The sequence below is a fragment of the Balaenoptera musculus genome, chromosome 13, assembly GCF_009873245.2.
Source record: "Balaenoptera musculus isolate JJ_BM4_2016_0621 chromosome 13, mBalMus1.pri.v3, whole genome shotgun sequence".
Lineage (NCBI taxonomy): Eukaryota > Metazoa > Chordata > Mammalia > Artiodactyla > Balaenopteridae > Balaenoptera > Balaenoptera musculus.
Window position 1 is genome coordinate 69,430,700 of NC_045797.1, and position 143,642 is coordinate 69,574,341.

Consider the following 143,642-nt stretch of genomic DNA (forward strand, 5'->3'; position numbering starts at 1 on the left):
TAATGACAAGAATTCATATGCCACTCAATGCAAAATACACTCATCCCTTCCCTCAAGACCCCCAAGTCTCATTCCATGACAGCACCAACTTGAAGTCCAGGATCTCAACATCTAACTCAGGGCCCAGCGTGGATATGGCTTTTCAGGCCCAGTTCCTTGGATATAACTCCTTGAGTACCAGTCCTCTTGATCTGAAGACCTGTGACGTAAAGAGACACATCATCTGCCTTATACGTACCCAGCATACACTAGAGGCACAGGCATAGGATAATTTCTATGGACATTATCATTTCGAAAAGGAGAAAAACAAGGCACACACAGCAGTTACTAGTTCATAGCGATTCTGAAATCCAATGGGCACACATTGCCAGTTCCTGGTTTAGGGTTCAGACACACTCCCATTTATTTATTTATATCAGTGTTGACAGGGATTTTCCCCCCAATGTGTTATAATCCTTTCTTCTTATTATTTGTTTTGATGTTCAATGTGTCACAGATTTGGCCAGTGGAAGAAACTTCAAGTTGGCTCCTGTGTCCTTTGGATTTGTCCCCATCATTCTTTGAACTTTCCATTGCTTTCTGGTAAAAGATGTTCCAGGCTCATCTTGTACTTTCCCCACCTCAACCCTGGAATTGGCCATTCACCAGGAAGTGATGAGTCCTCTTGACTTTTTGACATTCCTTTTTCCATTCTCCCTTGCTTTCTAAATCTGCCCTTAAACATCCCCGGGATTCCCATCTCATTTCCCTCTCTCCTCCCTCTATACATACTTCCTGAGTGGCCTCAGGTATTCCCATGACTTCTGAATCTGTATCTCCATCCCAATCAGCTCTTCCAACTGTCAGACCTGTATATGTAATTGCCCTCTAGATATCTCCAACCCTATGTCCCACAGGCACCTCAAACTCAATGGGCTTAAATTAAACTTATTTACCCTTCCCCCCTCACAAACCTAACTTTCCTATAATCCCTATTATTGTTAATGACTTCACTATCCAAGAAAAACTTGAGGGTGATCCTAACCCATATCTTCTCCCCAACTCCTTATACCAGAACAGTTTTCCAACACTATCAATTCCATTTTTAAATAGCTCTCAGGTCTGTTCTTCTTTATCTCCATCACCTTTACCATCTCTTGCCTGGGTTATTGCAGAGCCCCCCACCTGGTCTCTCTTCCTCTAGTCTCTCCCACTTCTGACCCATCCTCAACACCAGCTAGAAGGCTCTTTCTAGAAGATAAATCTTATCAACATAACTCCTCTGCCTAAATCCCTATGGCTGCCCTTCTCAAACTGGCTGAAACAACTTCTGGGCATGGGGGAGTCATGTAAGGAAACAGAGTGAGGAGCTATAGAATAGTTATATCTTCCTCAAGTTTCAATTTTACTTAGAGATTCAGGAAAAACATTTAAAAATATTTTTTAAAAACCCTGACATATGATGAAGTAGAATGCAAGAATCACATGATTTTAAAGACAAGGTGTTTAGAGAGTTTGAACTCAAGAAACCTCCAGGCCTGAACTCTCCACACTGCCTTTTGGGATACTTTAGTGGAACGTTTGAGAAACACTGGCTTGAAGGATAAAAGTTCAGACTCTTTCACGTGGTAGAGAAGCTCTGTTCTAATCTGGCCCCTACTCACCATTTCCACTTCACCTTCCACTCCTCTTATGCCCCCAGCCTCATTACCTCTCACCATATATGTCAGCCACAAAGAGGAAGCACTTGTGGTTGGCCAAGAAACCAGTTCTGTTTCACAGCTGAGCCACCGTTACGGGGTTCACCCTGCTTGGAGTCCCCCTTTCCCTTCATTCTGCAAACTCCCACTCATTCTCCAAGACCAGCTTTAGTGTCATCTCCTCTGTGACACTGTCAGGGACCTCCTCCAGACAGTTGACACGTTCTCTTTGGTACCAGGTACGTTCTCGTCACGGCCTCACATCGCCTTGTGTTACGATACCACGCTTATTCACATCTCTCCCCAGCCGAGGTCCTTACTCTCAGAGACCATATCTTATTTACCTTTGTACTCTTAGCACCTCACATGGGACTGAAAATAGCTAAGCAAGTTAAAAACAACTTGACCTTTTGTGCTTTGCCCAGGGTGACTGGGGAAGCCAAGTGGTTGAGGGAGTCTGAGAGAGTGGGTCAACTCTGGCTGACAGGGGGCTAGATTTTAGGTGGGCACTTGCAGGGCTGCCCTAGTTGTGAGGTGAGGGCAGGGAGGAGCTGCAGTGCTGGTCACTGTTACTGACAGTGTTCGTTATTCATTTGAAACCAGCTAAAAGTGGGACAGGACACTCAAATAGGACCGATTTCCACATATAGGAACCCTTGACGTGGTTTTAAAATTTACAAGGGACCCATGGAAACAGTATGTAATTTTGCTGAGGAATAAATTTTAATCCTAAGACTTGAAGCAGGTGACCTTATCTAGAGAGCGAACCTAACACCATCACCCCCACCCCCGCTGGAGCTGCACAAGCCTTGGGTCCAATATTTCCTCTTTTATGTGACCTTGGGCCTTGGTTTTTCTCATTTGTTGTTGTGCTGGTTAAGTGAGATAATGTATGAAAAATGACTGGCAGTGCCTGATACACAGTAAATACCCAATAAATGGTAACTATCAATAGTAACCACACTCTCATTAAGGTCAAGAGGTCACTTGATTCTCCCCCTCAGTTATACCCTGATACATTATATAGGAGCAAATATGCAAATTTAGAATTTGCAAAGGTCTTAAGACAAACCTCCTGTGAACATTAATGACCTACTGTATCCAGATTGAATAGCACCTTTAGATCAGTGGCTTAGATTGCAAGATGTTACCCTGCTTTTGGTGGAAAATGCCCACCATGATGAGCAGGTGGTTGATAAAGGCTTGGATTAACTTGGATGAGTCTGAGGTGGCCTCCAGGCCCCAGGACTTTTTTTTTTTATTGGCATATAGTTGATTTGCAATGTTGTGTTAGTTTCAGGTGTACAGTAAAGTGACTCAGTTATATGTATACGTATATCCACTCTTTTTTAGATTTTTTTCCCATATAGCCCATTACAGAGTATTGAGTAGAGCTCCCTGTGTTATACAGTCCTTATTAGTTATCTATTTTATATACAATAGTGTGTATATGTCAATCCCAATCTCCCAAATTATCCCTCCCCCCCTTACCCCCTGGTAACCATAAGTTTGTTTTCTACATCTGTAACTCTATTTCTGTTTTGTAGATAAGTCACTGGAACCCTTTTTTAGATTCCACATATAAGTGATATCCTATGATATTTCTCTTTCTCTGACTTACTTCACTCAGTATGACAATCTCTAGGTCCATCCATGTTGCTGCAAATGACATTATTTCATTCTTTTTAGTGGCTGAGTAATATTCCATTGTATATATGTAGCACATCTTCTTTATCCATTCCTCTGTTGATGGATATTTAGGCTGCTTCCACGTCCTGGCTATTGTAAATAGTGCTGCAATGAACATTGGGGTGCATGTATCTCCCAAGACTCTTCTCTTTCACCTGCCCCAGCTTTTGCATCAGCATCCACTGTTCCTGCAGCTCAGTGGACACAAATCGTGCTTCTCTTCATAGCAATCCCCACCTCAAATGTCAAGGGCCAATTCACGCGAAGGCAGCATTAAACAGAGGTTAAGGCAAGGTTTGGGAGCTATGTGGACTTGAGTTGAAATACTAAATCTATCACTCACTAACTCTACGGCAAGCTATTTAACTCAGTTTCTTCATCTGTAAAGTAGGGATAATAATAGTAAAAACCTCAGAGACTTAAGAATTAGGTGGGATCTTGTTCATCAGGTGCTTAGGACAATGCTTGGCATGCTGTGGGCATTCAATAAACAGTATCAGTTGTTATTTTTATTTAAAAACTGAAGTGTTACATTCTTTATAGAGACCTTCTCCAAGCAGGTAAAGCTCTTTGCTACCCTGGCACTTTTATTTGTCTCTCTCTCACAGTATTTCTTGTTTACAAAGGGGAAATTAGCATTTATTTAGCTGCTACTGTAGCCAGGCATGAAATACGTACCATTTCCTATAACCTCCCTGGTCACCTCCTGAGGTTGGTATCATTCCCATTTTCACAATAAACAGTAGAGGCCCAGAGAGGTTAACTAAAATCACACAGCTAGTGAACATCAGGAGCAGGGTGGGAGCCTAAAGCCAACACCAAAACCCAAACTTCCACTATCCCATGCTTCCTACGCCTTCTGTACTATAATTATTTCTCAATATGTATTTTCCCCAAACTAATCTCTAAATGCAGAAGCTGCACTTGATTCATTTTTGTAGTATCTAACACATGCTTGGCAGATATTCCATAAGCACGCATTACATGGAAGATGTAAAACTCATGAACGTAAACCTGGAGTTGCCATATGAATATAAGATGCCTAGTTAAATTTGAATTTCAGATAAACAACAAATAATTTTTCAGTATAAGTATGCCACAGACACTATTTGAGACATATCTACACTAAAAATTCTAAAAATTACTTGTTATCTGAAAGTCAGATTTAACTGAGCATCCTGTATTTTTGTTTGTTAAATCTTGCAACTTTAACTTAGAGATTGGCCTTGAAAGGGACAACTTCTCCAGGGGTTCTCCTGGTAGCAGAAGGGCTGCTATGGCCCCTCACTCACACTCAAGGTTGACCTGATCCCAAGCTGCTCTGGGTGCTGGGACTGAGGCCATGGTGACCTGGACATATTGGTCTTTCTTGGGCCTTACCAGTTCACCTAGGTTGGGTCAGCTTTGGCACCTTAAGCCAAAGAAGCAGCCACTGATAAGCTTAAAGCGCCATCTGGAGGCCTTTATGGGTAGTACTGTGGCCAGGGGCCATCTCACGGACCCAGGACTTTGGGGAGCAGAGAAAGGCTGAACAAGGCAGAGAGAGGAGAGGAGAGGAGGCCCGCCCAACAGTGGAGAGGGGCAGGGGAAGATATACCTTCCTGGCATTTTCAGTGTACAGCTGCTGCTCTGGCCCACCCCAGGAACTGAAGGCACTCACTCTCCAAAGGAGGCCATTTCTTAGGGCTTTACTTCTCCAGGGCCCTCTGCCTCTCAGGCTGTCCCTTGCAGTCTCCAGGGAGTCATTGTCTTATAAGAAGCACCAGAACCTCCATTCTGGAGGCTCGGTGCCACATTTCAGGATGAGTGGCATGAAAACAATGCCACGGACCGACAGCTGACAGAAGGGGAGCTGTTTGCTTAGAGCAGTGGTTCCCAGAGTTTGGTTCTCAGCACACCTGAACTTGTAGAAATGTTTGGCCGACAGCAGACCTACTGAGTCAGAAGCTCTTGGGGTGGGGCCCGGTGAGCTGTGTTTAAATAAGCCCTCCAGGTGATTCTGATGCAAAGCCAGAGTTTGAGAACTACTGGCTTAGAGGAAACATGAGTGGGGTGGGCAGGACGGAGCCCACAATGAAGTGCACATATGGGAAGAGCTGCTACATGAATGAGGAGGCTATTTGCTCTGTGCTCCTCCAGAGGGAACAGCTAGGGCAAACGGGCACGCGTTGCAGAGAGACAGAATTCAGTTTCAATTAGGGAAGTAATATTGAACAAACAGAGCTCTGGGGGAGTGGGATAGTATGACTGGGGAAGGCACTTCTCTGTCACTGGACTAAATGTCCTGGATCCTGGGGGCTAGACGATCTGTCAGGGATGTGGTAGAAATTTCTGCAGAGGTTAAATTAGATGTGTGTAAGGAATCCCCAAACTCAGAGAATCCATAATTCATTCTTTTTGCAAATCATCTTTTCTTCTTCTGTTCTCTTTTATCAAGAGCAGGGCAATACTTTCTGGTTGTTCTGAGAACCTCTTTCAGCTAAGTATTTATAGCACATTGTGACAAAAGAGCAAATATCGGACCAAATGGATTTTCTAGCCTCCTGGTCAGGGTTTTCTCAGGGCTGCTCCTTCCGGACCCATTGTCTCCTAGGCTGCTGCCCAGCTGCCTTCCAGGGGTTTCCCTCTACACCATTCCTGATCCTCTTACCTACGCTGAATCTCCGATTCCCTTTATCCCATGTCTTTCTATTTTTTATTGCAGTTTAATATGTTGGGGCACACCCTCAAATGGATTCCTAAGAAAGGGTACAGGAAAGGTCAAGCTTTTCAATCTTGCATGTCTAAAAATGACTTTTCACTGATACTTGGTTGACAGATTGGTTGGGAGTAGAAATCTTGGTTGGAAATTATTTTCCCTTAAAATTTAGAAAACATACTCCATGATCTTCCATCTTCTAGTATTTTTTTTTTGACAAATCAGCTTTCAGTTTCCAATTCTTTGTATGCAGCTAGTGCCTTTCTCTTGCTAGCTCTTGACGCATTATTTCCATTAATTAGAAATGTCTTGATTATGTCTGGAAACTCATATATACACAATCACTGTGCTGTACACCTGAAACTAAAAGAACATTGTAAATCAGCTATACTTCAATTAAAAAAAAAAAAGAGAGAGAGAGAGAGGATCTGAGCATATTTGGTAGTTTATGTCATACTTGTAAAAGAAATTTTGGCCTATTACAGTGAGCGCCCCAGAACTAATTTAAAATGTGTAACTTAAGACTTATGACTTTACGTTGAAAACTTACTAAATTTATGCTCAGCAGAGAAATATCTAATAAACCTCTAAGCTCACTATATTTCTAAGTTTGTCAGATTGGTAATAATTATTTAGTACTTGGGAAAGGTATTTAAAAAGGAAATAGAATTTTAAATGTAATTTAAAATGTTGTAATGTGTTTAAGTTTATAAATTGAATCAAAGTCCCCTTAAAAGCAAATGCTAAAATTTGGTAGGCTTACAACTTTTAATGGAATAATAAGGTCTATAAGCTAAACTGAAAAGCTAGGAAAGTGCCCCCAGGCCTTTACCACTCTGCTGCATCCACAGCCACTGAGACCTCACGAGGCCTCCGAGGGCTGTGCGGAGATTCAGGGCTCGCCACCAGAAACTCCAGTCCTCACCCATGAAAAAGGACCCATTTTCCTCGCCTCTCACCATGCCCTGCCCCCCATCTTTCAGTGATGGAAAAACTTTTGACGCCTGACAAGCATATTAATAAACTCATAAATATATAGGCGTACCTAAGATGCCCATAAAATTTATTGTCCAAACCAAGACACATTTGAAAGTGAAGGGGGCGCTATTAATAATTATTCTGGAGGGCAATAGACTTAAACCAGGTCTGGGCAAACCCAGACAAGATACCTCTAGGTATAAACGTGTGGTTTGTAAATATATGAGGGGAAGCAGGTGAAGAACTCAGCTGCCATCATTATAAGATGGTATCAAGTATCAACAAATGTTAGATCCTTTAATGTTTTGCTGGAAAAGTACTAAGAGCCCTCTCAAATGTGTTATCAGCAACACGGTCAAAGAGCTGTTTATTAACTTAGGACTAGAAGGTCTATGCTCCCCATGTATCGTGAGGTTTCTTCTTTATACCTTGGGTGTCATGAGGCCCATCCTCCTCCACTGCAAGAACTGCAAGGCAATTCTTAGTGTTAGGTTGTACCTGTAAATAAAAGTCAGCCTGTAATTGGAGTGAAGAAATTGAGGGTGATGGTTGCTTAGCTGTTGGCTGGTTCAGTTTCCCCAAATGCAGATTCTTACAAACGATCAAGTGTTACCTTTAAAGTCTGAGTCTGTGGTCTTTTGTTTTCCCACAACTACATATGTACAAAGGCAACCAGTGTCTTCCTGGGTATCTTATTTTTTTTTTTTTTTCTATAAACCACCTGGTACCGTGCACATGACCTGCCAAATGAGTTGCCATGCCATTTTTCATTCAAACACTTACAAAGGACTTTTGGCAGTGAATCAAATTCTGGTGTGCTCCCATGGTATGGGGAAACAGGGTAACACAGGCGCTTTGGCCCAGTATCATCCCAGGGACTTGGCATCCTTCACAAGCCCAATAATGGTATTTCCATCTGGCTCCGAAACCCCAGTAGAACTTATACACACAGCTCATTTCATTATAGTGAAGGGCTCTGTCCTAACTGCAGTGTTCTGGGTATTTCTTTTGGTCATGGGCTGCCTTATTTGCAGGAGGGTTGCTTATTTGGTGAGAGCTGGGAAGGTTCTCCGGCTGCCAACTATTTCCCCATTCTACCTAAAGTTCCCTCATTAAGGTTTTGATTTTTGGGGCTAAGAAGTACAAGTGACCCCATAGTACTGGTAGCAACAATTTCACTCACTCTTTAGTGTGAAAGTGTTTGATCAGATAACCCCCCCAACATCTGGCTGAGATCTAAGAGAAGGTAGATTAGTCTTGATGCAGATGGAAGGGTTTGAAGGCACAGTGGGCCAATCCAAAAGGTGGGGTTCCGGAGAGCCAGAGAGCAGCCTGCAGGTCCTTCAAAGACACACTGGCCTTGTACAGTCCTTTGAAATGTGATTTTGTGAGACCATGATTCCAACAGCCAAGGGTTCCAGTGTGAAGACGGGGCTATGGGTTTCCAAAATGGTAACCAAGAGAATAGGTGACAAAGGGTGGGTGGGGAAAGCCTAGTCCCACCCCCACTCCTGCCTGCCTTTTGTATCTGATGTTTTCCCCTAATTATTCCTGTATCAGATAACTCAGCCCAAAATAGTCCTGGGAAATTTGGCACCAAAAACCTTGGTTTTGTTCCCACCAGGAGAGAGGACTGACTACTAGCTGTTGGGCCACTGAGGCTCCCATCTCTTAACATTTTTAATCTCCAGTCTCTGCTCAGGCTTCCCAGTGAGCTGCCGCCTGCCACCTAACACAAGTGAGGACCCAAAGCTGACTTTTTTAGCAACTGAAGCCTCATCCCAGCCACTGTGGAAGAAGAGGTCCCCTACCAAGCTCCCTCTTCTTTGAAGAAACACAACTGAGACCAAGTGAGAAGTAGCTACAGTTTAATACAAACCTGCACCAGAACACAACGAGTCGGGCTGTTTTGTTTTTGCCTCAGTCAGGTGGCCAAAGCACAGGACCATGTGTCATCTTGGGGTTGACACAATCTTAGCACCATGACATTTACAGAGGAGTGAGGAAGTCACTTGGGTGCTGGAGGCTCCATCCCGACCCCAGGCTGTGCCTGCCACCTGGGCAGCTGGAGGGGGTTTGGGTTTCCGAGTGGTTCTGTGGTTTCTGGGTCAGTATCGGAAAAGCCCTCATCACGGCACTGGCTTGACCGAGACCTACTGCGGACTCCTAGCACTACACACACGCGCACGCACACGCACACACAGTAGCACAATTTTCTGGTAACTTAACCCCACAAACCTAGAGAGCAGCTAAGGCAAGAACAACAGTATTTATTCAGCAAGTACAAGACCAGTTTGAGAGCTGCATTCAGTGCAACCAGAGACCCTTTTCATTCCAACCAAGAGCCAGTGGGGCTGGTGATGGGGCTGGCTGGAGCTCGGCACAGGGGCAGGGAATGGGTGGCAGGGGGTGACCTTTCATTTGGTTCCTTGAACCTCCTTCTGATTTTCATCTAGAAGCTCCTGGGCAAGGGTGGGTCTATGTAAGGGTCGGGGGTGAATGAAGCGGAAGGCCTTCGATGGACCACACCAACATGTGGTCTCCCAGAGCCACGGACCACGCATCTCTCGGGCGGAGGCACTCAGAGAAGGTAAAGCTTTCCTAGCCCAAGCAGGGATGCTCTGCCCCCTGGCCACCACCACTGCTTGGCTCTTTGGCATCTGCCCAAGGCCCATGACCCAGCAAGGGCTGAAAGGGATAAAGACGATGCGCACTGTACCACGGGGTCAGTGTCACACAATTTCCTAGGCTCAGACCCCACCGACTGTCCCCATGGCCACCACCCTCCATGAGTGTCTTTGTTGCCTCTGCTTCCTGGGTTAGTGTCTCAGTCCTCTCAGCCCCTGAGTGAGGAAGAGGAGCATGAGTGGAGAAGTGAGAATGTGGGGACCGCTCAAACCACGTGGCAGGCTGCCAACGAGTAACTGGCTCCGGCTCAAACAGTGATACGCGTCAGTTTGTTTACAAGAAAAATTTATCTACCTGTGCAAAACAAAGCAGAATGCCTACTGGGAGAGTAAGTCTTTTAGTTGGTTAAACTCTCAGGTGGGATCTGCAAGAGATGTCACTCCACTCCTCCTGTCCACAGCTAGGGTACACAGCCAAGCTCTTAAGGGCAGTCCTGGACATTTCCGGAGTCAGAAGGCCTAAGCTTTCTGGGCCACAGCTGCGAAATGGGGAGAATAATACACACTTTGTTATCATGAGGAGCAATTGAGAGCTCATACATGAAAGGGCTTTGACAATGTGAAAAGCACTACAGAAATGTGCCGGGTATGACCACCGGCCCAAGAGTCCAGGAGCCGCGTGTCAGCCCGGGTGCTCAGACCAAGTGTGCAACATGATGTCACTCCCCGAGGGGGGAACAAGGCTTACCAAGGGCAGCCTCTAGTGTTTCCATGGAAACCACCTGGAGCTTTGGAGGCAGGGAGGGCCCAACTGGGAGGAGATGGAGGCCACAGACAGGTTAGGGTGAGGTGCTGACCACAGGAGACTGCAGCCCCTGAGCAGCGCTGTGGGCTACAGCCAGGTCCTGCTGGCCTGGCCTCCCACCTGGCATCTAGCCAGGCTGCTCCCCCAAGTCCCACCCCCACCTCTCTTAGCAGGCATGAGGCCTCTCGCCAATCACACGGAGGAGTGGCGGGGCCTCTGTCCAGTAGGCGGAAGCCTACAGGCGGCTGGGTGTGTGTGTGGGGTCAGTGCTGGGAGTGACCAGGGCCAGAGATGGGAAAGGCCACCCTGCTCCCTGAAGGTCTGCAGGGCCAGCATCCCGGGCACCCTCTCAGGATGCAGGAAACTAGACCAAGAGGGGAGGGGAGGGACAGGAAGACTCCAGGAAGGGAGAAAAAGGGCCCTCGAGTCCAGTACCCCCCTCTCACCCCTGTCAGCGGTGCCCTAGGCTGTCTGGTTGGTGTCGATGCAGCATCTCCTAAGGTCCACATCTATTGCTGTTTCTATGCTATGCTAGTGACACGAAGCACCGTCATTTTTCACAGGATGCACAAACAAGTCAAACCAAACCACTGCGCAAACCAAACGTGCAAAACAAAATCATATACACGCGCCTGGCACCAGCCTCATGCCCGCCCGGACAGCCCATCTGGGCCTGGGACTCCTGGGGGTTGGCAGAGAGGAAGCAGCTGGCAAAGGGCGCAGAGTGTCCCAGCCACAACCAAACAGGGGCGGGAGATGAGTGGGGAATAACGGGACGTCCTGGGCATGGCTGGGATGCCAACACCGGTCTGACTTGGGGAAAGTGACCACTGGGCCGAAGGGGATGGGGGAGGGAGTCCTTTTCTTTTAAAACACATCTGCTAAAGTGCTCTGGACAGCTGGCGGGTCAGCCAGGGGCAGGGCACTAAGGTTGGGCTTTCCCAAGGCCAGCCCAGAGGCGGGTGTGAGAGGAGGGGCGGGGCCAGGCTCTATGCATTGGGCTCTGTGCATAGCATGGGCCCCCGGGAAGCCTGCCGAGGCCAAGGCAGGAAAGGACTGCAGCAGGAGGAACACATCTCAAAGTGCCTGTTAGGGTCGGCTCGAAGCACAGTGAATCACGTGTCAGACGTGGGGAGGGCTCCCCGTGTCCCAGGGCCCCCTCAGGTGGTGCGCTGCCCAGCCCGGCCTCTCCCGCCCCCTGCAGCTGTGGCCGGAGGGCGTGTGGGCTGGTGGCAGTGGTGCATCTTCACTTGGGGGGCTGGTCAGTGCCTTTACCAAATGCCACTTGACCTGCCTCCGGGGGGAGCGAGGATCCGAGCTGAGGCTCGCTTTGGAACATGGTCATCGATCTGAGAACCTGCAAGGAAGGAAGCAGAGGGTGAGCTCCCCTGGGTAATAAAACCAGGTCCTCCGTGCTTAGGATCTAATTTAATCCTCAATCTAACTCCATCCCATTTTACAGGTGGGGAAACTGAGGCTCAGGGAAGTTAACTTGGCTAATGTCACACAGTGTATAAGTGGTAGAACCTGGACTTGAACCCAGGTCTTCCTGGCTCAGAGCCTCCAAGATTAACTGCCTTGCTACGCCACCTTCACTGCTGTCAGCCCTGGGGGTATGGTCTCTCGCCAAGCACACGGACCAGGGAGCTGCCTGTTAGCAAGTGGGCCTTTGCACATATGCCTCAGTGAGCAAGAGAGCGAGAAGGAAGGGTGCGCCACTGCTTTGGAAAATCAAAGAACAACACCCCAAAGGCCCCCACGTCTCGAAGTCCCGAGACTTAGAAAAGAAGGTCTGGGGACTTCCCTGGCAGTGCAGTGGTTAAGACTCCATGCTTCCACTGCAGGGGGTATGGGTTCGATCCCTGGTCGGGGAAATAAGATTCCCGCACGCCCTGTGGTGCAGCCAAAAATAAATAAATAAATAAATAAATTGAAAAAAAGAAAAGAAGGTCTGTGCCCCAGGGAGTGTGGTGGGACATTCTTCAGCCTGTCCCATTTAGAACAGACGAGGTTTGGGGCGGAGGGAAGGTGAGAGGCTGCCTGATGTCTGCTGAACCTGAGAGCAGTTCTGCCCAGTCTTGGCTCTGCCCGAGACTTGGGTGGGAGCAGAAGCCAGGGGCCAGAGGGGGCTCGCAGCTCTGGGGGCTTTGCTGCTTCTCCCGGGGCTGGCGGCTGCAGGAAGGGGCAGGTCCAGGCGGCCGTGGGGAGCTCCACCTCCTGGACTGGCGAGGCCGGGGCTCCCACTGACACTCCGCCCCGCAGACCCCTTTCTGACTCCCTGCACTCGGTCCCGTCGCTGGTGGGAGTAGCAGTGGTCGTCAGGCTGGGGGAGAAGTTCTCTCCGTAATGAGACTGGCTCTGAGACGATGGGGAGGGCGGTGGACAGGACCGCTCTCCACAGGTGGTCAGCTCCTCGCTCAGGAGCCACCTGAGCTGCTGCCAGCACACGGCTGGGCACAGAGGAAGCTCAGCGGGCAGCCGTGGCCCTCGGCTCCCCTCTGGTTTAGCTCTTGGCCTCTCATCTTAGGACAGTTTGTGGCTGCGTCTCACCTCCCCTAGGATCTTGCTCCTCTCACCTGCCGGCCCCAGCACGGCTCTTGCAGAGCGGAGGCTCGGTCTGCGCCAGGGCTAGTCGTGAAGGCCGTTCAGTGAGACCCGGCCCCTGCCCCTTTCAAGTAGGGGTCATGGTTTCCAGCAAAGCTGCTTGCAGGACCGAGGCATCTTACAGTCTCTGCCTGCTCTCCAGTGAGGCTCGCCGTTTATGCCGCAATGACCTCTACCTTTAACTACGGCCAAGCACCTGGGACACACGCCGTCGACGATAAAGTCTCTAAGCATAGACACACCCCATATATTCTATATTGTATTACATACAGTACAATTCCTGGCAGAAAAGAAGGTGGCAGACGAGCAAACCTGAGGCTAAGATGACGGAGGAAAGGGTATAAGGGAAATACCACGACTTTCAGTGAGGCGGGTGAGGAGCGGGGTGGGAAACGGGGGTGCAGACCCACGTAGCAGAGTTAATGCTTCTGCGCTCAGATCGTCTCTGGGGCATCCCTATGTGCAGGGCCCTCAAGATATCTCAAGGGATGAAACTATTTGAACTTAGAAACCATGGGGAAAGGCCCAAAAGGGCCATGGCCTGTTAGAGTGGCTGGTGCCCAGGGACTGGGAGAGCCCTCCTTCCCCGCCCGCCAATATTTGTGTGTCTATAACATGGGGCCCAGCAGTCATCACCGGGCAGGGGATCGGGGAGGGAGGGAGAAGATGGAGAGGAAAGCAGCATAAACCCCTCTGCCGGGGTGGGGAATCCTAGTCCCTCTGCCCTCCTCCTGCCCCCTCACTCTGGTGGAGATGCAGGTGCCAGGCCAAGTGGCCCTTGCTCTTACCAGAGAGGCTGAAGCTGGATTCATGAAGGTCCCTCATGCCTCCGTGCCGGGTAACAGGCCGGGTAGGAGTGTCTGCGAGTGGCGTTCCCATCTCTTTTTTCCCAGGATGCACAACAACAGCTACATCCCCCAGGTAGGGAGTGCGGTCCACTCCCTTCACCTTTAAGGTCTAGTGAAGGTGGAGAGCAGAAAAAGGGAAAAGGTGATGCCATCAGGGCACAGACACCATCACCACCAGGGCCTCCTTGATGGCTCATAAGACTTCGGACGCTGCCACTCTTCTTAGGACCCAAATTACTGCATGTGACGAAGCCTTCCTACATCTTGAACCCAGGGGTAGAGAATCCGCTTGTACCTCCTAAATAGTGCATATGTGTGTGAGTGTTCGCATGCATGTGCATAGAGATATCCACTGACGCCCCTTGACATTGGTGGAATGTTTTCCAAGGTAGCGGGTAGACTTCTGAGGTATTCAGCTTTAGAGAGCATCCCTCACACGGAGCAATGTCATCCCCTCACTTGCCAGGCTCTCAAGAGGCCAGGCCTTTTATTGTGATGTGACAGCTTTGTGGGAATAGAGGTTAAGTACAGCTGATTTGGAGATTAGAATCCCCCAGCAGCAATAGTAGTTAATTTTGTACTCACAAAGGCAATAGAGTTAAGAGCCTATATTCTACAACCAGACTGCCTAGGTTCCACTCCTAGCTCTGTTACTTGTAAGCTGTGCGACCTTGTGCAAGTTATGTTACCTCTCTGTGCGTGTTTTCTTATTTATAAGAATACAGAGTTGTTATGAGAGCAAATGAAATAGAACACGTAAAGCTCTGGCACATGGTGAGTGACATGTAAGTACCAGCAGCTGTTATTATTGCAGGGGTGGTTTCGGGGCTTAACCATATTACAAAGTTCTGCTGCGAGAGGAAGTGTGTTGGAGCGTGTGCATAAGGTCTGAAGGGGCAGCATAAATAATCTACACCCCAGGCACTCTTCAGGGACATAACCTCAATCTCCTTGCTGCACAATGCTTGCTGAAACCCTTGTTGAGAGAAAGAACAGATAAGGGTGATTTCTGGAAGGCTCTTCAGCTTACATATTCCTTTGTATTCTCCAACAGATCTGTAGTTGAGCTCAGTCCTCAGAATGTCAAAACTGGTCTGAAGTGTTTTAGCCTTTACCAGGCTGCACTTTGGGGTTCCAGGGGTGAAGGGTGGGAGTACAGACCTGGTGAATCCCGGTTGAGTGACCTTGGCAGGACCCGGCTCCCAGCAGCCCCTTGCTTTGGCTTTATACACTGGTCCCAACCCCAGAGCTGCTTTCTTTCCTGAGGATCCTGCTCTGTAGGGACTGCTTATTTATAATTTTGGGGAAATGAAGTTTTTTGCGTACCTGCATTCTGTTACATAAGGGCTATACCAGAGAATAGGGAATAGAATTGGCTTTTTCTTGAGGACCTTATGTTGTCATTATAATAAGTGCTTTGGATAAAGGGCCTCTGAGTTGAATTTATATCAGTCCTAGAAGCTGAGCTCTTCCACTATGTCTGGCCCTAAGAGCGGTCTGCTGTGAATTGGTATCTGTCTGACATTTTTGTGAGGTTGGTTTTCATTTATTTATTTATTTTTATTATTTTTGGCTGCGTTGGGTCTTCGTTGCTGCACGTGGGCTTTTCTAGTTGCCGCGAGCAGGGGCTACTCTTCGTTGTGGTGCGCGGGTTTCTCATTGCGGTGGCTTCTCTTGTTTCGGAGCACGGGCTTCAGTAGTTGTGGCACGCGGGCTCAGTAGTTGTGGCTCGTGGGCTCTAGAGCACAGGCTCAGTAGTTGTGGCGCACGGGCTTAGCTGTTCCGCGGCATGTGGGATCTTCCTGGACCAGGGATCGAACCCGTGTCCCCTGCATTGGCAGGTGGATTCCTAACCACTGCGCTACCAGGGAAGTCCCAGGTTGGTTTTTAGAAGGGCTTCAAACACTTTCTCTGCCCTCTTTTGATCCTATTTCCTGACTAAAACATCTCTTTTTGGGAAAGCCACAGAACTGTTTAAAGATTTTTTTTTTTCAAATGAGATATAATTCACATACCATAAAAGTCACCATTTAAAAGAGTACATTTCAGGGGTGTTTAGTGTATTTCACAAGTTTGTGCCACCAACACTGTGTAATTCCAAAATATTTTCATCACCCCCAAAAGAATCTCCATCCCCGTGAGCAGTCACTCCCATTCTCCCCTCTGGCCAGCCCTAAGCAACCACTAATCTATTTTCTGTCTATGGATTTGCTTCTTCTGAACATTTCATACGAATGGAATCATATAATATGTGGTCTTTTGTGACTGGATTCTTTCACTTAGCATGATGTTTTTAAGGGTCATGCATATTGTATGTAGCATATATTAGCACTCCATTCCCTTTTATGGCTGAATAATATTCCATTGTATGGATACACCACATTTTGTTTATTCAGTAGTTGATGGACGTTTACGTTGTTCCCACTTTTTGGCCTTTATGAATAATGCTGCTATGACATTCATGTACAAGATTTTGTGTAGACATATATTTTCATTTTTCTTGACTATGTATATACCCGAGAGTGGAATTGCTGAGTTACTTTGGCAACTCTATATCTAACATTTTGGGAAATGCCAAACTGTTTTCCAAAGTGGCTGCACCATTTTACATTCATTTGACGATGAATGAGGGTTCCAATTTCTCCATATCCTCACTGACACTTGTCATTTTCCGTTCTCTTATTTTAAATCATTGCCACCCTTGGTCAGGTAGTCTTGTGTGTGAATGTGTCGCTCTTACAGCTCTTTGTGGCACATCCCCCAGAGGTGGGGCTGAGGTCTTCTGCCATTGTCCACATCTGGGAAGCATATTGGAGATGGGACCATTCACCTACCCGAGAGATCCTGAGTTCGCTTTTGAATTGAATACTGGGATACCTAAAGTCATGCTTTTTTTTTTAGGTAATCCAAGTCTGCTCCCTGATAGAAGACCTGCATTTGGGCTGGGGCTCCCAGGCCCTTGGTCATGATATTTCTAAGAACACCCACCCTTTCTAGACAGAATCTGGAAATAGCTAGGCAGGAGCATTTTGAACCATAATAATATTGCTTTATGCCAGAGGAAGGGAAGGGGAAAACTCATGATGCTTTCACCCGTCAGTTTTGTCAGATTTTTTCTTTTCTGATGATTTGGGTTCTCCACCCAGAGGCCAGGGCTGCAGTTGGTTCCCAGCACCCGGAGTTGTCAGGAAGGACAGGACAGCTCTCAAAGATAAGGCTGGACAATCAATCCCCAAGCAACGAGGGAATAGCCAGCCTTCTTTTGGGTGAAACTCTACCCAGAGTTCAGTATCCTTGGGGATAAGGTGGAGCCCCAAGCTTCAGTGAACACCCAGGGTGTTTATGGAATCCGAGGACTGGATGAAACTCTCACGATAAGACCTCAGGCCACACCCCCATGGCCGTGAGCTAGACCTGGCTTGACCACTCCACTGGGGGGCCCAGACTCAGCAAAGCCCACCCAGCCTACTGCAGTCACAGGGCGGCTGTGGGGAGTTTGGGGAAAGAGCATCTCCAGGGCAAATATGATAACCCAGGCCAAGCCAGGAGTCCCCTGCCCCGAGGGACGACAAGAAGCCTGGATGCCAGGGATAGCTATGAGTACCTCATAGTATCCCTGGGCTCCGAGGGAGTTGGGGACCCTTCCCAATAAATTTTACTTTGTTACAGGTGCTCCTTTTCTACTATTTTGATTGTTCCCAAAGTGACTATTCAGGCAATAAGATTTGGTGGAAAGACAGAGTGAGAACATCTTTGAGATTTAAAAGTCATATAAGATGCTGCCGCCAGGGGCCTTCAACCTCTTCCCACACGTCTTTTCCGCCCCCGCCCCTCACCTTACCTTTTCTCTCTGGACCAGCTTCTTGTAGACAGTGTCTGGGAAGGACCTCAAGGGGCAGAACTTGCCGGTGCCCTCAGCGCACATGAAGACGCCATTCTCATACACGACCCGCCCCCGGCTGATGGTGACCAGTGGGACACCATGGCAGCGCATGTTCTCGTACAGGTTGAAGTCTCCTCCTTGCACCTGGGTGCTGGCTGAGATGGTCCTGGTGGGAAGGCAGTGGCGGGAGAGAACACTCTGAGAGGAGGTAAAGATGTCACAGCTCAACAGAAGGGAAGGTACTTAGCAGGAAGGGATGATGCCCAATGGGAAAAGGTGATGCTCAGTGCAAAGGGATGCTGCTCAGTGGGAAGGGAAGATGCTCAGTGGGAAGGGAAGATGCTCAGTGGGAAGGGAAGACGCTCAGTGGGGAGGGAAGACGCTCAGTGGGGAGGGAAGACGCTCAGTGGGGAGGGAAGACGCTCAGTGGGGAGGGAAGATGCTCAGTGGGGATGGAAGATGCTCAGTGGGAAGGGAAGATGCTGCTCAGTGGGAAGGGAAGATGCTCAGTGGGAAGGGAAGATGCTCAGTGGGAAGGGAAGATGCTCAGTGAGGAGGGAAGATGCTCAGTGAGGAGGGATGACCCCCAAAGGCTAGGATGGACTGTGTCCCCCCAAATTCATATGTTGAAGTCCTAGCCCCCAGTACCTCAGAATGTGACTGTATTTGGAGATAGGGCCTTTAAAGAACAAATTAAAGTGAAATGAGGTCATATAGGTGGACCCTAATCCAATCAAATGGGTGTCCTGATAAGAAGAGGAAATTGAGACACCAGAAGTGCACACACAGAGGAAGTGCCATGTGAAGACAGAGGGAGAAGATGGCCATCTACAAACCAAGGAGAGAGGCCTCAGAATGAAATCAACTCTGCTGACACCTTGATCTTGGACTTCTAGCCTCCAGAACTGTGAGAAAATAAATTTCTACTGTTTAAGCCTCCCATCTGTGGTATTTTGTTATGGCAGCCCTAGCTGACTAATACACTGGGCTACACTCTAGGGGTCTTTCTGCCAATAGCAATCACTAACAGCCACACCTGCAACAGCGGCAGGGACCAGCCCCAGGCTGGATGCAGAACCCGGCTTCTCAAGTGCCCTAATGGAGAAGCAGTGTGGGGATCCCAGCAGGGAGGTGCGTTTCTTTGCAATTCAACTTTTTATCTTCAAAATCCCAGCACATTTTTGTCTATCTTGTTCACTGCTAGCTTCTGCACCTAGAAAAGTGCTCAGCAAATGGTGGCACTTTTCTATCTGTTGAATGACTGAATGAAATTTAACATTAAAAAACAATTCCCACTACCCTGTTCAAATCTCTGAGTAAAGATGATGCCCTGGGGCTTCCCTGGTGATGCAGTGGTTGGGAATCCACCTGCCAGTGCAGGGGACACGGGTTCGAACCGCGATCCGGGAAGATCCCACATGCCGCGGAGCAGCTAAGCCCGTGCACCACAACTACTGAGCCTGCACTCTAGAGCTCGCGAGCCACAATGACTGAGCCCCCGTGCCACAACTACTGAAGCCTGTGCACCTAGAGCCCATGCTTTGCAACAAGAGAAGCCACAGCAATGAGAAGCCAGCGCACCGCAAGGAAGAGTAGCCCCCGCTCGCCGGAACTAGAGAAAGCCTCTGTGCAGCAATGAAGACCCAACGCAGCCAAAAATAAATAAATTAAATAAATAAATTAAAAAAAAAAGATGATGCTCATAACAGATGAGTTATCCTGTGGTTTGATAACTCCTGATGCACTTCATTTACCCACTCAACTTGTGTTCATTAATGCCATGGGTGTCAAGCGCTGTGTGCTCAAGGGGACCCACACCCTCAACGAGAGAAGCAGAGTGGGTGGAAGAGTCCGGAACTGAGTGTCAGGACGTCTATCTGGTTCAGCCAATTATTAGCTATGTCATGTGGGGAGTCCCTCTACTCTCTGCTCTTAGTTTCTTCAACAGTAAAATGGAAATAAGAACTTTAGGCTTAAGTGCTTCTTGGGGCTATGTGAAAAGCAAACGAGATAGTTGATGTGACCTAGCTCTGAAAAACTGTAAAGTGCTGTGCACATGGAGCTGCACTATAGCAGATCTTCAGACCTTCTTGTTCACTGTTGCATTCCTAGTGCTTGGACCATGGCAAGCCCTCAAGTATTTGTTGAATTGAACACACCTTAGGGTCATCTTGCTCTATGCTATAAGTAGTGCAAAGATGATATGCTTTTGGAGTTCTGTAATATCAGGTCCTTAAAATCCCAAGTCCCTCTAGCCCTGGAGACTAGCAGCAGGTTTTACTTTGTAGCTTCTGGGTCCCACACCACCACGTCGGCATCGGCTCCAGGGATGATGCGGCCCTTGCGGGGATACAGGTTGAGAATCTTCGCTGCATTGGAACTGGTAACAGCCACAAAACGGTTCTCATCCATCTTTCCTCCAACCTGAAACATTGCAAAAGTGTTAGGTCAACCGAGGTCCTGTGTGTGTGCCTCAAACACCGGGTCACCCTTGACCCTCGCCTGAGGGCTTTTAGTTGGTTAGAACAATGGTGTTGAGAAGGACAATGTCACGGGCATCATTTCAGATGAGCCAACCTGCTAGGCTTGGTTCCATGTTACTCCTCTCTCCTTCTTGCAGCAACGGGGGCGGGTGGGCCCTTGTTCCAAAAGGTTGCTTTCCTCGTGCAAATCTACCTCCTGTTTGTAAAACCAGGTCTACTCGGTACTCACTCTGGATAAATCAGGAGCTTCCCTGCATCCACGAAGGGACATATATTCTCTGCTGGAAAGGCATCTTATCGTCCCACCCACGAAGGCACCGTGGACTCTTTTCAAAGGGGATTCTGGAGCTGCCTCATGGGTCTTCCCTGAGCTGGTTGTTTAGGCTTGAGGATTTCAAATCTCTTTGGGCTCATACTCTATGCTGCATCTAATCTGTGATAGGTCAAGACCAAAACTACTTATTCTTCATGGGCAGAACAGGAGGTATTCAAATGAAGTCCCAGTCTCTATCTTTATTATTGGACAAAAGATATCAAGATCTTTAAAAAGGTTCGTATCCCTTGGCCCAGAAATCCGCCTCTAGGAATCTGTCCTCAGGAAATAATTAGAAATGCTGATGTACACTCATGAACAAAGAGATTCTCTGCAGCATTATTTCTAAGAGCAAAAATTTGAAACAGCTGAAAATTCCAAACATCATGGAAGGATTAATTGAAGTATGGTACTTCCTTTGGAGGGAATATTATTTAGCCATTAAAAATATGTTTTTAAAGGATTTTTACTGATATAGGAAGACAGTCAAAATACACTGTTAAATGAAAAGAAGATGAACCCAGTAATTAAAATAATGTACAGTACATGCATAGAGCTGGAAAGAAATACACCAAAATATTAATAATTTCCCAGTATGGAATTATGGGGTTTTTTCCTAATACTTTTCCATATTTTCCAAATTTTTATGCTAGGCCTTATTACCTTTCAGATCAGAAAAAAAAAAAAGACCTTTTCTGTTTTCCTTTTGAGTGAAACAGGAGCTGTGGCTGACCCAGCCCTCCTAAGGGTGAAAATTCTTCTGAGGCCCAGAGTGGGGAGGGGTCCCGGGAACATACCACTCCTCTCTCCCAGATGACGCTCATGCGGTCCTGCACACCGCTCACGCCGTGTGGGATCTTGGTGAAGTCCTCCTTGCCCATAGCTTTCTGCTTCGTGGTGAAAGGCCGGTGATCTGACGCCACAATGTTCAGAGTATCACTGGGTAGAGAGAAGGACATGACCAGTAAGGGGAGGGGAGGCCAGGGTCCCAGAGGGTGGGACAGGGACAGCGAAAAACCTTCACTTGGAAACACGGCAAAGCTGGTTTCAATCTCGGCTCTGCCACTTCATAGCTGTATGACCTCTAGCGAGTTATCTGTGAGAACCTCAGTTTACACATCTGCAGAATGAGCATATGTGCCAACTGAGGCACAGAATGCCAGTGTCACGGGAGACACTGAGAGTCTTTGGATGTTAAGAGAACTAACGGGTGGAGAAAAATTGAACTTAAGAGTTTATCTAAGGGCTTCCCTGGTGGCACAGTGGTTAAGAATCTGCCTGCCAATGCAGGGGACATGGGTTCAAGCCCTGGTCTGGGAAGATCCCACATGCTGCGGGGCAACTAAGCCCGTGCACCACAACTACTGAGCCTGTGTGCCGCAACTACTGAGCCCGTGTGCCACAACTACTGAAGCCCGCACGCCTAGAGCCCGTGCTTCACAAGAGTAGCCACCACAATGAAGCCCGCACACCGCAACGAAGAGTAGCCCCCGCTCGCCGCAACTAGAGAAAGCCCGCGCGCAACAATGAAGACCCAACGCAGCCAAAAATAAATAAATAAATAAATAAAATTTAAAAAAAGAGTTTAACTAAAGTGACAGGGTGGAGGTAGTTTTACTTCCATGGAACCATATGCCGACTCCCTCTCATCTCCCCCCTCAACCCGCGCCAGGCCCTGCTGGCAATAAGCATGTGCTTGGTAAAACACTCAAGTTCCAATGTTAAGCTTTGCTTGGATGTGAGGGCTCTCCTGGCCCAGCAGGGAAGAGCAAGGACAAGACGGAAGAGAAGTCTGCCTTGATGAACCAGCAACGACGTGCCAGTGGTTCATCGCCGCTGCCATCCGTGAACATGGTCCTCAGATGGTTGCTGAGGTTACGGTGGGTAAGGCACGGCCAGGCTCTCGAGGGGTTCCCGGGCCGCTCAGGACTCGGGGCAGAGACTTACATTGGTGACAGTGCACATGGCATGCCACTCTGTGGCATGGGCTGGTAGCTCCCTGCGCCAAAGACGCTGCTCTGGGCCCTCTCAGAGACTGCGGGAGGGGCTCTTCCACAGAGCAGAGGGTTTATTCTAGGGTATCCTGGGGATCCCCACATCCCCCAGACCTGCAGAACCCACCAGAGATAAACAGAATCTTTAGGTTTTCACTTTCTCCTCAGGGATCCTCCAGACACCCGGGTAGGGCTCAGATCAGAAGATGCCCATCAGAGTCATGGGTTGAGGGTCTGGGACCCCAGGACCCGATGCTTTAACTGACGAGTCTTACTGAGCACCCACTTTTCTAAAAAGGCCCCTACACAAGTAAGTGCTCACTAGGCAAGAGTGAATGGGGGGGCACACTCCAGAAGGGCTTTTGGGGTCCCCTGATGCTGCCCTGAATCTGGGAGGTATGACAGACCCATCCCTACTCTTTAAAGTTTAAAACACCACTCCCTTTTGTTAAGTACTTTAAAAATATATATGTTCAAATGAAAAAATTTCTGATCCCTTTGAGAAGTCAGATTTTAAATAAAGGACAAATCCTTATATCTATAGATTGTACTTATTACCCTGGTATATTCGAAGAAACCACATCCTAAAGTAGATAATTATGAAGCAGCTCATATTTTCTTATAGAAATATGATAATTGGTGTCTGGGTTTTCTATCTAGTATTTTGCATAATACCAATTATCACCAATAATGTCATAGAAGCAAAATTATAGTAATCATAAATTCCTAAAAATGTAAAAACTATGCTCCAAATTCTATAAAACTGCACGCGTTTACAATATGCACTGATTAAAAAAGGGATTCAGGGACTTCCCTGGTGGCACAGTGGTTAAGACTCTGCGCTTCCAATGCAGGGGGCCTGGGTTCGATCCCTGATCCGGGAACTAGATCCCACATGTCGCAACTAAGAGTTCGTGTGCTGTAACTAAGGAGCCAGTGAGTCGCAACTAAGGAGCCCATGAGCTGCAACAAAGGAGCCCGCCTACTGCAACTAAGACCCGATGCAACCAAATAAATAAATAATAAATAAATAAATATTAAAAAATGGGATTCAAACTATTCTCATAATAGTTCACATGAAATTATAATTCTATTTAAATGAATAGAATTTAGTTAAATAATTTAAATAAATTTGACAAAATAGGCTAGATATAAAAACTTAAATTATTCGATTAATAATACTTTTCTTGACCTGCCTATTTAAATTTGTGTGGGTTTGGGCACTGTAATTTGGGTGGGTTGGGGGTTTTACTACCTTTTTGTTCTTCCAGGAAATTTGCTTGGGGCAAGCAGAGGTATTTCAAAAGATTCTTTGACCTTGGAACTGAGCCCAAATTCTTATAGTGGGTTCTTGATACTTGTTTGTTTTTGTTGTGTTGATAATGATGAAAAGGAGGCTGGTTTTTCCCAACAACAAGCATTTTTAAAAGAAAGAGCTGATCTGGCATTTCTCCCTTTCCTCTCTCAAATTGGTTAAATTCGTCAGAGCTGCCACTGCTCAGAATCACAGCAAAACTATGGGACAGACTTTAATTACTGCCACTGTGCCACAGCATATCCTGCCCCTCCAGGGCCCACCTTCACCCCGGGACCCTACTGCCTGCACTCCAGTTGTATTTGGAAAGCCCCACACTGCTCTTTCGGTTGTTAATGTAGCAAGATGTGGAGTGGAAATTTTCCAGTTGTTAGCCAACCAGGACTGAAAACTAAGGACATGGATGAAATAAAAGCCCCATTATCTAACGACAGCCACCTCCAACTGGGGCTGGTCACTGCCCTCAACACCCCCCCACCATCACCCTAACAGAGGTGTATCACCACCCCCAGGTCTAGTAAAAGCAGAAGACAGGGAGGGCGACTGAGGTGTTGGCAGAATGGTGAGTCTTGCAGTCTCTCCCTTCTTCCTCTTTTCATGGGTTGAATGGTGCTTTCCTCTCCCCCAGCTAGTCTCCTCAAGAGGGGACATTTCAAGAGGTTCACCTGTGGAGAACAGAGGTGACAGCAGCGGGCACCTGCCTGGGTGGTGGATGGGTGGGCCTGCCTGAGCCTCTGGGTGAGGAGAGCCAGGGGTGGGGGCCAGCCTGCCCTCCCACCGTAGGGAGTGGCAAAGCTGTGTGAGCTTGCTCTGGGCCCAGATACTGTAGAAAGTGGCCAGGCTTAAGCCGCTTGGCCAGATTCTTGTTCACAGGGAATTGCTAGTTCTGGAAGCCGGGAAGGTACGGGAAGAAGAGGTCAAGCTGGACTCCATCTCCTGTGTCAGAGGATTGCGTGAGGGTGGCTCAAGAGAGCCTGTATCTGGGCACATGCCCCATACAAGGAGGGCCCCAAAGGCCAGTCACTTTCAGCCAGAGAAGCAGCAACGATTAGTGCAGGAGGACAGATCGTGCTTGGGTATGGAGTGGAATTCCCCACCCCTTTAATCCTAACCCCTACTAATTCTCTGAGCTGGGGGTGGGGAGGGGAAGAGACTGACTTTTAAACTGAACTGGACTTCAATAAACAAAAGAGAAGAAAAAGCAATGGTCTTTACCATTATCAAAATGTCACTAGAGGCAAGAAGGAATTTGAAGCAAAACGAAACAAAATCTTTCCATGTTTGTGTCCCACCAAATTCAGACTATTCATTAAAGCATTTTATTTAGACCTGGATTGAATGGGGAAAAGCAGTGTTAGAGAAAGAGGAGCTGGGGAAAGGGAGGTCTGGAGGAAGATGTTAAGGGGAAAGAGGGAGAAGGTGCAGAAGAAAACGGGGAAGAGGAAAGAAAGGAAGGAGAAACACACAGAAGGAGGGAGGTACATACAATGAGAGAAAACCACATGGGACATAATGAGAAGAGGGAGAGGTGAAGAAAAAAAAGAGATAGAAAGATGCACAAATTTTCTAGGATAAGTCAGAGACCACATCCTATAGTTCCCCAGTGGTCTCCAGTGTAAGGTATCAATGTCCTCTGAAATTCTGAATAGCCACTGTTCACAGTTTTATATATGCTCTTTACTCGTCACCTCAGACGCTCTCATCCAAATCAAGTGGTCATAGGAGCTCCATGGATGGCAATTATCTGATGGGCTTTGGAGAAGCTAACAGAAGCAACAACATCCTCTGGACACAAGGAAATCAAACTTAGGTCAGGTTTGGGGCCTCTACGATATCACCTTAAAGATCTACAAATTCCCGGAATGGCGTGCATTGTGAGATAACGCCGTGCGTGGTCCTGCTGAAACACCTTACTTGGCCAGCAGGCTCATGAGGTAGGTTGACGTGTTGGTGTCCAGTCTCAGGGGAGGCACTGTGACGTAGGCGGCTGCGTGGGACCAGTCCTGGTGGTAGTAGTGTAAGCCCGTCAGTGTGGCGTGCGCAGTGGTGGTCTCGGCCAGCACGACCTTCCCTGAAAGAAGAGGGTTCAAACCATCACCAGGAGGCCAGTGAACCTGGGAGATCACTGGTCTGAGCCTCTCATGGGGCAGGTGAAGGAGCTGAAGTCAGAAAGGAAGGGACTTGCCCGAGCTCAGCTGGGCATTTGAGAGCACAGCTGGGGTCAAGGTCAGACTGCTCCCTGGCCCAATGCTGACTCCAGGCAAGAACAGAAGGGCGAGGGCGCTGAGGCGGGGCAGCACTGATCTGTTTTCTGAGCAGGCAGCTGCTGGGAGCAGCTTCAGGAGAATACTGGGGGTGGCATCCGTAGCAGGGGATGGAGGGTAGGGAGACAGAGGTGGGAGGCTGGAACAACAGCGCAGGAGAGACAGCGAAGGGGGTTCCGCTAAAGGAGAAGCAAGAGGCAGGATTTGGAGGGCAGTGTGGTGGGAAGGCTGAAAGCCCTTGCTCCTGATTTATATCCTCAGGTTTGTGACCGTGACCTGTTTCTCCTGTTACTGGGCCCTCACTGGCACCCCGAGCCGGACTGGGAGTACAAGCACGTACAAAGCCTTCAGGGGCTGCCAGGTGCTCCGACACACAGGTGCCCTGGGGCTGGTACACTGGGTTCCTGAAAGGGACGCTGGGCCCTCACAGTGTCGTTTCTCCAGGAACTTCCCAGGCATTTCCCCCCTGAAATGTCCGTTGGAACTGGTCCAGGATTTCATGTTGGTTACCAAGGCAACCACTAGCAAAACCCAAGAGACTCAAAAAAATACCAGTTAGTGAGTTGATTGAAAACTTGGAAAATTTTACCAGACCCAGGAGAGGTGACGGACACTTCTGTAAAGCTGTTATGCAAACAAATGTGCAGAGGAAAACACTGGTGCTAATGGACTGAACCCAGGCCAGTGCAGGGTGCTTGTGAGGAACACAGCCAGAGAGAAAAGGGAAAGGCAGGCTCAGGGCCTGGCCCCAGGAGCCGGGCTGGGAAGTGCATGGAGCTGCTGGGCCCCATCACACACGGGCGCTGCTCAGCCCAGCCTACGGACTCACCTTGCATCTTAGCAGCTGCAATAACGTCACCGGCCGAGATGCTGGACACGTTGACCAGGTAGATGGGACAGTGAGTCTAAGGACGGGAAACACGGTGGGAAGGAGAGAGCATCAACCCCATAACCTAACAAGGACCAAGGTGACTGGCCCAGCCCAGTGCTGGCCCCAGCGCCGCCCCCTGCATCGCTTAGCACTCCCCTCAGGGTGGCGGTCTTCTGCTGGGAATGCAGGGCTGGTGGCTACAGGCTGGGGAACCCCACGAAACAAGGAGGGGACAGGCAGCGCCCAGCACCAGAGCCCAGCAGGGCGACATCAGGGCAAGATGTCAAGTGCTGAACCTCACATTTCCTACCAGCCAACACCAAGACTGTTTACAACTTGAAATGAGGGACTCTTAATTTCCTATTCATGAATGTGATGACCTAGAGACAGTTGTGTATTATATCCCATATCTAAAATGATGATATCTGCCATCTGAGGGCTGCTTTATCAGTAGACAGAATGTACCCTGGAGAAGAAACAATACACAAGAGGTTCAGGGCTCACAGTCTACACCAGACAGGACCGGTCTTGCAAATGGACACCTGGATTATAATACTAATTAGCTTTTCCTCTATCAAGCTGTGTGACCACGGTCCATGGCTTCACTTCTCTGGGCATGTGTTTGAACTAAGAAAATGAGGAGCTGCCCTTTTGTTATTCAGATCTTTCCTAATTCTGGGGTAAGTTTCCATCAGGAAGTAATTGATAGCATAACTATTGTTATGACAGTAAAACAATGTCCTTGTCCAGCTCCTGGACTTATAAAGGGCTAAAGGGAAACTGTTTTCCCAAATGTTATTCTAATGCCTTCTTTGCCTATCAAATTAGGAGGATAGAGAATTTAGGGGCTGGCCTGACATTTGATGTGCTTGGCACAAGTTTCCTGACTAATTCTGAGACCAACTGGACCTCCAACCTCTGTGTTCCCCTGGTGTTCCTAACACCATATCCTCTGCTTACAGCCTTCGGGGTAGCCTAGGTCTTTCTGGAGGCGAAGTTCTCAAGTGTTAGCGCCCATTAGGATCATTACCGGGCTTGTTAAAACACAGATTGCTGGGCGTCACCCCCAGTTTCTGATTCAGTGGGTCTGAACAGGCCTGAGCATTTTCATTTCTGAGCTCCTATTTCTTTTTTTTAAATAATTAATTAATTTATTTATTTATTTATTTTTGGCTGTGTTGGGTCTTCGTTTCTGTGCGAGGGCTTTCTCTAGTTGCAGAGAGCGGGGGCCACTCTTCATCGCGGTGCGCGGGCCTCTCACTATCGCGGCCTCTCTTGTTGCGGAGCACAGGCTCCAGACGCGCAGGCTCAGTAGTTGTGGCTCACGGGCCTAGCCGCTCCGCGGCATGTGGGATCTTCCCAGACCGGGCACGAACCCGTGTACCCTGCATTGGCAGGCGGATTCTTAACCACTGCGCCACCAGGGAAGCCCCTGACTTCCTATTTCTAACAAATGATGTTGATGCAGCTGGTCCAGAGACCACACTTAAAAAACTAGAGTTCAGATTATCTGAGCAAATAGAACACTTAATGATGGTTTAGGTGGAGAAGGGATCTTGGTACAGTGTTCTACTGTTTTTAAAGTGCTTTTCCTTCCACGACTCCTTTGATCCTCACAACCATCCTGCGAGGAGTGGGTGATATTATCATTCCAATTTTAGATAATAAAATAGTCTCTCGGAGTGGTTGATTGACTTGCGTGTGACTGGAGGCTTGTCTTTGGTCAAGGCCCCAAGGTGTGTGCTCATTCCCACCACCAGACTGCATCAGCGCCCCCTTACCCTGAACCATACCAAGGAAAAATCATGAATGGCCCAGAGGCAGAGGTTCGAATCATGGTTCCCTAAGCAAACGTCTCTCTGCTCCTCTACAAGGAACAGATTCCAGCTGCCATGAGGCTCTGTGGTCCCCACCTTGCCCTGCCTCTGCTGGGAGGCATTTCCATTTGAGCAATGAACCAGGTCTCAGCAAGCTCAGCAGGGCAGAACGGAGAGCCGGTGGCAGGGAGGACTCCTGCCAGGTCTGTGGGAATAGCAACGTTCATTCAGCAAACGGTGTTCATTTGCGGTCCTGTGAGTCAGGCATGGGGCTGGCACCCAGAGCAGAATGGGACTCTACTGTACTGGCTGGGTTCTGACCGCAGAGTTGAGAATGGGCTGAGGGTGAGCTGGGGTCTACTTACTCTGTTTGCAATGGTGATAACTCGGTGAGTGGCTTCTGCTTCCAGCTGTTAGAAACAGAGGACAGGAAGAAAACAAGCTTCACCATCTCCCCAAGCAAGCTTACATCTCCCTGACACCCCACCTCGTACGCAGGAAGTGCTGGAATGTCTGACTCAGAGCTGGAGTGACAAACAGCACCCACAGGGGCTGGCTCGGGGGGAAACCCTGGGCAGGGACACCAAGCTCCAACCACCTCTGCTCACACTGAGAGAACCCCGGGACTTAGGGTTCTAGGCACGTCTTTGCTGGATGCTACTCAGGGCTTAATTAAAAGACAACAAAACAAGAGCAAACGAAAACCTGCGGTCACATCTCTCCCTGGTTTCTGGTGCATTCTCTCCACAGCCATCTCAGAACTGTAGCAAAGGAGCAATACTGATTGATTTCAAGCTGGAGATTAGGCTAGATCGGGATTTCTGAACCTCGGCACTAGGGGCATCTTGGGTGAGATAACTCTCTGTGGTAGGAGCTGAATGGACATTGCAGGTTCTTTGGCAGCATTCTTCACCTCTACCTAGTAGATGCCAGTAACATCCTCCCCCCAGGTTGGGATAACCCAAAATATCTCTGGACATTGCCAAATGTCCCTGGGGAGCAAAACCTCCTTAGATGCTCCCTTCTAATCAGTAGATGATGAAGGTGGTATTCTTGCTATTACTGCCACTACAGTCAGCACCGCGCTCTTCCCCTCATAGAACTCCACAAAGTCCAGTCCTGTGTGCATCCCCCCACCCCTCTGCTCACAGGCACTCTCAGTGCCTTGTTGAAGCTGGTGTGTCTTTCTCTATCAACTCTGAGGTGCCCAAACAGGAGCTACATTCAAGGGCTCTGGCAGACAGAGACAAACCCATGGCAGGAGTAAGGTGGGACCCCCGTCCACACCAGGCTGACCCACTATAGGCTGACTTGGTTCCTGTCTGATGGCAGAACTATCACATCCTGTCTCCAGCTCCTCGTCCCTCAAGGCCTCCCCATCAGTCCCTCATGGACATCCAACCACCACTCTGCATTTAAGGCTTTGAAGAAATGGAAAATAGCTCTCCCCTCACCACTGGTAAGGCATGTCCGAACAGGGTCATAGGGCAAGAACACATTATTTATCTAATGTGATCCTCCAGAGCTGAATCCTTCAGCAAGGGGGACCTGGGGGCATTTGTGTCGACACCCTGCAAAACTGTGCAAGGATAAAACCAGAGGGCATAGGGAGAGCAGGGCTTAGTCACCATCTCAGCAATGAACAGGAAAAGGGGGAAAGAGCACAGACACGCATGTGCCTATCATTTCTGGTGGGAAGGGTCCAAAGTCTTCCACAGATGCTCAAAGGGATCTCAGCCCCAAAATGCCAATTCACTGGTTTACAGTCTGGAATTTCTTCTAACATCTAAAGGCCCTTTCAGTCTGTCTTTTCTCTCCCGATTCAATTTTGGCCAAAGCAACCCCTGGCATGTTCACATGGCCTCCCTCAGACCCTTGAAATCAGCTCCCAATGAGGTGGGTCTGTTTCCCCAAAGTTGTCTTCCCCAAGGAAGCTCAAGGCCAGGTTGGCTGTAGCATGGAGGAAGCTGTTTCCTGGGAAGCTTCCAGATGGGAATTTCACACATGAAGAAAGCAATACCATACGACTCGTATTTACTGATGACTCTTCTATCCTAAAGGTTCTGTGAATCTATAGGAAAGATGATGACAGAGAACACGGATGTCTTCCTCACCTCCTCTGGACGGCTGATCTCAATTCCTTCTGGGCCTGTGATACCCAAATCTAGCGCCTCCTTTGCACCCTGAATAAGAGCAAAAGAAAGAAAATTGAGAGAATCATAGAGATACAAAAAATACTGAACCCAAGGGACAGTAAAATATGCTCAGCACAGCCCATTCCAATAGGCTTGCTGCTTTTCTCACTTCTGTAATACTCATCTTATAAAGAGGGCAGGATTAGTACAGGAGATCCCCTGAGTCTCACTTCATAATGATTGAAAATATCTTTTCCTCTTAAAAATACAGTTCAGTCACCAGCCAACAGGCCTGGGACACTAAAGACAAACACTGTTTATTGATCTGCAAATCAGAATTTCCTCACTGGAAATCTAGTTAAATCTCCAGCTTCCACAGATGCCTAGATTAACCTTTACCCCAAGTATCCTACTTAAGACCCAGTAGTACAAAGGGGCTTGTCTGTCTTGGTACCAGTGAGAAGATCTCTATAATACCTCAGGTCCGCTGAGGAGGTACAGGAAAATGGAATGTTGACCCTTATTTATTCTGTATGCCACATCTCATTAAAACTATTTCTTAGAGGTGCTCCAAATTCCTTTGTGATAATGGAATGTAAGTATCATATTTGAATGAAGATATCATCATCCAAGACTTAGAAACCCTTTTGGACTATACAGAGAGACTTGTTTTTTACAGACACTAGAAAAGTTTGGATTTTTGGACAAAGATCTGTCATCTGGGCTGTTAACATCTCACACTTTCTTTTATAATTTGTTTTATCTGAACCCTGTAGGGAGGGTCATGGGTGGTCAGGAATCCCCCCGAGAACTGTCTCTATTGGTGCTCCCCCAACTTCCCCCAACATTCTCTACTGCCTTGCCTCGGCCACGAGCTCCCCATTTTCAGCATGGACCCGGGCGATCGCCCCAATATCCTTGCAAGCGTGAAACACTTGGTACAGTTCGCTGTCCCGAAGCATATACAAGTCCTTGTAGGTCATGAACATCTGGAACGAGTTGACACCCTTCTCCCTCACCAGGGTCTCCATTTCTGCTTTCACCTGGAGAGCAGAATGCAAAGGCAATGCCACGTGAGTACAGAGAGCCAAGAGGCTGACTGGCAGACGCTGGCCCAGCGCGGAGGAGAGGTGGCTCTGTCGCCACATGACCACCCGCAACCTTGCAGTATCTCACTCTCCTCCCACTCCACAGGCTGCTGTGAGGTCACGTGAGCAAATGGATGCGGAAGTGTTTTGAAAATTGTCCAGCGTGACACAAATATAGAAACTAGATCTGGGCATGTTTCTCCTATCACATAAGCTTGTCCTGTGTTTCTGTCTCCAAATCAGCCTTATTGGTAAATGCACTAATGACTTTTACACCTGTGGACAGTTCCCTCTGCCCCCCATAACAGAAGGGGTGTTACAGGGAAGGCGTACTAATGCTAAAAATCCAGAGACCTGGGGAAAATCTAACTTAGGGACAAAGCCAAAAATGAAGCAAAGTTATGTGAATAAGGAGATTCATCCCAACATTATTTATACTAGGAAAAAATGGAAGAAACGTTGGTCCAACAATAGGAAAACAAATTGTGATTCATCTACTTGACAGAACATTAGGTGGCCATGGCATTGATGGTCATGAAGGCCATGCAGCCAGATGGAAAATGCTCACACTTAAGTGAAAGAGTTACTGTGTAAAAAGCAGGTATGAAAAAAGACCAGAAGGAAATAAGCTAAAATAACAATAGTGATTGTGTTGGGGTGACTGAATTATGTGCTTCCTTTCTTTTCTATTTTTAAAATCTGTAATTAGAAAAAAAAAATTTTGGTTATTATAAAAAAGAATTAAAAATTCTAGATGCATGAAAATCCCCACAACCTTTGGGGACTTAGGGATAGCTGACTTGGCCTCAATGTTGCTGGGAATCTGAGCGGACCCTCTCTATTCCAGGCCACTGGAGGAGGGAAGGGAGAGAGGCTCAGGGTAGGGGTCGCCCATCCAGGAGGGTGTCCGAAGTGGACAAAACTTCCATCTGAGATAAGGGATGGCTAACATTCAGTGTGGACTGCACCTTTTACCTGGTACCAGGAGGGGGATCTTCATGTGTGAGGTTGGGGGGTTCCAAGGCCTTTCATAAGCACCAGTTTGGATATAATGGAAGAGATTGTGTAAGCCCCACGCTCAAGGCTTGTACCTGAGGGCAGAAGTACAGCCAGGCTTTTAGTCACTGTCTCAGAAGGGACTCAGGCCCTTTAGATCAGGATCCACAGCTGGAGAACTTTGTAAAATTTCTTAATGCTTATTTATTTTTAAGATTCCAAGGCACCCACTCAAGTACTGGCACATGGTGACTAATGAGCACTTGATGAAAGAATGAATATCCAGGTTGCTTCCCTGGGGTAATAAGCAGTAAAACTCCAGAAGTGAAGCAAAATCTAAATGCCTGTATATCTGTATTCGGGAAGAACAAGGAAGAGGGAATCCGGGGAGCAGGGACTGGACTCTGGCCCTGGGGCCTGGGCAACGGGAGGCCAGGAAAGCCAGGGGCACAGAGGCTGGACTGAGAAAGGGCCCAGTGGGAGCCACACACCAGGAGCAAACTCAGGGTGCCCAGAGCAGGAGCTGGGGCCCAGCAGGAAAGAAGCACCCCAATTCATTCTTACCAGGCAGCACTGAGCCAGGATGGGACCCTCCGTTCTGAGACCTTAGTGCTGTCACTCCAAGCACAAAATGATGTGACCCTCAGGGCTGACCCTTACTGAGCTTGCTACTCAGCAGCAACCCCTTAGGGGTTGCTACATAAGTGGCACCTTATGTAGAGCATCAGGACATGCTGAGCGCCCTGTGGTCAGAGCGCTGGAAAACTGGCTCTTTAAATTAAGCAAAACAGGCCTCCCCCCTTATAGAATCGTAAGTGTTTTTTCCTTTGGCATTTGGAGGAGTTAGGATGGTGGTGGGAGGGGTGTTCCACACCGCAGGACAGCATCAGCCCCCCCAGCTGGCTCTCACCAAATGGCCCCTCTACCAAAAGGAGCACTGGTTCTTCTTTTGGGGTTCCACCCAGCGCTGTTACCTTGGGTGCCCACCAGGGGATCCCCACATGGAGGGCGTAGTCACAGCAGACCTTGGGGTCAGCCAGACCCCGGCACTTCTCGTAGGCATCCACAAGGGAGGTCTCCTTGTCAGGCAGGACATGGCCGATGATCATGGTGGTACCTCCAACTAGTGCTGCCTGAGGGAGACGGGAAAAGCAATCTCGTCACATCTCTACCCGCACCCAAGTCGCCGACGTGGGGACACTGGGTCCTCAGGTGGACATTCAGGACAACCACAGACCCTCCCGCACAAGAGGCTGGGAGTCCCAAGTGCAGCAATGTTTGGGAAGCTGTAAGGAGCCGTCAACACAGGAGCCAGTGTGTAATCTTCATCATTACTGTGGATCCAGCACACAAACCTGCTTCTTCCTCACCTTGGGTTGCAGCTCGGTGCTTGGGAAAAACCACTTAGTGTGTTACCAGTGCCTATATTTCCAAATGAGAAGGTTCCCCCCAGACAATTTCTGACCAACTTGAATATATAGATGATGTAATCAAATGTCTACCACAATGTAATATAAGTCTGTTTATAATATTATTTTAGTTACACATATATATGTAAACCATAATGAATAAAATGTCAATTTGACTCTATTGTTTTGTTTTATTTGCTCACATTTCATGAAACAATTCTATTCAAAGTTTTTATAGGCATCTTCACATCAGGGTCTTTGTCTTCAGTTTTTCCAAGAACATTAACTTCATTTCCATCTGTCTTGTCTGAGATAGAGCATTTTAGGTCACCGTACTATCTATCAGTGAAAAACTGATCCTATCCACAATCTCCACGAGATACCACTTAAAAAGAAATCTTTTAAAGGTCTCATTTGCAATCACAAACAATGCTCCCAGGAATAATTACTCAATCTGTATTAAAGGTCTGCCCCCATGTACTTTTTTAAAAACCAGTTTGGTCAGGTGACCACCATGAGCTTCCTAAACTAGCACTGACCAAAGTCTATTCCAGGCTAATGGGTTGTTCTCCAAAAAAACTTTATTGAGATAAAAATTGAGACAGGCCCCATAATATGTGAAACTTTATGAGGGCTTTAATATAGGTGACTCTCTTTTCTTGATGAATTAAAATTTGGACAAAACCTACTCTTTTATTTGGATCCTTACTGTGACTGGAATCAGCTCCAAGTTCAAGTCCCTGCTATGCCACCTCCCGGCTGGATAACCTCAGCCCGGTTACTTGACCTCTGTGATGCAAGAGGTCAAGTATGTTTTTTCTCTTTTTTTCTTTTTGTTTTTAACATTTTTCATTTATTTATTTTTTAAATATTCTGTTACAGAGTCTTTACCTATACCATGGGACCAGCTTCCTTGTTGGAGAGCTGTGAAAGTCAAGAGAATCATCATTTTGTAAAGTTTTGTCCTAATATATGTGTTTAGTTATTCAGAGTTTAGTTGTTTATCTCTGTTTTCTGTATGGGAGGAAAACAGCACAATGAAACTGTCTTGATGATTTCATGCTTCTCTATTCAGTTAAATCATTGATCACGAATCAGAAATATTGCTGGAGAATAAGGGACTGAAAAAAAAATTAGTTCAGTGGCCAAGCAACAATTACAATGAAAGCTCTTGCAACACTGATTTTCCATGCTGACCCTGGCTGGGCGGGTGAGACTAGTCCCCTTGTTGTCCTGGGAAACCCAGGGGCCTGACTTCTTGCATAGCTTAAAGCAACCAACAGAGGGTGCTAGTTCTGCGGCTCACACGCAGGAATCGTGATGTGGGAGATGGAGAGAAGGGGAAGAGCAGCAGATTGTAGCTTTACTAGCTGGCTTCTATTTCTGATTTTGCTGGATTGTGCCAGAATGATTCACCCTCGTAGCAGGTGGTTGTACTCTATTTTGTCCTGAAATGCATTTCTTGCTTTTATGTGTGGACACGGGGGTGTCTGGTATATTGGGATGTTACACACCAAATTGTTTTACTTCTTCTGTGGTTCTAGATTGTTTTCCTTTGCACCCTCGTCTGTCTGTAGACTTGCATAGAAAAAAAAGGGAACATGGAGACAGCACAGTGGAATAAGACAGCTAAGACCGTTCTTAGCATCTGTGGGCTTCTGAGAGTAGAAAAGGAGATTCAGATTCTGCTGAATCTCTAGTTATAAGTTACAGATCAAGCTAACAAACTGTTACACAGAGTATATTCTGTGCTCCTACTCTAACAGATATATGTTCATAATGACTCAGAAGGCCAGGCTTGAGTTCAGAATTCTCAGAATGCTTGTAGTTCTGAGCTATACTCTAGGGGATGTTGGCCTTCAGCCTCTGCGTCTGCCTCTAGCCCATACTCTCCAACTCTGGTTATGTGTCCTGCAGCCCACGGATCTAAGCTCTGCTCACTCCTGCAAGATGCCACCCTGGGGCTAGGCGTGCACAGAGTGGTGGTCTGGCCCCCAGAAGGACAGATGCAGGCTAACGTAGGCCCTGGCAGTGCTCAGGCCCTTTGTCAGGGGATTCCAGGGCCCCAGAGTGTGGTCCAGGATTGGGACAGTGGGCTCTGGGCAGATGTGGGGGAGTTGCCTGTAGTCCAGAGCCCATGGCAGAGACTCCTCTTGCCTGGGTCCAAGGATAGTAACTGAAAAGCATTCTGGAAGGAGTCAGAAGCATCCGGCAGTGGTCCTGACTTTCCCAATTGCTGGTTGTAATCCTGTGTGCCTGCTCTGCTCTGCGCCCCACCGCTGGGGGCCCACAGCAGCTCAGGTGGCAGTGGATGTGAGAACCTCTATAAGCTGGGAAGGGGCATATAAATATCTGGAATAATCATTACTGCTGTTACCCCAGGCCTCAAAGCAAAAGTTTAATGGGATCAGTAAACACTTTCCCAGCTGCGGGTTCGGGATCCCACACCAGATGCTGGATGCACTAGCGCTGGTTTCCTCCCAGGCAAGATGCACACAGAGCTGGCTTCTAAAATATGCACAGTTCCCACCCACGGGATGAATGCCGACAAGCTCAGTCTTTGCAGGAATGTGATATCACAGATGTGACAGACCTTTTTACTGTCATCCCACACAAAACAGCCTTGTAGAAATCAACAGCAGAGCGTGACCCAATCCTGTTCCGGAGGCTTTCAAAAGGATTATATTTACGATAATCAAAAGGAAAGGTGACTGTGTGACTGCTGAATGTTCATAACTGTCTTTATGCAAGAAAAGTAAGCTGTGAAAGATCTTTAGAAATCAATAGAAATGATGTTCATGGAGGCTAAGTCTTCACATGGAACAAGGGTGACGCTATAACGAGTGAAAAAGACAGAATTCAATAAGGTACCCAAGATACTTAGAAGTATGTTTAAACACACACACACACACCCACACAAAGAAAAAAAAAATGGAAGGAAATATACCAAAACATTAACAATGACTGTTTTTGGATGACGAGATTCTGAGTAATTTATTTTTTCTAATTTTCTGAAATTTACTTCATAGAATATGTTACTTGAAATAATACTGTATACATAAAAAAATTAATTTGGAGGAAACTAAAACTACTTAAAATTTAGTTAACCATGTTTATGTATTTAAAATACTTTCTCTTAAAGTTATGAAACATTTCAACCATACAGTAAAAGTACAGAACATAATACAACACATACCCATGAACCCACTACTCAAATTTAACAGATGTTAGCTTTTTACTGTATTTACCTTACACGTTTTTTAATTAAAAAAATGAAAGAAAATATTTCGAATACAACTGGAACCCTCCATCCTATTCCCATCCCTTAACCCTGAGGTTGATATAAATTTCTCCCAACCATGTTCTTATGCTTTTACTATATTTGTTTTGCAAATCTGAAAAATGTACACAAGTGGTACTATACTGTCCATGTCCTTTTGCAACTTGCTTTTTTTACTTGACAGAATTAAGATTCATTTATGGAGAGATATTTCATTCATCTAAATTAATTCACTGTATGAACATTCCTCCAGGTATGTAGTCATTTCTGAGTTCACGGACATTGACTGCTATACCTGGTGCTTGAACATTCTCACGCACACCAGAGTGGTCCCTGCATTCAGGGTATATGGTGCCCGGAAGTAGAATTGCTGCTTCCTGACACACGCGCTTCTCCAATTATGCCAGACACGACCATGGAACAGCTAACACTCTAGGGCCTACTGGAGCCTGGTGGTTGACCAGAACTGGCCATTTATCAACCCAGGCCCTTATTTTTTTTGACATAAACTACTATCTAGCCAAGCATTCCCCACTGTGTATGTGGCATTCGTTTCTATTGTGAATGTGAGACTTCACGTCTCTCACTGTTAAGTTAATACGGACTTTAGGACCATTTGTTTAACCAACAGACGCAGCACCATCACACACACTTGGCAGGATATGAAACATAATTTTACTATTTCAAAGGGTTACCATTATTTTGTTTTTGATATTGATGACATACCGCTGGGTAAATCTGGGTTTATTTGATGCCCAGTCATGTCACATCCCCTTGTTCCCTAAGAAAAACCAGTATTCTTTTTTTTTTTTAACACCTTTATTGGAGTATAATTGCTTTACAATGGTATGTTAGTTTCTGCTGTATAACACAGTGAATCAGCTATATGTATACATATATCCTCATATCCCTTCCCTTTTGCGTCTCCCTCCCACCCTATCTCACCCCTCTAGGGGGACACAAAGCACCGAGCTGATCTCCCTATGCTATGCAGATGCTTCCCACTAGCTATCTATTTTACATTTAAAACCAATATTCTTAATGGTAATCCATTTTATGTCAGTTTCCAGGCATATGCTTGGCAGGAACTTGTACTGAACTCAACCTAAACCTGTTATTATAAATGTCATCTTTATGCTTCAGAAGTTATCAGACCACTGTGGGCACATGGGGGTCTCCGTATTGACCAGGGACCTGCTCAGCAAGTTGGAAAGAAATTTCAGGTATAATTTATTTGCTGACATCACAGCGTTGGAAAGAACAGTGCATTGGCCCTTCCTGGTTTTGTCAGGACAAAGATCTTTGGAGAGTCATTCTCTACCATCTTCTACGTTGCTGCAGCTCTAATCACGTTTTGCTGAGTTCCCAGTAGCAATGGTTTTTCTCTACCCCTCCACCCTGCCCCCAAAAGGGAAAGGTTAGGTTCTCTGGCTCCAAGGCCAGGAACCAATAGGTCAAGGCACAAACTTTGTACCTTGTTGTTGAGAAGGCAGTTGGGCCAGAGCTTATCTGTGGGGTTTTTCATTAGGGGTGGGGGAGGGACTTCCTGTGAGCATATTTTCACACTAGTGCTCAGAAAATGGGTGTGTTTGGGGGGAGGTGTCTGCTAGTATCTAGATGTATAGATTAAGGGCAACTCAATCTTCACAGAGGGAACAATCCTACACTGAGAATCAAATAAGAAGTATTTGGATGTGCTTTGTAAACTAAGTCCAATGCAAACGTTTCGACATTTCTTAATGCAGTTGAGAAAGCCATCACTTGTTCAGATGGATCTGCTTCTCTTGGAATTGCTGAACCACTTCCTTTTCTTTTCACATTGAATTTATCTTCCATCTTTTACTCATACTCGCTCGAAGTACAAGAGAAAAAAAAAAAAAACCAGATCAGTGGCTTCTCTCTTGCTCTGAATAACTTCCTTGCCCTTCAGGGATCTTGTTGGCTGCTGCTCCCTGGCCCTCAGGAAAGCCAGCTCTTAAGCAGCACCACTCCTTGGGATGTGAGAGACTCCCCAAAGAAGGGCCTGAGCATTTCGTCAAGTGAGATGATGTATGTATGGTACCTAGAACCATGCCTGGCACTCAGTAAACACCTTTCTCATCCTGAAACATACGCCCACCAGCCAACGCCAGCTCCATGGGTATGTGGCTTGTGCAGTCCCACAGTGCCCTGTGTTCAGACTGGCTCTGTCCTGGTTTAATCTCTGCTGTCATCTTGAAATTCTTAATAGTTTTTAAACAAGGAGTCCCACATTTTTATCAGCTACATTGACCTGATCTAGGGAGGTCACGCTCTTAACAGGTTTACGCTGGCTTCACTGCCAATTCATCCAGCTCACGCTGGGGGCTCAGGACCCTGACCCTCTCTCCGGTAATTCCCTTCAAGGCTGCTTGAATGCTGACCACTGCTCCAACCTCTTTTACAGTCTCCCCAACACCTTTTATCAAATGCCCCTTTTCTCTGAAAAACAAACAAAACAACACAAACCCTCCCTGCAACCAGCCTTTCTCCAGGACACCAAGTGATACATGATTGTTCCTTGGGACCACCCACTGTCCCTCTGGCTACATACAGCTCCCAAGCTTTTTCTTGACCCGTTGAGCTCATTCTTCAGCTGACTGGTTTTCTCTAAATTGCATATTTATAATTAACTGCACTTCTCAATTTCCTTTTACTTTTCACTCCTACCTTCTGGGTCCCAGCCTCTATTACTTCATCTAGGGCATGGTCCCACTTCTGACCTTGCAATGCTCTCACTGTAAGCATTACCATATCTAAAACTCACCCTTCATTCTTTGAATTTTCAGTACAGGAGACAGGCAACATTCAATCTGCAATATACCTTGGGAAAAGGACATTTTCCCACACTTAACCTGCTTACCATTTTTTAAAAAAATTATTTATTTTATTTATTTTTGGCTGTGTTGGGTCTTCATTGCTGTGCGCGGGCTTTCTCTAGTTGCGGCGAGCGGGGCCTACTCTTTGTTGCGGTGCGCGGGCTTCCCATTGCGGTGGCTTCTCTTGTTGCACAGCACGGGCTTTAGGCACGTGGGCTTCAGTAGTTGTGGCTCACGGGCTCTAGAGAGCAGGCTCAGTAGTTGTGGCACACGGGCTTAGTTGCTCCGCGGCATGTGGGATCTTCCCGGACCAGGGCTCGAACCCGTGTCCCCTGCATTGGCAGGTGGATTCTTAACCACTGTACCACCAGGGAAGTCCCCTGCCTGCCATTTTTAAAACACATTAATGTTATATTTAGAGGCAAAATAGTAGAGTGACAAGAACCAGACTTTAAGGCAGGCAGATCTAGATTTAAATCCTAGCTCCATCACTTATGGTTATAAGACTTTGGGCAAGTTATTTAATCTCTTTGAGCTTCATTTTCCCCATTTGTAAAATGGAGTAATAATACACCCCTTGTGGGGTTACCATGAGGATTAAATGAGATAATGCACATAAAGCACCTGGGACAGCACCTGCACATAGTAGGAGCCCAATAAATACTAATGATTTATACTACTATTATAACTATTATAGTTAATAAACAATAAGCATAATTTGTAGGTAGCATGAATGTGTACACCATGCTATGTGTATCAGATGCTCCAGAAGAAGTGGGAAATATAAGTACCTTAGAGTCCAGTTAGCAAACAGGACAAGAAAAAAGTTCATTTCTAATAGAAATGACTTCAAAATAATGAGAGTACAAAGCAGCACAAGATAACATTCCTCAGTGGTGACGGCAACATCAAGTTCAACAGACCAGAGGAGGGGAAGGACACAGTAGGATGGGCAGGCTGAGAGCTGGAAGGGGACAGGATGAGACACTCTGGGGTAGGAAATGATGTGGGCAGAGCCGGGGACACAGCCAGAGGACAGAGAATAGATCTGTTTGGTCTTGGCTGAGGCAAACTGTGTGGACCTTGATGAGGTTGGATTCCATCAATCAGCAAAGTTTAGCAACTTGTGTGTGTGGAGGTGGTGGTGATGAGGGGGCTTCGGGAGTGTGGGGTTTATGAGCACATTTACAGAGAGGACTCTGGTCACCCCCATCCCTGGACATGTCTGTAGTCACAGCAGGCTTCTGGGCGGAGCAAGAACATGAAAATCAGACTCCAGAACATGGCCCTGACTGCTCAGTGCAAACTCGACTGCAGTGCTGAGATGATGGACCTCAACCTGGGGACTGGGATGAATGACATATGTGAAACCTGTTTCAGGGAAGAAGTAGCAGCCAGGTTCGATGACAGAAGAGGAGGGGATGTAAATAACAGGGGAGGTTTTATGCCTGTGTGGCTGAAAAAATAGTATCAGGAGAGGAACAACCAAATTTAGGAGGGAAGGGAGTCTTTAGAAATCTTAAGGCAGAGCTGATGGAGGGACAATGGAGCAGATGAAAATTGCTAATTATAACCAACATCCATTGAGCACATACTCTGTGGCTATTTAATTCTCACAACAGTCCTGTGAAATATGTATTATTATCCCCATTATTCAGATGAGGAAACTGAGGGTTGATATTCATATCTATTAGGCCGGGAAGGACATCTCTTCCCATCCATTTAGGAGGGGGGTGGATAAAGGAGGAGATGAGCTGAGGTGACATGGAGGAGAGCTGAGGGTGCCCAGGCCCTTGGTCCCAGACTTCTTAGCAAAACAGAGGGAAGGTTTTGGGAAAATTAGGAGTGTCAGTCTGAGCCAAGACGAGGTTTAAGAAAACTGTATGGGAAACGCACTACAGAATCAACGAGGGAGGGCTGAAGTAAACTTGCCATATTATAAGGGGTCAGTTCCATGAAGCCAGGAGCTGGGACAGAGAAAGCAGGCTGGGATTGCTGAGGGAGTGGGGAGTCCAGGGACGGACTGACAAAGGCATCCAGGTGGAGGTCCAGCACAGCCAAAAATGAGGAGGGGTCCCAGAGCAGAGTTTGGTTGGGGCTTAGAGTGACATCTGAAATTTTATGTTTGTTAGAAATACAGTTCGATTCTCTGACGGTACGTGAAGGCAGGGTGCTCTGGTGGGAGAGGCCTGAACTCTGGAGCCTGGAACACCTGGGTCCGAGGTCTGGCTTTATCGCTGAGGAGTCCTGTGGTCTTGAGCAAGTAAGCTCTGGCTTGGGAGGATGGGGGTGTCATTCCTGGAAGGAGGGGTCCCCGGGAGAGGAGTGGGGTTGTGGTGGATGTGTTGAGTTTGGGGCAGGTGCATGGAGGTGTCTAGGCTGTAGCTGTAAACCTGGGAGTCATCAGTAACAGATCATCTGGGGAGAGAAGGTGGGGAGGGGGAGAAGGCAATCTGGGATAGGATCCTGAGAAGCAACCACAGAGGAGAGGAGTAAGACGAAGACAAGACCATGGAAGGAGACTGGGAAGGAGAGCCAAGAGGCAGGAGGAAGAGCAGGCTGGCACGGGGTTATGGAAGCCAAGAAAACCCTGTCACCAAAGCAAGAATCTCCCTGGCTCACTGGCTTCAAGAAGAGGTGAGCTGCCCTAGAAGTTAAGGTGCCTTCGAGGGAAACCCAAGCTCCCCTTCCGAGATGTGAGCATACTAGGGTAGCCTTCAGGTCTCAGGGACAGTGAACACATCTGCCTGGGAAGCCCTGATTTAAGCCTGCCTGGCTCCGGCTCAACAGGTAGACCCTGGGCACACAGGACACAACCAGCTGCAAGCGCTGCTGAGAGTGAGAGAAAGGTAGGGATTCAGTGTGGAATCCCCATCTGCCCTCCTCCCTTCAGCCCCATCCATAAAGAACAGGCCTGACTGCTAAGCTGTGGGGAGCAGCTGGGTCAGGCACAGGTCAGACCAGGCTGGGCAACAGCTCTTGCTCCCCCTTCCTTTCTGTTGCAAATTCCTGAAGACAAAGAGGTGCTGGCTCTCTCCAGGGCTGCTTGTGCAGTGGCCTTGTGGCAGAAGTGCCGGCTGAGCCTGGGAAAGCTAATTTCAAAGGACCCCGCGGGAAAGATGGCTCCTCGGCTCTGGATTCTCAACCCTGGAGGGGCCCAGGGCAGCAGGGGAGTAACCCCCACTATAGAAACTTTGGGATGAAACTAGACCCAGAGAAAATCTCCTGAAGGGATGCAGACCAACACAGGGACCTGGTCCCCATGAAGTGCTCCAGGAGAGGGTCACCTGCACAGCAGAGTGCTGCCCTCACCTAATCTTCATGACCACTGTGTTGGACAGATGTTTTCACCATCTCAGTTTCTGAGACATAAGCCAAGACTGGGATCCAGGTATTTTTATTCCAAATCTCATACTCCTCCGTAACACTGAGAATAGATTTGATACCAACAAATAGTAACTAAGCACAGAGCCTCATAGCCTGGGGCAATCCCACTGCAGATTCAGGGTCTCCCACCTGGTATACTTAAAATAGACAACAAATAAGGAAGTATATACATCAGCCCTAACATTTTCACATTTTGGAACTAGGAATACATGAATACCAAATGGTGGGAGAAATGTAAAAGCATGCATGGTTTTTATCATGAAACGATGCACATTTCTGTGGTTAAGACATTTCCTTTAAATCTGGGAATGAATTGTGTTAATTCCCAGACCCAACAGACTAGCATGTCCCAGGGATGCAGAAGCTAGCAAAAAGTGACACCACTCCCACGGAAGCCATCGGACCACTGTGGCAGTTAGCACCTAGGCTGAACTCACATTCAGGAGAGAAATTAACATTTACTGACAGCCTGCTTTGTGCAATGTTCTTAATATTATTAATATTTATTATCTTATTTGATCCTCAGAATGACTGTAATTTAAAGCAAGGACTCAAACAGATATTTGTATACCCATGTGCATAGCAGCATTACTCATAATAGCTAAAACGTGGAAGCAACCAAGTGTCTATCGACAGATGAATGAATAAACATAATGTGGTACATACATAAAATGGATGTTATCCAACCTTAAAAAAGGAAAGAAATTATGACACATGCTCCAACATGGTTGAAACTTGAGGACATTATGCTCAGTGAAATAAGCCAGTCACAGATGGACAAAAAATGTATGATTCCACTTTTATGAGGTATCTAGAATAGTCAACTTCATAGAGATGGAAAGTGTAATGGTGGTTGCCAGGGGCTGGGAGGATTGGAGGATGGGAAAGTTAGTATTTACGGAGTATAGAATTTCAGTTGGGGAAGATGAAAAAGTTCTGGAGATGGATTATTGTGGTGACAACATTGTGAATGTACTTAATGTCACTGAACTGTACACTTAAAAATGATTAAAGTGATAAATTTTATGTTATATATATTTTATCACAATAGAAATTTTAAAAATATATGATTCTGTAGGGTAGAGGTTACTCCTCTCGTCTTACAGATAAGAAAAATGGGGCTCAGAGGAAATCATGCAGCCAGACTGAATGAGGGTCTATCTGCCGCTAGCACCCTAGGTTTCCTTTACATTATGCCGCCCCTTCTAGAGCTCAGGATAGCCCTGGTCTGACTGCGGGGCTCCCTGGCTCCAAGATTCCTCTGTCAAAGGATGGAGAAAAGCCCAAGTGAAATTGGACCTAACTGCAGTTTAGAAACAGAGGGGTAGGTGTGGCTTGGGCTTGAATTACAGGGCTAAACCTGAGAATTGTGCCAACATCTAAAATTATGAAATGAGGATCTCCAGGCGTCTCTCTAATCCAGAATGATTATCTTCACTGCCGAGCATCCAATTTAAATCATTGTGTTTAATACAAAGCCACAGAACAGAGCAGGCTGTCTCCCGACATGCAGTTACCATGGAGACCGGAGAGGATCCTCAGAGGGAGTTATGTGGCGGAGAGAACGTGGCTGCCAGCTTCTGAGAAGCCAGGGGGCCAGGGGAAACCGTTCTAAAATAGAGCCCGGAGACGCCCTTTGTCATCTTCCTCCTTAGCAAAGCCCCTTCTAATCCCAAAGCGGGAAAGATTACAGGTAAGCAGGTCATGACCATCTTTATTAAAAGTCCAGGCTGCCCACAGATGCCAGACAAGAGGGGTTTGTCAACAATCCAGAAATAGACCACATGTAACCCCATCTGCTCTCCTTCCCTCATCTACTCCAGTGTTGGCGAGTCTTCATTTTGGTCCCAAAGCTCAGTGATAATAGTGCCATCAAGCTGCCGAGGAAGGCTGTCCTGAGGCCGTGCTGGGTGCTGGTGCTGGGGAATGCGGGTTGGCGTCTGCTCTGGGAGGCAGGGAGGCCTATGCCTGTACTTACTAGCTTGGAAAGGCATTTCACTCCCTGAGACTCAGCTTCTCCACCTGCAAAGGAAGGAAAATAAGGCCTGCCTGAGGGGGGCTTTAAAGATCACGATACGCGTATAAGGGATACAGAAATGCTGGGCCTGACGGGGCAGTGCAGCCCTCCTGGAGGGGACAGCGGCTGGAAGCTTAGCTGCAGGTCCTACGCAGAGCCATGCACTGCCAGGTGCCACCTGGGGGTCTGGGAGCCCAGAGCCCGTGAGAGGCTCCACACGCTCCAGGCTGAACACTGCATTTTCCACACAGCAGGAAAAGCAGACTCTTTGATGGGCCACTATGTCTGGGGCTTAGAGATTCAGGACGAGAGTGCTCTCCCGAATATGAGTCCTAGTTATCTTAAGCCTGGCAAAGTGAGAGTCAGGGCACCAAACCAGGAAAGAGCTACAGCCCAGGCCTGGTGGTAACAAAGGGTACTAAACAGAATGGAAACCTGACAGAGGGAAGGGGAGAGGGTGGCAACAGCTCAGTGGTTAGAATTTCAGTTCATGTAAGTTTTATCCTAAACTAGTCTGCTCAGAACTCCCCGGCCCACTTCTGTTCTCCACTGACTCTAAATGTAAGACAAAGAGGGAGCAGAATGAACGCTTCCCTATGACGTCATCACAATTTATTATACATAAAGATATGGATCATGTGAAGATAATATATCGAGATCAATATGTAGCCAAGTATCATGGAACATCCTCATGGACCTCATCTGAACCCCCAGCACCCAGTTAAGTTCCTTTTAACACACACACATCACAGATTTTTTCTCTCCAAATAACTTTAGAAAATTCTAAAGAAAATTCTTAACTTTTGGCTAACAGAAAGGGACCATCCTAAGGGCTGAGAAAGTTTACCAGGTGCTTGGTTAATGCACCCAGTTTACTGTTCTCTTAAGTTTTTGGTTTACAGCCTGCACTAAAAAAGTTTGCTTCCAAGGAGATAGAATAGCCAAAACAACTTTGAAAAAGAAGGACAAAGTTGGAAGATTTATACCACCGGCTTTCAGGACTTACTGTAAAGTTATCATAATCAAGACATTGTGGTATAGGTGTAAAGATAGATACATAGATCAAAAGACAGAAAAGAGAGTGCAAAAATAGACCCACACATATATGGTCAACTGATTTTTGACAAGGGATGATCTTTTCAACAAATGGTGCTGGAACTATTGGATAGCCATATGTAAAAAAACTGAACCTCAACCCTTACTGGATACCATATATAAAAACTAACTTAAAATGAATCATAGACCTAAATGTAAGAGCTAAGATTATAAAACTTCTAAAAGAAAACATAGAAGAAAATCTTAGTGACCTTGGATTTCACAAAAATTTCTCAATTACAGCACGAAAAACAAACTATGAAAGAAAAAGAATTAATAAACTGAACTTCAAAATGAAAAACTTTTGCTCTTCCAATGACATTGTTAAGAAAATGAAGAGGTAAGTCATAGCCTGGGAGAAAATATTTGCAAAACATGTACCCAACAAACGACTTGTAGCTAGAACATATAAACAACTCTGACAACCCAATAAAAAGAAGACAAACAGTGCTCACTTTGGCAACACTAAACTTGGAACAACATGGAGAAGATTAGCATGGTCCCTGCACAAGGATGACACACAGATTCCTGAAGCATTCCATATTTTTCAGTTGTAAGGTAAATAAGTACTAGGGTTGTAATGTATGACATGATAAATATAATTAACACTCCTGGATGTTATAGGTGAAAGTCATTAAGAGAGTAAATCCTAAGAGTTCTCATCACAAGGAAAAAATTTTTTTCTTTTTCTTAAAAAAAAATTATTTATTTATTTTGGCTGCTCCGGGTCTTAGTTGTGGCACACAGGACCTTCACTGCGGCATGTGGGCTTCTTAGTTGTGGCATGCATGTGGGATCTAGTTCCCTGATCAGGGATCGAACCTGGGCCCCCTGCATTGGGAACGTGGAGTCTTACCCACTGGACCACCAGGGAAGTCCCTCTTTTTCTTTTATTTTGTATTTATATGGGATGATGGATGGTCACTAAACTTATTGTGGTAATCTTTTCATGATGTATGTAAGTCAAATCATTATGCTGTACATCTTAAACTTACACAGTGCTGTATATCAACTATATTTCCATAAAACTAGAAAGGAAAAAATAAAGATTTACCTATTCTTTACATTTCATAAAAAAAAAAAAAAAGAAAACCAATGACTCAAAACATAGGGAAAAGATGTGAACTCTTCACCAAAGATATACAGAGGGCAAATAAGCACATGTAGAGACATTCAACACTAGGGAAATGCAAATTAAAACCATAGTGAGCTACCACTGATACATCTGTTAGATGGCTAAAATTAAAAAGACTGACCATAACAAGTGATGGCAAAAATGTGGAGCCTGGAAGGAACAGAAAATGTTACAACCACTTTGGAAACCAGTTTGGCAATTTCTTAAAAAGCTAAATGTACACCTACCATATATTCTAGGCGTCCCACTTCTAGGTAATTACACAGGGGAATGTAAGCATATGTCCACACAAACACTTGTACACAGATATTCATAGTCGCTTTATCTGTAGTTGCCAAAAACTTAATAATGCTAAGTCAGAAACCAGACCAAAAAAGAAATACATACTGTATTTTCCATTACATAAAAATGTGAGAAAATGCAAATTAATCTATAGTGACAGAAAACAGATCAGTGGTTGCCAGCGCAGGGAAGGATTACAAGGGACACCAAGAAACTTTGGCGGGGGTGGAAATGGATATGTTTATTATATTAATGGTGATGGCTTCACAGTATATACATGTGTCAAAGTGTATCAAACCATACACTTTAAAAATGTGTGGCTTACTGTATGTCAATTATACCTTAAGTTGTTTAAAAAAAAAAAAGCGTAACACATAGATTAAAAAAAAAAAAAGTGGCTTCCTGGGTTACCCAATCATGACCTTCTTCATTCTGTACATACTCTTCCCAAGAACAGAGTTCACTAACATACACCAAGTTTAATTTTATTTTTAAATATTGAGAACACTGTAGAGAGTTTAAATCTAAAGAGGAAAGTTATTCATAGATGAGGGGTTGAATTCATTAATCTCCAGTGGCACTTCCAGCTCTAAAACTGTGTGCATGAGTGAGTGCACGTGTGTGTATGTGAGAGTGCGTAAGTGTGCGACTGTGAGAGTGAGTATGTGAAAGTGTCTAAGTGTGTGAGTGTGTGTGTAGTGTGAGAGATAAACATTTGTGAATGAGGGACTTCCCTGGTGGTGCAGTGGTTAAGAATCCACCTGCCAATGCAGGAGACATGGGTTCGATCACTGGTCCAAGAAGATCCCACATGCCGCGGAGCAAGTAAGCCCGTGCGCCACAACTACTGAGCCTGCGCTCTAGAGCCCGCGAGCCACAACTACTGAAGCCCGCGCGCCTAGAGCCCGTGCTCTGCAACAAGAGGAGCCACCGCAATGAGAAGCCCGCGCACCGCAACGAAGAGTAGCCCTGACTCGCCGCAACTAGAGAAAGCCTGCGCGCAGCAACAAAGATCCAACACAGCCAAAACAAAGAAACAAACAAAAAAAGAACCACGCTGGTGAATGAGTAAGTTCTTAACTATAGCTGGCCTACAGCTTTATCCTCACATAGTCACTAATTAGGGATCCTTACAGCTCCTAATTTTTAATTAACAAGAAATAAAAAAGGATCAGAAGGAGAGAAAAACATGGTTGGCTATAGGGATAACCTGAGGGAACAATGAGGCAGAAACCACTTAGGGGAGAAGATACAGCATCTACACACATTTCTACCTGCCAGTGAACCATTCTAAGATGTGCACCTGACATTCAACACAGAAATATGGCCACTTCAGATAGGAGGCAACCTCAGTGAGGTTTTGGAGAAGAGATATTTTCAACTGAGATTTTTGAAGCCTTCCATAAGGCCATATTCAAATATTTCTTGAAATATTAAAAAATATTCAGTCTTTAAGAAAAGAAATAGGAAGAAGAAAAATACATCATTCATGTACTATATGCATCACTGAAGTATACATACAATACACGATGTATTTTTCTTCTATCTTTTTTTTAAACCCCAGAGACGCTGGATGAGAGTATAAAAGCAGAGCTTGTATGAGGTATGAAAGGTTTCCAAGATGCTGGGGTTAATCACAAAGGGTACATTTATCTCTATTCTTGAACCAAAGGTTTTCAAAAGCAATAATCTCTCTGCATAGATCAATTCTTTGCAAACACTCTTATTCTAGGAATTGAGGAGCTGCTTGGTCACCATAGGAGATTTTTTTCCAATGCTAGACGTAAAAATTTGTAAGAAATGATAGATCTCTCTTACGTTTGTTCTAAGAAGAGTCAACCTGGCCTACATGTTGGCCTACCAATTAACGTAGATGTACAGTGAAAGTTGCCAGCGAGGTTTTGTTATACGAGATACCTGATTTGAAGCAGGACATCTTTAAATAGCTCCTGCTACCTGCTGAGTTTATGACTGGATATTTCTGTTTCTAAGAGAAAGAAAGGAGAAAGAAAATTATCTAGAAGTCATCACCAGTACTATTTAGGCTCCATTTGAAATCTATAACACACACAGTCAACCCTGACAGTAGAGATAGAAACCAATTTTGTAATTCCTATTTGATGTCTAACACTTTAATACGTATGCTTGTGAGGAAACTGCACAAATGGATTTTCCAGGGGTTGGTCCTCAATCATCACGATCTATTTATTTAACAAACACTCATATAGTGCTTAGTAAGCACCAAGTACTATTTTAAAATATATTTTTTATTTTAAGATTTTTATTCATTTTTTATTTTTGGCCACGTGGCTTGTGGGATCTCAGTTGCCCAACTGGGGACTGAACCCTGGCCACGGCAGTGAAAGCGCTGAGTCCTAACCACTAGACTGCCAGGGAACTACCAAGTACTATTTTAAGTTCTTTACCAGTAGTATCTCAACACACATAAAGTATTATCATAATCTCCATTTTCCAGAGAAGGAAACTGAAAGGCAGAGAGAGATTAACTCGTCCAAATCACACAACCAGTAAATGTGGAGCTGAAATTCAAACTCTGGCCGTCCACCCCAGCCTGTGCTCACGACTGCCACCCTATGTAGACATGCATCTATTTCTTGAGCATCTATTGTACTACATATTTAAATCTTTGTGAGTCTGTGGTGAGTCACGAGTTAAATATAAATTGTGGTCTCTGCCCCTCAAAGTTTTCAATCCAGTTGAGAGACAAACTTTACATAGGAAACAATTTGAAAACCCCAGGATGACACTTTATTTCAGCTGAGGAGAAGAAAGTGGATCCTGGGGCTGAATTAGCTGGAGGAAGAATGTGACATGAGCTTGGTAAGTCGTGAAGGCCTTCTGTGGACGGGTGGGAAGGGATGGCAGGAGGGAGCATGGGACATTCATAGCGAAGGGGGCTGAGAAAACCCCCTTCCTGATGGATGGGCACATGTCGGCAGTGAGGATTGGATGGCGAGGGCAAGGTCAGATGGGGAGCTGTCCAGGGTGAAGATCTAGGACTCCAAACTAGACAACAGGGAGCCACTGCAAGTTCTCAAGCAGGACATGACCCTGCTGGCAAAGCCGGGGACATAGGCAGCACGGGTACTAGATGGACAGTAGAACAATCTCATTGCAAAGCCAAAGTGGGTGGATCAAGTAACCCTAGAAACCAGACAGAGCCAAGGCCAGGCCTAGGGTGGAAGCAGGTACTCACAGCCTGGGGACTAACAGTTATCATGCACGTACTCTGTGCCAGGCACTGTGTGAAGTGTTTTTCATGCATCAACTCATTTAATCCCCACAACAACCATTTGTAAATGGTAAAAACTGTCAGCTCTAAAGCACTGACATCAGTGTTATTCCTCTAGGGACAGTGGTGTGTTATAAAGCTGCCACCTTGGGGAGGCGGAGAGCTTACTCTGCTGTCTGCCTGATGCATCAGTTCCTTGATGCCTTTATCTGGTCCAGGCAAGTTCGGAGCCACACAGTGTCGAGTTAACTATTTGCATGCAGCCTACTGAGAGGTCATAGGCTGTCTGAAAGGGGTGACTGTCCAGAATCTGGGGTTTCAGGATCCTCTGAGTGGTGTGGTGAAAAGGGCCTCAGACTGAGAAACTTACAGTCTGGTCCAACTACCTCTGGGACTTGGGGCAACTCATTCACTCTCTCTCCCTATCAGTGGGAGGGTGGGGCTATATTTCTAAGGTCCCTCCAGTTTTTTACCGGAATGAAGTGAACTTGGGAACATCAATTAATAAGCAAGACTGTATGAGTCTGGATCCCGATAAGCAGGAAGTGTTACTGCAGAGCAAAAAGACTGGAAAGACATTTTGGCTAGAATTAAACAGAAATGGACAGAATAACAGAGTCAAGAAAAAAGAAGAAAGGAAGTGACCGGCATTTAAAGGTTTAAAGCCAAAAGAGCAAGTTTCAAAGGCAAAATAGCAAAAACAGTCTGCCCAATGGATAAATGGGCTCCTTGGTAAGATGGTTGGCAGGCTGGACACCAAAGGGAATTTATTTATGTCCCAGCGGGTCATATCCCAGGACTCTGATAGGTTTAGTCCTCTGCAGTGTGAGGAGGGAGGTAGGGTCAGGACCCTCCACTGGGGGCGGGAAGTGGCAGGCCACCTAGCCTGTGCCACTGTACATCTGCTAGGCTGATCCTGTTCTAGACAAACACTCTTCGGGTTAGGATTTGGCTCCCCGTGTGGTTTGACTACAAGAATAGATGTCCTGCTGCTGATGGTTTTGAGTCAGTGGGAGGCTGTCTCAGTGACCAGATGGCCCTGGCACAGACAAGAGGGAGTCTCTGGGTCCTCAAAGAAGAGGGACAGACCCAGCTGGATTTCCATTTGATGACATCTTGACCATGGCCAATTCACCGCTCATTGATGATGTCTATGCCGTACAGACAGGAGGGCAGAGCACAGCACCAGGGACACTTAGCAAGTACAGGGGTTCTAGGCCCCAGGCTGGGGCTTGGGAACCCAATAGTGGGACCCTATAATGTAAATAGAAGGAGAGAAACAAATAAATAATAGTGGCAAGGGTGAGGCAAGACAAGCCCAAGTTTTCAAAGGGGATTCAGATGTCATTCTGGCACATAAGGTGAGGGTCAGACAGGCAACAGGAGTAACAGCCAAGACAACATGCCATTCAAAATAGCCGAGAAAGTTCCTTAATAATCCGCATGCTAGTGTTAGGATCATCAAGGATGCTTAAAAAAAAATACATGGGCTTCCCTGGTGCTGCAGTGGACAAGAATCTGCCTGCCAATGCAGGGGACACGGGTTCGATCCCTGGTCCGGGAAGATCCCACATGCCGCAGAGCAACTAAGCCCATGTAGGCTCTGCTGAGCCTGTACTCTAGAGCCCGAGCTCCGCCACCCCAATGAGAAGCCCGCGCACCGCAACGAAGAGTAGCTCCCACTTGCCGCAACTAGAGAAAGCCCGTGTGCAGCAATGAAGACCCAACACAGCCAAAAAAAAAATTAAAAAAAAAATTTTTTTTTTAAATTAAAAAAAAAAATACAGATGGGGGAAGAGGCAGACCTAGAGACATTGATTTCATTAGTCTGGGGTGGAGGGTGCGGGCAGTAGAGAGGAGGGGTCTGGACATGTATTTTTAAAAAATTCCCCGGGAGATCAGCTCGGTGCTTTGTGACCACCTAGAGGGGTGGGATAGGGAGGGTGGGAGGGAGGGAGATGCAGGAGGGAAGAGATATGGGAACATATGTATATGTATAACTGATTCACTTTGTTATAAAGCAGAAACTAGCACACCATTGTAAAGCAATTATACTTCAATAAAGATGTTTAAAAAAAAAAAAAAATTCCCCAAGTAGTTTTACTGTAACTTGCTTCCAAAGGTTGAAAACCATTGGCCTAGACAGTGGTTCTCAGTCTATTTTTGGAGGAGTGGGAGGCAGAAAAGGCATCTAGGAAGCATTTCCCCATTGTCCCTGCTGCCCCCTCTATCACCATCTTAGTGAAGGGGCTGTGCCTGTAGTTTAAAAAGCCTGATTCTGATATTCCCACCGGGCCACGGAGAGCCACTGGTGGGGTGGAGCTCAACAGCCTGCATTAACATTCTTATTATGTAATATTAGATTCACACCAAAGAATAAGCATAACTTATGAGTAAGCTAAGCAGGATAATGATAAAAGACCCCCGTGACCCAAGTGAAATCCTAGACCTTTATTAACACGGTTGGTGTCACTGGCTCTCCTCCCTCCCCTCCTGCTCCTGCCATCCCACAGGAGATAACCCCCTTCCTCCATGGGGGCATTTTTAACAAGCAGGGCGTCCCGGCATCTCTGGAGACCAGGTTCTGGGCCTCTGGGAGGGAGGGGCCTGCAGGTTGGGGGTGTGGAGGAGGCAGGGAGGAGGGCGGAGTGCCCGGGCTGTGAGCAAGGGGGGCAGAGGCAGGGGAGCCAGGCAGAGCGTGCCCCAGCCTCTAACAGAAGCAGAGGCGGGCAAAGCGTGTGTTAAAGAAGCGCTAGAGAAACCCCTTCAGACCCAGTACAATGGAGACCCAGGTGCTCTCAGAAAAGCCAGGCTTTCAACGGTTTTGTTTTCCCAGCCCTGGCTGCTGCTGCCCAATTGACAGGCAGCCCATAGCTCAGGGGGTGCAGAGTTCAAGGCCCTTCGGATCTGTCAGAGGAGAACAAAAAGGCGCAACTTGATCTCTCTTTCTCTATAGGCTAATCACAAGGGTGAGCTTTTCCTTGGGGTTATTATTCTATTATAAACCCAGATGCTTGAAGCAGATCAACTGTTACCTTTCTTAGAAGGTGCAAAGTAGGTCAGCGGCAATCTATCAGGGTGCACAGCCTCGGCCTGAGTGCCACAGGCTGTGTGAATAATTAAATCCACACATCCCTGAGATCAGTAGTGCAACAGGAGAGCATTTTCTCTCCCCAGGAGACTGTCAGGAATTAGAGGTAAGAGGAAGCCAAAATATCCAGCTGTAGGAGCACCAACAGGGAGGAGCAATCCAGGAGTGGAGGGGAGGGGGGACAGGGGCGGGAAGCCAGTTCTTGGGAGGCTGGGATGTCTGAGGCAGGACTCTGGGCAGGGTCTCCCAGAGGGGTCTGGGGAGGACTGCGTCAGGGGCTGTGTTATGAAACAGACGCTCAATATGAGCTGCGGCACAAGGACAAGGTGCGACCTTACTTAGGGGGTGGATATAACAAAAGGTCAGTTTAGGTGACACGAGCAGCCAGAGTGGCTTGGGGTTTATGGGCCTTAAATTTCCTATAACTTGGGCCTGGCATGGACCGGGGGTGTCTGATCCTGCAGGAACTGGGACTCTTAATCACACAGGGGCTTTTTTGTGCTTTTCCAGAGACAGCTGCTTCCACGGATGAGAAGCCTGGAAAAGATCAAAAGTTATCCACCACCTTGCACAAAGATGCACGTGCAAAGGTCTTCATTTGCTATAAAGAGCTGAAGGCTCTCAGGGGAAAACTCGTCACTCCTGGCTAATGAGGCCCCGGCAGATGACAATGTGGAAAATAAAACAAAGAAAGGCCAGCCTGCTCTCCCAGAGGCTGGTAGTGACAGTGTGGCATCCGACCCTGGACTAAAGATCTCCCAAGTGGGGAGAGTAACCAGCAAGCTACAATTTTTGGTGCAAGGCTGCACACTGTATACAATTTTTGGTGCACACTGCAAAATGGACCCCAGCATGCACTGTTGTGGTAATCAGGGTTATGTTGGTGGTAAATACTGGGTCCTCTCTTACTCTCCTCCTGGGAGTTTAAACTGTTACAACCAAACTGGAAAACAATTTGGCAGTCTGTCCTAGAGCTAAACATGTGTGTCTTCTATGACCCAGCAATCCCACTCCCAGGAATATGCCCAGTAGAAATGTGCACACACGTTTACTAAAAGACATGTATGAGAACATTCACAGCAACAGCATTTGTAATAGCCCCGAAGTAGCAACCACCCAGATGCCCGGTGATAGCAGGATGTCCAGGTACCCTGTGGGCTCTTGTACAGTAGAACACTATGAAGCAATGAAGTACAACATGCAACAACATGGGTGAATTTCACAAAAATAATGTTGAGCAAAGGGAGCCAGTGCAAGAGTACAGGCTGCCTGATTTCATTTACATAAAGCAAACAGTCAAAACCTATGGTGAATATACTGAAAACCACCCACTTCTGCACTTTAAATAGGCAAATTGTATGGAGCATGAATTATATCTCAATTAAGCTGTTATTTTTTAAAAACTATGGTATTAGAAGTCAGGATAGTTGTTATCCTTGGTGAGGAGTAGTGACTAGGAGGGGGCACAAGGGGGGCTTCTGGGTGCTGGCAATGTTTGGTTTCTCGATTTGGGTGCTGGTTACAAGGGTGTGTTCAGTTGTGATGATTCTGTGTACCTTAGAACCTGTGCGCTTCTCTGTATGTATGCTATAATTCAATAAAAATAACCACAAATGAAGCAGGCCTGGCCTGGCAGGGCTCAAGTGCATGGGGATGGTGAGCTGGATGTGCTCACTCTCTTCAGAAAGGCCCCGACTGCCACCAGAGTCCCCCCAAGAGGACCCTGCAAGAGTTTATGAGGATGGGGCTCCCCATTCATTAGTGAAGCATCACCTGCAGGGCCCTGGAGTAATTCTCAGAGGAGAAAGTCGGGCGGGTCCACCAATCACGTCTATTCCCAGGGCTTGGCTCAAGTGGGCAGGTGTGGCCTGGGATGCCAGAGTATTCAGTAGGCCTGGCGGCATCCTTGCGTCAGCAGAGGCTGGGCCATGGCTACTGTGACTCCTCACAGCTCAGCCTTCCGGGGGTCTGATCTGTTGCGCCTGGACTGGGAAGGAGGCATATCCTCAGGGAGACCTTAAGGGACATCTGCCTGAGGTGGGCCAGCCTCTGCCTGGAGCCCCAGCCAGGCTCTTCAGGGTGGGTTTGGGGAGCCTTATCAGTTGCTGCCTAACAGCCGGAGCACTGGAGCCCCCAGGAAGATGGATCCCAGGGGAAGTGCACTGAGCATGGGAGAGGGGGGTCCCTGAGAACCCCAAGTAGAACAGAGGTGAGATTTTAAGGTACAGGGCCAATGGGAATTTGAGGCAGTGGGCCAGAGTAGGACATAGGACTGCTGCCACTGGTGGACTCCTTTCACCCAGGGAGCATTAGAGGCCAAGTCCTTTATAAATCAGACAGTACAAAGGGCTGCTGCCAGGGCCAGGGACTTCTGGCCCTCAAGATGCTGATTCAACTCTGCATTTGAAAAAAGTCTTCATAGATGAATCTGATACACAGATGGATGTAGAGACCGCATGGATAAGTATCAATCACTTATTCATTCAACAAACAATTGCTGGCCAGCTACTCTCATTCCAGGTCAAGGCCAGGCTCTGGGAAAGCAGAAGAATACAGTCAGGCCTTGCCCTTAAGGAGCCCATAGTCTGGTGTCCAGGGGGAGGCCTGCATATTACAGATAATTACAACACACAGGGATGACAGCAATGACAGGATTCTGGAGCACAGAGAAAGGGTAAAAGAACCTATTTGGGACTCTTTTGGCGAAACATAATTTCCTCCTGATTCATTTGTTTCACAGGTCTGGATTTTTGTATTTTGCATTTAGGGACATAAAGTAGCTCAGGCCCAGCTCAGTAATTCTTAAATATTGTCCATGATAATTCACTCTGAAAAGAGGGCTTACCGCCAGTATCTTTCAAGCTGTTTTTAAAAAGAACAAGCTAGGAAAGATAATAAAAGATAGTTAACTATGTCTGTTTCATAATTTCTACGATTAAAATCATCTAGAATAGGCATATCTATTTTTCATAATTTTGGGGAAATTAATTTAGCTTATCATACATAAAGCAGTCCTTCAGACCTACCCCCCACACACATACCTCCCGCCACACACATGCACAATAACAGACTCCAGCTAATTCTCCTCTTCCTCTAGGTCTGTACTACATGACACAAAAATATAAAAATAAAATCAGTACCTGGCCTGGGTACCTCAGTAAGTGATGTGATCAGCAAAATAGGCTTAAATGCCTCCTTTTCCATAATCACAGAAATCTATGACATTTAGCCTGAAATTTCCTATTTTAGTTGCCACAGTGGCCCCTTCAAGAGCACCCTTCTCCTTTGAGCAATACAGCAGGAGCGCCCTGTTCATGTGGATCTAGTCTGGAGCAGCCCCAGAAACAGAGGAAACCGCCGAGGAAGGCACCCTCCCCAAACAGAAGCATTACCTTGGTCCCGTGGTAGAAGTCGTCCACGCATGTGGCGTTCATGAAGGTCTGGTGGAAGTGGGTGCTGGTGTCGATGCCTCCAGGGATCACCAGTTTCCCAGTGGCATCAATCACCTTGGCCCCTCCGGGGATCATGAGCTCACGGCCCACCTGCTGGATGATGCCGTTCTCAATGTAGACGTCAGCCTCGTGGGTGCAGTCATCATTCACAACCTTGCCTCCCTTGATGAGAATCCGCACACTGGCTGAATTGGCAAGCATGTTCCTGTGAAAGGTGAGAGGGGGCACGGGTCAAGGTCAAAATTCCTTTTCACTGGCACCAAGGTCCCACCCCTTCCTGTGAGAGCCCAAACTCCATGGGCAGAGTAAGTGAGCAGGGATGGGGAGGAAGTTTCTCCACAGCCTGAGGACACTGGTCCTATAGCCAGCTGGGGTCACAAGCCTCCCACTGACCTCACAGCAGGACTCATTGGGAATCATGACACCACAGCAGTAAGGGTGAAGCTGGGGCCCAAAGAAACATCAATTTTCACCTTCTCAAAAAGTTGTGGTGGTTCTAAAGCATTTTCATACCTCTTGTCTCATTTTATTCCCAAAACAACCCAAGAAGTGGGATTTTACAGACGAGAAAACTGAAATTGCTAATAAGGAATTTATGGCTACTAAGTAGCCAAGTCAAACCCAGACGTCTTTTATGACCAATGTCCCCACTATACCATATGGTCCTGAAGATATCAGAGGCTCCTGGGACGTGTCTCAGAGAGCCAAATTCTCCAAGCCTCACAGCTGCTTAATTCATGTCATTCTTCAGATGGATTCTGATTCAGTTCACCCTCCTATGTTTGTCTCAAGAAGTCCATGACCACACTGAAGCTCCACAGCTGGTTGCACATTGACAAGCTCATCTGATATGCTCAAGTCCCACCCCCAAAGATTCAGCTTTATTTGGTCCAGATTGGGTCCCCAGAATCAACTTTTCAAAAGCCATAGAACTCTACCATACACTTAGAGAAGAATTAACCCCAATCTCTTCCAGAAAATAGAGAGGGAAACCTTCCCAAATCAGTTTATGAAGTCAGTACTGCCCTGATATCAAAGACAGACAAACACAGTACAGAAAAAAAACAAACAAACAAACTATAAAGTAATATCCCATGAATGTAGATACAAAAATTTCTAACAAAATATCAGCAAATAGAATTCAGCAATATGTAAAAGAATTAAAGAATCCCACTATGCAAATGGGATTACTTCCAGGGATGCAAAGCTTGCTCAATATTTGAAAACCAATCAATGTAATCCACCATATTAACAGTGCTTTTTTTTTTTCTTCTTTTTTAATAAATTTATTTATTTATTTATTTATTTTTGGCTGTGTTGGGTCTTCGCTGCTGTGCGCAGGCTTTCTCTATTTCTCTAGCTGCAGCAAGCGGGGGCTACTCTTGGTTGCAGTGTGCAGGCTTTTCATTGCGTTGGCTTCTCTTGTTGCAGAGCATGGGCTCTAGGCACGCGGACTTCAGTAGTTGTGGCTCACGGGCTCTAGAGCACAGGCTCAGTAGTTGTGGTGCACGGGCTTAGTTGCTCCGCGGCATGTGGGATCTTCCCAGACCAGGGCTCGAACCTGTGTCCCCTGCATTGGCAGGCAGATTCTTAACCACTGTGCCACCAGGAAAGCCCAACAGTGCTTTTTCTGCATCACATAATCATATAAATTGTTGCAGAAAAAGCACTGGACAAAATTCAACACCCATTCATGATAAAAAACTCTCAGGAAAGTAGGGAAAGAAGTTAACTTCCTCAAGTTGATAAAGAACATCACCAGGGACTTCCCTGGTGGTGCAGTGGTTAAGAATCCGCCTGCCAATGCAGGGGATACGGGTTCGATCTCCGGTCTGGGAAGATCCCACATGCCACGTGCTGCAACTACTGAAGCCTGCACACCTAGAGCCCGTGCTCCCCAACAAGAGAAGCCACTGCAATGCAAAGCCTGTGCACTGTAATGAAGAGTAACCCTTGCTCAGCACAACTAGAGAAAGCCCACGCACAGCAACAAAGACCCAACACAGCCAAAAATAAATAAATAAAAAATTTTAAAAAAATTAAAGAACATCACCAAAAAACCTACAGCTAATACCAGAATTTATGAAAGACTGAATACTTTCCCCCTAAACTGGGAATAAGGCAAGGATGTCTACTCTCACCACTGTTATTCAACAAAGGGAGTTCTAGCTAGCACTATAACAAAAGAAAATGTAATAAAAGGCATATAGACTGAAAAGGGAAAAATAAAACCATTCTTATTTGCAGGTGATGTGATGGGAGCTATGCAGAAAATCTCAAAGAATCTACAAAAAAATCTCCTAGAACAAATGTCAGTTCAGCAAGGTCACAAGGTACAAGATCAACATACAAAAAGCTATTGTTTTTCTATATACTAGTGATGAACAAATGGACACACAAAAAAATTGAAATACTTAGGTAGAAATCTAAGAAAATATACAGGATTTGTATGCTGAAAACTACAAAATGCTGATGAAAGAAACCAAAGAAAATAAATAAGTGGAGAGACATACAATGTTCATGGACTGGAAGACCCAGCATAGTAAAGATGTCAATTCTCCCCTAATTGATATATACGTTTAATGCAGGTTGATTTGGCAACTATCTTGACCATTCGGTATCTGAACAGAAATGATTTTTACTTAGGCTTAGAAAACATAGGACACAATCTGACCAGGGTAGGGAGACTACACCACTGCAGTGTCTCTGTGGGCTCAGTAAAGCCCACCTTTCTACTCGGTAAACTTATTCTTCAGGATCCAATCAATTGTTCCCTTTTCTGAGAAGACTTCCCCAACTCTCTGTACCTTCATGTGGCACTGGAGTCTATCTCCACCTCTGGACTAAGTCCTCAAAGTCAAAGGCGCAGCAGCAAACATCATTTCTGCCTGGTCCTCATCCCCAGCATCCAGTATAGGAAACTCAAAACTGTTCACAAATGAACAGTTTTGGCTGCATCTACTTGTTGCACCCTGATAATCAAATGGTTTAAAGCAACAAGCGGTAGGCCAATTCCATATTTGTTGTCCAGGACATTTGGCAACTCTGTGTCCAGGATAATGCTCAACTTTCATCCCTTTTCCAATACAGCACATCACTGTGAACAGAGCAAAGGACGCGACATACTATCTCTCATCCTCGTCATTTCATTTTGCCTGCCACTAGGCAAGGTACAGGAAGCTTGTGTCCCAGGATGAAAAGGTCTCACAATCTGTTGAAGGAATAGCTCTTGTAAGGAAATAAGTCAACTATCTGGAGAGTTTAGCCTGCTCTCCTGGACACACTTGGTTAGGCAGTTGTTTTTTTGTTTTTTTTTTTGTCAAGTTGACCAGATTGGAGTGCATGGAATCTCCACACCAAGAAAGTTTACAGTACCTATTCAGCCTCAACTGCCAGGTCTTCCTGCTGTTAGGAGAGGGTGGTCTGCTGGGGGTGGTGCTGGGAAACAAGACAGGTGGCTGGGAGTGAACCCTGTTCCCTTATACAGCAACATTGTCCCCCATGAACATCTGGTCCCTGACAGGTATCATTCGGACCTTTGGGGAGAAGGGGTCCCTCCCCTAGTGTGGAAGGCCCTGGGCAGAGGCAGTGGGGAGGAGTTGGGTAGGCCAGAAGGATGGGGGGACAGGGACAGTCACAGCAACGAGCCCATTGTCTGAAGCTGGAATGAAGCTGACATATTTCAGGAGAACTTTTGTCCTAAAATCTGAAAACTGGAATTTTAATTTAACACACAATAATCAGGAAATGAGTTTGGTTCTTAGGTGATGGACAAAACCATTCTGGCCAAAGGAAGTCCAGAAAGCCTCAGAGACGCAGTCTCTCTCTCTCTCTCTCTCATTACAAAGCCAAGGCCAGGTGTGACCACAAAAGGAGAGATGCAAGTTATCAGAGGGAAATGATGGTAAGACACACACAATCCTCTGTGCAAATATATAATCCTCACCTTTTAAAGCAGCTTTAAGTAAGAGGAAAAATAGGAATGTTTATGCTGGGAAATTGCTGCATAGTCATTATGTCAATGTGGTAAATGAGAATATTGATTTGCTTATTAATCCAGAACACATGTTCATAGCACACACCTGGAGGGCAGAGACCCTGAAAGGTTGATGTGATAATGATTTATGGGGGATTCTTATCTGAGCTTTGATGCTGGAATCATAAGCCAAGGGTGTTTTCTTCAATAGAAATAAGAAAACAGCTTTTAGTAAGCTAACACCCTGTGCCTGGAATTTAATTCACATGGCAGCCCCGAGAAGTAAGAACAAGGCAGGAAGTATTAGCCTTGTTTTAAGATGAGGAAGTAGAGGTTTTGAAAATAACAGCTAGGGACTTCCCTCGTGGCTCAGTGGATAAGACTCTGAGCTCCCAATTCAGGGGCTCCGGGTTCGATCCCTAGTCAGGGAACTAGATCCCACATGCGTGTGGCAACTAAGAGTTCGCATGCCACAACTAAGGAGCCCAAGTGCTGCAACTAAGGAGCTGGCAAGCCTCAACTAAGCAGCCCGCCTGCTGCAACTAAGACCTGGAGCAACCAAATAAATAAATACTAAAAAAAAAAAAAGTCTACCTTTAAAAATAAAGAAAAGAACAGGTAGCCCATTAAAGGTCACACCACTCCAGCGTGGAAGGATGGGCTTCATACCCAGGTCTGTGACTTAAAGGAAAGGTTATCAGAGTTAACTCTGGGTAGAAGAGTTTCAGGTGATTTTTATGTTCTTGATAGTTTTCTATATTTTTCAAATTTTATACAATAAACTTGTATTACCTTTTAGAATCTGAAAAGTTGTGTTAAGAAGGTTTTTTTTGTTTGTTTTTGTTTTTTTTTAAGCTACAAAGAAGCCAGAAGGAATACAATGTGACCCTTCATTCAGGTCCAGTGGGCTCAGTCCCTCCCTCTGTCACCTTCCATGCAAGGAGGTGAAAAAAGAACTTGCTACCACCAGCCATAACACTGAATCCTTCTCTAGAACCCTTGGGCTGCCACCATGACTCACCCTGTCATTTTCCACTTCCTTCTTGGAAATCCCTGAAGGCTAACTAGGCTCTGAAAAGGCTGGGCTCCCTCAACAATACTGGGGAGTCCTGGAACCTCTCTGGTATGGAGATCCCATTCACACAGCCTGACATAGTCCTAGAAATCCAGGCTGGAATGGACTGGACTCCCAGGACTACCTTAGAGGGAACTCATTCTCAGAGCTTGGAGGGTGCTGTTAATGATCTTAACAATTAGTAAACACCTACTGTATACTGGGCCCCTCCCTAAGCCCATCAGATACATTATCTTATTTGATCTTTACAATACCCTGAGATAGGCACCATTATTGTCCCCAGTTTTACCATGAGGAAGCTGATGCTTAGAAAAGTTAAAGGAACTTCCTCAAGGTCACACAGCTAGTTTGTAACAGGGTAGGAATTGAAAGCCAGATAGTCGTTTTCAGAGCAGTTATGAACTGAATGTTTGTGTCCTCCCAAAATTCATATGTTGAAGTTCTAACCTCCAGAGTGGCTATATTTGAAGATGGGGCCTCTAAGGAAGTTTTTAAGGTTAAATGAGGTCATAAGGGTGGGGCCCTGATCAGATAGGATTAGTGTGCTCATAAGATGAGACAACAGAGAGCTTTCCCTCTCTCCCCTACCCCCTCTCACCCCTGTGCACCATGCTTATGAGCAGAAGAAAGGCCATGTGAGGACACAGTGAGAAGGTGGCCAGCTACCAGCCAGGAAGAGAGTCCTCACTGGAAACCAACTCTGTAAATAATGGCTTCAGTGTAAATAGTGGCCTGGCTGCTAGGTCTGATTAGGCACAATACTGTCAGCTCCCTCCAACCCTCTGGCAGACTATCAGCTTCAGACTGGAGGTTGTTGTCATCATAACTACCTGCAGGACTTCAGTATTTTGGGATCACCAAGGCCTTAGAACACTCCAGGCCTGGACTCGTGTGTTTGGATAATATCATAGCTCCCTGCCCAAGGTGCTTTTGGAGAATATCTTTTTAAAATGAACATTTGTGTGCATGAAAATATTCTATAACTTCACTCCTTCTCAGTGTCAAGCACTGGAGACAACTCTGAAGGGACACAGGACTTGCTCTCAAGAAACTCAGTCTAGTGGGCGAGAGAGACACAAATAATTGCATTACTAAGTGGCTAAAGTGTCCAGGGGACACTGGGTGCCTCTCACCAGGTACCAGACACCACAACTGTGACTGGATGAGGCCAGCAGGTTAGTGATGGGAGGGGTGTCTTGTTACACAAGTATCCTCCCCACGTTTCTACATTTCCAGATTGTCTACATCACCAAGATGTCTAATCCCTCCTGGTCCCCCCTTGCTGTTGACTTGTGTGACGGTTGACATTCATTATGCTTCTCACCTCCCCCAGCAACCTCATTAGCACCTCATTCCTACAGCTTTCCTTACTAGTCTTTGCTAAAGGAAAGAAAGGAAAGACACACTGGCATCTTTTTCCACAGTGTGCCTGCTGTCTGTGAGTGTACTGTACATGTATGGACATTAGAGTGAGGGAGTGGGTGAGTGGGGAGATAATTTGGACCTCTTTGGAGAGTCCCCCAAAAAGGGAAAGGATTTGAGCACAGTTGTTGAAACACATGCTTAAGCAGTGCAAACGCCACCGGCTATGACTGTCTTTCCCTCTGCTCTGGTTGGGGCAGCACATTCAAAGAACATTCTTGTCAATGGTCATGGTCAAGAAGGTCAGGATCAGTTTTACTAATTTATGATTCTTCAAGTCACCGATTTTATCCCCAAACATCATAACTGTATAGATAGAGCCAATATCCAGCCCACTGGATTACTACATGCTATGGATTGAATGTTTAGGCTCCCCCTCCCCCAAATTCATATGTTGAAGCCTTAATCCCAATGTGATAATATTTGGAGATGCGATCTTTGGGAGATATTTAGGTCATGAGGGTCATATAGTGCCCTTATAAGAAGAGACACAAGATCCCTCTCTCACTCTCTCTCTCTCTCTGCCATATGAAGACACAGAGAGAAGATGACTGTCTGCAAGCAAGCAAGTTCTCATCAGGAGCGGAATTGGCTGGCACATTGATCTTGGACTTCCCAGCCTTCAGAGCTGTGAGGAGTGAGCTTCTGTTGTTTAAGCCACCCAGTCTATTTTTTTTTTTATTAATTAATTAATTAATTTATTTTTGGCTGTGTTGGGTCTTTCTCTAGTTGTGGCAAGCGGGGGCCACTCTTCATCGCGGTGCGCAGGCCTCTCATTATCGCGGCCTCTCTTGTTGCGGAGCACAGGCTCCAGATGCGCGGGCTCAGTAATTGTGGCTCACGGGCCCAGCTGCTCCGCGGCATGGCTGCTCCGTGGGATCTTCCCAGACCAGGGCTCGAACCCGTGCCCCCTGCATTAGCAGGCAGATTCTCAACCACTGCGCCACCAGGGAAGCCCCAGTCTATTCTTATTATAGCAGCTCAAGCTATAATACCCACTTAGTCAGCTCAAGCTGACTAAGATACCACATTAGATAGAAATAAACATTATAACCAAATCATCATTAAGTAACAACTGGGCCTTAAAATAAATACACCTCCTTTAAAGACTTCTGACTGTATCCCCACACTCCCATTCGTTTAACCAAAAACTTTGATCATCCACCTCTTCTGTTTATTCGAACAAAAGGATTCAAAACACATATCTGTCCTCCCAGGAAGAAATGGGGAAAAACTGCCAGATAGTTCAATGCTATTATAAAAAATAAATCAGAGGAATGGAATTCTAGAGCTGCATAGATTCAAGTCCCCCCTGACTTTCCCTCCAGTCCTGGTCTTTACCAACGGTGACCTTGAATCAAAGGGAACCAGTCCAGGACTAATGGGGTGGTGTTATGCTACAAATATTAAGGATCTTAAGAATTTTACAATTTATTCAGGGAATGACACCTTCCACAGCAAGATGGTGGATATCTCCAGTATGCAAAGATTTATCCAAGTGTACCCAGCTCGTATCCCCCAATTTCCTGGTCCTTATGTTCCTAAACCAGTGGTGGGTCAGAGCGAAGGTGATGTGCAGGCTGGGGGAAAGAGGGACTTCCGGATGGGGAGGGACAGCGGTGCAAGCTGGGAGCGCAGTCTTTCATGAGAAAGCCTCTTCATGCTTAAAATAGTAGCAATTATTGCTATCTGCTCTCCAACAACTGTCTTGCTGGATGACAGTACATTTCCCGCACCGCCCACCCTCCTGCCCTTTTTCCTGCTGCTGAGCAACTTCCAGGGCAGAAATGCGCGGGGCCAGGGGTGCGTCCTGCCAAGTGGACAGTCAAGGCTACGGGCAGCTCTGCTTCTCATTCACGAAATGCACACGCCCCGCACTCCTAGAAGGTGCACAGTGTTCGTTCCGCCGACCCCAGCACCGTGTTTGGAGCTGCCTGCTTCTGTCATCACCTTCCACACTTCCCCGAGCCTGCAGGGAGGCGTGAGACGAGAGCGGCACAGTCTGTCCGGCACAGCTGCCTCCTGCCGGCAGCTCAGCGGGGCGGACGCCGGGCGGCTTCACGCTGGGCACAGACCCACAAACCAGAAGACTGCAAAGGGACGCTTCTTACAGAAAGACCTTAAAACTAACCTGACAGTTATTGGTTTAAGATGTATATTTCCTCTTAACAGGCACTGGTTTAAGACTCATATTTCCTCTTTCAGTAGAATCCGCAGGAAAATGTGTGATTTTACACACACTTGGTCACTGTGATAGCTAGGAATATGCAAGAGCTACACACCGCCCCGTGACATGAAGGGTCTGTGGCATTTAAGTCGACCCTAATGGCAACCCGGAGTAGAAGCTGGAGGGGAGGTGAAGTTGCTCAGGTCACAGGGGACACGCTAAATGAATGGCATGTCTTGTCCCTTACTCCAAGCAGATAACATTTGCTAAAGGATCAAAGGACAATATATGTCACGGGTTTGGAAAAGAAAACAAAACCGTGCAGCTGTTTTTCTTCTTCTGATCAGCACATAGGGAAGAGAGACAGAACAATGGGAGAGGGGTGTTTGTGCTTAGAGCACCCTGGGATGATTCCGGAAAGGGGTTCTCTTGGAGTTGAAAATGAGAATAAATTAAAGGTTCAGCAGAACACAAAAACCAAAAAAAGAGAAGTTTGAGGAAAACAGCTGTTTAAGTTAATAGATTTATTTTTTAAAAAAAGTAAATTGCGGGGCTTCCCTGGTGGCGCAGTGGTTGACAATCTGCCTGCCAATGCAGGGGACACGGGTTCGAGCCCTGGTCTGGGAAGATCCCACATGCCGCGGAGCAACTGGGCCCGTGAGCCACAACTACTGAGCCTGCGTGTCTGGAGCCTGTGCTCTGCAACAAGAGAGGCCGCGACAATGAGAGGCCTGTGCACTGTGATGAAGAGTGGCCCCCACTCGCCGTAACTAGAGAAAGCCCTCGCACAGAAACAAAGACCCAACACAGCCAAAAATAAAATTAATTAATTAAAAAAAAAAAAAGTAAATTGTTTTCTAAATAGTGAAGCACTAAACAGTTCTTAACTAATGCTAAAGCACAGTGTAATTTTATAACTAATTCTTAATGGGCTTTATCAACTCTTGAGTAGATTTCAAATAACATTTATAACCTACGTGTAAGGTACAAAGAATTATGACACAAACACCTGTGAACTCAACATTGTTATTACCGTGTTCAAGAGCCAGCACCTCCTTCATCCCAACCCACATTCCCCTCCTGGAGGTAACTTCTGCCCTAGTCAATTTGTATGAATTAATGACTAATAACAATTAGGTGACAAGTAAGAAAAACAAAAGGACAAGATCACAGCTGCTCCCACCCCGTGACCACCCCTCCCCACATCCCATAGTCACACTTCACCTGCTCTATGACTGATTTCTTCACCACCTAGTTTTCTGCTTGCCAAGGTAAGAAGGAATCTGGGAAACTCCACTATGCTAAGAACGAAGGAGTGGGGGAGTTTTAATATCATCCAAACGCCCACTGGACCACTCCACTGGGATGTCCTACAGGCAGCACCATTCACCTGGCCCAAAACCAACTGCACTGTCCCCATCACCCACCCAGAAATCCAGGACTTTTCCTGGATTCCTCTCCAACCCAGGCCAGTATCAGTGTCCAGGAGGGCTGGCATGCACCTGGGAGTTTTGTGCAAAAAGTTTTGAGGGATTCTGGAAGTAGAAGTCAACCGTGGGAAGAGGAACTGTGGGAGGTAAAAGGGCAGGTCCTCCGTCTCTCATCTGGGGCTCTCCAAGGACTGGTGCAGACCTGGAGTCCAGGGACCTGGACGCGAAGAACGGCTGGTCAGGCCAAGGGGTAGCTAGCTCAGTGAGGGCAGAGGCTACAGAGGCTGTGGCCGATGTTACACCCACCCTGAGACACACTGTATCCTTCATCTGCTAGCAACACACTGTTTCTGCATCTAACTGGCCAGCCAGGAAGACTCTACCATCCAAGGGGCCCTGTTTCCTTTAACCCAAGGGCTGGGCAGGGTCAAGGCTATGGGTGGCAGGTGAGGGCTGGCCCAGGGTGTTTGTAACTGGGGACCATCTGTACAAGACCATGAAGCATCTGCATCTGCAATACCGCCACCACCTTTGCTACCACATGGTACAGAAGGTAGAATTAGACCAGGTAGGACAGGGAAGGGCAAGACTACCGGTGAGAGCCGAGCACCAGGGCAGCCTCTTCAGGCAGTAACAGGAAAGGGGATGACCGCAGTCTGTCAATGTGACGGATGTGAATGTGGTGACCAAGGAAGGGCTTGCCCCTGAGAAAGTGTAAAATACCAGCTTAGGACCGGGGAGCTGCTACAAGTAAAGTCCAAGAGGTGGGCCTGGCTTCCGGAAAAGTGTCTATAAATCCAACGGGGGTGAGTCCTTAACAGGCTAAGATCAAGTAAGTGGTTTTAATCCCATGGGTTCATCTGGCCTGGCTTGGCCCCGCAGGGCGCGGCTTACCGAGCGAGCACCGTCAGTGCTCAAGAGAGCAAAAGCGAAATTCCAAAGGATTAGCTGTGAGAGAGTGGTAAGAAATGGAGCCGCAGGCCACTTGTTCGACAAGATTAGCTATGAGAGAACTTGCGTAGTTGTTAGAAGGCAAAGCTGAGTGTGCATGTGAGTGTGTGTGTTGCTGACCCGGAACAGGCTTCTCCGCGCGCTGACACACGTGTGTGTCTGTGTGGGCATCCCCGCCCGGCATGCCCAGTTTCCGGCATTTGGGCAGCAACGTAGCTCCTTTCAGGTGCCCACTTACTCACTGAGGTCAGGAGGCTCATTTGAGACCCGGAGAGGCTGAGCACCAGCAAACACCAGCAAGTATGAGTTAAATCCCCCTTCCGTGAGCCCAGCTGCCCAGGGCCCTGGAAGAAGGGCAGAGGAAGGTGTGCACACACTGGAGGCAAGGCTTCCTGACTCCTGACTGAGGCTTTAGCCAGAGAACACCTGGCCTTTCGTGACAAGTAGCGGCACCACCACCACCACCACCAGAACCCTCCCGGTTCTGGCCGACCCTCTGACAGATTCCTCAGCCCTGCTGTGCTTTCCATGCTCTCGCCAGCTGTCTCCAGGCCCCAGAAATAATTCCATCAACTCCCTTGGAAGGACGGCAGCTGCAGCTCAAGGGTCTCCAGCGGCCCACAGAGTGGCTGCTTCCTAGAACGCCAGCCAAATGGCAGAGAGGGCCAGCGCCACGGCCAGAAAAGGGGGAAGTGCTCTTCTCACTGAGACCTACATTCTCAGGCAGGGGTTGGGGAAAGACACAAGCAGGGGAAAGGAATGAGTTTTCCCAACTATAAAAGCATCACAAACCTGGGCTACGTGATAAAGTCTAGATTTGGGATAGAAACAGAGCAGGAAAATAAAACTACTCTTTTAAACTGAAAATGAGTGTGAATTAACTACAGCCATATACAATGTCTTGAAAACAATAATTGAAGGAAAGAAGCAAGACACAAAAAGTAAGTAAGGTATGGTTCCATTCATATAACATTCAAAAACAGGTAAAAGTGAATTATAGGCACATAGTGGTAGAACTATGAAGAAAAGGCCAAGGAAAAGGTTCTCAGAAAAGTCAGGTTGGTGGTTCTCTCTGGGGGAGAGGGGGCTGTGTTTGGGGAGGGCCACAAGGTTCTTGAGAGCTGCAAATACTCGAGTCTTTTACCTGGGTGGGGGTTAAAATAATTTAAATTATTCTTTAAACTGTCCGTATATTTTCTGTGCTCTTCTGGATGTATCCCATAAAACATTTCACAATTAAAAAAAAAAAAAAAGACAGAACTGCATGCCAGTATACAAAAATGGTATGTCAAGTACTATTACAACCATGTGAAAATATGCATTCAAAAAATAGACCAGATGAAAACAAACAACAACGTTTGTTATGGGATTGTAGGTGATTTCCCCTTCTGATTTTTCAAATTTTCTATATATTAATTTTATAATGAAAAGTAAATATGGTCATTTAAAATGACATAAATACTTCTATATTGTTTGAAAAAAATTGACATAAGGTGAAAGACGTTCTCTCTTCTTTTCAGTAGGTCTTGCCATCACCCTGCCACCTTCTGGAAGATTTCCTAAAAGGACTGGGCTTTGAAACAAACCAATCTCCTTCCTTATATCGACTCTTAAGTAGATTTCAGAAGGACACAAACTTTTTTTCTCTGTGATATGACTCCTTTAAAGAGGTACCAGATATTTCAACTTGGGCTTAAAATGTGCTTCCAGGCCTCTCTCCCAAATGCAGTGCTTTTACCTGCCATTGACTTAACACCACTAGTTCTTCCGCTCAATCAGTGACCCACTTCCTGTGCCTGCTTCTGCCAGCTGCCTTCTCATGGACTGGACTCACCTCCATCACTGAGGCAGATGGGTATTTTTACCTCAATCCAGAATTCCTGGAGCCTGATAAGCAAACCTCATCAGTGCCCATGGATAGACATGACTAATGGAACCCAACTTTGCGGAGATGGGCAGCAAGGCGGGTGAGCCACGGTGAGCTTATCAACTCCCTCCTAGAGACAAACTCACATGGGTGAGACAGCCGGGCACTTGCGGGAAGCACCTGGAGTGGCAGGCCAAGTGGGCACGCTTAGGAGGCTTAAAGAAAGGACTAGGGATGAAAATGACCAACTTCCCCTTGACTGGGGCAGTGATGCCATTAGCTTGATTGTGTCCGTATTTCAGAGACCTGTTTAAGGGAGCAGCGATTGAGAGTGAGTGGGACACAAAGGAAGTAAAGGGGGATGTGAGGAGGAGACGGAGTGGGCGACGGGGTAGGGCCATGCCACAAGCACCGAACTTGGCTTTGTCCCTCTAGCCGTATGACTGTGGGCACATCCTTAACAGCTCCAAGCCCATCTTCACAGCTGTAAAGTGGCCATTGGCACCATCCATCCACATCACTGCTATTAAGCTCTTTTTGCGTCACACACAATTTCATATAAATCTTACAACAACCCTGTGAGGTCATTAAACATTATCATCCCCATTTTATGGCCAAGGAAACTGTGGGTTGGAATTCATACTTACTAGACTGGAGCTCCTAGAGAGAAGAGGTTATACCTTATTTTATCCTTCCCAGGGTTGGCATGCAGAGTGGACTCATTAAATGCCAGTTGAAGGAAAGCCAGAGGATTGATCATATGAAACAGCGGTGGGAAAGCATTTTATGAGTACAAAGTGTTAGCCACAGTAATGGGCTGTTAGCAATGGCAGGAAGGCATCTCAAAAGAGAGTTCTGTGCCAGTTGTGAGGGTGTTTGGTGCAAGCCTGGGGCAGAGGAACAAAGCAGGCATTCTGTGGGATGAAAAAAAGACAAGAGGCAGAAGTAAGCAAAGATGGGCTGGGAATGGCAAGCCGACTAACGGCCTTGGAGCAGAGAGGTTAGGCTGGGATGAGGAAGCGGCTTGGAGAGCCAGGGTGTGCAGAGCAAGAGGCTCAGGCTTCTGAATGAGATCCGCAGGGCCTGGGAAGCCCTGGAGCATTCAGAGCAGGATGCTGAGTATGGTCAGGGGATATAACCATGATTCGGGGGCTGGTCTTCCTGCTTGTTTACCTGGCACAGGTTGAATGGAGGCTGGGAGAGCAGTGACTGCTGTGATCCCGGCATGAGGATGCAGTAGGTTAATTACGTAGTGCTCACGGAATAGAAAAGGAAGGAGCAGAGCTTGGAAAGGACTGAATGCTGGGAGGGTCTCTGGAGGAAAAGGAAAACAGACTGGGGACGACAGTAAGAATGGCAGCATGGGCAAACAGAGCGAGCAGAGAGCTGTGGACAGATGGAGACCAGCTGTCAGGGCACGCCTGTGCTTTGTGGAAATGCAATAATAAACGCTGATTTCAGCTTCTCTCTCTAGGAATCCCTTAGGTCAGTCAGAAGATGGCAACTGACCCAATCACCCAAGGTAAGCAGGTGGCGGAGGCCAGACTGTTAACATTTACTGAGTGCTACTATGTTAGGGGCTGTGAAGGCTCATAACACATGGCATTTCATTGAAACAACCTCACAATTGCCCTTGGAGGTGATAGGCTATCTCCACTCGACAGATGATGACGAGGTGATGACTAGCCAACATGACACAGCTTCACGGAAAGGAATAGGAGTAGGGGTAATTCTAAACACCAAATAATACCAGAAGCAAAAGGTCTGGACGGTGCTAATAGGCTAACATTTTTATTTACTTGTTTGTTGAACATTTAGGAGACACTTCAAACAAAACACTCTACTCAAGCACTGTTCATTCTACCCACTAAATCTGTTTCTTAAACTCTTTTCTCCAAACCCACCACCTCAGTCCAGGTCCTTGTCAGCTACCTGGATGAGGACATCACTATTACCTGGATACTTCTAATTCGTCTCCCAGCCTCCACACTCTTAGCTCATTGAGCTTGCTAAGATGCAAATCAGATCACAGGTGCAGGCTTAGCACCTGCTAAATGGTACTGTACCAAGTGCCAGATGCTGCACGCCCCCACCCCCCAGCCCTGGAGCTCACAAGTTTGTAGTGGAAAGAAATGCATAAACAAAAATTTCAATATGAGTTAAGAGAATAGCTGTGTCAGTCCCAGGAGGGGCAGGAAGCACTTAACATTGACTGGGATAAGGGACTGCTTCGCAGAGGAAGTGCCCTTGAGGTGAGTCTTGATAGTTGCTTAGGAGTTCACCAGACAGTGGGGGAGAAGACAAGCATGGGCGTTGCAAACAGAAGCAGAGCAGTGCTTTTGGGATGGTTGATATATTTGATTTATGAGGATGGAGAATAGGCAGAGCCCAGATCATCCAAGGCCTGGTGGGCTAGGCCAAGAGTGTGGGCTAGACGCTAAGTGCATCAGGAAGGCTTGCTGATATGGCAAACAAGGAAGTGACATCATTAGATTTACATTTTACATAAAAAATAAAAGTATAAAGTACTAGAAGGAAACATAGATATTTTTATAAATTTTGGATGGGTTACGATTTTCTTAGCATAATCTAAAGCCAGAAACTATAAAACATAAGATTGATGTAGATATGACTAAAATAACAATGAAAAACTGTGATGCAGCAAAAGATACCACAAACTACTTTTAACAAAGACAAATAAAAACTGGTTATGACATGTTTGCACCATATAACTAACCCTAACTAAGGATACCTGTAATACGTAAGAGCGCTTATAAATCTTAAGAGAAAGACAAACACTCCAGTACAAAAAATAGGCAAAGGATATGAATAGGTAACCCACAGGGGTGGGGGGAATATAGACAGCTAAGAAGCAAATGAAATAATGTGCATCTTTATGAATAATCAAAGATATGTGAATGAAAACAATGAAATTACGTTTTCCACTTATCATAATGGCATAGATAAAAGAGAACAAAGCCCAGAGCAAGTGAGAAAAGCATGTACTCACTCTCAGACACCATTCGTAGTTCAAATTGGTACAATCTCATCAGAAGGAAATCTGTATGAAATCTGTCTGTATGAAAACTTAAAATGTGCATTCCACATCTGAAAACTTCTTCTAAGAAAATAGTTGGACCATTGCACAAAAATGTATTATGTGGGTATTTTGTTGCATTGCTGTTCATAATAGCAAATATTTTGAGAACAAGCTGAAGGTCTATCAATCTGAGGACTGTTTAAATAAATAATGGCATATTCACACAATAGAAGGCTATGCAGCCATTGAAAAGGATTGTTTAGATCTCTGAGTATTGACAAGGGAGGCTGTCTATGATTCAGCGCTAAGTTAAGAAAAGCAGGTTACAGAACAGGACCTGTGGTGTGTGTATCTGCTTGTGTATTTACATATAAGTGAGATTTCATATATATATGAATATTAAATCTCATTTACATGTAAATCTCATTTATAAACATTCATCTATATACATAAACTCACACATAAATGAGCTTTCTGCCTAAAACACTATTAACTGCAGTTGTCCCAGAGAAAGGGAATTGCAGCAGGACTCAATCTCTCGGTACTATTTGATTACATTAATATTTTTATAACAAACTAGCTGTGGAATTGACGATAGCCCTGGTCAAGCAAGCAGCAGCACTGGAGTACACTCTGAGGAAGTCTGTGCCAGCGCAGGCAATCCACTAGCGAGTCAACATCTCTTGTACATTTATTCAACTACCATTCATCAGTACATCTCATGGCCTATGGGATCGCTCTGCTCTGATGTCTCACTGGCCCTTCAAACTCATCACATCTAAAACTAAGCTCATCATACTCTTTCTGCACCTGGCTCCTCTTCCAGCGTCCCCTATCTCAGTGAAAGACACCCCACCTCCCACCCTGGGACCAAGCCAGCACCAGGGGCATCATCTTCAATGAAGAGAGCAAATGGGGGCCACCTCCACAGGCAATAGTGAATGGCCCCCTTCCTCCACTCCGTTCACCGGGTCCCCAGACAAGACAGTCTTTTCAAATGGCTGCAAAATAGGAGCTGAACACCCTCTCTAACCCGGCCCATCTGGCTGCTGCCCTCCTTGAATGAACAGTTGGAGAGAGGGTGCAATGGATTGTTCGGGGTCCAAAAGCTTTTCCTGGTGGTTGAGTCTGAAAAAGTAGAGATACCTTCATTCACTTAAACAAAAAGAGCTAATGAGCCTTTCCTTCAGCCCTTGCTGGGCTGTGGAGCACCTGCTGTGTAGCTGCCAACAAAAGGGATGAATAAGTCTACATCTCTTGAAAGCAAGTAAATGGGAGTAATGGGAAGTCTGGTTGTCTGCCCATCTAATTCACCCTGAATGCCAGCATTTCCTCTTTTTCTTGTTCATCTGCTCATACGAGAAAAGGGGAGGGGTTGGAACTGATGACAGACTCCCAATTACCTTTATAAACACAATTTATTTCCCTTTCCTTCCCAGAAGGGCTGGCCAGATTTCCTAGGTTCCCAGTCCCTGGCAGCCTCCTCTCCAGCCCCAGCCCAGGCCAAGGACCAATCCCTGAAGACAAGTCTAAAGACTAGAGTCCAACATGCTAAGACACCCAGTTAGGACACCTGGCTCTGGACAAGCCCTGAATGTGCGCTCTACCTCTTCTGCTGTAGAGGGTCAGACCCCAGATTCCACATCAGGTACCAGATGCCTTGCGCCCAAGCCTTGCTTGGTAAAGGGTCCACTATCTCATGCCTGGTAGGCTGGCATGCTCTTCCTTCTTGTTGCTTATTGCCTTTTCTGGGAGTCGAGTCCTGCCCATCTGTGTCTGAGGCCCCTCCACCTGTTGGCACACTCTTCTGACACCAACTGCTTCCTCTCACCACCTGTGCCCACACTTCCGTCACTGTGCTCTACCTGCTGTTTTCTGACACATGCCTGGGTTCCTACCAGCTGTGGTCTCCACCGTCATGGGTATGCTGCGCAGTGGAATGAAGGTGCTCCAGTGTCTGTGGCTAGTTGCCCCCTCACCCCACCCCCACCCATTCCAGTTCTAGTCCTTCCCAACTGGCCTGCTTCTGTTGAGGGTCACCAAGTGATCCACAGAATGAGGCAGCTTACATGATTAAAACATTTATCTCATTTACAATAGCACCAAAAACATGATGAATGTGACAAAAGGTGTGCAAAACTTGTACAACGAAAACTACACAACGTTGTTAACAGAAACTAGAGAAGAACTAAGTAAATGAAATATTTACTTTTTTGTTTGTGGATTGGAAGACTCAACATTGTTCAGATGACAGTTCTCCCCAATTTGATTTAGAGATTCAACACAACCTCAATCAAAATCCTAATAGACCTTTTTATGGATATTGATAAGCTGATTCTAAAGTTATATAAAAATGTGTACAACCTAGAATAGGCAAACTAATTTTGAAAAAGAACAAAACTGGAAGACTTACATTACCTGATTTCAAGACTTACTATAAAGCTACAGTAATCAAGACAGTGTGGTACTGGTTTAAGAATAGACAAATATATGGATAGTGCAGAATGGAGGGTCCAGAAATAGGCCTACATATATGTATGGTCAACTGATTTTTGACAAAGGTACCAAAGTAATTCAATGGAGGGAAAGGTAGTCTTTTCAACAAATGATGCTAAGCAAATGTACTTCCATGTGGGGAAAAAATGAATTCAAAATGGATAATAGACCTAATCATAAATACTAAACTATAAACCTCTAAAAGAAAACATAGGAGAAAGTCTTTAGGATCTTGGGTTAGGACAAAAAAAAAGCATGAACCCTAAAAGATAAAATTGATAAATGGAACTTAATCAAAATTTAAAACTTTTGCTCTTCAAAAGATACTGTTAAGAAAATGAAAAGTCATAGACTGGGACAAACTATTTGCAAAACATATACCTGCAAAGGACGTAACCAGAACATGAAGAGAATTTCTTTACTCAATAAGAAGACAAACAATACAATAAAAAATGAGCAAAAGACTTGAAAAGACACTTCACAAAAAAGATACAAATGGCAAATAAGCTCATGAAAAGATGTCAACTTCATTGATTACCAGGGAAACACAAATTAAAAACATAATGAAATAGCACTGCCCATTAGAATGGCTAAACTTAAAAAGACCAGTAATATCAAGGTTAGAATGGATGTGGAATAACTGGAACTCTTGTGCATTGCTGGTAGGAATGTAAAATGGTGCAACCATTTTTGAAAATATTTTGGCAATTTCTCATAAAGTTAGACATACACTTACCATACTACTCAGTAGTCCCACTCTATAGATATTTGCCAGAGAGATATAAAGATATGTGCACACAAAGACTTATCCTTGTAATAACTTTTTTCATAATGACCCCAAACTGGAAACAACCCTAGCGTCTACCAGCAAGTGAATGGATAAACAAATTGTGAGTACAGTACTAATTCCAAATAAACAAGGGAATAATACTCATTAATAAAAAGGAACTAACTCCCAGAGAATGGAAAGAAGATTTGCAAATGAGATATCTGACAAGGGACTTATATCTAGAATATATAAAGAATTTCTACAACTCTGTAATAAAAAGACATAACCCAATTTAAAAATGGGCAAAGGATCTTAATCGACATTCCTCCAAATAATATGTATGAATGACCAATAAACACACGAAAAAATGCTCATTTAGCAATCCGTAGGGTGCAAATCAAAACCACAATGGGATACCATTTCACACCCACTAGGATGGTTATAATAAAAAAGACAGATAATAACAAGTGTTGGCAGGGATGTGGAGAGAAACTGGAACCTTCATGTACTGCAGTAGAAATGTAAAATGATACATCTGCTTTAGAAAACAGTCTGGCAATTCCTCAAAAAGTTATAGAATCACTGTATGTCCCAGAAGTTCCACTCTTAAGAATACTGTATACTCAAAAGAAATGAAAACATATGTCCACACAAAAACTTACACAAAAATGTTCATAGCAGTATTATTTATAATAGCCAAAAAGTTGAAACAATCCAAACCTCCATCAACTGGTGAAAGATAAACAAATGTGTCAAATCCATGCAATGGAATATTATTCAGCAATAAAAAGAGAAGAGGTATTGAGTCACACACACTACAACATGGGTGAACCTTGAAAACATCATGCTAAGTGAAAGAAGCCAGTCATGCTGGAGTACATATTGAACCCATTTCTAACTTATGGGCTGCACAAAACCAGGCAATGAGGCTGGATATGAGCCGTGGGGTACCATTTGCTTGCCCAATCTATAGCTAGAGTAGGGTTTCTTAGTCTTGGCATGACTGAAATTTTGGGTTGGTTAATTCTTTGTTGCAGGGACTATCCTGTGCGTTGCAGCATATTTAGCAGTATTCTTGGCCTCGACCCACTGACGCCAGTAGCACCTGCACAGTTGTGACAACAAAAATGTCTCCAGACATTGCCATATTGGCGCCTAAGGGGCAAACTCTCCCCTGGTAGAGAAACAATGATCTACAGTGATAGCAGATCACTGACTGGGGAGGGAGGAGGAAAGGGGATTGAACAGAAGGAGGCACAAGGGAACTTTGGGTGGTAATAAAAATATTCCATATTTCAATTGTGGTAGTGATTACTCAGGTATATAAATATGTCAAAACTCTTAAATGAACACTGAAAATGGTTATGTCTATTTTATGTAAATTACACCTCAGCAAAGTTGACTTAAAAGCAACAAAAACACATTAAAAAGAGGACTGCTAAAGGGAACTCAGAAAAAGAAGAGATATAATTTAGTAGGAATTATATTTAATGCCAAGCTTCCTGGCAGTTAGAGCAAAGGGGGGAATGGTTTGGGAGGGAAGGGGAAAACTCTTCTTATTATTGGATAAATGGGAGGCTCCGATTCACCCAAAGGAAAGGCATTTTGAATCCCAAATAATTCCCTGCTCTCCTCTACCTAAATGAACTTTCAAAAGAAGGTCTTAGAATGTTTTCGAGAAAGCAGGTCTGCTCTCTATGTAGATAATTCTAGAAGGAATTTATTAGATTACTCTTTAAGGAAAATAAGAAACAGATATATTTTTGCAGAAGGAGCAGAAATATTTCCCCAGTGGTCATTTTTAATATAGAGCAAACATCAATAAAAGGCTGAGGAAATATCATTAAACTTTAACTCAGCAATGACATTTCTGTGGAGGTTAAAGTGATATGGCCCAATTATAAATTTACATCTGGTGCTCTAACCTAGAGTAAAAAGCGAATACAAATGTATCTTGTACACCCTTAAACTGGTAATGGTAAGGAAGGTGTCTAAATATTGCTCCTCTAGTTAGGCCACCCCAACCCCAGCCATCGCCTATGCCAAGTTCATGCTCCCCACCTCCTCTCCCCTCAGCCTAGTGTTCCGAAATTGAGGAACACTACAGGTGATTCCAGAAGGTACGTGTCCCTCCCTCCCCCATCGGAAAGTAGAGCATTCCTATGAAAACTTTCTAAGCACAGTGGCCTAAAGCAAAGAAGCAATTACCTTAGGACACATCTTGCTAATGGATGCACAAAATAAATTGGATAAAGCGCAGATGCTCACAGACACAGTTCAAAGCTATGGCAGCCTGATGCTGAGATGCCGAGTGTAGTTCCCGGGGAAGGAGCTTGGCGGCGCCACTCCTATCTTGAGGTCCGCGTTGCCTCTATAAAGGGTCTCAGCAAAACAAAAGCTGAACACTGTTTTCGCTTTTTGCCTTTGTTCCTAAAAGCAGAAATCCTCTTTCTGTCGGTTAGCGAAAACAGGTACTACTCATGTAGGTCTTTCGTAAAACCGAAGCAGCCATAAAATGAGCTTTTGAAGCGGGAGACACTTGTACACGTCCCCGGACATAAGTGACCTTGAATCATGAGTGAGGAGGCGGTTTCCTTTTCAGTTCTCTTTTTCTACTTCTGATTACATCATAGAACACCTCTCAGGTGGTGGGTGTGTCTCGTCTAATACTTAGCACTTGCTAATTTCTCTTTTTTAACAAAAGAAAGAGCAAAGTCTAGTTTGTTATTGGAATTTAATAACATCGGTTGGCTTTCATTCTATTTATTTTTCTAGTTATTTATTTATGGCAAATATTTCCATTTACAGTATTGATATAATGTTTCTTTTTTTAAAAAGTCAAGCTTATTTAAAGAAAAATATTAAGCATCTATCTCGTAGATGATATTGTAATAAGAAAAACGGAAAGAAGGTATATAAAAATGACTCAGTTGAAGAGACAATACTCTCGACCAGGGGTCTCCAAACTTTTCATGTAAAAGGCCTTTGGACCAATTTGGGTTCTGTCACATATTCTGTTTTGTTTTAAGTAATCCCTTAAAACTGTAACCACCACTCTAAGCTGGTGGTGGTTTGCCCACCCAGGGTCTAAGAGCTGTGCTGTCCAATGAGGTAGCCACTAGCCACGTGTGGTTACTGAGCACCTGAAACGTGGCACTTGAAACTGAGGAACTGAAATTTTCATTGTATTTATTTTTAAGTGGCTAAGGCACTATGCAGTGCAGCCAATGATTAAGGAAACAGATAACTATTTCATACCAGCCTTAAAAGAAACGGCAATGGAAAGGTAACTCCCTCTCAACCTTCTTTTGACTTTCCCTGCCTCTGCAGTTCATCAATAGTTGTCAATAAATTACATTTTGATGGCAATTCATAGTCATTACAATCAGGAATAAAGCAGGGATGCCTTCTCTGACTACGATTATTAAATGATGTTTGCAATTTGCTTAAAAATGCAATAAGAAAATTAAATCCTCAAGATAAAATGGAAAAAAAGAGATAAATTGTACTATGATTGTATACCTAGAAAACCTATGAAAATTGGTAAGACAACAGGTTATAAGATAAATAAAATCAAAATAATTTTTTCCTATGCTAGCAGTCAGCCAGCTTGAAATAGAAACAGGAAAAGATATTGTGTTTACAATAGTGAAGAACACTGGAAAACACTTAAGCATAAAGAAATAAAACACTAAGAATAGTCCAGAAAAGGCAAATCTAAATATAAAGTATTTTCTCTATTTGGATCTATTTTGTTTAGAGGCTGCCCAAGGTTGGGGGTGGGATTGGGAGTAAATGCACATGGGCTTGAGTTTTCTTTTGGGGGTGATAGAAATTTTCTAAAAGTAAATTGCATGATGGTGGCACAACCCTTTAAATATACTAATAATCAGTGAATTGTACACTTAAAGTGGGTGAATTTTGTTGTATATAAGTTATATCTCAATACAACTTCACACAGAAAGAGACCAAAAACAAAAAACTAAGACAGGCACAGACTCCTATAGAACTTCTCAAAGTACATAAAATAGGATCTAAACACAATGAAACAAATATATTCACAGACAGGAAAAGCTAATATCATAAAATGTCAATTATCCCAAAATTAATAGATAAATGTCATGAAATTCCTATTAGAATTCCCAAAGGGTTTATTTTGAAACGGATAATAATGGAATTGAGAAGAGTCAAGAAAATTATGGAAAGGAATACTGTGGGGTAGGTAAAGGACTTCCTTAGAAATAATAAAAGATACTATATGAAATTACTGTAATTAAATCTGTACGGTATCAGCATATGATTAGACAGAGAAGTGGAAAAGAGTAAGGCGATTGGTAGCAGATTTCAATTAAATCCAACAGAAGAGATATTTCAGTTCAGCAGGGGGAAAAATGATTTACTTAATAATAGATGGTGCTGGCATCACTGGCTATTTGTCTGGAAGAAAATTAAGCTGGCTCCCTACCTTACAGCATATACCCAAATCTGTAATCCATCTGGAATTTATTTACATGTAAAACATAAAACAATTAAAAATATTAGAAGAAAGCCCAGGAAAATACATGTATAACCTAGAAGCAGGGGAGACCTTTTACGTCTATCTAGAAACCCAGAAGCCATAAAAGAAAAGTCACATTTCTGACCTTATAAAAATTTTTAAATGTGATATTACAGAAGATGATCTCATTTGATATAAAAATATCATAGAAATAAAGTCAATAAGCAATAAATAGCCTGAGAAAACATGTGCAGTGCATATGACAGCTATGAACTCTTACAAATTGATAAGAAAAATACAACCAAGAGAAAGATGGGCACAGGATATGGATAAGTGATACGTAGAAGAGCAAATCTAAATGACCCACAATATATAGAAGGATGTTCAACCTCGCCAGTAATCAAGGAGATGCAAATAAAAGTCATAATGAGGTGCCACTTCATATCCATCAGAAAAGGCAAAAATTCCAGAGTGATACCTGATGTTGGCAGGACTTGGGGGAGGAGGGGTGGGGGTTGGGAGAGGTTGCGGAGGCGTTGCTGATGGAAATGTAAATTATTACACACTTTTGGGAAACAGTCTGAAAGCCTCTGTTAAAATTTTAAAAAGATCTCTGACTCAGCAACTCCACTCGTAGGGCTCCATCCATCGAAATAAAAGCACGAGAACATAAGGAGACATGTACAGAGAGTCTACTGCAGCACTGCTGGTAGGGCAAAAAACCCAGAAAACTGGAAACAAATTGAATGCCCATCAATGGGGAATGGCTGAAAACCTGTGGTACTATCCAAAGGAAAACTGTTTCTCTATTCACAACACTTCTGACACTAACCACCGGAAGTTAGTGCAGACTCTGGAAGCTAAGGCTCAGTCCCACAAGATTGTCCCCAGCTGCAGATGCCAGTTGTCACCTGTACTTCTGACCATCCAACTATAAATCTGGGGTTCCCACAATGCCCTCTTCGAGTTTGCTAATTCGCTAGAACAGCTCACAAACCTCAGAGAAACACTTTACTTACTATTACTGGATACAACTCAGGAACAGCCAGATGGGAGACATGCACAGGGCAAGGTATGGGGAAGGGACTTGGAGCTTCCATACCCTCTCTGGTGCACCACCCTCCCTGCACCTTGATGTGTTCACCAGTGTGGAAGCTCTCTAAACTCCTTTGGGTTTTATGAAGGTTCCATTACACAGGCATGAGTGATTAAATCACTGGGCCTTGGTGATTAACCCAATCTCCAGCTCCTTTTCTCTCCTTGGAGGTGGGGTGAGGGGTGAGGGGTGGGGCTGAAAGTTCCAAACCTCCATCATCTAGTTGGTTCCCTTGACAACCAGCTCCATCCTCAGAGTCACCTTATTAGCATAAACTCAGGGAAGGTGGAAAGGGGCTTATTATGAATAACAAGACACTCCTCTCACACCAATCACTCAGAAAATTAAGAGTTTTACGAGCTCTGTGCCAGGAATTGGGAATGACGACCAAATATATATTTCTTTACTTTATATCAAAACAAAAAAGGGCAGATTGTGGACTAGGGTGCAGATATTGCATTTAAAAAAAAAAAAACTTTTGGCCGCGCATGTGGGATCTTAGTTCCCTGACCAGGGATCGAACGTGCGTCCCCTGCACTGGAAGCGTGGAGTATTAACCACTGGTCCACCAGGGAAGTTCCTGCATTATTTTAAGATTAAAAAAATGAAGCTTCAACAGTCACAAAAGTGGCTTCCCTGATGGCGCAGTGGTTAAAAATCTGCCTGCCAATGCAGGAGACACGGGTTCGAGCCCTGGTCCGGGAGGATCCCACATGCCGCGGATCAACTAAGCCCGTGCACCACAACTACTGAGCCTGCGCTCTAGAGCCTGCGAGCCACAACTACTGATGCCTGTGTGCCTAGAGCCTGTGCCCCGCAACGAGAAGCCCGAGCACCGCAACGAAGAGTAGCCCCCGCTCGCCGCAACAAGAGAAAGCCCGCGCACAGCAAGGAAGACCCATCGCAGCCAATAAATAAATAAATAAATAAATAAATAAATAAATAAATAAATAAAATTAAAAAACAAAACAAAACAAAAAACAGTCACAAAAGGCCACATTTGATTCCATTTATATGAAATGTCCAGAATAGGCAAAGCTATAGAAATAGAAGGTATATTTAGTGGTTGCCAGGAGCTGGGGTTGGGGAGGGGAATGGGAAGTGATTTAGGGGTAAAGGGTTTCTTTTTGGATGATGGAAATGTTCAAAAATTAGAGAATGGTGAAATCATTGAATCGTACACATTACACGGGTGAACTTTATGGTATTTACATTGCATCTCAATAATGTTGTTAAAAAGGCTTCAGGGCTTCCCTGGTGGCGCAGTGGTTGAGAATCTGCCTGCCAGTGCAGGGGACACAGGTTCGAGCCCTGGTTTGGGAAGATCCCACATGCCACGGAGTAACTAGGCCCGTGAGCCACAATTACTGAGCCTGCGCGTCTGGAGCCTGTGCTCCGCAACAACAGAGGTCGCGATAGTGAGAGGCCTGCGCACCGCGATGAAGAGTGGTCCCCACTTGCCACAACTAGAGAAAGCCCTCGCAGAGAAATGAAGACCCAACACAGCCATAAATAAATAAATAAATAAATAAATAAATAAAATTAAAAAACAAAACAAAACAAAAAAAGGCTTCAAAGCTATTTCAAACTTGCATCAGGTGCTTCAGGCTAAGCCTGCAGGGCCAACTTTAAGAAGCAGTAATAGGAAAGAATGGACACTTCAGCCTGACTCATAAGTCGAGAAACAGGTTCCCAGGAGGGCAACTGGGGTACAGCTCTGGCAGGCAGTGTCAAGACTGTCCCCGTGGTTCCTGGTGAGCAGCTGAAACTGAACCAGCATAAACAGGGGTGGGGATGCCAAAAGCCTAGAACCGCTGCTGGAGGTTGGTCCGTAGCCCATGTCAGAGCTGTGGTAAAGGGCGTGAAGGAGTACGTGGCTGGACACACCAGAGCACCGAGGGGTGGGCTGGGCCGAGGGTAATGCAGGTAGCTGGCTCCGTGTGAAACTGAAGGGACATTCAGTGACAGTGGGGAGGGGCTGGGCTCCCCAGATGGCTTCAGAGGAAGACGATTATGGAGTTGGGTGGTGGGGAAGGGGATCACCTCCTCTCTCTATAGAGAGCCCCTCGGAGTGGATGTGCCAGATGTTCCAGGGTATGGTCCAAAAAAGGGACTAAAATGGGAGAATGCCCTCAGCAAGTACCCTTTCCACCACCAAAACCAAACACAACAAAAACAATGGAGGACAGGCTGAAACAACTTCTGGAATAGGTTACATACATTGAAAAGGGCCACAAAATGGAGTGTTGACCACCTCCATGACTGCTTTCTAGTACATTCCTAGGCAGAGCTCTATCCCAGTCTCCCCTCCCCACCAACTTGGGCAAAACGCCCTCCCCCACTCTGCTGGACCTCCACCACAGGGGCCAGAAGTGCCCACTATCCTGATGACTTCCCTCAGCCCTGTCAGGGTCAGAGCACAGCTGCTCTCCACCTCTATCCCCCAGAAGCCAGGAGTCGGGGCACGGGGGGAGGGCGAGCAAAGACTCAGAAAGAGAATGATAAACAAATGAAGCAGTGGGTTCATGGGGTAAAACGGGTGACGAAAACATGGACTAGAAACAGTGACGCGGGAGAGCTGTGAATTAGTTTTCTATGCTGTTTAACAAATTACCACAAACTTCGTGGCTTAAAACAACGCATATTCATTACCTCCCTTTCTGTGGGCCAGGAGGCCTAAGTTCTCTGCTTTAGAGCCTCACAGGCTGCAATCAAGGTGTTGGACAGGCTGTGTTCTTATCTGGAGGTCTGACTGGGAAGAACCCACTTCCAAGCTCGCTCAGGTTGTTGACAGAATTCATTCCTTATGGTCATAGGCTTCTAGCTAGAGGCCACCCAGCCTCTAGAGGCCACCCAATCTCCTGCCAAGTGGGCTTTCCCAGCACAGCCACTTGCTCATCAGACTGCGCGTCTAGAGCAAGTTTGCTAGCAAGACGACGGGGTCTTACATCACATGACAGTCATGGGAATGACATCCCCATCATCTTTGTCATCTTCTATTGGTTAAAAGCAAGTCACAGGAAGAGATCACACAAAGGTATGAACCCAGGAGTTTGTCTTCACAGCCCTTACAGAGAAAACATGCCCAAAAGTAACCAGAATGCAAAACAGAATGGAACCAACACTCTACATGAGGGAACTAATTCTCCAGGAGGATCCAGAGGTCTCTTAACCTGTCATTGGAGACCAAAGAGGGCAATTATCAGAAACTGCCTGCACTGATACAGCTCACTGGAAGTTAAATTGCCCCGGAGGTTCCTCCTCTGTGAAATGGTTAAATGTTGTCTAAGGTTTTTTTAGCCCCAATATCCTGTGTTGACCCCTGGCCCACTGTAGGTGTTCAGTAAGCACCTGTTCTATGAAGGAAGGGATGAAGGAATGAGCACATGCACACAGCGCTGTGGGAGGTTCATGATGCCTCATTAGTGCTTCTCATCTTCTGCATCCTAAGATTTAAATCAAATTTCCCTGAATAAAAATAAATAAGAGGGAAAATATCAGAAATGCTATTTGCCAATCAGCAGTAGTACGTCATCCTCACTTCCTGGCCCCAAAGCCTTTCTTTTTTGAACGGGCTACACATTCTGTCTCTTCAGTAGGCTTGAAAGCCCTACTCTGCAGGCTTATTTAGGGGTCCTCCATCTGGGGGTCCATATGAGAACATAAGCCCTGAGCATGAGGCCCAGAATTCTACCCTTCTCCAGTTTACTCGAGTCTCTAAGAGGTGAGCCAGAACCAACCAGGGCTGCCAAGTTATTGTTATTGTTTAAACAGGTAAAATATACACGTGATAAACATTTAAAACTATAGAAATAGTGAAATGTTCCCCAGTCCCCTTCTCCAGAGACAAGCACCATCATGGATTTTCTTGTGTTTCTTTCCAAGGACAGTCTGTGCATATTTAAGCGTATATGTATATATTTTACATCACATAAATGGCAAATATGCATTAAATATTGGTCTGCCTGCTTTCCTTTCTATTCACTGATATATACTGGATGTTGTTCTTTATCAGATCAGAAATTATCTGCCTTATTTTTTTCAAATGGCTACATAATATTTCTTTGTAAGGATGGATCATAATATATTTAACTAGCTCACCAATGCTGAGAATTTAGGTTGGGTCTAATTTTTTTGCTAGTACAAATAATGCTGCAATAATATCCCTTCCTATTTTTTGTCGTGCACATATACTTGTACATCTTTAGGATAAATTCCCAGAAGTGGTACTGCTCGGTTAAAGGGTGTGTGCAGTTTTCGTTTTGATAGATGGTGCCAAACTGCAAGTCTGCTGGTTTGAGCTGGGAAGGAATTGTGACAGTCTCAGCAGCAACATAGCACGGCTGTCACAGATCAGAGCTGCCGACAGAATCTAGTCTCCATCTCCTCACTGTACAGATGAGGGACCTGAACCATTGTGACTGAACTTCTCAGGTGCTCTCTATTCCCTCTGCACCAGCTATCCTATTGTCCAGCCTATTCATTTGACAATCATGTACTTTGACAATACTGTTCTATACCTTCATGTAGCTCAAAGCACCTAACTTTAGCACCTAGAGAATACCATTAGCTCCACTTACTGAGTGCTTACGACGTACCCACCAGGCTCCCTGCATGTTTTCCCTTGAGTCCTCCTTATAAACCTATGAGAAAGATATTAACAACCCTTTAAATCACAAGGAAATCGAGGCTTGGGAAGATTAGGTGACTTTTTCCAAGGTCTCTCACGTCTAGAAAGTAGCAGAGTCAGGATTCAAACCCCATCTCTCTCCCACGTGCAAGCTGCTTCCTGGAAATTGCACTGTTCCTTGCAGGCACTCAGGAAATATGTGAGAGGAGGTTTGAGCCCATCTCACATAACAGCTCAGTGCAACTTAAGTCCAGTTACTGGATGGTTAGTAAACCTCTCTCACTTGCTAGGCTGCTCCAACAGTCATTTCTGGTCCTGGTTATTTGCATTCTACTGGCAGATACTTAGAATTTAACTAAGTATTGGATGCTTCTCATAACTGTTTCATCTCTTTGCAACTTTCATTTTTTTCACTATGGCCAACTTTTGGTGCTATCTGCTATTGAGACAACACAATTTTATAGAATTTATTGGTAGAATTGGCTTAGCTTGGAGTCCTTTGTGCTCCAAATTATTATTACATGTCCTGTTTGTAAAATGATTGATTATCTCAGACAATTTTATTCCTACATTTACACAAGTTCTTTGATAAACAACCTGCCAGCTAAGACTGATTGGAAGGCATCTCTGATCAGGGAACTTTGTGACACGTATTATGCATTTCAAGGAATTAACACATATTTATGCATTTCTCCTTATGTGAAAACTATCAGGTATTATGAGTAAAACTGCATCCCCCACACCAAAAGCTTTTTTTAAGGGAATCTCAATTTTTAAAAACATATTATCAGCTGGGTAATGAAATCATGTATGTGATTTTCACAAAGATGTAAACACTACCTAAAATTTTAAAAATCAGGGACTTCCTTGGTGGCGCAGTGGTTGGGAATCCACCTGCCAATGCCGGGGACACAGGTTCAAGCCCTGATCCGGGAAGATCCCACATGCCGCGGAGCAACTAAGCCCATGCACCACAACTACTGAGCCTGCGCTCTAGAGCCCACGTGCCACAACTACTGAAGCCCACGTGCCTAGAGCCCGTGCTCCGCAACAAGAAAAGCCACTGCCTTGAGAAGCTCGCGCACCAGAGCGAAGAGTAGCCCCTGCTCTCGACAACTAGGGAAAGCCCTCGTACAGCAGCAAAGACCCAACGCAGCCATAAATAAATAAATAAATTTATTAAAGAATAAAAATCGAACATAATCTAAATGTTCATCAATAAGTAAATGTTTAAATATAGTACATTCTAATGAAATGATAGGCAGTCAATTAAAAGTTTACATTTCTAAATTAGGTAGAGACACAGAAAAGTTTTTTTCTAATGTCAGATGGCAGAACAAAATACAAAATAGTATCCGTGTTGTGGTTACAACTCTGTAAAAATTACATTGTATATATGGACAAGGATTTGATGAAACGCAAACATTACACTAGCTGTATTAGCAAAATGGTCTATAAGTGGTTTTATAATTGATTAAATATTGGAATATACATTTTAAAGTACAAAATTAAATCCTATATTAAAAGAGATATGAAATATCTAAGTGCTTAAGGGACTCAGAGTTCAAGCAGTAAATCTAGGTTTTAAAGCAGTGATAAATCTGATCTCACTCACTTGCTTATATGAGGACCAATACCAAACATGAAAGGCCACATGACAGGAAAATATTCTTTCTCAGGAACAACTTGGGCTGTGAATGGGTCTTATAAGCAAAAACCAGCCAAGTTAGGAATTCATGACTGCCTTGTTATGCTCTTTTGGTGGCAAAGGTTTCATTAGCATCATCCTATAATTGTACCTAAATCGCTGCTCTTGATCTATATTGGCCAAGTTTATCACTGCCATCTCTCCTGGGCCAACAATGAAGACCAGCTATGGAGAGGAGATGGGTTTGCCTATATCCACAATCTGGATAGAGGCTACTGCTCATATCTTTGTGCCTCATCTTTATTGTTTTTCAGTAGTTGCAGGGGTTTTTCCGTTATAATCACGTTGTAATGGGAACTATACTCAATATTTTATAATAACCTATAAGGGGAAAGAATCTGGTTTTGTTTTTTTGGGGGGGGCGGGCACCGTACCACATGGCATGTGGGATCTTAGTTCCCTGACCAGGGATGGAACCCGCGCCCCCTGCAGTGGAAGCGCAGAGTCTCAACCACTGGACCACCAGGGAAGTCCCAGGGAAAGAATCTGAAAAAAGAATGTGTGTCTGTGTGTGTGTGTGTGTGTGTGTGTGTGTGTGTGTATGAATCAGTTTGCTGTACACCTGAAACTAACACAACATTGTAAATCAACTATACTTCAATTACAAAAAGAGAGAAAAAAAAGAAAATAAATAAATAAATAAGATTAACACCCCCCATAACATGTGCGTTTTAAGTCTTTTTAGAAAAACCCACAAAAAATGAGATGTATGCTATACTTCTAATTCCCAAATAAGAAATATGAACTTTGCAATTACAAGCTGACATTTCTGAGGCGTTTTTTAAGCCACAGAAATCACACAATTCAAAACTGCTATCTGACCCAATACAAGAAATCCAAAATAGTTAACCAAATAAATATCACTTGTTAATCTTGTTCAAGGCTGACAGGACATCTCTGGAATGATCTTTGGACCCATGTTGCAATTATAATCTGATTCTCAGCTTTTCCTTAAGAAACAGGAGTAAGGAAATTGCTGTAGCAAGACCAAGGCTGAAGCACATCCTTGGTCTTTAGTTTAGAAATGTTCACTTCAGCTACTGTAGAGTCAGACACAGCTAAAGTTCTATTTTTTTGCTGAAGAATAAGAGTTGAAAACCAACCTCTGATCAAGCCACTAAATTATGCCAGCATTTAGGGCTTTTAAAAACCGTTTAATCACAGCATTGCATGCCTTGGGATTGACTTTTTTAAAAAAAATTTCACCATTAATCTTACTATTTGGTGTGGTCTACTAAAACACAACATATGCATATCCTTGACCTGAATTCTACTCTTAACTATATACCCAAGAGAAACACACGTTTGTTCACAAAAAGACAGGTACTAGAATGGTCACAACAGCACTATTCATGACAGCACCAAACTAGAAACTAGCCAAATACCCATTAACAACATAATGGATAAATAAATTGTGGTACATTTACACAATGGAATGCTATATAGCAATGAAAATGAGCATATAAAATGCAACAAACGTAACACTGAGCAAAATAAGCCACTTTTTGAAAGAATACCCACTATATGATTCCATCTGTAAAAAGTTCAAAAATAGGCAAAGCTGATCTATGCTGATAGGGGTTAGAGAACTTGGAGGAAGAGTAGTGACTGGGAGGGGACTTAAGGGGGGTTTTGGGATATGCACTGGTAATCTGTTTCTTCATCAGGTGCTGATTACATGGCCATGTTTAGGTTGTGAAAATCCAGTAAGCTATACACTTACGATTTGTATACTTTTCTGTATATCTGTTATACTTTACTAAAAAGTTTAAAAAATAAAAATATTTTAAAATACACTCTCAATCCCCAATGTTACTGTTTTATGTATGTGTGTGGCCCAAATATTTGGCAATATGCCAAACTTAAAACATTCCAAGTAACTTTCTTAAAGTTGAGTTTCACATCTGTTGGAAACAGGAGCAAAAAGGCATTAAATGAAAAAATTGGGGGCTACATTTGAATTTTATAACAGAATGAATATATTGATCTACAAAGACGAAAATCCGGTTGAAGCACTAAAAATGGGAAAGGAGGCGACTTCTCCATCAATAGTGGTCATGCTCTGGGGAAGGACAAAGGGAAGGACAGGACCAGACAAAAGCAGGGAGAATAAAGACCGAAGGCCTGAGAAATTAGAGGGAGCCCATTGCGGATTTGAAATCAACAAAGGGAATGCTTGTCAGTGGACAACAAAGGGACACAAATATGGTGTGACTGAGTCCTGGGCACTGCTAGTGTGTACAGAACACATTCACAAGGAGTTGAGGCAGTGACAGACCCACAAATCTTTGCTAAAGCCGATGAAAATGGACAGATGTTGGGAGGTGGGGAGCTCAATTCAGAATGCAGATATTCTCCTGTCTTTTTTTTTTTGGCTGCACCGAACGGCACACAGGATCTTAGTTCCTGACCAGGGATCGATCATGTGTCCCCTGCCGTGGAGGCGTGGAGTCTTATCCACTGGGCCACCAGGGAAGTACCTCTCCTGTTTTGATTCAAGAGAGTCTAGTCATTCATAAAACCTCAACCTCACTTGGGCCAAATGATTTTAAATTTAAATGGGGAGTTAGAGGTCTCAATGGCTGGAAAATCCTGTAAAATATCATCTCAATCTTTCAGTTGGTCATTCTTTCAATATTATCTATTGAATGCTTGCTCTGAGCATTATTTTGTGCTAGAAGCTACATGGATGAAAAAAGAGGTCCAAATTCTATTTTCAACAAGGTAAGGAGCACCATTTTGTAGTGGGATAAATAGCCCATTGCTAAATTCTTTAGTTTATTGTAAATCTTATACCCAACAAGTAAGGTTCTTATCTTGGGGTAGTGCTTAAAAGCACGGACCCTGTGATAGTTTTTTGTGTCAGCTTGGCTAGGTTTTAGTAGTCAGTTATTCAATCAAACACACATCTATATGTGTTGCTGGGAAGGTATTTTATAGATGTGGTTAACATCCACAGTCAGTTGACTTTAAGATTTTCCCCAATAATGTAGGTGGGCCTCATACAATCATTTGAAAGACCTTAAGAGAAAAACTAAGGTTTCCCAGAGGAAGAAGAAATTCTGCCGTAAGACTAACCATTATGGGGCCCACACAACCTCAGCTCCCACATGAAAGCTTCCAGCCCGTTGGCCTGCCCTACACACATCAGACTCGCCAGCCCCCACAACCACATAAGCCAATCCTTATTGGTTCTGTTTCTCTGGAGAACCTCGACTTATACAGACTCTGAGTAGGCCCTTTGGGTTCAAAGCTTGGCTCTACCACTTCTCTAGCTGGCTGGTTTCTGTACCTCCGTTGCTTCATCTGTAAAATGGGAATAATGACAGTACTGTACTTAACTCACAGGAACTAGAACAACCCCTAACACAGAGTTAAGTGTTTTGAAAATTTGAAAATGTTTGTTAAATAAGTAATTCTGTGCTGCCAAATTTATTTCTTAGCTGGAAAACTTGAGCTAAGAAATAAACTCAACAATTTTTATTCCCAACAACTTGCCACCAACCAAACATGATCGCTCTTTCCCACACCAAGAACAGAACATCCTCGGAACAACAGCATCTCACCAGTTACGGATGCCTGATTGTTCTTCAGATGGTGTAGGAGCAGGGTGAGTTGCCGGGCCAACTCTATAAACAGGGACAATTTGGCAAAGCTGGGGTCAGAGCACTTCTGGAACATTCTTAACTCTGCAAGTTCTCAGCTGCTCAAAACAGCTGTGCTTAAAGAGGCTCAGACTCAGCACAGAGCTATTCCTACTATTTACAAGGGTGGGAGCTTCAGAAAGGTGTCCTAATCATTCTTTCTGTTCCCACTATCGATACCCTACAGCAGCTTGCCCCGGCCCCTGGTGATATCCGCACCAGCTTGCCCCAGATGAAAGATTAAATGGGGAATCAAAATGTTTTTATGGGCACACATTCTGGGGTAAGGGTATGATGATGGTGCTGGTGGTAACTAACATGTATTGAGCACTTACTAAGTGCCAGAATCTGGTCTCAGTGCTATACATATATTAACTCATATAAACCTCAATGTACAGATGAAGAAACAGAGTCCCTGAGAGAAAAATAACTCATCTAAGGATAGACGGACAGAAAGTGGCAGGGCTCGGATTTGACCCCAGGCTTCCTGGCTCAGACCAAGGCTCTCCCTCCTGTGTACATCGTCTCTGAGTCTGGATTGTGAGGAGGGAGTCGAGGTGGGAGGAGGCAAGGGAACAAGCACAAAACTGGGCTGTGATTGATGGGAGGGTATGAGAGGGTCAGGGGATGCTATGGTTAAGTCCATTTATTTTAAATGGAAGAAATTTCGAAGATTGAAACAGAACAAATCATATACAATATTCTTTCACAAATTTCTTTTGTTAAAGTATATAATGTGTCTGCTTTTATACATATATATCAAAGTTCATTAAAGATTCATACCACAGTATTTGAACCTTTCATCTTCATATAAAAAATTTAAGACAAAGTGATTTTGAAATTATTTCTTATTTATTCACTAGCAGTGCAAGAAAATCAAATACCTTCTTGTTATTCTCATTTGACTTTATTTTATACCAGCTTCTCCCTACAGGTTCTCACATTGACAAAGATTTCCTATATTATTATTCTTCTATAAGCTCCTGTCAACTAAGTCTTAGAAGACTTTTCTGAAAAAATTTTCTTATAGCTCAGAAAACAAAAATATATGAACAGGATCAGATTCTATCAGAATTTGTTTTGACACCAGAAAGATATCTTACATACTCTTTCCTAATAATACCAACTTCTCTGGCTCTCAATATTTATCTAAATCCTAATTTACTCCAGAGATTTGTCCACAGTTGTGATGGCCTTTGGCCTACAGTTCCCTGGAGCTGAATTCTGTGTCAGAGGAGCTATTATTATTAAGGAGGGAGAATTCTTAGATGTCCATGGCAGGACAAGGAGAGGTGAAGGTACCACAGATGAAGCCAAACCAAGTCCTCAGACCAAATTTTGGCCAGTTGTGCAGACTTGCCTTGCTAGGTAACTGTTTCCAGAGGTGGAAACATGCAGTGCATTGAGAATACTGAAACTACTCTGGCTTACATCTGCATCTGGTAGAGGTTATGCTGAAAACAGCCAGGTGTTCATGTCCCATGAACATCTTTTCTATACCTAGTTGAGCTCCCCAAAGGCACCCTGGAATTCTGGGTACATAAAGTCCTTCTCTGGAGCCACTTGTCTCTCCCCTCTGTCTCCCAGGCATTTTCACAGGAGGTGGGAGGGGGGCGTGCTGCTTTCTCTCTATCTTCCTGATAGAAATGGGCTGGTCATACTGGCATCCCTCATCTATGAACTGACTCCCCATGGGGAAAAAATTGGGTTGGATATTCACACAGTGCTTTAACAGGATTACACCCTTAAACAAATCCATAAGTTCCTTCAAGAAGAATAAACCAACAAAACATTCCCTCCTGAAACTTTTCCTTTGGGAAATGACATTAAAACACACTTCCCATTGGAGTTTTTTCATAAGAAAAAACCTTCAGCCTCAGATTTTGGGTGTTCTAATACTGAGATTCCTGGTTTTCACTTACTCTGGAGATAGATAGGTCTAATAATTTAATTAAACACATCCAAGGAACAACATTCCAGCTAGTCCTTTGTAAATTCTGAGAGGCACCTCCTCAAAGCACCATCCTTTAAAAGCAGCAGGATATAGCCTACTGCTGCTGCCACTGGGTACAGCCCAGATAGGAGGACTTCACGTTGGCAGCAACCATACGTTTTGGGCAAGAGCCAACAGTCACATCACAGTCTCTCACCTTATGCATCAACCTGAGTAAAACTCTGAGGTTTCAAGGCTAGGCTAAGAGAGCCGAAAGGCTCATCGGTCAACTTCGCGCCAAATATGTCATAACGATTTGTCCTATGATGCTCTGACTGTCATTTAGCCAAGCTTCCTCCACTCGTGGAACAAAAATGCCCTGCCTTGCTTTTTTCTTTTCTTTTCTTTTTTTTAAATGAATGACCATTTCAAAGTATAAATCTATGCTAAAGAGTCACCTTTAATATCAGCTAAACAATTATCAAAGAAAACCTATAAAACAGAATGCTAGTTTCTGGCTGTCATTTCACATGTCAAGACGCTGAGGCGCGGCATGAAAGATGCTTAGACAGCAAGCAAGACTGTGAGTGCATGGAAAGCTCTGTTGAACCCCTTTTTGTGCTTCCATTTCTGTCCATCTGCTTTCCCATGGGCAAGGAGATGCCTCCTATCACAGAGCCATCCCTGTCTTAGGTCAGCAGACAATACCAGCGAAAACTGCAGGATGGATACCCTGGCTTGGGTGTGGTCACTGGCAAAGGGAAGCACTGGTCCCCTGGCTGCCGGCTCTAAGGCCCGGAGTGGCACCCGGGGCGTGTAATCTCCACGACAGCTTCTCCTCATTTTACCACAGTCCGCACCAGCCCTGACTACTCCCTCTAGGAACACACAGCAGACCTTCGATGTGGGCCGCCTCGCCAGACAAAGCCGGCTACTCAGGGAGCCCGCTCAGCACCGAGGCAACCTCCACAGGTCGCCCCAGACCGTCTCGGTGGTTGGTCAACTGCAAGGGGCAGGGGGCGGTGCCGAGGTCAGAAGGTACCAAAGCCAGGGGCGGCGTCTGTCTGCCGGTGCCACAGTCTAGGGGGACGCGCGACTCACACCAGGGAATTAGCGGCGGGGCTCTGTTCCCCAACACAAACCCCAAGAGACAAGCACGTGCCCTGTGATTTCTCCGGGAGCATTTTCTGCACCAGAAAACTGCGCACTTCAGTTCTGGGGGGGCCCTAGTTCGCTGTCGGGCGGATACCAGTGTCGGCTATTGTTCTCCGGGTCTCCCGGGCGGGAGGCGTCCCCCATTCCGCCTCCCTGGCAGCATCTGCCGCTGGACCAAGCCTTTCAGCTCTGCGAAGAAAAGGGTGTGCCTGCGGCGCTGCGGATTATCACAAAACCCTAAACGAGTCCCTACGGGCTGGTGTCAAGCCGGGAGACAAAGCTCCTCGCGGGGACAGCCAGTTCGGTCCCGGATCCACCATCCTGGGTCCGTCGCCCAGTGCAAGAGCCACGCCCAGCCAGCCACAGGACAGCCAGGCCCATCGCCAGAACTGAGGGTCTTCAGGCCCGAGACCCGCGACCCCAGCTGCCTGACCCTCCCTTCCCCGGAGACCTCCCTCCCCAGGGAGACCCCTCCTCCTCACCGCGCTGGTCTCCTCCTCCCCAGCGTCTACCCGCCTCAAACCCAGGCAGTCTCCACCCTCCAGCATCCCTCCTCCCCTCCACATTCTTCGTCAGCCCCAGCCTCGCCTCGCGCCACCTGCTCCAAGCTCCGTCCCTCCCTCCTCAGACCCTTCTCTTTCCTCCTCAAACCCTAGTCTCCAGTTTACCCCTCTTCCCAGATCCAGTCACCTGTCCCCACCCAGCTTCCCCATCTCCCATTTCCCCCCATCTTTGCTCAAACGGAGGCCTCGCCTCCGCCTCTCTCCATCCCAGCTTCTCTCCAGCTCGGACTCCTGCCTCCTCCCCGGGCCTGGGGCGTCGACGTCTCTCGCTCGCCAAGATCGATGCAGCCAGAAGGGCTCCCGAGCTGGGCTCAAGCGAAGGGACCCAGCTTGGCGCCCGCCGAGAGGGCCGCGCCGCAAAAAGCGGCCTTTGTGGTTCAGACAGGTGCCTCGGAGGCGGCTGGCGAATCGTCCTCAGGCGTCCGCTCCGTTAGCCGGACGTGTGGACGGGCCGCCGGGTCCGGTTCAGGCTGGGCAAACCCCAACCCGCAGGGGAGAGGGACAGAGGGTGTCTGCGGATGGGGGTGGGGGCAGAGGACGGCGCCGGACAGGCCCACGGCCAGCAAGCCCCCACCCAGCCTTCCAGCCATTCACTGCGCCTCGACGAGTGAGGCTGGGCGTCTACTGTGTGCTAGGAGTGAACCCCCTTCAACCAAGCCGCCTCCTCACCCCAGTTCTTTGCAATCCCACGAGCACCTATTAAACGCCTACTATGAGCAAGGCACCGCTCGGCGCTCTGGGAGCTCTGTGGGCTTACAAAGAGGAACCGATTCGGGCCCCAGTTTAGCCCGGGAAGGCTGCCGCCATTCCCAAACCACACTTCCCGCCGCGTCCCCCGCAGCCGGGCCCCTAGGCGCACCCGGACCCCGGCCCTATTGTGCGCCTCCCAGAGAAACAGAGACTGTGTGAGATGGATGTCCCAGCCCGGGGAGAATAAGCCCACCGCCCGCCCCGCCATCACCCACTCCTCCGGGATGCCGCGGCTGCGAGGGTCCGTCGGTCGGTGGGTTCTCCTCCGGTCTCGCCGCGGCGCCGGAGCTGCGGGTGCTCGGGGCGGCGGCGGCTGCACGCTCGCTCGCTCGATAGCCGCCTTGGCGCGCCGGGCGCTGGAGTCAGAAGCCGCGGGCAGGGGAGGGGTCTTGGGTGGGGGTTGGAGGCGGCCTCGGCCAATCACCGAAGCGACGGCTCCTCCCCAGAGCTCCCCACCTCTCGCTAGCAGGTTAGGGGGAGGCGGGGACCGGCGGCGCCTGGCATCCTCGGCGCCGGTCGCGGCCGCCGCTTTGGGACTACAACTCCCGACAGGCCCTGCCGCAGGGCCAGGGTCCGAGAGGGGACGGAGGGCGCGGCCTGAGAACCCGCCGACCTCCTGGCGCCCTTCTCCGCGTTCCTTTGGATTTCCATGGTGACTCAAGACACTTAACAAAGCCCGGGCGCTTGGACGCGCTGATGCACGGGTCCCCTGGGAGGGCTACCGCGTCCCCTCCCCCTGCAGGACCCCACCCGAGGGGCTGAAACAATGCCCCAGTCGCCTCTCCCGGGCTGCTGCCGGGCTTCCCCTTCCCTGCAGGCCGGGCTAAGGCCGCCTGGTTCCCGCCAAGACCCAGTCCGACGCCTTCGAAATGGGCGCCCGGCTGAATTGCAGGATGGAGAGGGCGGGGCGGGGGTGTAGTTATAAGAAAATATTCTCACGTACAACGTGGACGGCCACTCGGGGCCACCTAAGTTCGCATCTGCACCCTCTGGGGCCTGGAACCCGGAATTCATTCTCTCGGCCAGCGCTTCTCCATCCAGAGCTCTCAGGTCTAGCTGCCTGTCCTATTTCTGACACCTCCTTTCAGGGCGTGGTGAAGCCTCTGTAAATGTTTTATAATTCAATTTACATTCGCTTCACCTTTTTTCTTCACATTTTGAATACACACAGAATTTAACAAAATCAACAAGTCTAAAAAAGAGAGAGGATCACCATGCCTTTACCACCTCACTGATCCCCTCTCAGTCCTTCACCGTTTATCTGTTATTTCAGTAGTTGTAATAATAGCTTAGATATGGTTTAGTAATTTGCCTCTTTTCACTTATTGTCACTCCAAAAGCGTTGCTATTGATACGGTGTTAAAATGCAGCATTGAGTCCTCACTCCAACCCCATACCGGGGCCCCTGGGGAACCCCAAGGGGCTGCTGTAGAAGCCCCTCCCCTGCTGGGCTCCTGGGAAGGGGTGAAGATGAGGGAGTTCCCTGTCTGTAGCCGCACAACCATGGCCCCGAGAGATGTTTCTCTCTGCAGGATATATTCAAACAAAATGATGCTTCTCTACTCTGGAGGGTCCCTCCTCCCCGTCTCAGCAAAATCTACCCGGGCCCCGGGCCCCACAGAGCCCGCCGAAGCGAGGTCGCCTTAGGCCACTTGCTCAGTACTCCTTTGCAGTGGGCTCAGAACCTGGAGCAGGCCAGGCTGGCATTTGGGCCTCACTTCTGGATTACCACCATAGAATCTCCACTTCTCCTGGGAGGAAGGTTTACTTCTTTGCCCCCTCTCACATCGTAAGATTTTGCAGGGAGCCCCCAAATGAGCCTAGGGACTACCTCAAAGCATCCCCAACCCAGAGGAGCCCGGGGATGTACCTGTGAAAACCAGGGGGGAGTGGCTCCTCCTTCCCCCACTGCTCCAGCTTGGGGCACTGCCGTAGGGATTCCCCCAGGCTGGCCAACTTCTGCGCTGACCCAGGGATTTAGGTAAAATGGGTTGAGCTTGAGGGAGGTGGAGTGGAGCCCAGAGGCGGCTCACCACAGCTGGGTCCACTAGAAAGTTCCAGGCCGCACTTTTTGCCTAAAGGGGGAGGAAGCCCTCTAGTGGCAGTAAGCTTTTTCTGCAGCATTTAGTGGACCTCATGTTTGGAGTCCTGCTTCTTTGCTTTACTGGGCCTACCTCCCTTGGTCAGAAAAGACCTGCCTGGAGGTTATTTGTAGGCTTGGGACATTGCTGAAAGTCGCACCCAAACCTGAGGTTGTAAATAGCCCCAGTAGTTGATTTTAGTTGTATTTATTTATTTTTAATTTAGGCTCTCTCGGGAAGTAGAAGGAATGCAGGGCTTGGGGGGTCACACATCCCTAGGTTGGAATCCTTGCTCTTCTTTCTGGACACTTGACCTTGGGAAAGTTACTTAGTCCATCTGAACCTTAGCTCCCCACAGAGCGTGGGGACCATAATATATTCTTTTAACCTTGCTGTGATAATTACATGAGGAAATGCATATAAAAAGGCATAGCACACTACCTGACATATAGCATGTACTCAACAAATGTAGCTATTATTATTCATTTATTCAGCAATAGTTGTTGAACAGTGTGAGGGATATAAGAATATGACACTCCCATTATAACAGCCACAAAAGGCAGTATGCTGTGACTTTTATTGTAAAGCTCCTATGACCAACTGAGGTGAAGTGGAATGTCAATTCAGACAAGAGAAAAATCGGCTCTGAACAGATCGTCAGAGAACGGAGGCACTGGATTTGGATTTCACCTGGATATTGATTTCCTGAAGGGTTCTAAGCAGAGGTCTGAGATTCCAGGCTGAAGGAGTAAAAGTTTGTGGATAGGGAAGCTGAGGGGTGTTTGGAAGACAGCTGAAGATCCCACCATGGCTTGAAAGTCCAGTCCATGAATGGGAGTGGTGGGAAGAGAAGGAGGATGGCAAGGTAGGCTGGAGTCGGGGCCAGGCTTCACACAGCTCAGGGCTACTGGTTTTTATGAGAAAATGTGTTTGGGGTTCCAAATTGCCTTAACAGCAAGCTTCTGAATAATGGGCAAGTGAACGGCTACCATCAAAGGGGTAGGAGGAAAGAGTAGTAGGTGTTTTTAGAACACATTTGACCCTTCCCCCTGCACACGGCAGGTAGCACTGCTCATCTCTTGCAGATGAGGAGATCCAAGTCCGGAGAGTCACACTCTCTAAGTAGCAGAACCATGGTTCCCAGCCCCATCTGCCTGATGCAAAGCTGAACTCTTCCTGCTCCAGCACGCCCTCCCCTACAATCCGCCAGAAGGTGACAGACCGTGGTGACCATGAATGACCAGCTGTCAAGGGGAGGCAAGCCAAGTCATCGGCACCCAGATGTTCCTCCTGCAGTTTCAACCCGTTCCTCCTCGAGGTGCCCTCTGAGAAGGGGTGTTCTCTAACATTCCTGAGGACCTTTGTGTTAGATTTCTTCCTTGGCCTTCTCTTTCCACCTCTTTTCCCCCCTCATACTTCTCCATAACAACCCTACTCTGGAGTTCACGTTGTGAAGTCTACTTAGCCGTTAAAAAAATTGTGAGCCAGCAGTCAAACCTCTATATTCAGGTCAGGGCCACGGGGCAGGGGCCAAAGAGGAGTCAGGAAGATGGACAAGTGGACACTGAGAGGGAGAGAGAGAGAGAAGAGAGAGAGAGAGAGAGAGAACAGAGGAAGCATGAAGACGATTAGATACACAAACAGGGACAAAGGGGAATGAGACTGGGAGCGTTTCAGACCCCAGAGCTGTGGCCACCCAGCCTGACACGGAGACACAGGAGAGAACTGGGGAGGCTGGGGGTGGCGGTGCTTGAGCTGAAAACAGCAAAGTAAATTCCAGTGGCTTATCACTACCCTTGAAATGCTGATGAACTCTTCAAAAATTTAAATCTTTCCTTCTGGCCTTGGAAACCTTTTTTTTTCTTCTTTTATTTTTCAATTTCAAAGTTTAGTTTTGAAATCAAAGTTTGTCTTCTCTTGGAACCAGAAGGAATCACTGGATGATTCCAGCTGCCCTGGCCCCATTGTGGAAATCTACAATTTTAAATTTGCATTTATTTCACACACATGTAGAGATTCTTCAAGCCAAAAGGAACCTAGAAATTGCATAGTCTCACAATGTCAACATTATACAGATAAGAATAAGGAGGCTTTGTTTTAAGGCATTTTCTCCCTTAACAAATAAAATTCATCTGGGTATTAGCAAGAATAATAGGACAAGAAACACAACTCAAATAGACACAATCACCTTCAGAGAACAAAAGAGTTACTCTAAGAGCCAGATCTTTAATCATCTTTTTGTTTCCCACCTGTCACCCTCTACAACACAATGCTTGAACCCTTGACCAGGGCTGAGGAGCTGAGACTATTGGAAAGTATCCCCTCACTCCGGCCACCAAGTTGGGTTTTCATTTATAAAACGAGTCCAAAGAAATCCAGCAATTAAAAAATATACCCATTACTGCCTTTACCTGATTTTTTTCTGCTACTCTTTTATGAAGCCAGCCTTTCTGTTGAGCTATTTTTTCCTCTGTAGTTGCATTAATCAGAACCTATCTCAATAGGAATTAAAGCAAATATTTATCTAGCATTTCCTGCATATTTTATGTATGTTATTCCCTTAATCCCCACAGCAGACCTGTGAGAAAGATATCATGACATCCACTTTATGGAAGAGGGAAACAGGATCTCAGAGACAAGTAACTAACCCAAGGTCAAACAACTCAAAAGGGCAGAGCCGAGATCAAGACCCAGGTCTGACTCCAGAATCCCTATTTGTCCCTTTAGACCACGGTGCCTGTTATTGAACATTATTCTGTTCACATTTGCCCTTTTATCAAACCTATAATGGTTATTTGGAATTCATATTGTAATTTTCAGGGTGGCAGCCATCCCATCCAGCTTGGAGGTTTTATTGAATTTGATTCGTTTGCCTCCCCACTTTCAGGATAAGAGCCCTGATGGGGCTCTGTAAGGTACCAGGGAGCCATGTGTCCTGCTATTCAACCGTACAGTGTCTTAGAGCACTTGGAAGAAGGACTTGGCCCGTGTGACCAATAGGTCAAGTGCCTGGGTGACCCAGGATGAGTCCCCTCCCTCAGCAGAGATTCTGCTTCCCAACTGTAGGGCAGTGATCATCTCTCTGCTATTGTGAGGATCAAAAGAGGCTGGATAAAAGCCCAGGTTTTGGAAGGGTGGGGCACCTTTTGGACACCTGCCTGAATCATTCACTTAACCATGGGATCAAGTGATGCTGCATCTCCAAGTCTCAGTATCCTCTGCTGTACAGGAGGACGGTTCAGGTCCTAGCCACAGCGTGCTTGTGGGAAGAGAGTGAGGTAATGCATGTGAGGTGCTGTGGATTAGGCGAGTGTTCAGTGTTTATTCAATGGCTTGTAATTAGCAGGTTAAAAATGAACAGTGTAAAGCACCATACAATTGAAATGTACTGTTATAGCAGATTACCTACTTTTGTAGGGGTTATGAGGATTTAATAAGTCAGATGTGCTCTAATAGGTGCTCACAAATTATTAGCAATTATTATCATTATTATTATATGTTCAGTGAAACGAAGGTCTGTAAGCATGAAACTACAGTAGACAGATCATAGTCCTAGCAGAGATAAAAGAACTACTCAGTTTCCTCATACACTGAGTGGAGTCTTTAAGATCCTTGCCATTCCCTTCCTGGGAATCTTGCCTCACCAAACTGTCCAAACCCTTCAACCAGGTGTTTAGCCAGTTTTCTAACAAGATTCAAGTACCTGTCCAGGAGTTGTATTTGGACCAAAGTCCCTCAAATGAGCTTTGAGAGTTTTGTTCTGTGAGTTGTCCAAACACAGACCCCCATCTGCCTCCCTCTCCTGTCCCTTTCTGGCAAGGACATCATGTGCCAAGGCTGCTGGGCCTGACATTCAGTGCCCCGCTCCCTGCAGAGGGTCAGGCGGCCACAGCCAGGGACTCCCCGGATAGGAGGATTAGAATGACAGCCGTCAGCCCACCAGTGGGTTCTTTACACCTTGGGTACCAGAACCAGAAGGTGGACAAACACATGATCCCCTTTAACTCACGCCAGCCTTTTTCTCTTAGGTAGGAGCCTGTGCTCAGGCTGGCTACAGTTTAGGTATTCTTTGAGACATGTTAGCAAACCTTTGTTTGTGCTGGGAATGGGGCTCATCTGAATCCAGGCAAAGTGCCTGAGGATCAGACAATACGTTAAGACACTGATCAAGTGAGGTAACATTTAAGAAATTACCCAACTTTTTGTGGAATTGAATGTAAAGCACTATATCAATGCCAATTATTACTGTTATAATTTGATCTGAGGTCCAAAGAATTCCCTAGTTTTGTTCTCTTTTTGGTGTGTATGGGGGAGTTGGTCAGCAGCCCTTACACATCACCTGAATTGATAGAAATATGATGGGTGTAATTTGTAAAATCTGTCATTCCACTAGACTCCAAGTGCAGACAAGATGAGTTAAAGAATTAAGAAGTTTATTAAAATTCTTCCAGACAAATGCACCACTTTATCTGGAAATGGAAATTTAAATTTCAAACTGATTTAAGATGGAGAAGGAGGTTCATTTACTTGTTTGAGAATCCTTCATCTTGAGTACTTAAGGGTGAAAATCAAATTAGAATTTGTCATGCTATGAAGAGGGAAAGCCCTAAGAACTAGACTTAATCTTGTGTATGGAATGCTTTATACACCCAACAAGTTTCGTGCACTTATTCAAATCAAGGTAGGTTCCCGAAGAAGAAGAGGGTCACTGCCCAGCAGCCAACAGGGACAGGTGGCATTCACACTATAAGTGCCATCAGTTGCTTGTTCTCCTGAGAAAATGCATTCACAGTAGGCTCTGCAGATCCAACCTGAAAGAACCACATGCTCTGTACAAGTCTCCCAGCCTGGACCAGCATGGCCAAAGATTTAGCCCTCTGAGCAGTGTGACCACCAAGAGATACCAGTGTTGAGGTCTTCAAAGGTAAATTTTATTTATTTATTTATTTATTTTTAGAAAACCATTTTATTTTATTTTCCCAGTGACTTTAACTTTTTATTTTATATTGGAGTATAGCTGATTAACAGTGTTGTAATAGTTTCAGGTGCACAGTGAAGCGACTCAGCCATATATATATATATGTATCTATTCTTCCCCCAGACTCCCTCCCATCCAGGCTGCCACATAACATTGAGCAGAGTTCCCTGTGCTATACAGTAGGTCCTTGTTGGTTAGCCTTTTTAAATATAGCAGTATGTACATGTCAATCCCAAACTCCCTAACTATCCCTTCCCTTCCCCCTTCCCCTGCCAGTGACCATAAGTTCATTCTCTAAGTCTGTGAGCCCGTTTCTGTTCCAAAGATAAATTTTATACTTCTTTTTTCTTGGTCCTATTGTGTTAAGGTCTCCAGCCCATCTCTATCTATAGAAAGGTGTAAACTCTAAAATAAGAGTTTCTATATTTTCTTAATCATTCTGTAAATTTTTTTCTTCAGCAAGCGTAGATTTGATATGGGGATGATTCTTCTCTATTCAATTCAGTTAAATAAAAATTTGCTGAAGTCCTACTGTGTTCCAGGTATTATGCCAAGAACCATATGAAATATAAAAATTAAGTTGTGGTTCCTGCCCTCTGAGAACTTAAGACCTTGTGGAAAACATAGACAGTTATAATAAGAGACAGACAGGGTTCCAGGATATATATAGACATAAAGAAATTTCTATTAGTGAGAGGCTGCACAAAGAAGTCTGGTAGAACTATACCAAATTGTCAATATCAGTTGCCTTTGGATGATAAGTCTTCAGGATTTTTATTTTCTATTTTTCTGATTCTTCCAAGTTAAAAAAAATTAGCATGTATTACCTTTTAAAAATTAGTAGACTATTTTTAAGAACAGTTTTTTTAAAAAAATTAATTAACTTATTTATTTTTGGCTGTGTTGGGTCTTCGTTGCTGTGCACGGGCTCTAGGCACGCAGGCTTCAGTAGTTGTGGTGCGCAGGCTTCAGTAGTTGTGGCATGCAGGCTCTGTATTTGTGGCTCACGGGCTCTAGAGCTCAGGCTCAGTAGTTGTGGCACACGGGCTTAGTTGCTCCATGGCATGTGGGATCTTCCCGGATCAGGGCTCGAATCCGTGTCCCCTGCATTGGCAGGCGGATTCTTAACCACTGCGCCACCACGGAAGCCCTAGAACAGTTTTAGATGTACAAAGAAATTAAGCAGACAGTACAGTTTCCATATACCCCCCCCCCCACACACACACCACAGTGTTTCCCTTATTATTAACATTTTACATTAGTGTAGTATATTTGTTACAATTATTTGTCATGTCTTTTTTTTTTTTTTGAAAATTGACCCCTTTATCAGTATGTAATGGACCTCTTTATCTCTGATAATTTTCCTTGTTCAGAAGTCTCTTTGTCTAAGATTACCATGGCCACTTCAACTTTATTTTGATTAGTGTTACCATGGTATATCTTTTTCCATCTTTTTACTTTTAATCTATCTGTGTCTTTATATTTAAAGTGGGTTTCTTGTAGACAGCATGTAGTTGGGTCTTTTTTTAAAAAATTTTTTAGAATTCACGTTGACAACGTCTGTGTTTTAATTAATTTTTAATTACACTTAAAGTGATTATTGATATAGTTGGATTAATAACTACCATATTTGTTGAAAGCCAGACATGATGCTCTGGGTAAGAGAAACTGAGGTAATTAAGCTTTTAGTGTAAGGCTTTGTGTTAATGTGGGTAGGAGCTGGGCTGTGTTTACTTTTTTTATTTTTATGTATTTATTTTTTTGGCTGCACCAAGTGGCATGCGGGATCTTAGTTCTCTGACCAGGGATTGAACCCATGCTCCCTGCAGTAGAACTGCAGTATCTTAACCACTGGACTGCCAGGGAAGTCCCTGGGCTGTGTTTAATAATCACTGTGGGTGCCAAAGGCTTATTTCCTTTAATTTCCTTGTTATTTTTCTTCCTCTGTTATCTTTGGGTTTCCCTAAGAACTCCTTCTTGAAAAGACTCTGTGACTTGCAGCTTCTTCAGTTGTAATCTGCTGTTATGATCTTGGAGCCTGTTGATGTGGCAGTAAGGTGTTGGGAAGGGACGGGTTCTATAACCTTATGATTAAATCTCATTTTTTTTTTTTTTTTTTTTTTAAGCAGGACCGAGTCCCTGGGTTATGACCTTCAGAAGCAATTTTCATCCGTTTTTCTCTCTTCTCTTACATGAGACCGGAAGTTTATAGAGGACAAGAGCTGGATAATTGCCCTTCCCTCAGGTAAGATAAGGTTTTGGTAAGGTTTGCCCTGGAGGGCTCTTATTATAAAGAACCCTCTAGCCTTATTTCAAAATAGTTACTTTTCCCCATCCCATGCCAGAATCGCAAGGGGGATTTTCTCCAATCTTCACCATGAGAACTTAGTGGGGTTCCTGGAAGTAAAATCTACAAAAGTCTGGGGGGGTCACACTTTTAGTGTGCTCTGCTATAGCCTGAATGTTTGCGTCACCTCCCAAATTCCTATGGTGAAATGTGGACGCTCATTGTGATGGTGTTAGGAGGTGGGGTGTTTGGGAGGTGGTTAGGTCATGAGGGCAGAGCCCTCAGGAATGAGATGAATGCCTTTATACGAGGCAGGAGAGACCTCCCTTGCTCCTCCGGCTGTGTGAGGACACACTGCCTATCTGGTAGTGGCAGCAGCTTCAGCACAATGGCACCTCCCTGGGCAGCACATGGCAGTGGAGTTGGTGGTGATGACCAGCATTTGGTGCTGGTGGGGTTGGAAGTGCACGCTGTGGTGCAGAGGTGAGCCCTCTGCACCAGTCCTGTCTGTGGTCTCAGGCACTCGCCACTATATATCCTTTTAATAAACCCTTTTCCATCTAGAACAGTCAGAAATGGTTTCTGTTGCTTGCAATGAAGAACTCTTAACTGTAGACTGTTTTTAGACTTCCAGGTTGTTTCCATTTTTTTTGCTATTATAAATAGTCCAGAACAAACATGTTTGAAGATCTATCTTGGTATCTTTGTATAATAATTTCATTAAGGAGAACCTCATGGCAAAACTGTTGGTTACTCATAATTTAAAGAGTTTTAAAAGAAAATACTCGATTTTGTAGGGGAGGAAAAATTCTCCTCTGTCTTGTTTGGGTCTTTGGTTGGGCCTGAGAATTAAACTGACATAAGACAGATTAATAGGAGAAAAGCATACAAATTTGATTGAATTCTTACATGTCCATGGGAGCCTTCACGAGAGACGGAAGACCTGAAGAAATGACCAGAGAAGGAGGTTTTTATACTTTTTAGACAAAGAAACAATACATTTGTGAAGAATTGACAAGACAAAGGAGTTTGGGCTATGGGTAGTAAATAGGGAAGAAGTAAGTAGGAGAATATGGGTTACTTTAACCAGTTTTGTTGATACAGGCTTCTCAGCCCTAAATTCCCTGTCCCTGGTGATAAGGATGTCTTCTATCCTCCTGGTACAGGGAGGGTCCTTTCCACATGGGAGATTGATCTCTTGCTTTCAGGAGGACAAAGGAGGGTCAGAGTGTCCTTCTTGTACCAACTGTTTCTTAAAAGTATCTTTAATTCAAAATAATCAGTATGCCAAAGTGGCATATTTGGGGGTGACATATTCTGAACCCTTTCAGTTACATTCCCATCTGCAGTCTGCAAATGTGCCTGTCTCCCTACAGCATCTTTATTACCCCAGAATGTGTCTTAATAAGGCTTATTTCTCTGTGTGTGTGTGTGTAGCTGGACGCCACCTCCAAGCCATCGTTCCTAGACCTGCAAATCAACTGTTGTTGAAGTAGAATATTCTCCATTGTGTAGTTTTGAGCTACTCCTGACTCAGATCCACTAAATCAACATAATTAAAGTGGAGCATGAAATGAACAAAATGAACAAAAATGAATAAAACCTCTGTAGGTCCCTGACCCAGAGGTGAGTCCTGTCCTGCTCTCAAGTCCTGAGAAGAGCTTTATTGATTGACCACAGTTACCAATAATGAATTCAGGTAAGCTCCCATTTCATGTTTATGTGACTTCAATTTCTATGTGACTCTTGAATACCTGGGAGTATAGAAAAGAAAAAAAAAACTTCGGGAAGCCTGATTCTCCATGAGTTAGGGCTGAGGGTTGCAGCCCCGGGGAGCGGCACTGGGCTTGAGGAGGGGAGTGAGGCTTCTGTGGCTGGAGCTTGGACCTGGCACCAGGGCTGGAAGGTGGGGAGGGGAGGGAGCCACAGGCCTGGCCAGTCCCTGAAAGCACCAGGGTGGAAAAGCATCAAGTTCCTCCTGTGGGAGGGGCTGCAGGGCTCATCCTGTGTATAAAGGGAGACACAAGCCTGGGTTTGGCCCAGGATCATGTCCCTAGGGAGGAAGCAGCCCTTCTCTGCTGCTAGGATGAAGCCATTGCTCATGGCAAGGTGACTGAGCCCAAGGTGACTGAGAACTGGAGCATGGTGGGCAGAAGCCCAGCCCCTGCAAGACGGAGGTTGCTTTGTGGAGTCTGGGTTTAGAAACTTATGTTGCAAGACCCCAGGATGTTGAGCAGCCAAGGGGATTTGGAGATATAGAACCCAGACCTGGAGGAGGCTGCAGCCAGAGGGTGGATTTGGGGGCCATCTAGAGAGAAGTCCCAGCTGAAGCCTGGGGAGAGTGCAGGAATGCATGCAGAGGGACAGAGGAAGGACCTTGGGAAACTCATGGCCAGGAAGGCAGAAGAAGGAGAGCTGCTGGGAGGTTGGGTGGGCGATGAAGGCCTGCCCTGCACCAGGCACATAAAGCAGCACAGCAAGAGGGATTGTGGGGAAGCAGGAGAGTCACTGGCTTTAGAATCAGGCTGCTATAAACTTGAACCAGATGCTGTGAGCCTCTGTTACCGCGTCTGTAACTTGGGCTAACAGTACCCATCTCTCAAGATCATTTAAGGATGGATGGCACAGCACCTGCAGCAGTAGACCCTCAATGTATGGTGGTTATTATTATTCAGGATACTGAGAACAGTGCCTGGTGAGCAGTTGCAATGTAACGGGTGAAGGTGAAAGTCTGCCTGTGGGCTCAGGAGTATGTGGTAAAAAACAGAAGCAACCACGGTTGATAGTCAGGGGAAACTTGCCAGGGATAGGAAGGGCCAGAGCTGGGATGGCTAAGAGGAGGGGCAGCAGGGTACAGGGGAAGGTTTTTCCAGCTGCAGGTACATAGCCATATGAAGCTCTGCACGGGAGATAGAGGTGTAGAAGGGTCAAAGAAGGTGAGTCCTGGGACAAAGAGAGAGGGGAAGGGATTGAGAATATAGGAGGAATTTGGGGGAGCCCTGGGAAGGAGAAAATAGCAAACATGACAATGCATGGAGGTACCAATGTGCAGCAGTGCATGATGGGAAAGTCCTCACTTGGGAAAGGCACTCAGGCTCCCGGGGCTCCCATTTACCCATCTGTAAAATGGGGTCAACCTCACCTGTCAGTTTACTTCCCAGAGTGCCACTGAGGATAGGTGCAAAAGCCTTTTACTAGAACATACAGAATTATAAAGTCTCAGAGACTGACTGATGTCAAGTGGAGCTCATAGGTGAAATGTGCTTTTCCCCCACTGGCTTCTTTCTCGAAAAGTTTAGAGGAAATTATTTTCAAGTGCTTTGATCTCCTTGGCAGAAAGACACCAAATAAATCCGAGATGTTATGGTACATTAGTCCCTCTGCTTGGGAACTGAGGGTGACCAATTTTATTCAATAGCTAATGACAACCTTTCAGAATTGCTTAAACCACTTAAGCCCCCCACCAAGTCCTAGCGCCTGAGACCGCTGCCCTCTGAGCCCTCGTCATGCAACAGTCCTGAAATAGGGCTCCTGTGAAGGTGATTTGAGGGCCAACAGCGGGTTTATGTGGCCGTACTCCTTGCTTGGTACCAGGTTGTCCAAGCCTGTGAATTTGGCCCGAAGACTGTGTTCAAGCTTCTGCCACATGGCCGCTCAGCCTCCCTGAAGGCATTGCTATGGAACCGTGATAACAATAGCAGCTGCTGCCGTTTATGAGGAGGCAGGCGCTGCCAGACCCCGCAACGGGGCTGACGGGGGATGAGCAGCTTGCCCGGGTTACGGAGCCACGGTCAGAGTCGGGCTTCAGACATGGGGCTGCCCATGCCAGGCCCAGATTCCTCGCTACTCTGGTTGTTTCACTACCTCGTGTGGAAGGTGAGGTCCCAACAGTCCCCTCAGAGTTGTCAGGAAGGACAGGTGAGTCTCAGCCACGTGAAAGCCTCTGGAACAGGAAGGTTCTTTACCAATGGGTTCCGTCTCTCTTTTTACAGTTATTTTCTAATTTAAATACCTGCACAGATGTTATGATCTAATCGGGTTTCTTTTCCTTCAGGTTTCTCCCTGGGCCTGTGGCCTGTGGTTCTTGCCCCACTGGAGGTTAGAGGTGAGCCTGGGGCCTGCAGAGCTCTCTTCCCACCGTGAGTTCTACAGTTCTCCTTCCGACTCAACATCCTCTGCCCCGGGGTGCCGGTGGAAAAGGCCAAGTGAGTCTGGGACTCCCTCCCAAGCACATAGGGACGGGTTCCTTCTACTGGGCATGTTCACTTGCACAGACCCGAGCCCTGCTGCCCTGAACAGCCCACGCCCTGTGTCTGCCGGGGTGATGTTTCACCTCCTCTCCCCACACCACCACACCCGCTCTCTGTGATGGGCCCAGTGTCCACTTCCACCGTCACACAGCCTGTCGTCTTGTGGATGCCGCAGTAACAGTGAGTCCGGGTGACAGACAAGGGCTGTATTCGTTTGCAGACATACAGATACCACGTGGGGGGGGGGAGGGGCTTAAACAACAGACGCTTATTTTCTTATAGTTCTGGAGGCTGGAAGTCCAAGTTCAAGGTGCCAGTGGGGTTGTTTCTTCTGAGGTCTCTCTCCGTGGCTGGTAGATGGCCATCTTCTCCCTGTTTCTCCACACGGTCTTCCCTCTATACACATTTGTGTCCAAATTTCCTCTTCTTATAAGGAGACCAGTCACGCTGGATTGGGACCCACCCTAATGACCTTGTTCTACCCTAATTACTTCTTCAAAGACTCTGTTTCCAAGTACAGGCACATTCTGAGGTACTGGGCATTAGGACTTCAACAAAGGAATTTGTGGGGGACACAATTCAGTCCATAACAAGGGCCAAGGGCATGTTTTAGAGGGGTCTCCAAAGTCAGAATCGTGTACCAGTGAGGGCAGTGGCAGCAGGGAGGGAGGGGGACAGGAAGTGTCCCTGATGTCCTGCCACATCTGTCATACCTGGCCCTGGTGGTCACTAGGGCTCCCACCCTTTCTCTCCTGACGGAAAGGTCAGGGCTGGAGCGTTTCCTGGGGTCCCAGAGGAGCTGGACTCTGCTTTTTGTAGGGATGGGTTTGGGGAGAACAAAGATCCTGGGGCCCCTTGGGATCCTGGGGGTGACTCAGCTGACTGCTGTCACAGTCTAATGCTGTGTCTCTTTTCTTTGTCCCTTCTCTCCCCATGGTGGTCTCCCTGGCTGGTCGTCCGTCCCCATCTCTGCGGCAGGACTAAGAACCATCCTCCACCTCATGCCTGCAAAGTCCCCTCGACCTCAGTCAGGGGAGCTTCTTTGCTCAAGAATTCACTCAGCCTCCCTGGGTTTCCATTTTCTTGGCTGTGGAAGGGGGAGGCTGGGAGGGACTCCAGGGAGAGAGCCCCGTGGGGCCCCAGGCCTATGCGAGCCCCTGGAAATCTTTTGAGTGGTATCGCAGGACTGTCGTATCCTGACCTCTCCAGGCTCCAGGAGAGGATGAGAGGCGCCTGGTTACTGCTACTCACTCGGGCCGAGTGTGCAGACCTGTCATCATAGCTGCTCCACTTCCGCCCAACACAGCTTCAGGGGTTGGTGACCTTGGATTTGGTGTGCCATGATCTTGGTCCCAGTGACCATCGGTTAGCACGTACGGCCTTCTAATCACCACACCTAACTACCAGGCCATCTCCTCACTGTCATTCATATATTAATGTGCCTGGTAAGTTTTAGTTGAATTGTTTTTCTATACTCAGTCTACCAAGTTTGTAGTTTACAGAGTAAATTTATCTACTCAACTTTTAAAAATTTTGTAAAAAATACTGGTTCAGTTGCAGGGGAGAAAGGAGGACATCAGGCAGGGGGAGAGTTGTGATGGTGGCCAGAGCCTTGTGGTGCCCAGCATGGGAGGGTCAGAGACGAGCTGAAGACACAACAGTGCAGGAAATGAAGGCACCGCCTCTCAGCTGGCCCATGCCTCTTCCTCGAGACTGTAAGCAGCCTGGCTTTAGACATAGATTGTGAACAGATGGGTGCATGTAACGCTCCTTAGAGAATTAGAAAGCCCAGCGTGGTCCTGGGAAGCCAGCCCCCTCCACCCCTACAATGCCCCTGTCCTACCTTCTCCCCCAGGAGACCTGAGAGTGAGCAACAAAGGCCTGGGGGCAAGAGGCTCCCCTGGGGGAGGGGGAGGTGCTCTGAGAGGGCCTTTGTCTGGGCCTGGAACCTTCCCTTTCCTCCTTGATTTGAATGGCAAAACCAAATTTTAATAACCTCCAAGCCAAGGAGCTGGAGTCTCTGATCTAATAGTCATGACAGTCAGTCCAGTGGTGACTTTGGAGCTGTCACTGGACTGTCTTCTTGCGGGAAAGCCTGTCATGTTGGGGAGGAGTGAGGTATGACCTATATGGGCCCCAAGAAGGGGAACTGGAAATAGTAGGAGGAAATTACTGATTCTTCTGGAGTCAGAGTATCAGGGTATGGAATAGGCTGCCTAGGGAAGTAATGAGCTCCCTGTCAGTAGAGGAGTCCAAGGAGAGAACAGCCGGCTGCTTTGCAGGGAGGTGTGGGGAGGATGTTGTTAGAGAGGAGATTCAGGCATAGGTGTGTGTATACACAGGCTGGTTATTACCGTTATTCCCAAACCTACGAGTCTGATTCCACGAAAGGGCTTGAAAAAAACTAATTTTATCTCAAGTGTACTAACTACGCTGTCTCCTGCGCCTTGTGGTGGAATCTGGGTCTAATCTGACGTTGGCTGCCTCCTGTTCTTTGCTGCTGTTTCTGTGGAAAAGTTGCAGGTGAGTCATGCTGTTATTAACAGCAGAGTTAGGGTTTCAGTTCTCTGGGTGTCTGAGTGTGATCTGATAAAAGGGAGTAGAGTGAGTTTTGACCCTGTGTGCACACTGGTAAACCGAGGAAATCTAACACTGAAGAGGCTTGGAGAGACACTTGTTAGGCAAAGGGATGGTTTCGTATTTTTTGGACAGAATGACAGTTCTCTTTCTCTCCACAACCTTCGCTGGCATCTGGTATCTGGCCTTCTGCCATCTACTCTGAAGACTCTGCTCCGTGCAAGTTGATGGTCAGAGCAGAGAGGGTGTCCACACTGACTCGGTTGGCTGGGGTGGAGTGGGGACCGTCCAGAACTTAGCAAACGCCCAGAGAGAGGCACCTTGCCAGTTCTCTTCAGCTCACTTAGAGACTCTGAAACGCAAATCTCTCGTTTCTCTCCTGGATCAAGCGGCATTTGATACTCTCTGGGTGCCATTTCTTGGAATCCTCTACAGTCTGGGGATTTGGAACTAACTGTACATTCTCATCAGACAGTTTAGCCAATAATGAAAATAGCTATTATCAACTGGGATTTAAACATAAACATTCAGGAATGAGTCTCATTTTTTTTTCCCATTGGGAAGATATATTACAAAATTTGAAAAAAATGTTACTGAATGTTTAGAGTTACAAAACTAACATTCTTGTTGCAACATATTCCTCTATTCAAGTCCTTTGCTCATTTTTTTTTTAATAGATTTATTTATTTATTTATTTATTTTTGGCTGCGTTGGGTCTTCGTTGCTGCCCGCGGGCTTCCTCTAGTTGTAGCGAGCGGGGGCTACTCTTCGTTGCAATGCGCAGGCTTCTCATTGCGGTGGCCTCTCTTGTTGCGGAGCATGGGCTCTAGGCGCGCGGGCTTCAATAGTTGTGGTGCGTGGGCTCAGTAGTTGTGGCTTGTGGGCTCTAGAGCGCAGGCTAAGTAGTTGTGGCACACGGGCTTAGTTGCTCCACGGCATGTGGGATCTTCCCGGACCAGGGCTCGGACCCGTGTCCCCTGCATTGGCAGGCGGATTCTTAACCACTGCGCCACCAGGGAAGCCCCCTTTGCTCATTTTTGAATCAAGTTTTTATTGTTGTTTTTAGTTCTCTATATATTCTGATATTAATCCCTTAACAGATATGATTTGCAAATTTTTCTCATTCTGTGATATGTCTCATTATCTCATTATACATCATTATATGTTATGTATACATCATCATATATCATATATATCTCATTATATATGTCACAAATATTTGTCTCATTCTGCCTTTTCACTCTGTGGATAGTGTCTTTTGATGCACAGAAACTCTTAATTTTCATGAACTCAAACTTGTCTATTTTTTCTTTTATTGCCTGTGCTTTTGGTGTCATATCCAAGAAGTCATTGCCACATCCAATGTTGTGAAGTATTTGCCTTATGTTTTCTTCTAAGAGTTTGATAATTGTCATTCTTACATTTAGGTTTTTGGTCCATTTTGAGTTGATTTTTCTATATGGTATTAGGTAAGGTTCCAACTTCATTCTTTTGCATGGGGATATCTGGTTTTCCCAGAAACATTTGTTGGAAAGACTGTCTTTTCCCCATTGAATGGCCTTGGCACCCTTGTCAAAAATCATTTGACCATATATGCGAGAGTTTATTTCTAGGCTCCCTATTCTATTCTGTTCTATTCTATTCTATTCTATTCCATTGGTCTGTCTTTATGCCAGTAGTCATTTGGACCACTCTCCTACTGAAGACAACTAAAAAAAGTTGGACAACTATATTTTTTCTTCCTTAAAAGCATTAAACTGCTAACAAGATAGTGACTACTTATTAGTAATTACTGATCCAAGATCAAAGAGAGGACAGAAATCTAGAGATGAGTTTAACAGCAGATTAGGCCTAACACTTTCTCATGGGGATGTTTGCCAGTCCTAAAAAAGTAGCTGAGGAATGAGGTATGCTTTTGGTAACCTTGTGGGGTTTAGGGAGACAAAGGTTGAAGTGCAGGCCTGCCAAGGTAAGCATGATAAGCTGACCTTGGAGGGCAGGATGTACCTTAGGAATAAAGTGAATGAGAAACAATTCCAACCTGACACTGTACCTTGGCTTTGAAACATCTGGGTGGCTCAGAAAATCTCAAGCTCTAAAACTGAATTAAGGTGGTTCTGAATGTTTAGTGCCTCCAAGTACATGGCAGAGAAAATGCCAATCCTCTCTAGAGGAAGGTACCATTCTAGGCCTCAAATTATTTCCTCATATAGATGTGTTGGGCATACTATCAAATGTAATCAACACCAAAGAGAAAAAAACATGAGTGAGAATCAACAGAAACCACAAATAGAAACAGATCCAGAGGGAGTCTAAATATGAAAGTTATCAGACACAGTCTGTAAAGCAACTATGCTTACTATGTTAAAGGATATAAAAGCCAAGCTTGACATTTTAAGCAGGGAACTAGAAACTATAAAAAGTGACAGGACAATTTTGAAAAGAATCAAAAATTCTAGAACTAAAAATACAATAACTGAAATTAAGAAAATGGTCTGGTTTAAAACTAGATTAGATATAGCTGAAAGAAAATCAATTAATTACAGGGTAGAACAGAAGAAAGAAGATACGCAGCACCGATAGAAAAAAGATGGAAAATAGAAGAGGGGAAGAAACATTAAGGATGCAGTGAGAAGAAGGCCCAGCAAACAGATAATTGGCATCCCAGAATGAGGAGAGAGAGAATGCAAAGGGGCAGTGTTTGATGAGAGAATTTTCCAAAATTGATAAAAAGACATCACTCCATACCCAAGAAGCCCAATGAATGCCAAGCAAGACAAATAAAAAGAAATGCACACTTAGACACATCAGAATGACATTGCAGAACACCAAAAGCAAAGAAAAATCTTCTAAGAAGAGAAAGTCAGAGATAACATTAGCTTCCAAGGAGCATCTGTTGGACTGAGAGCTGACTTCTCAACAGCAAGAACAGAACCCAGAAAATAGGGGAACAGCTTTCTCATGTAAAGAGAGAAAATAACTGCCAATCTACAATCCCATAGACGATAGGAAGCTCAACATAAATTCATAAGGATGGGGAAGACAGGATAGGAAAAAACAGTAACAAAAATCCTGAAACTTAGAAAGCAGATGGATGAGTAGAAACTGACTTCACAGACCCAAGAGAGTGGAATCCTAAACTAGCAGTGGGGAAAGTTAAGAACCATCACAACCTACAAAGCAAAATCTTTATAAGGCTCAGGAACAAAAGAGCATCAATTACTTCCGCAACTGGGTGTGAGTGAGGGTTGGCTAAAATAGAGGATTGGTTAGATACTGCTTAGGAAACAAGTCCCTAAATGTTCCTCTCCTACCACTCAGTCACTGGTGACTCTTTCCCCCATCCCAGCAGAAGCTTGGAGGCTGATTCTCAAGAGAAGAGAAAATCGAGTCTCTGGACTTCAGGAGGCCAAAGCCAGGGAGATTAAGGAAGCTTATGCACAGTGAACTTTGCATATGGATATCCTCAGCACTCCGCCACTCAGCTCCTAGACCCAGCTGGGCCTTTGCTGTCCAAGTGGTAAGGGTTGGATGATTCTCCCCTGGGGATCTGGCTGGCCTAAGAGAGCAGGGTGTCCCCAACAAAAGACCCACCTGACCATTCTACAGTAAAGCTCCAAGTCAACAAGCCCCACCAACATGCTCAGATCTACCTATTAGCTTTTCTGTCTCCCACTTTTAAACGTAAAGATTGTTAAACATTAAAGGAAAACCTTATAAGTGAAAGGGAAACTAGAACAGGAAAAACAAAACAACTTAGAGGAAACAGGATGATGCAGCAAAAAGAAAACAAAAACCAGTAGCAAAATTATAATAAATATCCTTAAAATGGTATTGCATCCACGAAACAAGATTGGGATTGGGTGCTGAGAGCACACGTCCTGCAGATTGTGTCTATTGGCCCTCAAAGCTCCATTCTCCCCCTTTCAAGGTCTCGTCCCTGACACAAGGGGGTTAGAAGGCAACAGTTGGGTTCTCAGACTCCCTTGCAGCTGCTCTGGCTAGGTTCTGCCGATGGAAAATGCTGGTGGGGCCTGGCAGGTGGGAGTTGAGACATTTCTCTGTTGTTTTGGTAGTGCCTTTGGCAGCAGAAGCAGCAGCGGATGACAGGAGCTTCCCTGGTGTCAGTGGTGGCTGCAGCAGCGTTGGCTGGAGCGGGGGCTCCTTATTCCTGCTCAGTAGCATTGGTGTGGTTCTAACGCAGTGGTGGCGGGGGCCATGCTTCCAGCTGAGCAGCAGTGAGTGTGGGCTTTGAGCACTGGAAGCTTCCTGATCCTGGGGTAGCGTCCTCTCTTCCCTTTAGCTCTTCCAGCCCTCTTGACATCATTTAACCAATCCCTTCCATTAAATTCCACTTGGCTTGAAATATCTAGATTGGTTTTTTTTTTTTGAGTAAATACTGATTGGGATGCTATAAAAAACATTCAAAAAATAAGAGAGTTCTTGGATATTAAAAAATGTGAAAGCAGAAATAAAAAACTCAATGGAAAGGTTAGAACATAATGTTGGTGAAATCACCCAGAAAGTAGAGAAAAACAAAAACAAAACGCCAGCAGCATCAGCAATGTAAGTGCTCAAAGTTTACAGTAAATTGTAATGATATCATATAACATTATCATGGTGTAAATTACTTATTCTCACGTTACTGTATAAATACTCTGTGGTGCTGAGCACACATCCTGCCTGGCATTTGCATGTGACATGTGACCATGTGCTACAGTGGGGTCCTGGTTAGTACAATTTTAAGAGAGCAGAGAAGTGTCCATTTAAAGAAAACTAGAGGAAGAGTATAATCTTCTGATTAATAACATACTGACAAGAACTTTAAATATAGTCATAGATAGGTAAGCTTTATTCCAATGTCTACATAAAAATGAGTTGATGTCGAACAGGAAACGGTTTTTCCAAAGGGTTAAAATCTATCACACAACAGAACTTGGTCCTTTTCCCTTTAGTTTGTCTCTCAGTTGGCTGACACATCATTATTAGTGTCCGCCCTCACTAATCATTTTCACCACACACAATATCTAAAAGTCTTCGGGTGGCACTTCCCATTTCTCTGGAAATCTCTTAAACTGCTTTCAGTTACAAGAGATGGGCAAGGTTTTTATCTGCTCACGCTCTACTCCACCAGAGACAAAAACACATCCCTGAATTCTCTTGTTTAAATTGTGGCTGTTGGCAAAGTGTCCAAATGAAGAACTTAACGCTAACACACAAAGGACACAGTATAAACTCTGTATAATAGTGACTTCGCTTCAACTTTTTCTCATTAAAGAATTATTTTTATTATCTCTCCACAGGGAGTTATAAAAAATACCTGTAAAAACATTGAAAAGGCTCTTAAAAGTCCTGGAATGAAAAATTCTGCAGTATAAATTATGATACATCATCTATGACTTGCAAATAAGAATAAAATAAATTCTACAAGCTAGAATTTCTGAATGATTTTGATAGGAATTTACCAGAAGGAGCCAGAACATCAAACCTTAACGATTTCCTGTTTTCATCCCAATTGAGTTTTTGAAAAGCTATATAATCTGTCGACAGGCACAATCCACACAGGAACTTGCCACTGCCACTAATGATGAAATCAATCTGAGGGACAGAGATTTGTATGCTGGATGCGCCAGGCTCTTCCAGGCAACTGGCTGAAGTGGTCTTCTCTTATTTTTCCCCTTATGTTTTAAATAAAAGTAAATATACATATGATAAAAAATTTAAATGGTACAGAAAGATCTAAAATAATCAGTAGATATCCTTTTCTCTCATAAGCTAGAAAATCTGATGTCTTCCAAATCATCAGGTGTGTGAAAAATTTGCAAAGTGAAGTCAAACTTGGAGTCTCTTCATCTGAAATTATTGTCAGGACTTTTGGAATGTGTTCATTCTGTCATGTATTACCTCTGTTACAGAGGAAAGCCATGCAGTCTTCTCCTTCTTAAAAAAACCTAATTACAAAAGCAACACACACACTCTGCTCAGAGACAGCAAGTCCAGGCAGCACCTTGTACTCCGTGATCTGGCCCTAGTTACGGGCAGAGTCCCCGGTATCATCCCTGAAACACAGGAATCACAATTACTAACAAGGCATTTTCAAAAATAAGAACTTTGTTTTAATCAAAACGAGGTCATTTGGTCCTTGTAAAATGGAGAGGATTAACTCTGTCAGAGATTCAGGTTGTCTGGTCATTACTTAATTGAAAAATATCTTTATTTAACGTTGTACAAAAGGGCATGAGCCACAGAATCCCAAGCATTCAAGTTAAAACTAGGTCAAACCTTTCCTAGAGAACAAAGGGAAGGCGAGGCAGCAAAGGACTAAGGATGGAGAAGGAAGATTCCTTCACAGAAACTCCCACCACAGTGATGAGAAGCTAGGTGTTCTTCCCCCAAAGTGCACTCACTCTCTGGTGAGCAGGAAAAGCTTACAGAGTCACGGGCGGCAGGAGCTCAGCCGAGCCCTTCCTGAATGCCTCGGATCCTCCTGGCCAGCTGCACATCCTTCGGGAAGAGAGTGACACGGCCGGCATGTAAGGAGAGGAGATAGGCATCCTCAAAGAGATGAACTAGAAACGCTTCTGCTGCCTGCGGACAGAAAGAGAAGCAGAAAGACTGACACAGACGAGGGGGCATGGGCTGCTTTTTGCTGAGAGACCCGCTAAACTCAGTCTCTAAGGGCTCAAAGGACTGCGGGGAAGGATTATTCACAGAACGAGACTGAACTTTGCCTGGGAATTCCACTACCACCAAATGAGAACCTAGCCTCCAAACCCTGGGTGTCCCTTGTTGTTCTTTTCAAGGAGGTGAGATTTAGCCTTGCCTTTCTCCCATACTCACCCCTCACCCAACTGTACCTTGGCCCCCTTCTTACCTCTTGTAGGGCCAACAGGGCCTGGGCTTGCCAATTGAAGTCCACACCACGAGTGAATATAACACATATTTCTCTTGCCTGCGAAGGAGTGGGGATGGGAAGCAAGGGAGAAGGGGAGTGGGGAGGAGTAGAGAGTAAAAGGAGATTCAAGAGAAGACAGACTCTCTCCATGAGTCTCCATGAATCTTCATTTCCGTTATTCCTTCCTGGCCCTTAATCATAGAACCTAACTAGTAGCTGGTGTCAACTCCAGGGAGCTTAGAGATTGGCCCGTCTCTCCTCATTGGTGGTGGGGAGAGGAGGAGACAATCTCTCAGGGCAAGACAAGGGATGAAAGGGTAGTTGGATGAGAGAGTTCCTTCTATGTAATCAAAGAACACAGTTCAAAGGTGGTAGGGGTTAGAAATTAATTCCATAAAGAATTAGATTGGGCTAATTCTTGGTGGGCTAAGAATTGGTGGGCTCATGTTTTCAGAAGATGAAGAGTCCCCGACCAGGCTAGAGAAGAGGTCCCTTGCCATTTGGGCAAGAGGCAATAGGGGCCCAATACCTGGGAAATTTAAAGAAAGGAGGCGGCATGGGGGTTGGGGGGAAGCTCCCTGGAGCTCACCAGGCGGCCGAAGGGGTTCTTCCTTAACAACAGGTGTGTGCTCTTCTGAAGAGTTCGGATCTCCTTCAGAACCCGATATTTCCGGCGAGCAAGTGGACGGGAGGGAGCGCCTGAGCAAAAGAGTTGGGTCAGACAGTAAAATGCAGTGGAAAACGGGTGGTGCATTGCAACCTGGCTGTCAAACTACCAAATCGTAGACTGTATATAATAGGCTCCCCCAAAGCAGGGATTTTTGTCTATTGTAGTCATTGCGGTTATCTTCAGCAACTGGAGAACAGTGGTTGGTGCTAAATAAATTTTTGTTAAATGAATGAATAAGTGATCCTTTGAGGGTCCTATTGACCCTCAGTGATGATCCTCTGAGGGTCTTATTTTAAATGCCGACTCTTCCATGCAGCCTTTCCTGACTCTCAATCCCTTCCAAACCGATGGGTCACTTCCCTCCTCTGGGCCCACAGTACTCTGTGCATCTCCTCTATCTTTCCCACCTGGATTGGAAACCCAGTTTCCAATTTTGTTTTTAGGTTTTTTTTGGCCCTGCCGCACAGCACGTGGGATCGTAGTTCCCCAACCAGGGATCGAACAGGCGCCCCCTGCATTGGAAGCACGGAGTCTTAACCACTGGACCACCAGGGAAGTCCAATTTTTAGGTATTTTTTAAGAGCTGGAAGGAATCTGAGAGATCATCTAGTACAATTCCCTTGTCTCTGTTATCCTGAGGCCCAGAGAGGTTAAGACAGTTGGCCAGAGCATGTTAGCGGCCAAGGTGGGAGCTCAGAAGTGGCATAACTCAGTGCCAGTGTCGGGCCTTTGGGCTATGAAGTCAGAGCCTTTGGCTCAAAGCCTAGTTTCAACAACAACAAAAAAAGACAAAAAAATCTTAAAAGCATTCCTAAAAGTAGGAATCAAAAAAGTCAAACTCTGATCAGAAATTAAAAAAACAAAAATATAAAAAATAAAAATTCTTCTAACTCTCGTCTTAAAGAGGAAAATTCACTGAAATTAGACTATTTAGAAATGAATAAAAATAAAAGTCTACACCTTAAAACTTAAGCGATATAGCCAAATAGTCCTAAAGGAAAATGTACAGCCTCAAGATCTATCTACGAGAAAACAAGAACATTAAAAGATAATTCCGCTAAGTGTTCAACTCACGTATTAGGGAGAGAATTACTAAAGTAAATCAAAAGAAGGTAGAGCAAAAGAAATATTAAAGATAATAAACTAACTTAATGAAAAAGAGTGTAAAATAAAAACAGTACAGCTGGTTCCATAAATTAAACCAAGGACCAATAAAAACAAATGAACCTCTGAGAAGTTGAACAAATAAAAAAAAGAAAAAAAAACCCCACGAAAACTAACATTTTGAAGAAATGTTATTCATGGTCCAGCCAAGAAGAGAGAATCCACACCAAGTAGTTGCACAGAAGGAATTTAATATGGTGAACTAATTGCCAAGTGTTAGACAAGCTGCCAAGAGCAAATGGGGACAGAGGGGCAATGCAGAGATGCGCTGGCAGTGGAGGCTTTATCCCAGGGGCCAAAGAAACAGGGGACTTTTTAGGAGAAAGAGGGAGGCCCTACACCCAGGAGATGAGCTACTGGCACCTGCCTCCCTCCTCACCACCAGTCCCCAATCCAGTCGCTGGAAGCAGCCTTTAATAATCAGACACGGCAGTCACAGAATGGAAAGATGAACACAACTAAAGATCACCAAGCAATGTAAAAAGGCCAACACCATGAAAGGAAGGGACCAAACTCAGCAAACAAAATAACCAATACCAGAGGGACTTGAGTTATCACAGAAAAGAGAGAAAGAGAAATACACATAATAACCTCAGAGGGGTAAGGGAAGATGTGAAGGCTATGACTCAGGAACGAGTGCTTGTGAAAAGTAACCAATTAGAGAGATCATGGGAAAGAACTGGGATTAAACATTCAATAGTTGGGTCTTAAAATCTGACATAAGGAGTTGAGATTTAATCCTAAGGTAATGGGAGGCCACAGAAGAGCTTTTAAGCAGGACGGAGAGATGATCCACTTACATTTAAAGATCATTCCAGTTGCTGCGTAAGGAAAGAACCGAAAAGGGACAAGAGTGGAAGGGAAGTCGTGGCCAGGTTAGGGTGCTGGGGGGCTTGGACTAGGCTGGTGGGAGTGGAGAAGGCAACGAGTGGCATGATTAGATGTGACGTGGAGGTGGAAGTGCCTGAGCTTACATTTGGATTGGATGGATATGGGGGCAAGATGAAAAATCTCTCCCAGGTTTCTGGCTTAAACGATCCTGTGAGTGGCTATGCCATTTCCTGAAATGGGGAAAACCGGGGATGAAGCAGCAGGAGGGGAGTAACCAAAAGTGCGCTTTTAGATGTGTTTAGTGTGACGTACCCAAGAGTCTTCGAGTAGAAAAGCCGTTGGATGTAGGTGTGCGGGGTCAGAGGACAGATGTGGGGTGGAGCTATAAATGTGAGAGCTGTCAGTGTATGAATGGTACTGGAGCCACGGGGAGGGATGAGCCCACCTGGGGAAGGGAAAGAAAGGAAAAGTAGACCATGGAAGTCCAACATCAACATGCTGAAGAGAGGTGGCACAGGCAGTAAAAACCGCTGAGCAGAAACTGCAGAGTGTGTGTATCACGGAGCCAGGGGGATGGAGTGTTTTGAAGAAGAAATTACCCACTGTGTTGAGTGCTTCTGAGAGACAGGGTAAGAGAAGGACACAGGCATGTCTAATAAAGTTGGCAACATGAAAGTAGCTGGTGACCTTCACAACAGCAGTTCAAGGGCACTGGAAGTAGGGGTAGTGCTTGTGGGGAGTCAGAATGGAATGGGTTGAAGGGTGTCTGGGAACAGAAACAGACACGTCTGTAGACTTAAGTCTGGCTGTTCTAAAAAGGGTAGCTGTGGGGCTTCCCTGGTGGCGCAGTGGGTGGGAGTCCGCCTGCCAATGTGGGGGACAGGGGTTCGGGCCCTGGTCGAGGTTCCCACACGCCGCAGAGCAACAGAGCCCGTGCGCCACAACTACTGAGCCTGCGCTCTAGAGTCCGCGAGCCACAACTATGGAGGCCCGCGTGCCTGGAGCCCGCACTCTGCAACGGGAGAGGCCGCCGCGATGAGAAGCCCGCGCACCGCAACGAGGAGTAGCCCCGGCTCTCCGTGGCTAGAGAAAGCACGCACGCAGCGGGGAAGACCCAACGCAGCCAAAAATAAATAAATAAAACAAATTAATTAATTTAAAAAAATAATAAAATAAAAAAAAAAGGGGGCTTCCCTGGTGGCGCAGTGGTTAAGAATCCGCCTGCCAATGCAGGGGACACGGGTTTGAGCCCTGGTCCGGGAAGATCCCACATGCCGCAGAGCAACTAAGCTCGTGCGCCACAGCTACTGAGCCTGTGCTCTAGAGCCCGTGAGCCACAACTACTGAGCCCAAGTGCCACAACTACTGAAGCCCATGCGCCTAGAGCCCGTGCTCCACAGCAAGAGAAGCCACCGCAATGAGAAGCCCGCGCACCGCAATGAAGAGTAGCCCCTGCTCGCCGCAACTAGAGAAAGCCCGCACACAGCAATGAAGACCCAACAGCCAAAAATAAATAAGTAAAATAAATAAATTTATTTAAAAAAAAAAAAAAAAAAAAAAAAAGGGTAGCTGTGAAGGGCAGAAGTGAGAAATGGGGAGTATGAGAGAGCCGGGGATGTGGGGTGCCCTTTTCTTTAGAACATTAATAGCAGAGCACATTTGCCAAATGCCAATGTAAGGAGTATGAATTTACTTCCAAGTGCGGGTGGTAAGGATAACAGAAAGCCCCTGGGAAGGTGACAGAAGAATATGACCAAGAGCTCATGTAGGAAGAAGAGTGGCTTTTGATGGAAAGGGGTCACCTAGGTTCTCTGTTGTGAGAAGATAAAGGGGAATCCAGTCTGGAGGCTTCTATTTCCTCAATGAAGCATGAGGCAAGGTCATCCTGAGCTGAGAGTGAATCAGGGGACTGGAGTTGTAAGGATGCTTCTACATCGGGAAGCAACAGTGAACATCATATGTGACAATATTTCTGTTAAAATTACAAATGAGACAAAGATGACCAAAACATTGCTCTTATTTCAACACTAGTCTCAGGGCCTCACTAACAATAAAATAAGAAATAAAATGTATAAAAATGAAAAGAAGACTCAAAAGTCATTATTTGCAAACAGTATAATGGTCCACTTAAAAATTTCAATTAAAGCAACTGAAAGACTCTTAGGATTAACAAGAGAATTCAGCAAGTTAGCTAGATGCAAAGGTTATTTATGTTAAGGAAAGAAACAAAAACAAAAACAAAAACAAAAACAACCCAGGGCTTCCCTGGTGGCCCAGTGGCTGAGAATCTGCCTGCCAATGCAGGGGACACAGGTTCAAGCCCTGGTCTGGGAAGATCCCACATGCCGCGGAGCAACTAGGCCCGTGAGCCACAACTACTGAGCCTGTGCGTCCGGAGCTTGTGCTCCACAACAAGAGAGGCCGCGACAGTGAGAGGCCCACGCACCGCGATGAAGGGTGGCCCCCGCTTGCCGCAACTAGAGAAAGACCTCGCACAGAAACGAAGACCCAACACAGCCAAAAATAAATAAATAAATAAATTAATTAATTTTAAAAAAAAAGTCAAGGACTTAAGAAGTATTAAAAAAAAAAAACCAAAAAAAAAAAAAACAAACCCAAAAAACAACCCATTCACAATAGCAACATCTATAAATAACCAATAATACTTTCTTCACCCTGCTCTTAGCTATGGAGCAGAAGACAAGTAAAGCAGTTGCTGCCACAGTTCTTGTTTGTGGGTATCCCATCCACCAGACCACAGCACAGAAACTAAGGACCACAGATCAGCCTTCTTTCCAGGCATGCTACCTCTGGAAGGGAACAAGGTGAGAGCACCGTCTGAGTTAGGGCACTTTGGTTAAGGACCAATACAGCCACTCACTGAAGGAAAAAAACAAAACAAAAAACCAAAAACACCTGGAAAGGCACCTTCTAAAATTAGAACTGTTGTTTGAAATTGTCACAAAAAGCAGCCAATACTTTTGCATTTGAAAAAAGCACAAACACCGATTTTTTTAAAATCCCGTGTCTGCGGGAACAAGCTGGGTGACCTTGTTCAAATTATCAGGTCTGTCTGTGCCTCAGTTGTCTCATCTGTAAAATGGGCACAATATAAAGTTGAGTTAATTCATATAAAGAGTTTAACACAATGCCTAGTTAGTGGTAAGCACTCAATACACGTTAGTAGAATCAAGAATACTGTCTGGGCCAGTCCTTTCTCCTCCTCAGAACTACCTTCCCCAGTCCCTCCCCGGTCTTGGACCTTGGGCCGTCCCGGAGCGGATACTGGACGGCAGAACCGCTTTGGCACCCCCTGCAGAGGAAGGCCAGCGGACCGGGAGTCAGGAGACTGGGCTGGACCCCAGGCTCAGCAAGCGAGCATCGGTTTTTTCGTCTGTGAAATGGGCACGCGGACCCGGCCGTACCCACCTCACAGACAGGCTGCAGGGAGGCCGGCTCGGAGGGAAAGGGATCACGGCGGGTTACCTAAGGGTGGGCCCGGCCGGGGTGGGGCAGGAGCCGGGCTCGCGGCGCGCCTCCTTGGGACTTCGGGCTTGCGGATCCGGCGGCGCGGGCCCATGGTTGGCGCTCAGGGTTGCGGACCGCGGCTCCTTCTCGGCCTTCCGGGTCCGGAGGCAGAGGCTGGGGTCCAGGGGAGGGCCAGCAGCGCCCCGGCTGCGTGCCCCGGATGTGTGGCGTTCAAATTGCCCGCTCCACCGCGGATTCACTGCCGGCGTTTTTTAAAAACCGAATCCAGTGACTCCCAGTGGCTGCCTCTGGAACGCTCCTGCGCAGAGCGATTGCGGGGAGGACCAATGAGAGCACAGGACGAGAGGCTAACGGCGGCGGTGATAGGAGAAGACAGCGGGGACAAGGCGGATCGATGGTAGGAATCAGCCAATGGGGACTTGGAAAAGTGAAACGAGGCGGGAACTGCTCCAGTCCTCCGCTCCCTTGGGCAGGACAGCATCTTTGAGGGATCAGACCCACGTCCTCCGGCGCTCTCTGGTCGCGAAATGAAAGCTCGATTATGAAGATGTAGCTGGTGCTACATGTGTAGAACGCGTTTCTCTAGACGAATCACCTTGCGCAAACATTTTATGTTTTGCTCTATCAATCTTGAGGTGGGTTTTAAAGATGAGGTGACGGGCCCACGGAGAATGTGACCATCCCATGTCTCGCCTGAGACCAGGAGCAGCCCATGAATATGACTCAGAAGTCAGCTTAACTGCATGAAACTTATTGATGATTAGGGTCCTGGGACAGCCAGGATGGGGGCCTCTGACCATGAGGTCAAGCAGGGCAGGCCTCAGCTCTGTTTTTGGATCACGCTCTCCAGCATTTTCGTAACAGGGAAATGACCCCTTCCCTTCCTGTTGGGGATAATATGTATTGAGGTCAAATGTAGAACTAGGTAGTTAGAATAAAGGGGATTTTATATTCTACACTTTTTTTTTTTTACATTATCTAGATGTTCTACAGTTAACATGCACTGTAATCAGGAAATATGTTACAAAATCAGTGATTTTATGGAACCCTTGTTCACTGCTGGTGGGAACGCAAAATGGTGCGGCTACAGTGGAAAACAGTATGGCAATTGGTCAAAAGATTAAACACAGAATTACCATATGATCCAGCAATTCCACTTCTGGGTGTATATTCAATTAAAAGCAGGGGCTTGAACAGGTATTTGTACACTAAGGCTCATAGCAGTGTTATTCACAATAGCCAAAAATGTTCAAGTGAATGAATAGATAAATAAAATGTGGTATATACATACAATGGAATATTATTCAGCCTTATGAAGAAAGTAAATTTTGATACATATTACAACATGGATGAGTCTTGAAGGTATTATGTTAAACAAAATAAATGAGATACAAAAGGACCAATATTGTATGATTCCACTTACATGAGATGCCTAGAGTAGTCAAATTCATAGAGACAGAAAGGTAGGATGGTGGTTGCTAGGGGCTGGGGGAAGGGAGGAAAGGGGAATTATTGTTTAATGGGTACAGAGTTTCAGTTTGGGAAGATGAAAAAGTTCTGGAGATGGGTGATGATTGCACAACAAATGTGAATGTTCTTAATGCCACTAAATTGTACACTTAATAATGGTCAATATGGTGAGTTTTAATGTTGTGTATATTTCACCACAATAAGAAAGAAAGAGAAAGAAAGAAAGAAAGGGAGAAAGAAAGAGTAGAGGAGGGGGGAAGGGAAGGGGAGGAAGGAAAGGAAAGGAATGTTTGGTTGAACCCATTGAGATGCAGTCAAATCACAGAAGGATAGTTGTTTTTCAGTGACACAGAGGCAAGAAGTCCTACTACACCAGTCCTCAGGATGAAGCAAATCTTCACTCATTAATTCTGCTTTAGACCTAGAGTGCCTTCTTTGCTCTATTAGAAATAAGTAGAAAACAAAGGTAGAAAATAGAGTGTTGTTGTTGTTTTTTTTTTAAGATTCCACATATAAGTGAGATCATACAGTATTGTCTTTCTCTGACTTATTTCACTTAGCATAATGCCCTTGAGGTTCATCCATGTTGTTGCAGATGGCAAGATTTCTTCTTTTTATGCCCGAATAATATTCCATTGTGAATATATATATATATATATACCACAATTTCTTTATCTGTTCATCCATTGATGAACACTTAGGTGTTTCCAAATCTTGGTTATTGTAAATAATGCTGCAATGAACACAAAGGTGCATATATCTTTTCAGGTTAGTGTTTTTGTTTCCTTTGAATACCCAGAAGTAGAATCGCTCAATCACATGGTTGTTCTATTTTTAATTTTTCCAGGAACCTCCATACAATTTTCCACAGTGGCTGCACTAATTTACTCCCACCAATAGTGCACAAGTCATCCCTTTTCTCCACATCCTCCCCCAAACTTGTTATTTCTTGTCTTTTTGATAATAGCCATTCTAACAGATGTGAGGTGATATCTCACTGTGGTTTTGATTTGCATTTTCCTGATGATTAATGATGTTGAGCATCTTTTCATGTCCTTGTTGGCCATCTGTATGTCTTCTTCGGAACAATGTCTGTTCAGATCATTTGACCATTTTTATTTTATTTTTGGCCATGCCGCAGGGCATGTGGGATCTTAGTTTCCTGACCAGGGATCGAACCCGTGCCCTCTGAATGGAAGCATGGAGTCTTAACCACTGGACTGCCAGGGAAGTCCCCATTTGCCCATTTATAAATCGAATTGTTTATTCGTTCTCACCATTGAGTTGTATGCATTCTTTATATATTTTGGATATTAATCCATGATCAGATATATAATTTGCAAATGTTTTCTCCCATTCAGTAGGTTGCCTTTTTATTTCGTTGATGGCTCCCTTTGCTGTGCTGAAGCTTTTTAGTTTGAAGTGGTCCTACTTATTTATTTTTGCTTTTGTTGCCTTTGCTTTTGTTGTCAGATTCAAAAAACCATTGTCAAGACCTATGTCAAGGAACTTGTTGTTTTCCTCTAGCAGTTATATGCTTTCAGGCCTTATGTTCAAGTCTTAATCCATTTTGAGTTAATTTTTGTGTATAGTGTAAGACAGTGGTCCAGTTTCATTCTTTTGCATGTTGCTGTCCAGTTTTCCCAACACCATTTACTAAAGAGACGGTTCTTTTCCCCATTGTATAGTCTTGGCTCCTTTGTCATAAATTAATTGACCATGTATGTGCAGGTTTATTTCTGGGCTCTCTATTCTGGTCCATTAATCTATGTGTCTGTTTTTAGGCCAATACCATACTGTTTTAATTATTATAGCTTTGTAGTCTAGTTTGAAATCAGGGAATGTGATGCCTTCAGTTTTGTTCTTCTCTCTCAAGATTGCATTGGCTATTTGGGGTCTTTTGTGGTTCCTTACAAATTTTGCATTTTTTGTTCTATTTCTGTGAAGAATGCCATTGGAGTTTTGTAGGATTGAATCTGATAGGCATTGAATCTGTAGATTGCTTTGGATGGTATGAACATTTTAACAATATTAATTCTTCCAGTCTATGAACGTGGAATATCTTTCCATTTATTTGTGTCTTCAATTTCTTTCATTAAATGAAAGTCTTGTAGTTTTCAGTATACAGGTCTTTCGCCTCCTTGGTTAAATTTATTCCTGGGTATTCTGTCTTTTTGATGCAATTGTAAATGGGATTGTTTTCTTAATTTCTCTTTCTGATAGTTTGTTAGTGTATATAAATGCAACAGATTTTTGTGTATTGATTTTGTATCCTGCAACTTTACTGAATTTATTAGTTCTAACAGTTTTTTGATGGTGTCTTTAAGGTTTTCTTTACATAATATGTCATTTGCAAATAGTGACAGTTTTTCTTCCTCCTTTCCAACTTGGATCCTTGCCTTTCTTTCTCTTGCCTAATTGCTTTATCTAGGGCTTCCAATACTATGTTGAATAAAAGTGGCAAGAGTGGGAAAAACTGTCTCATTCCCAATCTTAGAGTTAAAGCTTTCAGCTTTTTTCATCATTCAGTGTGATGTTAGCTGTGGGCTTGTAATATATGGCCTTTATTATGTTGAGATACATTCCCTCTATACCCACTTTGTTGAGAGTTTTTATCATAAATGGATGTTGAATTTTGTCAAATGCTTTTTCTGCATCTATGAGATGATCATATGATTTTTATCCTTTATTTTGTTAATGTGGTGTATCACACTGACTGATTTGCAGATGTGGAAACATCCTTGCATCTCTGGAATAAATCCCACTTGATCATGGTGGGACTGATCATCAATCCCACTATGATCCTTTTAATGTATTGATGAATTCAGTTTGCTAATATTTTGTTGAGGATTTTTGCATCTATGTTCATCAGGGATATTGGCCTGTAAGTTTCTTTTCTTATGGTTTCCTTGTCTGGTTTTGGTATCAGGGTAATGCTAGCCTCATAAAATGAGTTTGGAAGAGTTCCCTTCTCTTCTTTTTTTTTTTTTTTTTTTTGGAAGAGTTTGAGAAGGGTTGGTATTAATTCTTCTTTGAATGTTTGGTAGAATTCACCAGTGAACCCGTTTGGTCCTGGACCTTTGTTTCTTGGGAGGCTTTTGATTACTGATTCAATCTCCTTACTAGTAATTGGTTTGTTCAGATTTTCTCTTTCCTCCTGGTAGGTTCTATGTTTCTAGGAATTTATTGATTTCTTCTAGTCTCTCCAATTCATTGGTGAATAATTGTTCCTTGCTTTTTAGACAGTATTTGTGGATATATTCCCAGCATGCCATTAGTAGTCTTCGATTTTGTTCTGTTCCGTAACTGAACACACAGTGGCTGGCTTCAATGAGTGTCTTGACTGAAGTTCAAGAAGCTTCTCTGCCTTCATATAAACTGGAGAGGAGATGAATAGTGACTTAAAGATGAGAAAAAAACCAGCCAGCCCCACTCATACTCCTGGATCCCTGCTGGGATCTGGGGGAAGAAGCATGAGAGATGGAAGCTAGTTGATACAGGAGGGCTAGAAGCTTCTTTTAGTTTGGTGATCCTCCCAATGTCAGAAAGAGGTTTTGCCCTGACAGCTCCTGGTCTCTTTCCAGGGAGACGGCCAGGAACATGGAGTTACTGTGGTATCTTGATGGAGAGTGAACTGAAGAATCTCAGGGTGTGGGGCCTGGGAGAATTATTCTGGTGGTTGTAGGAGTATTTCAGACCAAAGAGAGCAGCAGGGAATGTAGAAAAAAAGCCTTTTTAAAAAGCTCCTAATAGTCCTAATCTTCACCCAGTTTCTAAGCCAGATGAACTTGTGGACTGACCCCAGGAAACAAGAGTATGAAAGAGAGACAAGTTACCTAATTGTGAGGTGACCCATCATCCAGCATCAAAGCCAGGATCAAAATGAGCACCAGGACAGTCAGCCTCAGAGCAGGATTCAGCACTTCTGGGAGAATGAGAAGCTGGCCCAAGGAAGAGAATCCTGGTTTCTGGAGAGGCCAGGGCCAGTCCCTGTGTATATGTGGGGCTGGGGCTGGCATCCTGCCAGGTCTCACCCTTCCTGAACAGCAGTAAGTGACTGAAAGATGAGTGAACTCCGCCAAAGTGGCCTCCTTTTCTTTGGGCATTAAGGTCAATCATGAGTCCCAACCACACCTGGTGCCTCTTGCTGGTCGGCCATGGAAGGGTTTCTAGGTCATCAGTAGGGACAAAGACCATAGATTCCTGGGGCCACCTGTGAATATATCTGGTTCACTTCCTTTATCCGTGGGACAAGGAGACTGATGCCTGGGAGAGGAAGGGGCTTCTCAGGCCCCTAGTCAGAGCCAGATTTGGAACTCGGTCTCCACAGTCAAGAACTCTACCCACTGCATCAAGCTGCCACAGAATCCAAACTGTCTAACTCAAGTCTTTACCTTGGATTGGGGAACAGAACTTGAGAATACTACTCTGTATCGAATTTTGATGGCTCTTTCCTCTTCTGACATTTATAAATAAAAGTAAACAAACACTATTTTGTACTGATGCCTTTTGAATGATTTTGTGATGCCCACGGTGACATCCCCCTTGGTTGTTCCAGGATTCTGGTGGGAGTTCCTGCCTACCTCAAGAAGGTAACGACTAACTCTCAACAATAGGCAACTGGATTGAAGTGGGTCTACGGTTCCTTAAAGCTTCTTGAGTTTGCTGACTGGAGCTGTGCTTGGGGATACTCAGTGGGTCCACTGGCGATAGGGAGTGGGGTGAGCAGTCTGGTCCAGAAGACCCCCTTTGGGTGGCAGGTTACACAACAGAAGATCCAACAGCCAAGGGCTCTAAAATGTAAGTCTACTCTCTGAATGACTCTTATCTTCATCCTCTCCACCATTTCTCTAGTTCAGACCCTGATTAACCAAAGGGTGTTTGTTTTACTGGTCTCTGCCTTTAGTACCTCTCGATGCTAACCAAACCTGTCTCCATATAACAACCAGGCGATCTTTCCAAACAGCAATTTGGGTCATGTCACTCCCTTCTTAAAACTCTCCGTGGCACCATATAGTTCTAGAGCCTCAGCAAAGCCTAAAAGGCACAGCAGTACCTGGGCGCCTGCGCCCCTCTCTGGCCTTGTCTCTTGCCACTCCCTGTGTTGCCCGCTCTTTGCCCGCAAACCAGTCTACTTACCTGCAGCTCTTGAATACATCAGCTGGTTACACACGTACACATTTCTGTGCTTTTTACAAGCTGTTCCTTCCTCCTAGGATATCATTTCCTTTCCCCCTCCTCCCAGCCTGGAAGACTCCTGCTCACCCTGCAACATGGACTCAAGTGGAGCGGACAGCTCTGGGCGCTCGGCCACGTGCTCTCTCCTGCGCTGCCTCCCCTGCCCTCATAAAAGGCCTCTCACTACTGCACATCGTGCTGGGCTGGAATTCCTTCTCTACACATTCGTCTCTCCTGTTTCCTCTGATGGATCCAGTTCTTGGAGCACTTCAGTTCTCAATAAAGTTTGCTGAATTCTAGGATAGAAATCCCGTATTAAATTTTTTTTGACAAAACACAGATGTAGAAAACAAACTTACGGTTACCAGGGGGGAAAAGGGGGGAGGGATAAATTGGGAGATTGGGATTGACATATACACACTACTATATATAAAATAGATAACTAATAAGGACCTACTGTATAGCACAGGGAACTCTACTCAATACTCTGTAATGACCTATGTGGGAAAAGAATCTAAAAAAGAGTAGATATATGTATAACTGATTCACTTTGCTGTACAGCAGAAACACAACATTTTATTTTTGTTTTTATTTTTGGCTGCGCCGCATGGCATATGCCACGTGGCATATGGGATCTTAGTTCCCTGACCAGGGATTGAACCCATGCCCTCTGCAGTGCTGCAGTGGAAGCACCGAGTCTTAACCACTGGACCGCCAGGGAAGCCCCTGACACAACATTTAAATCAATTATACTCCAATAAAGGTCTTTTAAAAAGTGAAAAAACAATTTTTTTGACAAGAGTTCCTAACGAAGAAGGGCGATTTACAAACTTTTATGGCTACAGAGGGAACCCCTTGCTGACCTAGGGTTTTCAAAGAATGTAGTCAACAGAAGGCCAGAGGGGCTCTTAACCAAGGGAAACATGAAAAAACTAAATCAATCTGTAAGCACGTCAGGTAGGTGAACATATTTAGGAAACTAAGAACTTCTCTTTTGTAGGCAGCCAAGGTCTTGAGAGGTAACATCACTTGTCCAAAGCCACCCAGTGAAGGGAGAGACGGAGCTGAGGACACATATCTCTGGCTCCCCCTAAACCGCATGGCTGTTTGCTCCAATCCTCCTACCGTCCTCTGATCTCCTTGAGTGCTGTTTGCTTGTTAAAGTACAGAGACCTTTGGACAGAGCGAAGGCAAATGGAACCACCTGGCACGGTCCTAAACCTCTTGTGGGCAGCAAGCCTGAGGGCTACTCCAGGACCTGGATGGCAGTCCTGGAGGACACGCCAGCCCCAGGGTCCCCCAGGACCACTATGAATGGGGCAGGGACTGGTCAGTTCACTACAGTGCAGATAGTCTGAATTACACTGTATTTGAACTGATGTTTACAGAAGTCTGTTATCAGTCAATTTTAATTTGGGGTCCAGGGCCCCATTATTCCACTCAGAGCAGTAGGCCACAGCTACAGACATTCCTCACAACCCTCTAGACTCAGCAGGAGAGTGGAGATTCTTTCCCCCTCCGCCCCCATTACCAGCATGACACAGCATGGCCTCTCAAACTCATCCTCCGAAGCACCCCAGACACTAGGATAGAGAGGACACACCTCCAGGGTCTGGAAGGGTACTTAGGGTCAACATAAAAATTTTACGAGGCATCCTGTTTTATCGTATAATCAATGTGAAGTTTACACTCTATTCCACAATGGTATGTTTTAACAAAACATTTCTCCCCCTCTGAGCAAAACCAATGCTCCACACCATGGCGCTACTGGGACTTCAGTGCCTGACAGACCACCCTGGTGGGCAGTGCTGCCTTACAGGATGCTCCACTGTACGTTGGCATTTACAGCCACCTTCCATTTATATCTTAGGCAATATTCACAGCCATCCTGTGAGATGCAGGCTTCCCCATTTTAGAGATGTGAAGACCCAAAGCTCCAGGAGATAAAGCGAGTTGCCTGAGTGGGTGGCAGGCCTGACCTTAAGTCCCCTCCCCATCCTCTGCCACCTCTCACCACCGAAGTCCCATTATAATCCCCCCAACCCTTCAATGCTAAAATCCACACGTGATTTCTATGATTTGGTACTTTACAGCTTTTCCATCCAACGTTCTAGACGTTACCTCCAGGAATGTCCTAACCCTTGTGCTCCTTCCCTCTCATTAAAGAAAAAAGTCCACACTGCCAACTCCCCTCTTCTTTTTAAAAATAAAACGCCTGAAACAACACTGTAAGGCCCCAGTTTTTTGGACAAAGCAGCTATAGCACCCATCACCCTCGATCTCCATTTCCTTCTTCCTGTGACACACACCGTGGCCCAGAGGAGCTCAGGGTCCCCCGAGACTCGGAGCTGGTGGGATAGAGAGGCCTTTCTCTCCCGACGGTAAGAACCTGCTGGATTCCCACAGCCCGAGGGCTTTGCTTGTCAGAGATCCCTTCTCCCAGGATCTATTTTAAGGAAGGCATTCAGTATTTGTTTCACGATTGAGCTGCCCAGGAAAGTGATCTGCCACAGAGTGAGGACCACTGGAATGAAGGGCCGCTCAGCTCCCTGGGGTCCCTGCTGCCAGCCCCTCTCTTCAGGGTGGGGTTACTGGGAGGATAACAGCACAGGATGCCTCTCTCCTAGCCACAGGAAGTACCCCCAAAGATCTCAGAGACTCTTATGGTAAGTGGGCCCACAGGCTTGGAATCAGGCAAACCCAGCTTGACATACCGGCTCCACGAGGAAGTCACTTGACCTTCTCTGGGCCACACTTCTCTCACCTGCATCCACCTGTGCAGGCTGTTATGCAAGAGAATGAAAGCTAAGCACTTAACATAACGCCTGGGATACCAGCATCACTCTCAACGGTAGACTCCCGGTAAACCCATCACCCTGGAGGGTTATCCATGGTGTCTGTCGGGTGGCTGGGGGTGAGGCAGAACCCCAGAGGTGCTCTACAACCCAGCCGACTACCTGCTCCTGTGGCTGCACGGCCAGAGCCCATGGCAGGAAAGCCCTTTTGCCAAACAACTTATAACTCTAGGACTCAAGTTTCCTCATCTTTAAAATGGGAGGTGAAGAGTTCATAAAAGCTATTATCAAGGGCTGCCTGGAAATCCCCCTGTAACTTCTCCCAGGTGGGGAGGACTTCAAGGTGTGAGCAAGGATGCCAGAGCAGGCGTGGGGAGGAGCGCCATGGGCAGGGGGCATCTTCAATAAACGGGCTGTCACTCCTTCCCCAGGTTGGTCAAAACCACAGCCCTGCAGAATGGGCCCAATTGGGCCGGAAGGCACGGAAGCCACACTGTGGACACCTTCTGCAGAGCAGGACGCCAGGGCCCAGAGTGGCCAGGTACAGGGCTGGGGAGCACACACTGAGTTTGCGGCAAGGCCCTGGCTGAAACCTCGGTTCCCAGACAGGGTTAGGGAGTATCTTACAAGTTTTAGAAACTGTGGTGCTTAGTTCTATTAGAATTTGCTCAGTGACCTCTCTTCTTGGGAGAATCACACTTAGCTTATGGTTTAGGAGGAAACCCTAGGGCTGCTGGTTCCTGCAATTCTACTCCATGATTTAGCTCTAGTGTTGCAGGAGGGGCTGGGGAAGCCTGCTGGGGGTCGGGCACTGCACTCAGGCCTGAATGGGGTGGTGACAAAGGAGGACCTGGGTGTTGTGTCATCTTCTGTGGCAGCAGCTGCCCTGGGCGGCAGGAGTGGGGGTGGGGTCTGTGGGGAGGGGGCAGGGCGAGGCCTCGGGGACAGGGCACTTGAGGTTCACCAGCCCACGTGGCTTCAGCCTCGGGGTGAACAAGGAGCGTCCAGGTGGCAGTAGAGCGGGAGGCTCAGCTGGCATCGTTGATGGCAGTCCGAGGGCCCCCCAGCAGTCTCTCATGCTCGCCCTCCTCCGCCAGGGGCCGGCCCCTGGAGAGGCGGCTCAGGAGCAGGCGGTGCAGCCCGTTGTAGAGGGCTGTGCCCGCCAGCAGGACGAGGAAGCCAAGGATCTGCAGCGGGTGGAAGGCCTCCCAGCCCAGCGTCAGGCTCAGGGCCCAGATGACAACGGTACGCAGGCTGTCCAGCACCATTCGGGTGGTGGCGCTCAGCTCCTTGGTGACACTGATGCCTGCAAAGTTGAAGAAGGCGATGCTGCTGATGTTGCCCAGCAGCGCCAGCGCGATGAGTGGCTGTCGGCCCACCTGGCAGAAGGCGTCCAGCGCGTCCTCCAGCGTCCCGCGAGGGTTTCCACTGAAGGAACCGGCGGGGATGTAGTACATGGGCACCAGCAGCAGCGAGAGGATCACGAAGCCAAAGAGGCCTGCGGGAGCAGAGGGAGCACGTCACGCTCTCCACGGGGCCCCCAGCCCCGCCGCAGGCCCCGGCCCACCCCGCTGGGCCCCGCTGACCTCCCAGCCTCCCCTTCCGAGCCACCCTCGCACCAGCTCCTTCCTTCCAGGTCCTGGAGCCGCTCTGCTCGTTAGGAACTACAACGGCCTACAGAATGGGCTCTGACGGCCCCTTCTCCACTTTAATCTGCGTTTTCTGACTGGACCAAGAATAGGAAATACATTTTATATTGCGACCAGTGCACAGACACGTACACATACTTTCACGAAACGACAGCTACCCTTACAATGTACAATGCTCTCGGACACTTTTTAAACTCAATTCTGTTCACGGACAAAAGGACTGCTGGCTGCAAGCACGACACTGATCTCACAAGTGTGGAAAAACAGAGCTCTCTAACTCAGCGCTGTTGGTCTGTGACAAGGAGCTGGGCCAGAATGTAAATCATGGCTCTGCTTCACTCAGAAAGTCTTGCTAGGAAAAAAAAGTGAGTGGAAGCAATCAGTATGCTTGATGACATAGTTGATTTCGGTGGTTAACGTTCTGCCGTAAGCCCTCAGCTCCCGGCGGACCAGGCACCAAGAGCTCCCTGACAAGCCCGTAGGTCACACTTCGGTAGCACTGCTCTAATCCGCCCTACTAGTTTCATAATTTTAAAGCATCATTTTGACTTACTTCCCTGCTCAAAAACTTTCCGTGGCTCTTCCCTGCCTGTCATTTAAAGTCTAAATCCACTTGCCTGATGTTCAAGGTTCTCCAAGATATGACCCTGACATATTCAATTCCTGATCATTTCCCCTACATCAAACCTGTACCCCCTCCAAACTATTCCTCACTGGTTTCCAAACTCACATCCAGCTCCCCATGCCTCCACTCTGCCTGGCGTTCCCTCCCGTCCATTCTTGCTTGCTGAAATCTGTAGCACAAATGCCACCTTCCCTGGGCCATGACACTCAGATATGCTTGGCAAGTGAAGCGTCACTTGAGTAAAAGCGGTCCGAGCTGAAACACACCGCCTGCTCCTTTCCTGCTGGTCGGTTCCTCTAGAGCGGGGCTTGCGTTTCATTCATCTTCGTCCCTGTCCTCCCTTAGCTCCTGGCCGAGTGCACGGCAGCTGTCAGGGTATTTGTCAACATGAACATGGTGAAGGGAGTGAGGAAGGAGGGCGGGAGGCTCGCCCTTCCCAGAGGCCCCCAGCGCCTCGCCAGGCGCCCTCACTGCATTCCCTCCATGTGCCACCCCGCAGGGCGCGCTCCACCCAGCGCCCTCCTGCCAGCTTGTGTTCACACGCACCCTCAGTGCCGACTGCCCGCAGTGGGTGCACGTTGTGCTTGTAGACAAACTTCTCCTCCAGCACCATCTGGATGGAGACGATGATCTGGGCCATGATGATCAGCAGGTCCCCTGTGGGAAAGGAGGGGCCCAGGGTGAGGCCAGGCTGAGGCAGACATCCCAGCCCACGGAAACCTAAGAGCCCCTGCAGCCCCCGACTCCGCAGGGCACCGTACAGTCCACGAGGTCCAGCCATGACAGCCCCCGCGCCTGACCTCCTGGCCCCTGCGGGGTGAGGCAGGCCAGCAGGGAAGGCACTGTCACCCGCTCTGGGCTAAGGCTCCAGAAGGTCCAGGGGTCTGCCTGGGCCTGAGGGCTGCACAACTGGGGTAAGCAGGTCTTTTGAGAAGCAACAGGCTTTGAGATGGACATTTCTGGTTTAATCCTGCCACGCGTGACCAGGGTGGCCACTTCACTGTAAAACGGGCTGCAGTGCTCCCTTTCCGGGACTGTGAGGATGGCAGTGATGACGAGCACGGTGCGAAGCATGCTTGGGCGCTCGGTAAGTGCTCAGTCAACGTGCATTCCTTTCGTCTTCCGGATCCTGCAGTCTGCGTGGCTGTAAGTAAATCGCAGAACTAGCCCTCTCCTTCCTCGGACCTCCCCGCTCCTCACCCACCCCTCCCTCATGCTGCTTGTCCCTTGCTGGTCTTCCCTACACTCTTCATACCACCTCGAGAGCAGGTGCATGTCCACATCAGCTGGTGTCCCACATGCCCTCCCCCAGGGCTTGGCGGACAGCAGAGCCTGTAAAACGCTTTGTCGAGTGACTCTGTGCAGGGGAGCCCCGGGATGCCCACCCCGGCCACACCTGTGATCACTTCGCTGAGCTTGTGCTGACTGTCGTGCTTGCTCAGGAGGTCAGCCAGGCCCACGACCACCAGCCCTGCGATGGTCGCGAGGATACCCAGCCACTGGCTCAGGGCCAGCCTCCGTCCCAGGAAGGTCACCGAAAACAGGCCTGTGAATATGATCACTGCTCCCCGCAGCATCTGGAAGCTGGAAGCACTGGTCATGTTCAGGGCTAGAAGAGGAGAGACATGTGACGTTAGCTCCTAAGGGCCCAGCGTTTCTGTTCACTGAGGTGTCCTCAGGGCTGACAGGGCTGGCACGTGGTAAGTACTCAGTTAACCTTGGTTGGGGGCGTGTGCGTAAAGGTCGGTGGGAGAGGGGCGGGGCGAGCTGAGGATGAGTTGGGGGTGGCTCTTTCTCAGCAGCCCCCTTGGGCCACAGGCTTCGCTGAGCCCTTGGCAGCCCAGCTTGGCTACTCACCCACATACATGATGCTGGTCCCGGTCATGTCGCAGAGGGCTGGGGGCAGGAAAAGAAGGGGGTTGAAGGGCTGCTGGGGATCCGCGCTGGTGTCTGGGTGCCCTGCAGCTCTGCACCGGAGTAGGTAGAAGGCAGCCAGGCAGGAGAACTCCCCCAGGAACATGCCCACTGCCTGCAGGGACAGAACCAGGACTTCAGAGCTGGAGGGAAGACCACCTATAACAAGAGTTTTTTTTTTTTTTGGCCGTGCTGCACGGCTTGTGGGATCTTAGTTCCCCAACCAAGGATCAAACCTGTGCCCTCGGCAGTGAAAGCATGGAGTTCTAACCACTGGACTGCCAGGGAATTCTCTGTAACAAAATTTTTTAAACATAACCTTTCTTCACACAGGAGTTTACCTATAACCCCAACATGTAAAACAGACAAAAGCAGAACTGCTCTGTGTGGGAGGCCAGAGCCTGCCTCCTAGGTCTACCCCTAAGCTCTTCAAACACCTCGACGGAAACCCTAAGGCTGTGTAGAGCCTGATCTGAAAACCCACCAATCTAGACCAATCCCTGTCACGTTCCAGATGGAGAAACTGAGGCCCCGACAGGCTTGAGAACTTATATAAGGTCACAAAGCAAGTTGCTGGCAGAGCTGGACTAAACTTTAAGTCTCCTGCTTCCCAGTCTAGCAATAAGGTACCTTCCATTGATGGTGTCTGCCCTGCCCCAGTGGGGTCTGGGCTCCCCGTGGTTGGGGAGCAGGTTTTACGACAGGGCTGGATTTTTCCAAATGTGTCCTGACTTGGCCATGGTGAGGGCTGGCCTCAAGGAGTCCAGGGCATGACCGCTCACCAGGACTTGTGCAGGCTTCCTACAGGGAACTGTGCCTTCTGCCCCTTTCCAGGGGCACCTCACACCCTGGCCTCTCTTCTGGGAGGGAGACAGAGAAGCAAGTGGCTCTCCTGAGAGCAAGGGAGGACGCCCCCACCCCAGGTCAGGAAGCAGCATGGCCTCGTGGGGGCCCCTGACCTGAGGCCTGGGAGACGGAGATGGGCGAGGACAGGCACAGATACCTGGAGGAAGGGATGCTGGAAGCTGTGCTCCTGGCTCCCTCCGCAGCCTGGGGCCACGAAGTTGTCCGCCCACCTGCAGCAGACAGAGAGAAGGTCAAACCCTGCAGTGTGGCAGCGGGCTCTCCCACCCGGTCCTGGGGCCTGCAGAGAGCTCACACCTCCTGAAGCCAAGAGACCAGACTTAGCGGACTCGGCCCAGAGCGGGGCTCCCTCTCGAAGGGACCAGTCTCCGCGGCAAGGAGTCTTCCCCTGGGATGGTAGACAGAACGCGGGGGCCTGGGACCCTTTAGCTGAAATCTCATGAACCTCTAACAGAAATTTAGCATTTCCTCCATTTATGAGTGTAGTATTGCAGTACCTGCGACTTTGTCACACACGGAAATCACAGCTCTTCTCATTATCACATTCGAGTCACTGCAGATATTGTGAAGTATATTTACACTCATCACTGCTCCAAAATTACAGTAATTAGACCCACTGCTTACTATTTCATGTGTTAACAAGTGCATGCACACATGTACATTACTGTATCACAAATTGGCTTGTTTAATGTCTTGATAACTTTATTTCAATACAATTAGCTTTTTCTGTAATCCTTGGTCTTTTATTTGCACGTTTTAAAACACTACTCTAGGCTTCACCAGACTATCAAAGGGACCCATATCAAGAGTCCCTGGTCTACAAGGTCACGTGGGCCCTGGGAAATGGCCACCTGACACAGACCACCCGGTCACCTTCACATAACCTGAAGGGTCTGGAGGGTTTCCTCTAGCACTGGCTCGGAAGCAGGTGGCAAGTATATGGCACTTGTGGAGTGGGTGCCAGCCAGCACCCCGGCAGATGGGCCTGATTATGGCATGCTCCCCACTGAGCCCAGAGTCCGTCACGGCACAGCGCTCTGGGCAGCTACCGCCAACCCTTTTGCACTGACCGCCATCTGTCACTAAAACTTCTGCCTCTGAATTTCACTCTCGCTGGCCTTAGTTATGTCCCTGGGAATCTAATCTCTCTTTCATTTGAAAGCCCTTCATATATGTGGTGACTTCCCCACCTTCTGAATCTTCTCCTGGTTAAGCAGCCCCAGCCCTTGCTAACCTTTCACTCCCCTGGCTGCTGACTTCTGGAAGCACTCTGGTGGGCCCAGGCCCAGAGCCAAGGGCATGTGATCTGGCCCAGACTGAGTCGGGCAACAGGGCGGCCCCTCCCACGTGTTGGACATCCTGGTTAGTTGACCTGGCTTGGACTGCATGGGCCACATCACACTGCTGACTCAAGTCAATGCAGACCCAGGGCCGCTGCAGTGGGCCACTGACCTGCCCCCGCTGCAGCAACCCCACTCGTAGGCGGTGGCGGTCCCTAAAGTGTAAGACTCAGGACTTCTTCTTAAATGTCTTTCCTTACAATGTTTGTCAAGAGCAGCTACATCGTGGTCCCCGCCCCATCTGCTGGCTCCTCTGTGCACAAGCCTCGGCTCCCAGAGCGCAGGGATGCCTTCTGCTTCCTGTGCCCCAAGCAGGGGCCACTGGTCATGCCAAGCTGTGCAGGTCTGGGTTTGACAAAGATCCTGTGCAGACGGGGCTTCTCTGTGCCTGAGTCTGAGGAGGGGAACAGGGAGCTCTTTCCCACAGCCCAGGGCAAGTGGGCAGGCGGTGGGAAGGGCGGGCTGAGCGCTGGTGGTAGCACAGACCTGGAGGGAGAGATCACATCTACAAAGAGATCTGAACATATCCCAGGGCAAGTGAACAAAACAGGACTATGGCAAACTTATCTCAAGGTAGGAGACCCCACCCACTCCCACAGATGTGAGGAGGGAAGGTAGGAGGGCTTCTGGTGCTTGGGAATGGTGCAGGTCAAAGGAGAGCTGATGGGCAGCTAGAAGTTCTGATACGCCTGGTTGGGAAGGCAGAGGAAATCTGGGTCAGGGGATCAGGCTGGAACCAGACCCAGTACCAAAGGGGCAAAGAAAACCCCCATCAGGGACAGAAACCACCTGTTCTCTGGGGTCTCATTTCTGCCCGATCTGCTGTAGATTGTGACTCTGGGATCCCCAGGCGGGGCAGGACAGGACAGGACATGGGATGTGGGTGTGGGACACACACCACCTGTATGGCTCACTCAGCCTGGCCTGCTCTCCAGCCAGACTCACTTTCACAGACAGAGCCCTCTGGGAGGGCCTGGGTGAGGCAGCTGAGCAAAAGAGAGAAGCCAAGGAGAGCAAAGAGGTCAAGCTTTACCAAGGCGCAGGAACAACTGCCCTGTGGCGAGTGAGCAGGTCAGAGAGAGAGTTCCCA

The 143,642-nt window shown here is 46.2% G+C and overlaps 3 protein-coding genes and 1 non-coding gene across 8 annotated transcripts in view; 1 reads left to right on the forward strand and 3 right to left on the reverse strand.

The window, feature by feature from the left end:
• Nucleotides 1–8,895: 8,895 nt before the first annotated feature.
• DPYSL5 (dihydropyrimidinase like 5) lies at nucleotides 8,896–97,857 on the reverse strand. 2 transcript variants are annotated; one of them, XM_036873069.1, is made up of 13 exons: nucleotides 97,711–97,857; nucleotides 58,266–58,530; nucleotides 34,062–34,220; nucleotides 31,867–32,046; nucleotides 30,983–31,051; nucleotides 29,234–29,278; nucleotides 27,010–27,085; nucleotides 25,831–25,987; nucleotides 21,405–21,546; nucleotides 20,093–20,235; nucleotides 17,770–17,977; nucleotides 13,869–14,037; nucleotides 8,896–11,833 (listed from the first exon to the last, which is right to left on the reverse strand). In XM_036873069.1, the coding sequence occupies exons 2-13, from the start codon at nucleotides 58,524–58,526 to the stop codon at nucleotides 11,748–11,750; spliced, it is 1,695 nt and encodes a 564-aa protein (XP_036728964.1). In that variant the 5' UTR covers nucleotides 58,527–58,530; nucleotides 97,711–97,857; the 3' UTR covers nucleotides 8,896–11,747. The 2 variants fall into 2 exon arrangements, with proteins under 2 accessions (XP_036728964.1, XP_036728965.1); XM_036873070.1 differs by lacking the exon at nucleotides 31,867–32,046 and having other exon boundaries at nucleotides 8,912–11,833; nucleotides 97,711–97,838.
• On the forward strand, nucleotides 47,553–47,660 carry LOC118906550. The gene has a single exon (XR_005022531.1). It is a non-coding gene; the product is annotated as a U6 spliceosomal RNA (small nuclear RNA).
• A 20,642-nt stretch (nucleotides 97,858–118,499) lies between the features above and the next one.
• Nucleotides 118,500–143,642, reverse strand: part of CENPA (centromere protein A) — a 36,956-nt gene continuing 11,813 nt past the window's right edge. The window contains exons 3-7 of the mRNA XM_036873316.1: nucleotides 126,715–126,939; nucleotides 121,153–121,262; nucleotides 120,543–120,620; nucleotides 120,101–120,256; nucleotides 118,500–119,727 (exon numbers count right to left, since the gene is read on the reverse strand). Coding sequence (XP_036729211.1) covers nucleotides 120,122–120,256; nucleotides 120,543–120,620; nucleotides 121,153–121,262; nucleotides 126,715–126,808 — 417 coding nt within the window. The 5' untranslated portion in view covers nucleotides 126,809–126,939 and the 3' untranslated portion in view covers nucleotides 118,500–119,727; nucleotides 120,101–120,121. The remainder of the gene's footprint in view (nucleotides 119,728–120,100; nucleotides 120,257–120,542; nucleotides 120,621–121,152; nucleotides 121,263–126,714; nucleotides 126,940–143,642) is intronic.
• Nucleotides 134,757–143,642, reverse strand: part of SLC35F6 (solute carrier family 35 member F6) — a 14,048-nt gene continuing 5,162 nt past the window's right edge. Inside the window, exons 2-7 of one of the 4 annotated variants that reach the window (XM_036873315.1) lie at nucleotides 141,352–141,424; nucleotides 140,292–140,463; nucleotides 139,693–140,043; nucleotides 138,981–139,091; nucleotides 137,540–137,658; nucleotides 137,305–137,466 (exon numbers count right to left, since the gene is read on the reverse strand). In XM_036873315.1, the coding sequence (XP_036729210.1) occupies nucleotides 137,443–137,466; nucleotides 137,540–137,658; nucleotides 138,981–139,091; nucleotides 139,693–140,043; nucleotides 140,292–140,463; nucleotides 141,352–141,424 (850 nt within the window). In that variant the 3' untranslated portion in view covers nucleotides 137,305–137,442. Of the gene's footprint in view, nucleotides 137,659–138,980; nucleotides 139,092–139,169; nucleotides 139,579–139,692; nucleotides 140,044–140,291; nucleotides 140,464–141,351; nucleotides 141,425–143,642 lie in introns of those variants that run through there. The other 3 variants (XM_036873313.1, XM_036873312.1, XM_036873314.1) reach the window with 3 other exon arrangements.

Bases quoted from the DNA above. Each gene is read 5' to 3' on its own strand.
- DPYSL5 (XM_036873069.1), bottom strand. From the start codon at position 58,526: ATGCTTGCCAATTCAGCCAGTGTGCGGATTCTCATCAAGGGAGGCAAG. The intron at 34,221-58,265 runs GTAATGCTTCTG...CGTCTCCCTCAG, and splicing joins ACTTCTACCACGGGACCAAG to GCAGCACTAGTTGGAGGTAC. The intron at 11,834-13,868 runs GTAAGAGCAAGG...CCTTCCTTGCAG, and splicing joins ATCCAGCTTCAGCCTCTCTG to GTTCTCAGATCGATGACCAT.